This window comes from Corapipo altera, unplaced genomic scaffold, assembly GCF_003945725.1.
Source record: "Corapipo altera isolate COAL_440 unplaced genomic scaffold, ASM394572v1 48b, whole genome shotgun sequence".
Taxonomy (NCBI): domain Eukaryota; kingdom Metazoa; phylum Chordata; class Aves; order Passeriformes; family Pipridae; genus Corapipo; species Corapipo altera.
In genome coordinates this window covers 6172384-6302837 of record NW_020884884.1, presented here as the reverse complement: position 1 = coordinate 6302837, position 130454 = coordinate 6172384, and the positions used below count along the sequence as shown (strand labels likewise).

Below are 130454 nucleotides of genomic sequence, written 5' to 3'. Positions count from 1 at the left end.
GAGAAGTTAACTTGCTGACATCTTTTTGTTACCAGCAGACCATTGCTCACTAAGCACTAAACAGTTATGGTGTATGCAGAAGTACAAAACCATGCTGAGGACTTGTGCTTTCCACAGGTTAAGCAGCACCCAGTCTTCAACACTCCATCTCCATTCTTACTTGAACCCAGTGGTAAGAAATACCCTCTTCTCTTACTCTGACTATCTTATTTCTCCTGCTCCTCCCTCCACCAGTCTATGTTTCAGAACCATCTCTTTACACCACTGAAGTTTCTGGAAAATAAACACCATCAACAGCATCACTCTGATGATTTGTACTCTCCCCGGGTGCAAAATTAATTCAGGATTAAATCATGAGCTGCCAAAGATCAGCATATTAGTTATTAAAGAGATGCATGGACAAAGCTATGAGTGAAGATTGCCAAGAAATCGGCTTTACTGTACCCACCTCAATTTGGTGCTGTCAAGCCTTCAGATTCATTTTTCAAACATAATGAAACAAATTAAGTCAGCCTTTTCAGCATCAATCTCATCCATCATAAATTAATTTTTAGGGGCATTTTCCCATGGATTCAGTCCAACTGACCTGGATTCCATGCTTCTCTTTTACACCACTCATAAAAATTAACAATAAGTGTTCAAAGTAAGATCTCATACATATGGAGCATAGAATAAAATTTAGAAAAGGGAGTTTAAAAATGTTTAGAGACTGGGAGCCAGGGGGGAAGGATAGAAGTCTCTGAAGGCAATAAAGTTATTTGAAACAAATTTATATGATGCTTCGTGCAGCACAAGTAGATTAGGTATTAATTCTGAATGCACAAAAATCACATATATTCCTATTTTCAGGAACTTGTAGATACTATTTTTTAATTATTAATAATGACAAGTGCTCAGACTTCATCACATCAGCAAAACTTTTATTAAAAGAGGGTGAAAGGAGAAACTTACCCCAAAGATAGGTTTTTCAGCAGCACATATCTCAGCGACTCGTGAAACCTTCTCTGGTTCATGGGTGGTGCTGACCTCTGTGAAAGAGAACACAGGACTGGGCTGGGGAGGAGGTTAGCAAACAAGTCCCAAAAGTAAGCATACCAACTTTTTGACTGAGGATCTTGAGCTGGGTAAGAAAAAAAAAAGAAAACCTACCAACCAAACAAACACTCAAGAAAAAATTGTCCTGTACAAGAAAATACACAGAGAAAAGGGAAAGTGTGCGCTTCGATGTATATTCTCACCTTTTTCCTCTGTGTACCTCAGTATGACAAACTGAGTTTCTACTCCTAAGAGCATCAGTTGCAATGATTACCACAGCAGCAATTTTTTAATGGCTAGAGGAGAGGAAAGTCTAAAAACAGATAGGGTGATGTATCCTCAATCTCCCACATTTATCAAGCTAGCTTTGGAGAATTTTATAATGCAACATGAGCTCCAGAGTATTTAACAGAGACTTCTGTGTTTTCTTTCAAAATTTCACTTTTCCCAAGTTGGGTTTCAAAATGTTTCCATTTTAGCATTAAAATAAGGGAGGGTATAAACCAACCCTGCAGTGCTCTGGCAACCTTGTGCAAGTCAGAAATATACGTATGTGAATGATCTGACAGGGACTGAAACCCCAGGCTTGTAAAACCAACCAACAGACTTCAGTGCTCTCAGTGGAGACCGGATTGATCCCTGGCAATCCAGGATTATTAGGCCTGTATTTTTATAAGTAGAACAGAGAATGTATTTCAGCTGGATTTTAACTCAAGAAAACTCTTCTGATTGTAATGGCATTACTACCCTTCTAGTTCCCCCTCGTTCCCTCCCTCCTTAGTTCCCCCTGCCAGCAGCTCCCCACCTTGCCCTCGAACACACAAAGCTCTTTCTACATCTCAGCCTCAGTCACATAAATTGCTCTGAAAGGCAGGATCCCCAGACTCTCACGAAGCTTCTGCTGAAATTAATGAGACTTGGCACCAGGTCATCTTGTAGAGAATGATTTGCAAAAGCAACACCTTACTATTGGAGACAACGCAAAAATCACTTCTCCACCGACATTTTTCATCCTCAGCTCTGTTACCCAAGTCAGGAATATTTTTTTTGCTTCATGTCTGACTTGACAGTTACTAATACTACTGTGAGAACATACCACCTGACTTCATATGATTTAGAAAGAGGAGAGAGAGCAAAGATAACTGTTTCATTATAAGTTTTAAGTCTCTGTAAATCTCTCTACATTGAACCATTCCTGATCTCCCAAGAGGGACTCTCCAAACACTGAAGCCATGCCTATTTGGCAAGAACTACAGACAGGGATTTCTTTTTTAGTCTCCTTCGTCTCTACAGAGAGCAAAAATCTTGGACAGAAAACTTTGGCCCAGAAGCCTTTTTCTTTACTTGCAGTAGTTAGAGGCACAGTGATGGCTTTAATAGAGTTCTCTAATGACTCTATTGCTACTTTTTATGACTATTTCTTGGACCAATAAAGTGGCAGAGATAACAATATTGAATCATTAACTTTTCTGCAGTGAAGAAGAGAGCATAATGAGTCCTTAAAGTTATTTTCATTCAAAGACCAGTGCCCAACGTGTTTCTAGCTCATGCAAAACACAGTAAAAATTCTTTCTCACCTGTGTGCTCTCCCAGTCAACATCAGAAGGTGAGCTCTTATTGCCCATCTACCTGGAGAGTAAATTCAAAAGTTCCACCTTGACTTCTGTTTTGTGATATTCCAGCAACTGTTCCTCATAGTGCCTGCAATAGAACTTATCAATGCTCCCTGGACCACCCAAGGATCTCGTGCTCTCCAGGGAAGCATAGAAGTAATGGGCAGCTCCACATCCAGGCTTCTCCCACCTGTGCATAGTGCAAGGCAGCTCCCTCCTGAGTCACATTCAGAGGATGAATCAGATCCCACTAGGATCACTGCGCCCTTTCTCTTCGCTGACCTTGGAAAGGGTCAAGGCTCCTAATTTAGGCACTTTAATTTGATGACAAAAGCAGAACAGGATCTTCTGCTCATGCAACTATTTTTTCTGATGTCAGGGGCCTTGCAATATAAAGTGAATACTTTTTCACCACAAGTCTTTGCAAAAGTGCAGACTGACACTGGGAGACTTGTACAAGGGCTGTGAGATAAAACACAAGTTCCACTGAAGGAAACTGATGGAGTTTTTACCAAATATTTCAATGGCACCGAAATTTCTCCTCCTTATGTCCAAACTACTAGGTTTATTAGCATGAGATCCCCCTATCTATTCAGTAGAAAACTTATTAACTTTACAAGAGTGTATCTAAAATCACTACCTAAACCAATCATGGCTGAATACATGTTTCTCATTAACCAAAACGAAATGAGTTTTCCTCTACAGTTCAGTTCTTGCTACAGCTATAATTGTGACAAGGTTCTGTGTTATGCTGTACTCTAGTAAGGCATGTCAAAAATGCAAACTAAAGGGGAAAATTATTTCATTTTCAAAATAAATAAATGCCTTTGGTCGATACTAGTACACAAAAGGCAGGTATTTTAAATTAAGGGACCTGCAGGCAATTGGTTCCTCACAAAGCTTCAATTAGCTTTCAAATTATCTCTTGCACAGTGTGTACAAATATTCCTAACTGAACTTCACTGAAAAATAGGTTCTCAATACATTTATTTACCTAATAGTTTACACAAGGATAACAACACACACGTAAATTTAAAATAAAAACATATGTGAGGATCTTTTGCCCCAAAAAAGAAACAGATGTGCTCTTTTAACTATATTTCTTCACCCAATGCTTTTCTCTTCACTGTATTTTTAATGTATTTTTTTCCAAAGGTACATAATAATTTGTTCCCCCTTTTATCTGACAAACATGGCTTTTAAATAACATATTCTATCTTTGTTTCTCGCTGGCATAACTCATTCATATCCGTTAGTGTTTTGCACAAAGGGAGCTGACTGCAGTTCAACTATAAGCCGGGATACTATTTTCATCAGAACTGTATTTAAAAATCAACATAACAATGTTGTAGGATGAAAACATTATAATATTCAGCCTTGTTTCTGCCAGTCCTGTATTCTTAAATCTTCCATTAAACTCATGCTTTTATTGGACACTTCTATCCTATTTTTCTCCGCATGTTTTCAATAGCAGTGCCTAATGTTTAGAGGGATAAATTAGCTGCAGTGGCTTTTCAGTCCCAGAACCTGAAAATATTGGAAAATCTATTTGACATCTCTTTTCCTCTTCAGAACTTTAATTGTAGCTTTTGCAGAAAAGCATTGAAAATCCAGTAAAGCAAAATTCCATGGAATAGCAAAACACGAGATTCAGCTCCATACCCAGTGTACCAAATCTGAATGCCTTCTCCAAGACTCAGATTTCAGGGTATGCTCACCTACACTCTAAGTTAGGAAATGTTCCTAAATTTCCACTGAACCTAAATGGCAGGGTGTGGGTATCTGGGGAATCCAGAGACTCTGTGGAGGAGGTCCAGGGCTGGTCACCACAAGGTCCTGCTGATTCCAACACAACTATGAGCATCTCAAAACTAAAGCCCATTGGTGGAGATCGATAATTGAATCAGTAATTAAAAGTTTAATTGGCAATAAATTAATATAAGTAAAATTCCCCAAGTCAAAGCTTCTTTACCCATGACGAACTTAACATTTAGGAAAATCCTTATCTGCCCCTTTCCAGTGTTTTAATTCAGCCTTTTCCAGTGTACTTGTTGCATGACAGGACCTTCAACTGCCTGTCTGTAGGCATCCTTCACCACCAAAATCTGCCATAACCACTATGAGTATTTAACCATGAATGAAGAGAAAGTGTCTTCATATGACAAAGGACATTTTTTTTTCTTTTTTACCATCCTTACTTAAAATCTTCCAGATATCAGAATCAGGAGTTAGCTTCTTAGCACTAGTAGTTCCAAAATACAATATCTGAAAGCATTTTACCATATAGAATTAAAGAAGATATTACCTTGGTAACAGATGAGCAAAACTGAAATTTTCAATGCCCAGGAAATGTCAATGCTTTGTATAATTCAGACTTTATAAACTAAAATATTTCCAAAAAAATTTTAAATTCAGATTTCTTAAAAAGGTGGTAGTTTCATCAAATAAGGTAAGATTCTTTAGGGTACATACATCAAAAAACACATATTTCTGGGCCAAATACTCAAACCTCTGGCTTCTGGTATCTGATTCAAAGCATGTGGCTACAAATACTTTTTTTATCTTTTCAATACTTAAAAGTTAAAATATAAATGAAATGGAGTATTTTTTTCCTTTGCATTACTCTGAAAAATGCTAGAATATGGTGTTGTATTTTTCGTCCAAGGAAACACACTCTGCTTGATGCAGACACCTGACAAAATTTAAACCTAACCGTTAAAGTCTGGCAAACATAAAGTGACTAAAAATAGGGTCTTATTTAACAGGGTCTTATAAGAATAGTTTTATGACAATGGACAGAAGAGCCAAGCAAATTCAATAACTGGAGAACTTATTCAGACCATATTAATTGGGATACCAAAGAGTAAATTAGAATATTTGGGGAGCTTTGGCATCCTTGAATAGGTGTAGTATCACAACAATCAGACAGAAGGGGAAAAAAATAATACCATCTTGCAGACCTGGCACATCTCACTGAAAGTTCACAATAGAAAACCAAGCTGCAATGGCCCTACACCAATCAAAAAAACCTATAAAGACTGAGACTGGGAGATGGCACTATAAAAATCATAATCAGACTCAGGAACCAGACTGAGTGAATTACATGTTGGCCTTTAAGCAGCAAATCAAAACAATCAGCAGAGAAATCCAAGCAGCAATTGAACATTGACCATTGGAAACTAAGAGCAGCAGTAATTCTCTGAGATGTTTCTTTTTTTTTAAAGTGAACTCAAGTAAATCTAGTAAAACTTGGCAATAGCTAACATACCACCATAACTACAGGTTTAATAATGTCCCATAAACTTTAAGAATTTGAAATTCATTGCTGCAGAGCAGCTTTTGCCTTCATTTTGCAACACACCCATTTTCACACTCAAAGACATCAGAAAAGCAGATTAAAGTTTATTTTTCTTTTGATAAAGAAGTTAAGCAGATTTTGGCAGCTTGCCATCAACTTGACCCCATCCCCCAACTTCCCCCCTGCCCAAACACTATAAATTAATCTTACATTGGGGGGGGGGGGGGGAGAAGAAAAAAATCTGAAAAACTTCCAACATTCAAGTCCTTTGGCTGAACCTCTCAGGGGCATATCCCATGGTGACAATCGTTAGCCTTGACTATCTCAGCTGGTCTCTTCCCCAAAACTATGCCTATAGCACAAATTTCCATTTCCTCTTGGCCTAGATGCCACCATCATCCACAATTTCTTATTCATAATCTCCAGAAATGCCTACCATAACACTTTGCTTCTGGACTAGCTGCTGGTCTCCACACAACACTTTTGCAGAGTAACCTCACTCAGCTGAAGTCAAACCAGGTTTCCACTATGAAACCTAAGAGCAGACTATGGGCCTACAAAGTTAGTCCCACAAATCAGCACTTAAATTCAGGAATTACTCAGGGAGGAAAAGTTTTAGCTGATTTTGACTGCAAGGCAAAGTAGATGAAGATTTTTATAACTTGTCTGCCTAGCATTGAATATACAAAAGACTGAACAAATAATACAAGGGGACTCTCACTTTACACACAGGTAAATGAAGTGCACACAGGTTGTCCTATGGCACTTTTTAATTTAATGCTAAGAACACTGATACCACAATCTTCCTTCTGAAAATTTAACTATTTTTTTTCCTCATAGTGACTCTGCAGCAGTTTCCTACAATGCTTCTTCACTTTTATAAGTGACCAACTGAAATGATTTTTCAGGACAGACCGAAAATGGAGGAAAGTATCAGAGTTTCTAGTATGTCTGAATTTCACAAAACAGAAAGCTGGTTGTTACATCACTCTATGAAAAAATATTTATATTGGCTCTGGCTTTAAGGTTGCATTTCTCAGTTCATGCAAGCAGCAAGAAAGGCAGAATCTAATCACGAGATAGTCCACAAGGCTTGTTAAATGAAATGTTAAATAAAGTCTTCTTATGAAAACAAAAAGATGCAACTCAGGAAATGAGCAACTTACAATGGTCATCTTACAACTCTCTGTTGTTCCACAGCCAAGCACTGGCTAAACATTAGACTATCACCGTAAACAACACACAGGGAAAAAATTGCTATCAGGATTTACCCAGAAAGTCTGAAGAGTACCTAAGTGACTTATGAGCCTCAGCTTTATTTTCAAATCTGACTTAAAAGACTAATTCAGATCTTAATGAGAACCAGGGAATGTAGGTTCCAAGTAATGCACTTTTAAAGAATTTACCTAAAGTCTAAAATAAAGTTTTATGCACAAGACAGAAAAACCAGCAAGAAAATATATTTACAAAATGTGAACTCATATTCAAGAAAAATCTTTCCACATAGAGGAGTCCCTCTTTGAGGAGGAAACTCTTTTTTGATGCAGAAGGTCAGCATTACCAGAAAATAAATAACATGAAGGAGGCGGAAGAGAACAGGGGAAATTGCTCTGCAGAAGAAAAACAAAGAACAGCAGTCACAAACTTCTATGAACTCCTGAACTACCAAGTTAACCAAGGTAATCTATTGCTTTCCTCCATACTTCTGGACCTTCTTTCATTTCTTTGGTCTTTGTGCTGTAACTTTGGTACATTTGTAAGGGTGAAATATGTATTAGCACAGTGAATATGATCTCTTAGTTTCCAGTGGGATTCTCAAACTGGTACACATCAGTCGCAGATGAAGCTTTTTTTTTTTTCAGATTTTACAAGTGCAACAGTAGTGTCTTGTATAAATATTGTTGCCTCTGTTTTTATTTGACAGCACGACTGCATTTACATTTGGGGGAAAGCCTGTACAAAGGGATGGCTTTTGAGCTTGGCTCCTGTATGCGCTCTTAGCTTGTAACATGGTGAAATTAATAGCTATTTTTATTTCATCTGGCAGGGAGTTTTGCAGTCAACGTAGGATTGCATCTCCTGCGACCACAGGGTTTCTCAGATTTCCCAACAGTTTAATGGCTCTATGCAACATGAGGTTGCATTTTTAGAGGGAGAAGGAGCTATCTCATACAGCTAGGGCTCTGCAAACCAGCCAGCATTCTTGAAACACAGTCTTTGTTCAGTAACTAGTAGGAAAAGAAAATAAGTAAAATTTCACTGGTAAAGAACCATAATCAAATAAAGAGCTTATGCTTAAAAATTACTATCAGACTGATAAACTAATGAAGCAAAAGAAGTTTGAAGCAAAAAGTTGACTATGATGGAATGATTTGTTTAAGTATCTTCATTGCTGACGTTAAAATTCTATAACCCCTTGATTTCTAGAAGAGGAAAAGGGGGAAACGGGAAAAAGAAAGTGAGTTGGATGTCTGAACAATCAATGAAACATGGACCAATGAAAATACATGGTTTGTTTTTACTTTCCTCTCTTCCTGAATGAATTAATGAAACTGTTGAACTTTGGCCTCTTTTTCAGGCTAGAGCAGCAAGGAGACTGCCTGACTTCATATCCTCCACAACCCACAGCAACGCTGATGGGAGATTTTAATGTGAGAACACTGTGTGCTCGTTTGGCATTGCATTCCCTAGAGGGAATATGGTAGACAGCATATAGATTAAATTTAGCTAGATTTGGACATTAAGAAACACATACTTTGTGCCTTGATGGTAAAGATTAAGATAGGTCACTGTATATGAAGTTTTCTTTGTAGTTTTATAATGCCTTTGCCTTGCTCATTCTTTTTTTCCTTTTCTTTTTATGGCCTAATTGTTGCATAGCAGACAACCATTTTGTCTTTCTTAGTGATGCTGGTTAGGCAACACAGGAAGCTTGTGTCAGGAAAATAATGAGGATTCTCTAAAGCACATGAAGTCTCTTCAGCATGCCTCATAATTGATTTCAAGTGTCTGATGAAAAGTCAGGCCCTGTGACACAGTTTTTCTTCAGTTTCAAAATCAGGCGAAGAAAAATTCCTGCCATTGGAAAACCAAAACTTCAAGTCTGAAATGAGTTTTCTTAGATCTTCTAGTTATACATGAAATGCCACTATTCAGTATATGTCCTCAGCATTTCACCACTTGATAATAAGACAACTATAGTTGTCTGCAACCACTGCTTTGCAGACAATAAAAATACTCGTGTTCAAAGTGTGGTGCCCACAACAGTTTCAGGTCACTTCCCAACTGGCTTTTCTATCTGGTGTACCTTTCAGAGTTTTGGCTCTGTTGACACTACAGGTTAAATGAAACAAAAAATCTAAATAGAAACCACAAAACTCAGCAACTCAATCTTTTTAATCTACCTAAATGTTTTTAAGCCTGCTCATCACCACAGCATCCAAGCACCCCTTTTTAAATTACAGCATTTCCAAAAAGGCCAGGTCATGCTAAGACCATAATACTTGCAAGAAAAGAGTTCTTTAGAGAACAAATCCTCCTCTCCAGAAATAAACATGAACAAGACAAATTAAAGGTGGAATAGGACAGAAAGGGCTGCTTTTCCTTGGCAAAAAGATTAGTACAGTTGGCACCATATGGAAATGGAATTGTAAAGAGTTGGAAGAAAATGCTTTCCTCTAACCTTCAAGTGCAAAGAGGTCACGGTTCTTTCAAAGAGCTTCCCTTGGGATAATGTGAATATGGATCGTCCCATACTTCACAGATTGAATAACCATCTGAAAGTACAATAATTTAAGATAAACTGAGATTAGTTTCTTGCACTGACATCTGCTTGGAAAATCTAGTGCAAGGGTCATTTGGCTTGCTGTGTTAATGATAAGACTGCCAACATCCAGTATTAAGACACTGAGAAATTTGTAAAGATCTGGCACATTACATCCTGCTTAATAAATTCAAAGGTTTGAACATGACAGCATATTGTAATGTAGTAACATAATATTGTAAATTTGCAGAGCCAGATTCAGCCCATAAGCAGACCAACATTGATCTCAATACACATGCTTACTGCAATCTGAATGAATAATTTGAATACCTACTTAGATGAATATATACTAACATATGGAATGAAAAAAAATTGTGCTCTTTTTTCTTCTTTATTATATGTAATCATATAACAAATGTATTTTTTCATACACATTTGCATGTATATTTTCACAATAAGAAAAGTATACATTTAAATTCAAGGCAAGACTAACTGATCTTTGAAGACCTGGCTGGTATGCTTAATTAGCATAAGTTAATAGAAGCACAGTTATTCAAAAAAAGACACAGCAACTTTTTGATGAAGGGGAAGCAGTCAAATGAAAGAGAAGATCTGCTTGAATACCCCAATATAGACAAACTCATCAGGGGGACAATGAAGAAACAGACATGATAACCAGGCATCAACTTGGGAGAGGCAAGTTAGTACCTATTTCTTGATTCCCCCCAGAAACTTGCTAGACTGATCACCCACTAGAGTGCCTAAAAAACAGCTCCCTATCTTACACTGTTACTTGAGGAGTCAAAATGAATACCCAGGATAAAAATCCTCATTCTGGAAGTTCCATTAGCAAGGTTTTATCATATATCTTCCCAGAAAGAGGGAAGTTTTCAATTATCAGAGATTAGTCATGGCATTTCCACTGGGACAGGCTAACCACCACTGTCATCTTTTCCTTCCTGCAGAACACCTGATGAGAAGACTGGGGACAGACCAGGAACATATCCGGCAGGACTGCAGACTGGGTATAACACTGGACAATCCCTATGCTTCCACAAGGCATAAATGGAGAGGCATAAAAGAAATGGACGTAGACTAACAATTCCTGTTCTTGTTCCAAAAATGGAGCTGTGTGAAGAGTGAAAGTTTTCTCTTAATAACAGTGTTCCTCTGTCAGTAGCAAACACAGGAGAAGTGATGCAATGCTATTTTGTTATCCAAGACACAAGCATACCTTTTTGGCCACATAGAGAGAGCTGGTGGAGGCAGAGGGGGAAGCTGGGCAGTGTGGAGAGATGGCTCGCTAATCCTGTCAGGAGAAAAAGTGTTTCGTGTCACTCAACAGCATCTCTACAGGGCAGTTACAGGAGAAGCGCTGACAGCCTCTGAAAGGAATTGCATTCAGTCGTCTCCAACAGGAAGAAGTCGGCTTTGACACGAAGCTTATAGGGTGGGTGAGATGAAAGTGTGGGGGAGGGACATCTGGGCTCCATGTAGGATTTTACCTTCCTCTGCCCTACAAGCAGTCCTGTCTGCTTCCAGCTAGCATGTCCTTTCCGACCCCTTCACTAAGCAGTTCTGTATCTCTCTCATTCCCTGATTTTCAAAATTTAAACTTGCTAACCCTGCTGCCAAAAATAAAGGCACAAATAACATTGGGGTTGAAAACAATTTCAACATAAGGAAGAGCTGCAGTGACAGACCAGGGATTCTTGCCGCATGTGACACAGAGTACATACAATACCACAGCACACGCTGATAAGTACATTTTGCGAACAATTTTACAGGTTTGTCCTGCTTTTCTTTAGAAAACATTTAGTCAGGTTCTTTCAGTCACTGGTGCACTTGAATGATTTTCAGAAGTACAAGCAGTAAATAAGTGTAGACAAAGAGGTAAAACATCTACAGAAAGGATGAAGTGACACAAAGCATTAACAGGGTTAAATAAGAATGCCCTTTAATTACATCATAAATGTCTGTATTGGTGCACAGTTACCACCTCCAATATACAAATCAGAAATCGTACAAAATGAATGTAATCTATGTTCTACCTCAGAGAAACAAATTCTTACTGAGTTCACAGAGTTCATCATCCCTGCACTACAATAGAGCACTCCAAGGTACAGGGTATTCAGCTGTGACCAAGGACCTAAATCTTCCTTCCAGAAGACGCTTTATGTTTTTAAAACACATAGGTGTCTAGGGTTATAGATGGGCATCTGGGGTTTTACACAAGCTATTCCTACTGTCTATGAGGTTTATACAGCATTTTTACTGCAGAATACTGTCTACTTTCTGCCATTCCCTCTGTGGCAGCATCCACACATCCCTCTCAAAGACCCTTGTCTTTCTCTTCTAGGCCCTCAGAACTCATAAAAAGAGACAATAATTCTTGCCTCAAAAAGCAAGTGAAAATTGCTTTTCTCCAATACATGATATCACACAGAGCAGCCCTTCGTCCATCAGTGGGAAATAAAATTCAGAGGGTCTGCTGCTCCTTGGCATTAGTTGTACTTCAACATCAGGTTTTCCTTGCTTTGGCGGATTAAAGCTGAAAGGCTTTACAGGAGATATGTCTGTTACAGTAATGTAAACAATAAATAATAATAGGAGGGAGAAAGAAAGACTGATTTATTGAAGGTTATTCACTTCTATATAGTAAATAACTGAACTTTCAATTTAAGTGGACATTTTTACTGCCAAATAAATCTCCTTGTACAGATACAAAAAGAGGAGAGACTTCATGCAGTACACAGAAAAGGAAAAGTAAGAAATTCAGATAGCACCAGTGAGCAGACAGGGCCAGAATCTTGATAGATTCTGCTGTTTTAGACCAGCCTAGGATTGTTTATATACTCATCTGCCATCAAATGATATTATACAGTTAAATATAGCAGACATAAACCAATTGCTTTTGAGTAAACGGAAAATAGTCATATGCCTATCTAGGAGCCTTCACACCATAAAAACTGCAAAGATGTTGACATTTGCTTTACCCAAATATGGACTACCAGGACTTTTGAAGTAAGCCCCTAGAGTTAGGCACTGCATCTATTTTTATGATTATGTTCTACTTTGAAAAACATTTGAGTACCTAGCAGTTACCCTGAACCACAAAGAGAAGTGGCAATTTTCAGCATTAGACCACTGATCTACCTTTGCAGATTCTGATGAAGATGGGTCTGTTGACTGACACACATATCCAGAACCTGAGTTCAGGTATGTTCAGTATTGGCCACTACTTGCCTTGTTATGGAAGTTGTCCCAAAGCACCAAAGACCAAATATGGTTACTGGACAGAGTCCCACTGCAAATGAGAATAGACTGATAAATCTGATGGACCACCACAAGAATAATATTTGTACCTGGCTTATAACCTGAATCAGGTGCTGCATTTGGACATATCCAGTTTCTAGTAAAGATAACAGTGACCTGAGTTTCTTATCACTTCCGAAAAATGTTCAGGCCAAAATCTGGGGGTTTAATATTCTTTGCTGATTTCTGCTCTGCAGTTTCTATATACTGCAGTGGTAGAAATAACACCATTTTCTCAGTGTACATGGATTATTTCAACCACGTAGAGAATTTAAAACCTCCAGAATTTTCACCGGCTACACTCCCTCTAACTGTCCTTTTCCAATGAACCAAATCTTGCTTCTTTTTGATCTCATTTTCCACAAAGTGAAAGTACAGTTGACACTCCCTGAAGTAACATAACAGATATGGGTATACCTAAAACATGTGAACTCGGGAGTGATTTGGAAAGTTTTATGCATGTGAAATAATTGAATTCACACACCACTGACTTTTATCTCAAAGGATGGCCATACAAAATGCTGAGCATTTTCCTAAGTGGTGAGATACTACTGTACTTATTAGAATTTCATCTGATCTGATGGATAGCATTAACAATTTCATGGAATGTGATATATCCCTCAGGCTTAGAGTGAACTTGGACAGGTTACAATTTTAAAGCTCCAAAACATGAATTTGTGAAAGAGATTTGCAAATCTAAAGACATGAATAAAAACAGAGGATAAGACAACTATAGGAGACAGTTAGGGAAAAGAAAGAAATACATCCTGCTTATATTTTTAAATTTGTTTTACTAATATACTTAATTTTATTTTCAGTTAGTCTACCTCTGAGGCTTCTTCTATTTCTTTCCTCAAAAATTAGTAGTCCTTACTTTAACAGTAAAGAGTATTCTTTACCCAGGTACAAATACAATGGATCTTTCAAAATATACAGTAGTCTTTTTTATTCTTCACCGACGTATTTCAAGAGCTCCCCCTGTTTTGTGACCACATACAAGAAACCCACATTTCTGTAGCCAAATCAAGTGGATTGCAGACTTTTCTCTAGACTTGGAGCAGGCTTTGAAGTGAGAGAGTCAGAGTGAAGAAATTAAAATGCTAGAGGACATTAGTTCACTGAGTTCATGTATCAGCAAAAATCTGTTTTAAGATTTGAAACTGAAGTTAAAAGCACAATAAAGATACAAATTCCTGCTAATCTGAAACTTTCTCTTTCTCACCTTGTCATAAAAGCCCTTTGTGCCTATAACCACAGTCCCTTATCTATCCTTCAGACTCTGCCAAAAGGAAGCTGACACCTCATCAGAAGATATCTGGGGAGACTGTTACTGCTTGAATCCTGCCTCTATCTTCAGAATGATATTTTAGTCTATGAGGGATGGCAAAGGATTTCCACAGATGGATGGAACATCAGAAAATGTAAGCGAACAGCTCATAAACAACATGTTGTCCTCATAACAAGCTAGTTCATTTTCATTTTCATGTTCTAAATTTTAAGAATTCAACTGTGACCCTATTTTTGCCTAATACCTCTGAATTTCATTTCTCTAACTGCTACCCTGGAACTAGAACCTATGTAATAATTATTATAAAATAAAAGAGGTTTCTCCTTCACTGTCAATACTACTCTGGTAGTTGCTGTGGTAATTGCATAACTTTAAATGTTAGCTATCCCACTTAACAAAAGCTAAGCACTACAGTTTTTCTAAGAGATTGGAGTAGGCAAAGTTAGTCACTACTGAGTGTGAGAGTTAAGCCTGCTTAGCTGCCATGTGGTAAAAATCTGTAATGTCTGTAAGACCTCGCAGGGTAAGACTTAGCAAGCACCAGTTAAGCTGCAGTAAAAAAGATACCCTTTTGCAGTAAAAATATACACATATACACTTCATTCCTGCTTTTGTACTCTTTAGCAATATTTCCTTTTTTTTCCCCCGTATGTTTACATAGCATTTCTGCAAAAAAAATCTTGGACTTCTAAGACTTTTTTGCCCAGTCACTGGTTTTGACTACTTGTTATATCACAGTGCAGTTTTTCGTGGATGCCACTTTACTACAGTTTTTGATTCAAAGCAAACACCTCAGCAGAAACATATACAGAATACAGAATAACGGAAAATGAATGACAGGTGGTAATGATCTTTATTCAAGAACATATTTTCTTGTGTATGGCACAGTCATTAAAAATATTGTTCTTCTAAATACTCAGGAAAAATGAGACTCAAAGTTAGCAAACCATTTAAGTGCGTGCTTACCTTTAAGCCTGTAGAAAGTCTTACAAATGTTAACTGGAGTAGTCATGTGCCTGGAGTTAAGCATGCTTAGAAATACTTCACTGGACTCAGAGCCAAAATCTGTTTGCATTATGGTTTGGGAATAGCAAAGGACAGAGAACAAAAGGAGCAGTTATTCAGAATTTGGACAAATAGCTGTAAATACATTTTTTGGTGTTATTAAGCCAATATCGGCTCTGCTCAGCACGCACTGACTGAACACACAATCCTAACAATCACAGCTGAAAAACACAGACCATGGACGTTTATTGATTTAGACAAGATCACTCCTCACAGGAGAGCAAGCCTCTAGTTTTACAGACCTTTTAATTCCCTGTACACCATTCCTTTCCCTTTTACAAATCTCCTGCTGTGAAACTCTAATGCACTCTTGAGACACTCGAAATCATGGAACTTACTCTGCAAATTGTCCGTCAGCCAGAAGAGGAAGTAACTCACAAGACCAAGGAGTTTAGCTGTTGCTATCAATGCTATGTTTTTGTCCAAGAAACAAAGGAACAGAGTCACCACGTACACCCAGAAACTGAAATGCTGTTGCAACAGAGATAATAGCTGTATATTGCTGCTTTTTCTACTGGTGTTACCCTTCAGCCACCCCCCCCCCCCCCCCCAGAAAAGATACCCAATATCTAGGGTGTCTACCAGCCAAAACCATAATTTCTTGTATTAAGCAAATCCAACATTGCATGCAAATGGAAGTAATTTCTGCAATACAAAAAGTCCTTTCAGAATATGCTGAACTGATTAGTATTATGGAAAAGTGGAACTAATTACTCTAGTGATATAACAAAAAACAAAGTAAAAAATTAAAGCCATCCAATTCTTGCAAAAAATGATGGCATGTTTCCCACATAGGCAGTCTTTATGCAACTCATATGAGAGTATAAGCAAGATAATAATGTATTTCCCTATCTAACCTATAAATGCATAACTCTTTGCAAATTCTTAAGGACCAGGAGTGTACAAAACGTTCACTCCTATGCTTGATTACTTTTCAGAAACTCACCAAAAGGGATAGTTTACTCCCTAAAAATGAAGTTCGCTGGCACAAACCTTATCTGTCCTTCCAATCGCATGAGAGATCAAGGCAGAGACCTTTTGCTGGCCCTTCACTCCATGGTAAATTTTACCTTCGGAAAACAGAGGCCATGGGCTTGTCTGAACAACATGTGCCCCTTTTTTTGAAAGAAGACTGTCAAGGCTACAGATCCAACTCATTAACCTATCCCCCAGCAGTTCCATCTGGATGGTCTTATCTGTAAGAATTCAGTCATTCATTTATTTTTTCAACCACCATTCATGACAGAGTTTCTTAAAAAACAGACTCATGACTTATTATTAGCACATGGGCAGGTCAGCACACAGCTTTATTTGCTGTTAACCAACATCCTAACATGCTGTGTTTAAAATTTCCAAAGGGACTATGAATAGGCTGTAAAAGTAGGAGGTTGAATTCCTGAAGGTAAGAGCTTGTGATGGGACCACTGTCAAAGCAACTCATATTTTCCTCTGATAACCCTTGAAAATTACTGTGCAAAAATATATAGTTCAAACATATGTGAGTTCCTGACAATTCCCTTTTTAAAGGTGTTTGATGACCTGCCTGTAACACTTCAGCCGTACCACTTAGGGGAAAACAAGAAAATAAGAAAATGTTAAGCTTTGAAAATGTACAATCCATCCAGAAAAGGTAAAAGAAGGGGAGAAGCTAGGATCAGAAGCAAGAGGAAGGGAAAGATGTAAGAGAAAAAGAAAATATTCCCACTAAACCGTATGCAGCACAATGCCTGAAGTCTATTAGGGAGAATAAGTACTCCCATCACTCTTGTAAGGGGCAGGCCCCAAGAACAGGGGTGTGACCTGCTGGACGCTGGGGAGAATGCTTGGAAGGCAAGATCCCATTTTCTACCTGGGATGTCTATCAGACCTTAGGCTATTCAGAACGTCACCAGTGGAAACACTCTCCAAAGTACCTGTGTCCCTTATTTTTGGTATACATTGCATGCACACAGCTGGGCACCACATCCCAGGAAATTATTCCTAGTGGAAGAAAAAAAAAATACAGCATCACCTCCAGAAAAGATTGTCTACTTGCTGGCTTTCATCTTGTGCGGGGCACTGAAAAGTCTGGAGAGAGATAAATGTCTGTTATACAGGGATTTACACATTTCATCCAGACCATTGACTTAAATTTCAAGCATGAGGCCAGAATTGATCATTTATCAAGTTAATCTTCATGATGTATTTAGTGTCTAACCATAATACCTTCAATTGTTTTCACACTCTGCAGAACACTGGGCAGGGGGAGAGCACCTGTTAAGAATCAAGAACTGAAAAAGAGCTATGCTCATTGTAACTATGGAGTTATAAATACTGGCCTCGATCCTGCAAACTCTTGGCATCCATGGAGCACCAGTGTAAATGAAGCTACAATCATCTGCTTTAGTGGTCTGATGATTGTCTATCTATTTTAAGCATGGACCACCTTCTTAGTTCATTGTGAGGTATGGAAAAGGATTAAACACTCTGCTGTGATCCACTCTTCTATCCTCATGAAATGAAGGAGCAAATGAAGGCAATTTGATTACAGCATTAACTTCAGCAGCTTCCTTTCACCCCTAGTGTCTTGATTTTTAATCATCACTAAGAAATTTTTGTTTTGATTGTCCTTTTTTAATGCTTGTACCAAAAGTAATATTAAAAAATATTCTTAAATTCGTAGGTCAGATATCCCTCCACCCTCATATACAAGATAGCTTTTTAAATCATGAGTTCTTCCAGTCTGTTAAGGGTTAGAATCTTATCTTCTCTTTTGAATGAATGAAAGAAAGCATAGTTTTGCAAGTAATACTCTGAATTCCACAGCACTATGTAAAACTGTGAAACCTCTGATCAAAACTGAAGATTTAGCGAGTAAACATCCTTAAAACTAAATCAGTCATTTCCCAAAGTTCAGCATCTTAAAATACAAAACTAAACATTTTAAATTAATTTTATATTTGTTAAACTGAAGCACAAATACCAGAGAAAATATTTCAAATTCTACATTGGGTTTAGAATATAAATCCTGTTGACTTTCAGTAAAATCTCTGCTCCTAAATCTCTTGAGCATATTTCAACAAATCTTTGCTTGTGTTGTAAATGATCACTCTCAATTTTTCATATTTGCTTTGCTCTTCAAGCTGTCCTTCCTATATATATCATCTAATTTTATTTTCACTGAATCTTTTGTCTAGATGAGTTTAACTGTAAACAAAGAGGGTTAACTGCTCATTCTTAATATCAAAGGGTCCTGTGTCTGCCATTGTAAGAGTGTATGTGCAGGCCAGTTTCTTGGCTGTCTGTAATCATGACACATCAATAAGTGCTGACTTACAACAATACTACATGCTGGGAGGGAAAAAAATGACCCCTCAGATCTCTAATTAAATCACCATCTTCCCTCCCTCTAGCTCTACCCTTTCATTTGATGACCACTTCCAAAACCAGTGGGAGGGGGAAGGTAGTGTTCAACCACTACTGGGGATCAAGTAGAGGAATGGAAGAGGCTTCTTGGATTGTTTTCCAACCCATGTGTCATGGGAGGTGATTTTTCATTCTGATTTTATACAACACCTTGACACCACAGAACCCTGGTTAAAGACAGAGGGGTTTCAGTATTCCTGTAATTCAATTAACAGACTTGGAGGCCACTGAAATTATTCTTTGGCATCACAGTGTGAAGAGTTGGGTTGCTGTAGCTCTACAGTCATAGATCCAGAGTAATACAATTACTTCCATTCCAGACTTCAGATGTTGGCATTGATATAGTGAACAATTGTAATGGAGTGTTTTAATTACCCAGATGAATGAGATGCTCACATTGAAAATCATTGTTGCATGGATTGGCTAAACTGTACTTAAACATGACATTTTGCCTCCAGTTCAGTAAGCCCAAGCACAGATCACTAACATGTGAAAGTCAGAAACTGCAGAGGCACCAAACGTGTAAATTTGCATTTGTACATTTTTTAACTCTCTGGGGTTAGTTCTGGGTTATTTCTGATATGTATTGAGAAAAAAAAAAAAAGAAGAGAAAAAAAAAAAGAAAAGAAAAAAGGAAAATAATGATGTCAGGGCGAAAATTCACACATCTGGATAGGAGTGGAACAATGTTATTTTGACCATTTATACTCAAGCATGGATTTTATTTCAAATGGAGAAAATATAAAGGATCTCTATTAATTATTAGCAATTTAAAAAACAGCAAGAAGTACAAGGTTGGCTATGGAAAGTAGATGAAAGCTACTTTGGTCTGACTTTTGCTTTCTTTTCTGAACTGCTGCTTCACTAAGTGGCAAGCAGTGGAGGTCAGAGGCCAAATGAAAAGGATAAGCGTCAATGGGAGGCCCTGTGGTGTGACACGAGTGCATAGTGGTATATTGTCCACAGCCCATGAAGAACTTGTCAACAGCTCAGTGAGAATCCCTCAAAGGAGTGTCTACAGTTTCATTGCATCCTGCTCCCTAGAGGCAGTGGCAGATACCCAGGGAAGGAACAGCTATATAAGCAAGATGGCTCTCTAGGAGCTCCGCTGTCTTCTAGTATTTGTTTTTACATATTGACATAAAGATTATCAGTAGAAAAAGCTTCCAAATAACTGGGAAGTTCTATACAAGTAAGAACTGCTAGAAACTAGTCAGACTAAAAATTAATTATGCCCTAGAAAGCTAGCTGAGAAAAATAAATACAAAAGATATTTGATAAATTAGCTCATTTCAGGGGCTACATTAAGCCCCTGAAAAATCTTCTTGTGGCATCCCATTGCTCAGTGTTTCATGATGTTGTGAAGTGTGAACTTACCTAAGCAGGACATCAGGCTTTGAGGAACCAGAATTTCCTACAAGGGAATTAATTAAGACATGATGTCATTTTCAAGAAAAATTAAATATCACGTTATCCTCTGAAATGCAGTCTCTTGCAACAGGCTATTCATTCTTACCACTGAATTTTTCCAGGACAGCATGAAGAACATCTACTGTTAAATGATAATGGTCAGATTTTTCAGTCCTGGCATACAGCTAATCAAGTTGAGCAGAAAAGAATTTGTCTCACAGTTAAGGAGAAATCCTGCCTTTCTAGAAGAATCAGTTTAAAAGTATAGAATACCACACACATTGCCTTTGTTCTGTTTTTATACAGCTCCTGGAACTGCTGAGTAAGAGCCCAGGAAAGGACTTCTGGGCCTAACATCATACAAGTAAGAAAACATCATCCTGATTCTATTTTGAAAATAAGCTTGAACTGAATTGTGTCTGTAACGATACAGGCAATGAAGAGGTTCACCAGGAAAAGAAATCAGAAGATATTAAACAGCATCCATTTGATGGACGAGGCATAAAAGTGTTTGAGAATGGACATGCAGTCAGGTTTATTCATACAGAAATAACAGGACTAATCAGAGAGTGAAAGTATGGGGCGGAAAGTGAAAGAAAGCAACATTTTGTTTTCTTGGCAGTGGATTTAAAAAAAACCCTGCAGCTTGTGTTTCTACAGAATGGGTAAGGGACTGGTCTGGGGTTACGAAGCACATTTTAATGAATCTCCTCTGTCTCTTAATGATTCAAGCATTCTGTATTTTCTACCTTCCTCTCAAACTTTCCCTTAATCATCATTTTAAACATAATAAATAATCAAATAATGAAGATGGATCCCAGTATTCTGGTCACCTAACTTTAATGCAGCTGAGGAATTTTTGCCATCTGAGAGGCTGAGTCAGATTGCTGTATTACTTTTAACTATTTATAGTGGCCCATAGGCATTTTTGTTAACTTTTCTGTCTTTCAGCTGCACTATTGCAGATCAGTTGTGTTCAAATAAATGGGGTTATGGCAACATAATCTGAAACACAGAGGTGAACCAGATCCTGTAAACATGATACCATTTGTGAGATGAAAGGTCACATGTTTACATCCACTGCTCCCAAAGCCAGAAGAGCAAAGCAAAATCAAGAGCAAAAAGTTTTTGGAGAATCGACTGGCAAAGAACCAACTCATAATTCACAGATATTAGAAGATGAGTTGAGCTGCTCTGAATGAAATACTGCCCAAGTCATAATAAAATAAATACCTTATGATTGTTATAACAACAGTAATGTACAGTTGTTTAAACTTATGAGGGTCTTAACACTGGCAAATATCAGCCAGCTGGCCAAGCCTGACAGCATCCCACACCCTCAAAAGACATTCATAGACACTAGAAGCAGCATTTTCAACTGCCAACTTGAAATCAAGAGTATCCAATTTGAATCAAGTCTTGCTATTCAGCAGTACTGGCACCTGCATCTCCTGTCAATTCTAGCAGGAACTGTGACTGCTTCAGATCTATGAATATTAGAGTTTCAGACCCAGCCCAAAAGCTGTCTTTGGAGCACAGCCCCTCTGCTCCAAGCACGATATTTGCACGCTTAGGTCAAAGCTGAGTAGACAATGTCAAACAGGAGTCCCAGCCTCTGGACTGATAGGTCACAATTTTACGGTCTTTGGAGCCTGCTACAACTAAATTTACAACTTAGCACTACAAGCACTCAAAAAACCTTGACACTTAATTCCTCATAGTTATAATGTAATCCCACTCTTTGTACTAAGCTTACCTAAAAGCAACCTGCCTAGAGAGCAGCTGCCTTGCTGAGAGCTGTTCGTTTGGAGAAGAAGAGCAACATGGTGAGCAGGCTCACAGGGAAGCACAGGCTAGCACAGGCTGCCACAGGGGAGCAGCTTAATTTGGGTACATGTGAAGTGTATTGTGCTCTCTGCACAAAGCCACAATTTGATCAGCTACCTTTAGAAACCTAGAGGAAGCCCCTTCTAAATACAGTATTTGAACCTTTGGCAATGAGAACCTTTTTTGCCTTTTTTCTGAAAGTAGGATACAAATGCTTGGGAAACCACAACTGTACTTACCCTTGGAGACCACATTTACTGTCTTTGTCTTGTGAGCTCATTCCCCATTTATATCAACAGGAGATGGATGTGGAAGCTGAAGACCTTAAGGGATCATTCCAGATCCCATCCCCTAAGGCTCAAGACACCCTAAACAGAAGGACATCTAAGTTAACTAGATGCGGCTTTCAAATTCACTTTCAAAACTGAATGGTCCTGTTCCCTCCACCAGCTTTAGAGTCAAAAGTGGCTTCAGCTTGTACAAGCAGAATCAGGCTGTTTGTCTGTCCCCACAAAGTGAGGACCAGCCCTAGCCATGAGTAGTCTGCTTCATACGTGGCACATGTGGGGTGATCCCCCATGGTCACACTGTGCCTGGCTGACACAACACACCAGCATACTATCAGTTCTTTCTCACTACCTGGGATATTCAGAGTGTTAATGGAAGGAAGGAGGAGAAAATCAGAAACTTTTTTCTGCAAATCCCACAAAGTATTCCACAGCATTTTCACAAATTATAGAAAAAGTCACTCACAAACCTCAGCAACTGTTAAGGAATCACAACACAGAAACAATTAACTCTTTTGAGTTTTGTGGGAAATGGATGAGAACAGTCTTTTGAACAAAAGCATAACAATCTGGCCTCTGAACACAGGAGGCTGGTAAACTTGAAAGAAAACCAAACAACTTAAAAGATCCTGCTAAACTTCTACTCCTCTGTTCAGACAAGACTGTAGAGCAAAAAACCAATTCTGCATTACTAAAGGTAACTTGACTTCATTGGATGATGGGCCCTGTAAGGAGATATGGAAGGGGGAGAGAGACTATGCAGAAAGAAAACAAAATTTACATGAGTTTTATTCACAAACCTGCCAATACCAGAAAATCATGGTGTAGAAAGTCAGAATATGCACTAACTCTAAAGATGAAAACCATATTGAAAGGACTAGATTCACTGTAGAATTAAAAGGTAAACAGCATCTTTCCCTTCAACAGCAACAGTACCATGTGACTTTTAATAAATTATGTGAAAACAGATTTACAGGCTCATGCCCTAAACTTATGCCTCCTTTGATAAGAAAACATGCAAACATAATGATCTGAAGAAGCAAATTAAATTCCCAGGACTGGATCATATTCAGAATAAAAACAAAGAGGTTCTTCAAAAGCTAATCTCTCAGAAGTCTCAGCACAACATGATACTCTCTCAAGGTACAGATCTCTCTACCTTGCTGCTTAAGTATGCTTTACTATGCAGAGCATAACAATAAAGAGCTTTTTTTAAATTCAGTTAAAAGGTAACAAATTATCTTAAATGACAAAAGAAGAGAAACAAGACCCTAAACCATGAAATTAGAAGTTGTAGGAATCAGATTCTCAGACAAATATAGAGATGTCACTCTGCTTATTGGCTGCTAGATTCATTTATTTTACTAAGATCTAACATAGTGTTTTCTTTATCAGCTACTATGTCAGGCATTTCTGAATAAATATATTCAGATATCCAAAGCAACTCCTGCAATGGAAGGAAGTGAACTTCATCATTATACTGACCTATAAACAAAGTCAGCTGCCAAGGGTGTTTCAGGGAACATCACCCTGATGAAACTGGAGCTGGCAGTCACCTTCCTACTAATTTCTCAAAATCCAGAATAATATGAACCCACAGGATTTACAGGCTCTCTTACCCAAATCCTACCCACTCACACCTTTCCCCATAGAATTTGCCTGCAGAAAGGACCAGCACCATAAAATGAGAAACAGACCCCATTGCAAGAGGTCATCTGTGGAATCTGAGGTCCGGTCCAGTTAAAGCTAACACCAGAGAAATGCTGTAGGGACTCCACTGGCAACAAACTTGCTGAGTGATATTTATTTAGATTGCAACTTTAGGGCTGATCATGAAGAGAGAGCTGTAGATGTCATATGTTCAAATAAAACAAAGAAGCTTCAATTTCACATCCCTCTATGAAGAGTTAATCTCCATGGCTTGGAGAGAGTGCATGAGAGCTACTAGTACCCAAGAAGAGGAGATCTCAAGGCACTGCACAGTGCCAAGCTCCCTCACCAAGTGTTGCCAGAAATCCAGACCAAACACTTTGGGGCAGCAAGGAACCCCAGTTTCTTCCATAACCTTGGTTCATAATTTGTACTCCTATATGGACGGAATCAAGGACAGAACCAAGAGCTCTGACTCCAAATCTCCAGCTTTGCCAAGATACCATTTCTGTCTCCTTTTATCTTCCTGAAAATGAATAAAACACCACCAAAACTGCCAGTACCTAACCACAACTCAGGGAAAGATGCAACACAGCATCTTTCAAGTGCTCTCTTCCATGGTGCGTACCTTAATAAATGATGAAGACAGTAGGCAGACAGTCCCACCATTGCATGGATGAATCTGGCTGACAGGACCTTCTGCACACAGTTAATGTAGCAGCAGGCAGTCAGCTTCCTCACCAGAGCCTCGTCAGACCACGACAGAGGAGAACAATGTCGTAGTGAGGTGCAGACCTGTTCGCTTGATAAATCCTTCCTACCCCTTCAAAATCATTACATTTCACAACTCTAGACAACTCAAGAGGGAGGGGAGGACTAACACTTTGCATATTTACTATACCATTTCTGTGATCTTTGGTGCTGAAATCTTGCCCACCCTACTTTTTGCCTCTCAGCCACCACCTGTTGCAGTTAAGGACCAACTATGAAGTGCTGAGATTATTAAATATCTTTCAGCTTGGTTCAGGCATTGATTGAGCAAAGGGACTGTGCCGGAAGCCTCTTGAATGAAGATCTAAACACACAGTTTATCACCTTTCCCACAGTGTTTCTTTCAATCATCCAACGTTGTTTTCAAAAGGCCACAACAGGACCTTTAAAAAAAGAGAAAATATTGAATATCTTGTTCCCAGACTAGCTTCCTCCTACAAAGTTCTCTGCAGAGCAATCCCAATTTATAAATCAGTGAGGAAGACTTACATAGGCATATCTTGCATTCTAGAGGCATCAAATCAAGCACACAATTGATCTTACTTCAGGTGGTCACTTTAGACCTGTTACAAAAGCACAAACAAAATTTATTTTAGCAAGTAAGAATTTCTACAGATTAGAAACATAAATCTTCAACATGTTCACATTTTCTTCCATTGAACCCATGGAAAACTTAAGTATATGTAAAATTCCTGCAGCTCAATATCCCAATAGCCCACGTAGCTTCTGGTTTCTCCACATTCAGATTGCTCTTCAGGCTGTAGTCACTAAATATTGAGTTTTCGTAGTACTAAAAAGTGGTAATTGGTTAAAAGCTTGGATATAGATATTGCTAAATTCTTTGCTGTGTTCTGTTATTTGTATAGGTATGAGGCTACAAGAGGGAAACTTGGGGATTTGGGTTTGGTTTTTTTATAAAAGATCATTTTCTCACATGTACCAAAATTTCCTCTGTCCTAGGACGCACTAAGGAATACTCTTCAACCCACCTGCAAAAGTTAAAACTGAGTTTTGACATTTTCTTATTTAATTAGTACATTTATTGGTAATAGTCCCACACTGTTCTAAGGAATTTATCAAATAATCAAACGTGACTGAAAAAAGACTAATACTGCTTTCATTGTTTTAAAACTAAATGTGCATATGTATAATGCAAAAAATATATTAAGTAATCCAGTGTAATCTGGATAATTATTTTAAATGCATACTCCAAAACCCTGAATGTGTCAGCCTACAAGTCCACTTCCTATGTTTTTCTATCTGCGAGATCTGCAAGTAATTTAGTCTTGTTTTCACAGAGCGCAAAGACATTCCATTTGTTTACACTAGAGACAAATTTTACTCAATTGACGCAATTCCATTGATTAAATAATGGCTTTCTTCCTCATTTTAGACAATTTCAGCCTTATATCATGGCATAGAAGAGGTAAGTGATTGTCATCTGTGCTCATATTAAGTGACGGGCAGATTATCAGGTATGAGCCTCACTGCTCAGCGACAGGACATTTTCAAGGATTGATTTAAGTCTGAATGTTCATAAATTGTTGTGAAAACTAGGCAGATGACTAAATAAGTCAAAAAAGGGTCAACTGTAGGCCGACTACAGGTGATTTAATTGGAGTGACCTCTAGTAGGTCAAGTGAAATAAAGCAGATATAATTTGTCCAACTTCTGCATTAAAAACACTATTGAAGACTGGCTACTGTGTATCTGCCACATTTGTGATAACCCTTCTTTAAAAAGATTATTGGACATTCAAGTCCTCTTTACAGATAAAAGTCTGCATATTCCATATCAGCATGGAGTTTTGTCTTAGAATCAAATACAGAATTAGCTGTTGCATTTGAAAGATAAGAAAATAAAATCCTTAGCATTCCTAGTGAACAGAGCATTGTTGAAATACCTTCATAACAAGAGAGGCATTTGCCCAAATGGGCTTGCACAGTGCTAACCCCAAAAACATTACTGTATCCATCCACAGGCTCTTCAAAACCTTAACATATAACACAGTGCAATTTTCTAATCTTAAACTTGTGTAAGCACACACAAGCCCAGGATGGCTCCGTTCCTTGGGTCAACACAGGATGTCCCGTAGAGTGAGAAGTATCACAAGCCTGGGCACAGGAGTGGCACCAAGAGGAGTGCAAGAACAGGGGTGATGCTCACCTGTACATCATCTCTTTTTAACTACCTACCAGAAAAGGCTTTTTAAATCTTATTTCAGTGAAGTGCCAGTGACATCTAGTGGGCAGCTCTTCTACAGTCGTGTATCTAATGGGGCAAATCCAGTTAAATTTCCAACATCTTTGAAGGAGTCTACAGAGCAAGGCTCAGACAGAGAATGGTAGATTTAAAAGGAAACTTTAAAGGTTTTCTAGTCTGTCTCCCTGCTCTAATGCAGAACCAACTAGGACATATGATAGTGATAAGTAAAGGATAATGGCTTTAAACTGAGAGTAGTTTTAAATTACACATTAGGAAGAAACTCATCACTATGAAGGTAGCGAGACACAGGAATGAGTTTGCCCAGAGAAACTGTGGATGCCCCATCCCTGGAAGCACTCAAGGCTAGTCTGGATGGGGCTTTGAGCAGCCTGGTCTAGTAGAAGGTGTCCCTGCTCGTGGTAGAGGGTTGAAACTAAATGATCTCCCTCCCAGGTCCCTCCCAGTCCAGACCATTCCATATTTCTCTAATACCTGCTTTGTTCCTAAAGAACACTCACAGAAACACATCTTAAAACCTTTTCATAATGGAGCTGCAGCCACACTAACCATGCTTCCTGCTGAGCACTCCAGCAACAAACTGGGCAGTGAATTACTTTCCACACTATGACACTCCCTCTTTCCCCCCTTGTCCTATTCATGGCAGGCATGGGGAACAGTGAGTGCTTATAACTTACCTAGTTATAAGCTGGATGAGCAATTGTAGTACCATGATATATAAATGATGTGGGCAGGTTAGTTACTGCCTAGCCAGTCAACTCTGCAACACATGCGTCCTCACCTTCTCACAAATGTATGGTTTGTCCAAAATTGGGTGAAATTTCATAGACGCAACCAAAAAAACCAAACAAACAAAAACAAAAACAAAACAAAAACAAACAAACAAACAAACAAAAAAAAAACCAAACCAACCAACCAAAAAAAGGTATACCTAATGACCCGGTAAAATTACAATACCTTATTCCATAAGGAAAAGCACAATCCCCAATTCTCAATCTCATTTTCAGCAACAGTTTCAAAAACAGCCTACTCAAAGTGCTCTGCTTACACTGAAGTTTTTCAGTCCACAAGCTGAGATTGAGCACACATGTGGAACAGTGGCAGGGATTTTATAAAGGACAAAACCAGGCAGCTGTAGCTCCAAGTAGGACTTACCTGCGTTTGTCTTTATATAATGTATCAGCAGCTAATCCTTTCCTAAATAACACTACCCAAATGATATTTCATTTCTTAAACATGGTACAGACATGTGAGGTTTCAGCAGTAATTCCAAGCACTAAAACCAGCTAAAAGCTATAAAAACAACAGTAATTTATTTTCTGAATAAGATTCTACATAAGCACTTTATAGATACTCCTGAAACTTGCTTGAATAACACAAAGATTTTTTTTTTCCTAAGCCAGTATCCAGACCCTGGTGGTTTCAGCTGCTGTGTGTGCTTCACACCACATAGCAACATCTGCTAGCAGTTAATTTGGAAAATGGGAGACTGTCACCACAAAATGTAGACCTTTTAAAATAAACACAAGAAAAATATTACCAAGCAAAAATAAAGCTGCATAATAAATATAAGTGGGTGGTAGCTACACACTGGTAGAAAAGATTTTATAATACATCAAACAAATCACCATACTGAAAGTGCCCACCACAGTGCTGGTTTCAAAAGACTGATGTTGTCAGACAGAGATCTGGACCTCTCTCTCATCTTTCCCTTTCATTTTATTTCTGTTAAAAAAAAAAAAAAAAAAAGTCCTAATTATCTATTCCCTTTCAAGGTATGGTAATATTAAAAATATAAAACTCCAAACCTAAATTTCCAAAGTACTCTGTCAGCAAGAAAAACTTGGTCTTTCTTCTTTATGAGCTCTAACTACAGAGCAGGAAAGAAGTATGCTCCCTCCCAACAGCAGATGACACACAGCTTAAAAGAAGTCAGAATTTGGTTACTAAACCTTGGTGGAAGTGTTGTTCTCAGATAGACAAAACTGTTTGCATTAAATAACTGGAAAGATGAAATTTCTGAAAAAAAAAGAAAAGTTGTCCTTATGGCTTTATAATCCTTAGTATAAACAAAACTAGAATAATTCTACAATTTTCAAAAATAAAAAAATACAGTGAATATTTAATTACAAAATGTTGGGAAAAAAATTCAGTGGTCCAGCTGATATCAACTGGCAGAGGTTATTTTGTGAATCTTGCCAAATGGAACTTAGTAGATGTTATTGTCAGAATCACACTGAAAGAAATATCCCTCTCTCCTATGCCACTAAACCTCAGTCAGGAGTTACAAGCCCTCCTCTGTTTCCATTTAACTGGGAAGCCCATTGGCAAAAGGAAATATTCAGCTACAGCTATTGATGGAATCTGCTGTACTGACTTTTCTCCCACTTTGGTGCTCTCAGGGAGTCTCTGCCAGGTTTCCAGAAAGACTATGGTTAGTCTGACAGCACATTCTCCCACAAGTTAGGCTTGTGCTTGGCTTCAACAGTTCAGACCTACTAACTGATCACATGGAAGTCTTATACATGCTTAGGGAGAAGGATTTTGTGCAAAGATTCCCAGGACTCACACTAAAAACAGTATCCATTGAAAGAAAAAAAAAAAAAGGCAGAGAATTAAGGCTCTCAACTGGAGCACTCGGTGTTTTGGTGAACAAAATTACCTGGATTTGGCCAGTAGGTTTGATACAGGGATTCTATTGAATATCAACACCGCTGGGGGAGATTTAAAAACAAACAAACAAACAGACAAACAATAATAAATAAATAAATAAATAAATAAATAAAAACCACAGAAATAAACTGTCTGTTTACCATTCACAGACTTTTACTCCTCTGTTCTTTTTTTCCTCATTCTGCCTTTCTTCTGGGAAGACTGGAAGGTGCAAAGTGAGTGCAGGAAGAGCCACTGTCATGGCTCCTGCACATGAAAGCTGCTCTCTCCAATTCAAGTTTACTCTTGCAGTGGGCAATGCTTTCAGGTGGCAGCTTGGGTACTACCAGCTCCCCAAACATGTCACCAGTTCTGGGTGTCTCACCTTGGGATGAAAGTCTGAACCACATTTGTCTACAGTCTTAATCTCTCATAAAACCAGCTGAAATTATTGGAGACTCTCAACATCCCTGTTGCCCCCCTCTAGCACTGGTTTGGGCCATTTCCACACCTCACAGGGGCAGAGTAAAAATTAATGCATTGATATCAAAGTCTCAGGTAACTTCACTATCAGCACTGTAGAAATGTCCACAAAAAGGGAGAGTTTTATAAAAAAAAGAATACTTTGGAAACACGTATGACCCAAAATATCTGGCAAAAAACATGGAATAATGAAGTGAGATGCTGAATAACTGTTCATTCATGTAGTGAGTGCTATCCATCCTGTCCTCTGTGCAAGGCTAAGCAATCCTCTAAGGTGCAAGCTATGTATGGGTAGACAGGGCCTCTTCTACAGTGGAAACAGGCATTTTGGACAGTCTTGAGGAAAGAGCCCTGCACACTGATTTCTCTGGCCTCTCAGGTCTGCCAGGAGCTACAGGAAATGCTATTCCCTACAGCAAAAGCTGTCTTTTGTAGGCAACTGAATGTTCTGCAACTGATAGTACTCAGGTCAGATGTCAAAGGAGGACTGGTGCCAGAACAGTGATATATGGCTGGCATGAAATGGCTTGGGGCGTCACCATCACCTTCCATCTGAAGATATCAAAGACACAGTCAGACATGAACAGATAACATCCACTCACACTTGGAGAAACAGGAATTCCAGTGTTTCCAAATATTTCTATCCCCAAGGTAGTCCCAATGAATTAACCCCTGTAAAATTTATAAGTCTGCAAGTATATATGGTTATCAACATAGAAGCAGGAAAACAGGAAAAAAACATTTCAACAAGCAATTTCAGGTGTGCCAAGTGACTGATTTTGCTGTTTGACCTGAAGAGGTATACTAGCCTAAGGTTCCTCTTGCTTCGGTATGGATAGATCTAGCAGACACAGCTACATTTGCTATGGGGAGTGAAAGCTGCTACTGCCACCCTCCCTGGCTGGAATCTGTCTCTGTACCGCAGACAGCCCTTGACTAACCAAGCCTGGGTTAACCACATTAGCCTACACTGTTTCTCTGCTCCCACTCTTCTGTCACCATGAATGTAGCTATTTGTTCATCCTTTTTCTCTCGGTTGAGGTAAGATCAGCGCACGACATCCTCGGACCCCGCAGCAGTGGAAATGTTTATGCGCAGGATTCACTTTCTGCCGCAGGAATCACTTTCTGCTGTCAATCCAAACTGGACTAGAGCTCACCTCGTTGAAAGTCTTGTGTCTTTTTCAGATCTGTTCACATGGGAACTGTGCTGTGTGTTGGCTGCACATTTACCCATGATCCATGGGAAACACAGGTTGGAAATAGCACATCATCTGACTCTTTTACTGGAGGTTCTCACTACACTTTTATTGTTGCAATATAAAGATACAGTCTGACATTTCAATTTAATGATCCAATTATAATTGTTTGAGGGGCTCAGCTCTTTCTCATTGAGCATAGATGTCTCACATCTGTACTGAGGACTAGGAATCTTCTCAGTCTTGTACAAGTGAATCCCTGGTGGTTTATCTGACCTACAGGCTTTTACAGTTCAGATCTCTACATTGCATTGTTTCTCCAGAAACTGCACTATACATTTCATAGTTGTAAGTTAACTTTCATGTTTCTTTTTGGTTATTCAAAGTAGTCAGTTCTCCCAAGAAGCATTTAAAGTGCTACACTAATACAGCCTGTTTTGAAACTGGCAGGCGATGATGAAGACACACACAAGTCAGAGTAGCTTTTGCTCACATGCTTGATTTGCTGTTCAGATTCCAGAGCTGGTTTTTATGTCTGTTGCAGGGTGTCTGTCATCACTTCTCTTCAGAAGCCCAGCAGGGTATCCCAAACAATACCAGCCTTGCAATGGGGAAGAAGGTTCCTTTCTTCCCAAGGTTTTAGTGGCAAAATCTCAAACAACAGAGTGAAACATTCTGTTGCAGAGCCCAAACTGGAGAAATAAAAAAAATAAAATAAAAAAAAAAAAATTCCACCCAGTCGTCTTTGCTGTGAGCCCAAGCTCTCTCTGACTTATGGCAAGCACCCTGGAAAATATAAGATTTTTCCAAATTAGAAGACCATATGTTCCAACCACAATTCCTTTCCCAAGAAAATCATGGAAAGTCATCCTGCATTCATAGTCTACTCCAGTGGGAACAAGAAATTCTTGTTTACCCTTTCTCCTAGGATCCTATGGGAAGAAGGAACGGGGAGTGGTTTTAAGAAGCTATGTGGTACTAAGCCCCAGACATCACCAACACCACTACTTTATAAGCAGATGTCTTGGAATCAGTTACATTCTACCTTTTCTCTGCAAAAAGAAAAGAAAACAAGTTTTTTCTTTGTTTCAGACTCCCCTCTCAGCTCAGGATATGCATCACTGCACTTTTGGTGACCTGCCCATCAGATGTTCTTGTCCCAGCTGATGGTACCTCTGCTACTGCCATCCCAACAACCAGAGGGCCACAGGCACCCATAGTCTGTGGGCGGCAGCTGTGGGCACAGGACTGGTCAAATGTCACCTGAGCCTTCAACCACTTCCCCCGATCCCTTTTCATCCATCAGCTCCCACTGGTGGGTACCTGTCCAACACAAAACCAAAAAGATAGTGCAGTCATCAAGAAGCCACCACTGCAGAGCTGACACCACACGGGCCAGAGGACACAGCAGTCACTAGCAGGTGACTCAGGCCAGGTTGCTCCAGCCAAGGACCACTTCACAGCTGTGATCCCTTCCCTGAGAACCACCACACACCCTTATTGCCTCTGCTGTAACTCTGAGCAGAAGATGAGTAACTCCAAAACCTGCTCTCCCTCTCCCAGAAACATGACTCTTCCAGAAGCTTTTTTAATCAGCTGCCCACGTAGGATCCATTTAAAGTACCCTTGTACCATTCCTTAATCATACCAAATATATGCTTCATTGTGTCTGGGAGCTGAGTTCTGAATTCTAACGATTTCTTTGCAGTGATTTGGGGCTGTCCTAGCAAAGCTTTTTTTTTTTTTCCAGGGAGATTGAGGAACATCATATTCATCTGTGGGCTCCTAATCCCTTCAGAGTAAAGACTACTTTAAAGAGCTCTTTTTACAATTACTTTCAACTTCTTTGGTTAGTTCTTACAGGAAAGAATCCAAAGAAGATCTTATCTGAACCCTGACATGCAATGACCTTGTTGCTCCATTTCATCACTGATTCTCTGGTCACATTATTAGGGATAATACCAGGAATTATAGGATTATCTCCGGCTTTCAGATACATTTTACATTGACTAATTTATTCTGTCTGTCCTTTCATGAATGTCTGATGTAATATATGAGATAGAGGGTTCGTAAGACTCTAGAGGTATTAAGCTTTCACCTTATCACTACTGTTTGTGATCTTATGGAAACTCAACCTGATCTGCAGCTGGGTGTTACTAGTATCTGATCCCAGACATGTGATGGTACATTAAAAGTGCTAGTAAAGTATCTGGTTAGCATAGTTATGGATGGAAAGTTAACTAACTAGTACTATGTGTATGCAGTTGTGTGTGTAAGTTATATCTGGCTGCCATGTGTGCCCAGAAGCAGTTCTTTCTCAGAGTATGCTGAAAAGCTCTGTCACCACAAGTCAGGCGCAGCCTTGATACTTTTCATAAGGCTCCAGAGGAAATTAACATTGGTTCTTCCAGGTTATAGCTTTTCTATGATAAAAAACCCTACACCAGCTGTATCATATGGAAAACAGAAACGGATCAGAACAGAGACAGGTAACAAAATCCACATGCAACTGATAATTCAAGTACAGGTCTGATGTTCAGCATTTGGCAGAATGATAGACGAGGCCAGAGTTTGCTTCCTTAAAACATCCAATATCAGTGGGAGAAAGGAAAGCAACACAAAAATGTGGAGCCTGATTCTGACTGAAGGTGAGCTGTAAAAAGGGAATAATTGTTATCAAAGGTGACTTTTTAGTCTGTAGTAAAGTCCCTAGTGATTTCAGCATGCTTTGTGCTAGGACATCTGCAGGTATCAAGAGATTTTTCTGTATACCACCAAGTTCTGAGTGATTTTGTCCTGAAGACATAGTGGATATACAGTAGCAACACACACTCTGCCCTTGTTAGAGTTGCCAGCCTTATGCACAGGACTGAAAGGCACTCAGTTAAGTATGCTTAATAAATGCCTTGATGAGACACAGAGATAAAAAGCTCAGAGGTCACTTCCACGGTGATATATCAATATAAAACTGGAATAACGCAGCGATGAGTCAAACCAAGGAAAAACCAATCAACCCATACGAGGGTTCATTTCCTGACATGCTGCACGTGAGATATGTGAAAGCATCAATGCAAACCCTTCGGACAGCATTTTGGGTAAATTATCCCTTCTGCCATTTAGTTACTCATTCACAGACCCTTTTTGTGGAATAAGGCAAGATGAACTATACATACAGAGACAGGTTGTGTTTTATGGGAACAGAGGATGTGTGCTCATAGCGAAATACATCTCATGCCCAAAACTCAGCACCAAATTTTTCAGTAATTATCTGTTCTAGTAGTTTGTAAATGCACTCTTTAGATCTTAACTCAAATGTTAAAAATATTCAAGTATAACTGTACAGAACTTGTCACTGTGCACACAAAAATTCCTCTTCAGGATCCATCACTTCTCCTGTATCCTAATTTGCTATTTTCGCTATCTCTGGATTTGTCTCATCAGAAGAATTTTAACCTGGTTTCCTATCAAAGCAAGGTCTATCTTCATTAACACACAATTTATCACATAGAGAATGAAGATTTACAACATCTTGTGTGCCTAAAATATGAAATATTCTATCAGCACAGCTCCAAGTGTCTACAACTGCAAAGTCACTGGAGCTTGCTGCCCACTGACATGAGAAAGATCTCAGTTACAGAGAAGGTCCCACACTTTGGCAAATTTACACATCTTAGAAGACTAATTTTTACGTGGCTGAACTGCTTCACCAGTATAAAACTAAGGTCTTGAACCAGGGCTCCACTATTGCAAACAATAAATGAATTGCATTTCTTAGATGCCACAGCAACAAGCATGGTGGATACCCTGGACTTGGTATGCAGAAGGCAGGTAACAAAATTTAAACCCTCATTCTTTTGATTTTTGGCCATTTGTTGTCACCCAGTCCATTCCAGCTTGAACCTCCTCCCACAGGCATAACAGAAGTAACCCAGCTTGGCCATAAGGAGACCTGGGCAAACAGTGTTTGCCTTTCACAAGCCACCAGATTGCTGTGCAGGCAGGTCTTCAGTGCCAAAGCAGAAACCAGTTTCTTTTACTTTCCCATTCCTTTCCCCACTTAGCAAAGGAAAAGGTAGAAACACTCACAAAGAAGATACTGTGTCATTGACTCCATCTTCCCTATCTTTTCCTCACTGGCTGTTTGCTGGCATCAGAGCCCCTCAGGCGGACAAATTTGCGGCAGGAGCTTCAGCATCAAATTGTGTAAAGTCCAGGGAACCTGTTTGCCACTAAAACTGATACTGTCTGTGGAATTGAACTCACAGAGTTAAAGGTGAAATAAAGTAATTTGAAGTGATCAAGGCTCTCTATATCCCCATTTTGAATAGGATATTTAGACTTTTCATTCCTAACTGTTCTATTTTGAAAAAATCTTTTACAAAGTGAAAAATTAAGAGTATCTTCTCCCCTCTCAAATACTGAAGGAGTACCTTTTGAACCTGCTGACAGGCTCAGAAACAGATTTTTGATTCATAGCAGTGACAAAGTATTTCAGATTCAGGAATTCGAACTAAAAATAATGTACTAGATTTATGCCTGGTCTGATGCAGGCTTTCCTAGCTCATAAATGCATTATACGTGGCATCTAGGAATAAAGTGTTCAGCCTCAAAAATGAAGAGGAAATACATACTAGGGAAACATTGTGTGGGAATAGTTGGTGCTGCTTTGCCCTGCTTAGCAGTCTTAAAGTGCTGCTTCAGCTTTGGCTATGTTTTCTCAACTTTAGCTGCACTATGACCTCAGACGACCCAGCCTGCTATGAATCTGGCCACTGTACATTTGATCCAGAATACTAAACAACCGGTGTCATTTTCAGTCAGTGCTAAATCCAATCTGACCTAGATTGAAAAGCCCTTACATCCCATCTCTAATCCCTTTGGTTCCATACAAGCGGTGAAGCCTGTAGGAAAACACAGCACAGGAACTTTTAAGAAAAGCAGGCAAACAAATCAAGTTTCACAGAAATCTAAAAACAGAGACTTCAGGAAATCAACCCAAGTAATAGTCTCCGTATTCTCCAGAAGCATATTTTTCTGTATTTCTCCAACCCTTTCAGACCATTCTGTGACAGTGAATAGATTTTGTCTTTCTTCGGTCTTTCTCTCTAAGACCAGACTGAAGCAACAATATATTCATTATCTCTTCTAGCCTTCTAAAAAGGTACTTCTTGCATGAATCTTGCAGGAAGTTAAAGAAAAAATAGTTACAATTTTAAAACATTTTGTTTCAACATGCCAGACATTCCATTTCAGATTTTTTTCCCTTAAAGTCATGATTCTCAGCCACAGCCACTTCATCAGTATAGAAATAGCTGATTTTCCCACAGTCTCTCCAACACTCAGACAGCAAATCTGCATTAAGATGGTTCAATTTCATTGGAGTCAGCACCTACTGAGCAACGTGGTTTAGGTTTCTTTTAAGTATTCAAGAACATTTCTCATAACAATGCCAGATGGCCTTGCAATCAAAACCTTCCCGTTCAGCCTGTCACCTCCAGATTCACTGCTGATAGTCTTTGGATTTGAATTTGAATACACAATATAGAAGCTGTTTCAGATGTTTTTCAGAAAAAAAGTAAAGCAAATTACCTCTGTGATGACAAATCTTCCAACTGCATTAACTGTTCTCTGGCTTTCACATACTTTGCCAAATATTTTGTGAAAAAATGAGAAAGAGGGAAAAGAAAAAAAGATTTCTTGACTACACAAAAGAAATTGTTCCTTAATTACAAACAGGACACCCTTAAGCTGAGAAGTGAAGAGAAGGGCAATCTATATGACCTTTCCCCATCATTTTGCTTTGAAATATGGGGTAGGCAGAACCAATTGATGTGAGCAGATTTAGCAAGATAAACACCAGTGGCAATTTTTTATATTTAACAACATTAAGCCTTCTCCAGGACAAAGAGTAAGAATGAGAATGCTTGTAATGTACTCTTGCAAAATGTACTGTCTATTTAAAAAGAAAATATTTGCTTATCACTTGTGGCTGTATAATGTCAAACGTACAGTAGCTACATGGTATTTTAACCTTACCCCCAAGCTACAAGGAAATTGAGTAGATAGCTAGTTTTCTAGTGTCTTTAAAGTAACCAAACATGAAAGGTCAGACATAGGGAGAACAGTAGCTAAGCTGCCCAACAAGGCCGGCAGAGCCGAGGAAACATGCTCATGGGCAATGGATATTCCACTGTTTACTTAGACACATGTCATAAATGTAACATTTAGTGATGGTTTAAAGCACCCCATGTGAATAAATAGTGCAATTTACACAGGAAAGAGAAGGATATCAAAGGCTGATTCGGAGAGTAGAGAAGATAGCTTGTTTACACCCTTAGACCAATTTTAATTAACTTTATGATACCATAGTTACTGGTCTTATGATCATGCATCACAGTTAATTATATTTCCCATAGATGGCTTGCACTGAGACACTCAGCCTCAGGACAATATCTTGTACATATTTATCTTATACAGTGTATTAGCCCTTTGTGATGACAAAACTATGAAATGGGAAAAATGTGCCTGGACCTGCCTGGGATAGACCCAGTGTCCTGTGAAGTCAATTGAAACAGATTTTGACATAAAACTTTAGAAGAAACACAAGCACAATTCGAGGTGCTCACTTTCAGAATTTGTTTAAACCTGTACTAACTTGTTGGAGAGGAATTGTAGGTGTCGCAAGTTTGTTTCATGCCGATACAGAACAGTCCAAAGTTTTGGAGAAAGAGACAAAGGGCCCATTCCTATGTGCAGGTTTAAAACTCCACTATGCAGTGATGGTATGCAACACGTCCGGAAGGCAGGACACCTCAGAGAGCATAATGAGTCCTACCACAGTCACCACCACCAATCCATACAAGGGATGTGACAGTGAAAGAGCATCATTCTTCAAGCGTGTATCTCACATCAGTAGATTTCTCAACAGAGATGGTGGGATCTAGTAGTGGACTCTAGAAGATGTCTGTTCCAGTTAAGGTTTGGTACAATAGAATTCAAAGAGAATATCTTCCCTTCTTTGACTTGTTTTTAGGGTGCTGGCTCCCACACTGGCACTCACACCACAGAAAGGCTGAAATATTCCTACTGAAAATGACTTTTTTTGTAAATTCTTTGCAAATATGTGGGTATAGGCCTGTCACAAAGTTGCCTTGTGGTTAATTACACAAATTTTTTTAAATCCCATTTAGCTATACATTTGACTGCTTTGTTCTGAGAGCAGTGGAAGTAGTAGTTACTAACTGTTGCAGAGTTTAGAAATTTGCCATGAACAAGACAATTAATATTGCAAATCAAAAATTACAGCTTTCATTCAAACAAATTACTCACCGATACCATTATTTAATTTCTGTGGTTCATGGAACCGAAACACACAACCCTCATCCAGCTACAGAAAAATAACACTGTTTGTCAAATAAGCTCAGTAGGACTGCATTCACAATTTCCAGGTCCCCTGTAGCTGCTCTTCAGCAGCAACACACAAAGCTGCATGGGAGCTAGGCAGTACTTGAAGCACTCAGCAGTGAAGCAGTCCCTGTCCCCAGTCATGCTCCAAAGTTCTCCTGAGACCTTTTCCATGTGCCATCTCAGTTGAGCAACATTCACAGCGATGCAGGAATGGGATTCATGGGACAGAAACATCACATGCCTCCTTCAGCCATTGTCCTGAGCCAAAGCCTGGGCTACACCTCAAACAAACTGCTGAATGGATGTTGGAAAATAGCTTATTTAATGGAGGTGCAAGTGCCAATTTGAATGAACTCTGTTTCATCTGATATTCTCCCGTTGTAGACTTGTGATACTGTACTTTGCCTTAATTTTTATGAAATTTTATTTAACTGAAGTTTTGAGTGTTCCCCCTGACTTCCATAAGTTTAGGGTTTATTGTACACCAGTCTCTCACATCCAGCATACAATGCCTAAAAATGTCAGGTTAATTAACTCACATCTGGTTTTCCACAAACAGAAATACTAAGTTCTGCTTCCAACTACTATTGCTAGCTAAAGCGCTTCATGCTCTCACTTGTTTGGGGATGAAACCAGTGCATCTTTGATTTTTAAGTCTATATTCTTCAAGTCTGATGCCTTGTTAGAAGGCCAAGGGTTATTAATTTCAAAAACAGAAGGTAGAGTTTAATGAATAATGAATAGCAGCTGTTGGAAGCAAATCTTTGTAGCCCTGGGACCGTCTTTCCCTATGTTACAATTACACTTTGATTGACCTCAACAATAACTAACAAGCGTGCCCAGCTGGATCATAAACCGAGTATATACTATGTCCAGATACGGTGTAAAATTTCACATCAATGAAACACTCACTGTCAGTCTAACTTTGTCCCATCATATGTCAGTCAGACCTACAAATAAACTTACTAGAGCTGGGACATGGTCTTTTCCTAGGGAAAAAAATTTCTTAATTAGCAACGAATGCACAATTTAGAAAAGTCGTGATTACATAGGGATGGCTCAACCTCTGAAGAAAAGCGTTTTGTCATGACAGATGTGTGGGGCTCGTTCATGCTGTGAATATTTAACAGTTTTAACAAGGAGAGGCAGGTTTCAAGGTTGCCTAAAACAGCTATATCCCCATAGTTGGGAGGCTGAAAGCAGAAAAGGATTAACTTCGGGCTGATCAAGCAGCTGACATATTTTCTCTATGAAGGAATGTGCTGCACTGGGACCTGGTGCTTTTGGGGGTCTGTGGGTGGGAGGCCCACAGAGTTCACTGGGGATACAGTGCCTCTCACCTGTGGATAACCACATAGTGCAACACCTAAATTTGGGATCTGTCTAAACAAATGGGAATAAAAATGCCGGGACAAACTGTTTATACATACAAAACCAGAAAAATCTGGCTTGTGCTGTTTGGTTGATGGATTACTCACAGTTTTACATCCTGTCTTGTCAGATAGGAACTTTGGTCTATAGCCAAACAATATTAGGGATGAGCCACTGGTGAATAAAACACTTCAGCCTTTGGATTTATATATACTCTCAGCTTTCTAACACTTTATCCTCCCTCTCCTGACAGTTCCAGGTGAAATAGAGAAGCAACAGATCTTTCTCTCATCAAGTTACTGGACTTCTCCATTTAAAACAGCTATATATTATTATTTGTATTATTATTTCTGTTGCTAAACACACCAAATTAATTTGTCATTATTTCTTCCTCTTCATGAACTACACTATTATAGATCCAAAAATGTTGTTACAGGCACTTTCTCAAAGGACACAGTGCAGCCATGCAGAATCACTTAGATATCCAAGTATCCCAGGCTTGGTTTCCCATTTAATTTCCCTTATGCACCCTGTAAGACCACATCGTGGCACCTCATACAGTCTGCTCTGAACAAGAGTCAGCTAAGCTTGCACTTTGTGTTTTCTGCACTGCAGAACTGTAACTGTACATCCTACCTCTCTTCATCAGAAGTCAAGGTCAAGCACATCCCATCCTCTTGCAGCTTCCCCTCTTCTGCACCTCATTTAATGAGCTAAGAATAAAACAGATTTCATGACAAACACCAACACAGATTTTGTCTACCCTTAAACTATTGCTTGTCTTTGCTTTCTCCAGCTGACATTTCTGCTCTATAATGGACCATCACTGATCTCAGCTTTAAAGAGAAGCCCTGTTATCAGTCAGGGTTTCCTGATCTCATCCATCTTTGTACAGAACTCCTTTACAGATTCTTATCTGATCTCAAATATTTTGCTCGGGGAAATAAATCCTAGTACCACAGAATGAGTTGCACACGCCCACTGATTTCAGTGGAACCAGAAATGTAATTAATTAAAAGGCAGTTGGCAATGCCTTGGTTCCAGCCACATGATTGCTGGTATAAACTGTAGCTATAGTTTCATTTCACAAAACAATATACTGTTCTTTCTAGCATAAAGAAAAAAAAAAACCACCACTCACCAAGAGGTAAAATTACACACCATCCCCAGCATAAAGCAAACCCCCAGTACATCACACAATCCCCTACCAGGTAATCAGGCATGACAAGCTGAGCTTGCAGCACACACTAACTTCTGACAGACCCCAGCCCAGGTGGATGGATTTGGGAAGTCAATTCCAAAGCTGAGATTGAGTGTCTCTGGCTGATCCCAGTTACAAGTGCTGTGCTGCAGGAAGGGAAGCAGCCTCCTGGGTAAGCATTTGGGGCTTTATAGGTTCAAACTAACACCTTGAATTCTGCCCAGGAACATATTAACAACCAACAGAGCTGATCTAAAGTGTTCTTGGCATGGAGCTCCACATTGTGCACCAGCTCCAGTTTCCAAGGGTCTCAGCACACAACTCCATATGCAGTGTGTGGTGATAAACATAATCCAGCGTCAAGGTGTCAAAGGCATGGATAACTGTGACAAGGTTCCTCCACCGGACATAAAAGGCCCATTTTTCTTTATAGTAACATATGGAGGAAAAGACATGGACATTTTGTCAAAGAGTTTTCTCAGAGTGTTTTTATGCCCTTGACACCACTAATCTTGGAGCCCTCATAAAAGATTGATTATGGACATGGTCTGTGCTTTGGGCATTTCCTGACCTCCCCCTGACGAAATTAATGAAGTTACCTAGGTGTGAAAGCAGCCTGTGGGGTCACATCAGCCTCAAAAATCCTCAGGTATGAAGATTAGCTAGGATATACTGGAGAAATTTTAGTGGCTAAAATGTCTGTCTTTGTTCTCCATAGAACATATTTCTGCCATGCTCCACTGAAGGTTTAGTCAGTTAATTTCTCCACATTCTCAATTCAGGACTGAGCTCTATCAACTACTACTTTTTTAAAAACCTATTTAAAGTCATATATAGTTGAGCTGATTTTCTCCACAGTTCTTATTGTGTTACTTACTTTCTGACCGTAATTACACAAACAATTCAAACAAATTTAGGGCTGGAGAAGAATCTAAATGCTTCCCTTGGTTCCAACAAGCTTGCTGGATCAAAAGCAGAAATAAACAAATACTAGTGAGTAGATTACTACATACATAAAGGTAATTTGAGTCTCTGATAGTCCAGGTACAAACATCCAGAACAAAGTTGGGGACACAAGCTCTGGCACTCACAGACTCTCTCTGTTACCAACTTATGAGAAATAACATGCAGTCAGGATGCAAACTACTCTTGAGCAAACTAGTCAATGAACTGAAGTTACTAGATATGCAAAGCAAATAATAATTTTAGTTTCCTGTTCACTCTGGAAAACTATAACAATTTCCTCTGTGACTGAACTGATCTATGTAAACAACAAGCTCTGTGCTGAATTACTGAGAATGCATTAGGGTGTTTCCAGCTAAGTATCTTCTTCATAAGTGATGAGTCAACAACATAAGGCTTCTGGCCAAAGAAACAAAGCTGGTGAAAAAACTAGACATCAAAGGCCACTTCAGTTAAAAAGCTTTCTAAGAGAAAGGGGTCAGAGAAGCTATCTAGCAAGACAGACTGACAGAAAGAGTGAGCGAAAGATTAAGGAGTGGGAAAAATTCCTTCTCCGTGATATTACAAACAGCAACCATAAGGAAAATTCAAGCAGTTTGGTATCTTGAAAAAAAAAATACAAACAACTTCTTTCTGAAGCAAGAGATTTGTAAAGTAATCATATCTTCAAAAATGTATATTTACTTTATAAGCCATTTACTCTATACTACTTGGCTAGAAGGGAACTTTTGGTCACTCTCCTCCTCTTGGAAGGAAGAAAAATGAAAAACCAAGGTTCCTAATTGTTCCTACAGAAATGGTTGCACATAGAGCCAGATACACAGCAAAGAGATGATCTGAAAGTCAGAAAATCATGATTAGGGGGTTCTCCCATGTTTTTTCCCTTGCCTTGAGAGGAATACAAGTTGGAGCCCATTTTCAAGTCCTCTTTTTCTTGGAATGTTCAATTCAAAGGAAAATTCTAGACACAGAGAACTGTGAAACAAGAGTGTGTAAGGCAAATCCTGAAGGATATCAGTTATTACTACGGAATGGCTCAAGAGAAAGCAAATGTGTTCATCCAAAATTGGTGATGTTAAACAGTATCAATCATATTCACAAGTTCCTGGAGTCTCAGTCTGGAGTCTTTGGAGGAATGAGAACGGGAACAGAGAATGTCTCATGAAACAGCATGATTCCAAGATATTTTAGCAATGGTATCATACTTCATATGGTGTAAACATTGTTCCAGGCAGCAAGCCTGCAGATAGAAGCTCCTTAAAAAGGTGAACGGTCAGATTCTACTGAAGTGAGCTCCAACTCTACAAAAATTATAGTTAAACCACTGAAGAACTTAACAGAGCCCACTACCATTCACTCTCAAAATCTCTGCACAGAGGTGATCATTTCTTCAGGGTTTCACATTAAAAGAGACAAATAATTTTAATATATTATCTGAAAGCCCCAAAAACATGGAAAGGTAAAGCCTTTCTCATGTTGCTGATCATCACTGAGGCAGAACAGCAACAGTTATTAGGAAGCAAGAGGTGCCTACAAACATCACAACCAAACCTCACAAAAGACACACTGAATTTACATTAAATACATCTATGAATCTAAGTTCCCCTACCTGAAGATTTATCCTACTCCTATTGTGACAGGCAAGTACTTGTTCCCAAGTTGACTGTTAGTTTTGGTTTTGTTATATAAGTAAGATTCCCCACCTTTGTCAACAAATGTTGAGACAACCCAAACATAAAACATCTGTCTTATAAATCCTAAGGTGTCTTGCATGCTGTACCAATTCTACCTCCATTGTAGGAAGAAAACATATAACTATTTGGATTGGATTTGGCAGGACTGAAAATAAACTATAAAAATACTACAGAGATTAACCAGTCACACAGCACTAAAATCCAGAAACACTGATCCAGTCAGAAAAGTTTCCATTTGATGAAGAATAATTCCCTGCATCCAACCTTGTTGAGATGCACCTTATAGATACAGCTACAGTAAAAACACATATGATATTCATTTTGTAATCACAGCTCCACTTCAGAAGGACCCTGATTTTAACTGTGACTGACAGAAGTCCAAAACAGGGAGGTGTAAGAAATACTTACCATAAAGTCAAACTCCTTGCTCCACTGCAGGCAGCAAACATTTTTACACTGTCACCAGACAGTGTAACTGTCTTAGCCAGACTTAGCCTGTAACTTAACTGTAACCAGACTTAGCCAACTGTTTGAGCACCAAATCAAAATACGTTCTTCTTTTGCTGAGATGTTACATAGCCTATCTTTAAAGTATCAAAAGAAAACATAGAGAATTTGAGAAGGGGTTTTTCAGTATTCATGGACTTATCTAAAACATGGCTATTTACTCCAGTCACTAGAAAAAAAATTTAGAAATACAGGGAATGCTACTAAATATTACAGAAGTATCTTGAAAGTCTTCTTTAAATAATAAAAAAATTAAAAACTCCTACCAACTACCTCCATTTTAAAAGAAAATAGAGGTCAGATGTGAATCTCAAGAATAGCAAGTTAATAAAGTATCCTCCTCTGAGCTTCCAGGAGAAGAAAAACAGAAGGGGGTGTTAAATCTCTGAATAAATCTCCAGTAAAGACAGACAGAAATTATGCTGCCTTTAGCCACATGAAAGAGAATAGAAGGATTTCTCCTTTTAAATTAGTCTTTATTGTCTGCTTCATAAATCGTGATCACATGTGGTATTTATTACAATGAAATTTTCTTGTTGCTGTAGCCCTCTTGCTTGCATTTGGTGTTTTCTGTTTATTTTAAAAAGAAAAATGTCCAGAATTTTTTAGTTCTGTGACTGAAATTTCATGGCTGTGCACATGGCAGAGGGTCAAGGTGACAACCAAGGAGCCTGTGTAAAATCTAACATACATGTTAAGCAGCAGAAAAGTCTAGATCGCGTTATCCCATCTCTCCATTTCATCCTTACAGAGATATCTTTTTATAGGTAGGATGGGAATCGAAGTGTAACAAGATTTTTCTGTGACTGTGTAACTTCAAACTTACACTCCTTATTCTAAAGCCCACCAGAACCATCCCATTTGGCACAATTATTTAATATCTTCTACAACTGACTTTACACACTTTCCGAACAGACAAAGCCAATTCACGGATTGACAAAAATTCACCTCCCCAGTGAGGCCTTGAATCACCACATATATTAAACTAAAGAGAGACACTGATATGACCATGGATAAACACATTCCTTGCATTTTTTTTCCAGTTGGAAATTGACCCACGTTTGGTTTGAATTAAAGATTCATCGCACTGAAACAAATAACTAAATGGAAAGATATGAGTCCCTTTGAAGAGCGTGCAAATCAAATTTGGGTGATAATTAGCAGCAGACAATTGAAACCTACTGTTTATTTGCACGGAACCTGATGTTACTGAAACATGGCTTGAATTCAGGCACAACTGTGAACCAAGCGACTGAGTTTTCAGGAATTAATTTAACAGTTTAATATCTGAGGTAGAAACAACCATGCTTTTAACAAAACGAGACAATTCTACAGAGGCTCAGACCCTTCACTCTAGCTACTGTCCCTTTCTGTGCAGTTACTGTGCTTTCAAGGCTTTATATGTCGTAATTTGTTTTTCCCCAAAATACTCCTCTCTTGGGAAAGTGATGCATAGGGATGCCATAATTGGAGAGAAGAATAAGCAGCTCACAGTCAAGTTATAATGAAGTATTACCTCCTATAACATCTGCCCAACTTAGTCCCTGTTTGTTTAACTTAGTTTGCCAGGGAGCATAAATACACGTGTCATCAGCTGCATGTTTGGCAAACCAAGCAGTTTTTTCTCAGGACGTGTTTGGCCTCAGCATAAGAGAAAGTACAATTCTGCAGCACAAGTGAAGATGAGAAAAATGTCTCTGCAGCACAGAGCAGGCTAGAGTAGCAACTCCCATAAGACAGATTTGGCCAGAGCACTGAAGTGAAATTTTGGTGTATTTTTCACTTCACCACATGTTTTATAGATTTTTTTTTTTTTCAGTCAGCTTGAGCCACTGGCAAATAGAAGGAGGCTGATAAAGATTTTTGAAGTATTAGAAATTACAGAATCTTTGTGATGAAAGGAACTAGAAATCAGGTTAATGAATTCCACAGGAAAAAAAATGCTGTTTCAAGCTTTAAGACGCAGATCTCCCTGTATCAGGAGACAGGTCCCAGTCTGAGCTGCTAAAGCCATTACTTCAAAAGGAGGAGACATTGTTTGTTTCACACCCACTTTTATCTGCTGGAGTTATGAACTATGACAGTAAAATTTGATTCCTATAGATTATTATTGCCTCACTGTATAGCAATATTCCATGACAACAGGGATGTAGGGATGGTCATTAGTGCAGCAGAGAAGGTAACACCTCTCCCATGCAGGTCTGGGGGGAGAGAGCAGTATCCTGGGTCATTCATGCTGGAGGCTGCTGGGCAGTTTTAAGCATCAAGGGCACCTACTGAGAGAGACTGTTGGTGTTCCCAGCCCTAGGCATGGATCAGCAAGGGGTCGTCCCCATCCAAAGAGAGCCCGTGAGTCTGGTCCTTGCTCTAGTCTGAGCAGGGAAGCCACACAGCTGTCTTTGCAGCTCTCCATTGGGTTTTGCTCTGAACTTGATATTGCCAGAGAATTTGAGGCAGTCCCTCTCCTTCTCTCCCAGACAGAAAACAAAGTGAAGCTTTAGGAGACTGCTGTCCCACCTTGCTAAATGTGACCTGCCTCCCATAGAGGTATTCTTGAGTCCTGTATCAATAATAAAACAGCAAAGCCAACATATGCTTTCAGGACTCTGGAGGTAAGTTTTGCCCCTTTGAGGACAGATAACTCACATAATTTAGCACAGCTCCAGAGATAAACTATCTCTGACCAAGTTTACATACTTCAGAATAAATGTGTTTTTCTTCAAGTAGTTTGGAGGGTGTTCCCATAAACTTACCCCTCCACCCAGAGAAAGCACATTCCCATACTACCAAAGCAGAATTATTTCTGTTAAAGCTAAGATTCTATTAATCATACCTATGGTCACCTGAACTTTAAGCCTCTTGAGGAATTGGGGCTTGGTCATCTGATTGATTTACCGCACTAACAGATTGCCACTAATCAACTGAATACATTCTTTTAGCTGTCACAGAAGCTGGCAAAGCTTGACTCCTGTGAACCTGTTTCAGAAAAGTTTATGTTAACATTATTTAGCTTGTCCCAAGCTGAAATATGTAAAGGAGGAGAGACCAAACCTCACCTGAAGTACAGATCATGTATCCAAGCTGTTAGAAATTTCAAAGTCCTGGCTATGAGCTAGATGAGCTACTATTATAGGTATAGCTCTCAGAAGCAAGAAGAAATTATGGCTTTAACTGACGAAACTATGCTGGAAGCAGCCCTCATGTATTTTGGCCAAAAAAATACTGTTATCATAGAATGTTCAAGGTTGGAAGGGACCTTAAAGATGATATAGTTCCAATCCCCCTGCCATGGGTAGGGAAAAGGAACTGGCACAAATAATACCAATAAAAGGAGAACGCAAAAAAAAAAAAAAAAAAAAAAAGAAGCAAGCATCAACTAAACTAATCAAACATCTGTCCCTGCCCCCAGAAAATAAAAGCTTTGGGGACACAGTAAAATACACTCCTTTGTACATTTTAGAACACATTCATGGACATTTTTTCTGATGCAACACCATTTATGAAGTCTGCACCTTCCTCACCTCCCACTTCTTTTTAACCTCACACTGCAGCTCATAGATGTTTCATTTATTGCAACATGATGCTTGTGGGAACAGAAACAAGAAGCTCACACAAAATGTTCGGGCTAAAGAGAAGCAAAACAACCTTTTGTGTAAGCTCACAATGGCAAACTAGGACAGACTTCTGCCAAGAACAGTATAGGCACAGAGGATCACGTATTAAGGATGAAATGGCTCCTCAAAACGTCTGTCCAGCCTTCTTTCCAAGCAATTCACTATTTCAGTCTTCAGTTCTACGCCTGTGTTCACTCACTGAAAATCACCTTACTAACATCCCATTCCAATGGTTTTTTATCTTGATACAATTGAGTTAGTCCTGTGCAATGCTGAAACAACCTTAGCACCCCCGCAAACACACTTTAACACCTTGAAAAGTAACTCACATGATCTCCCTTAAGACAACAGCTAAAATAGAAGCAGTGTTGTGTAATTCATACGAGTATTGAGATTTTATTTTTTTTAACAGAAATGCACTGAATTTAAGGTCAAAACTAACCAATATTTTCTATTTTGGGCTGGCCTGCTTCAGCACAGGCAAAAATAAAAATCAATCATGTGATAGGGTTTAAGACAAGGAAAGGAAATTGCAAATTAAATGGGATTTGATTTTTAGGAGCTGCAAAGACTAAAAACAGAGGACTCTGAGACAGATAAGCTTAGGGATAATTTTGCAAGGTAAGTCATTCCAAATCCCACCACAGTCAACAGAAAACCTGAAATAATGTTCACAAATCCGAATCCTTAGCAGAAATCTAATACAAATTATAATAATTTTAAGTAGAGACACTAGCTGTTCTATAAAGAATACCAGTTTTATAGTGAAATAGACCTTCGGGACTGAATACACTGCAGCACACTGAATCTCAGAGAACCAGGTTTATCTGCCAGCCCCTTGCAGTATGGCCACAGGACAGGCAGCACTGTGGGACTAAGCTTCTCCAGTGGAGAAGTAGCGTACACGATCACGTCAGCATCCTTCATGCTTGGACAATGCTCTCAGGAACACGGTGTGATTCTTGGGGCTGTCCTATGCAGGACCAGGAGTTGGACTCAATGATCCTTGTGGGTCCCCTCCAACTTCTATTATTTTATGCAGCCCTTAAAGACCTTCCGATGAATCATAATATTGAAATCTCCACTATCGTTCTTAAAAGGAGCAAACCAGCAAGAAACGCTTCAGAGCCTGTTTTTGCGGCCTCCCTCCATGTAGTCCGAGGGTGCAGGGGCTGGCGTGGGGAAAGCAGGGCAGCGGGAACCCCGCAAGCTGCCCCGCAGCCCCTTCCCCACGCCGCAGCCCGAAGCATAAGCTGCTTCCTCCACCTTGTGGAGAATCAGGAAACTGATCTGCAAACCGCAACCATCAAGAACCGATAAAATACAGAACATTTAAATCCAGAAAAATACCCCTTCCCCAGCTCAGAAAGCTCAGAATTTTTGTAAATAATTTACCGTTCCATCTGGTCTATCCTAAGTGCTTAAAAAACTTCCTTCTGTTTTATTTAGTATAGAATGTCATTAAATAAACAAGAGATTCAGAAAAGCAACATAGAGATCACTACGGAGAAGGAATGATCAGATCTTAAACTACCTTGGAAGTTATAACATTTATAAATTGTTTTATCATTAAAAAGTGGGGACAGTCTCCTCAATCACTCAAAAAAGGTGGGTTTTTTTCATCTCACTTTGCTCTAGGTTTCAAGAGTTTGTACCAGTAAATACCACTGTTACTACACGAGACAATAACTCTGTTACTATTCTACAACAGTTATATTCTTAATAAAAGTGGTTTTACCTCGCTTGATGCTTATCTTTGTTTCATCAGCTGTCTTGTTCTCCTTTCAAGTTTACATGACAGTATTGGATTTATCTTCTCTTCATCAGCTACTGTTTCGTCAGGTTCCACTTTACCTGGTACCTTTAAAAAATGTTCCTGTGGGTTTAGAATTTCCTGTCTCTCAACTCTCTTTTTGCTATATTGTTTTTTGGTTTTGTTTTCTTTGCTGGTTTTGGGGGGTTTTGCTGGTTTTGGGGGGTTTTGTTTGTTTGTCTTTGTTTGTTTGGGGGTTTTGCATAGCAGAAATTAACACTTCATTCAAAGTAATTTTAATAGAATTACAATATTAACAACTTTTCCTGGCTTATTCTTGCTTCCATAGCCTCAGATTTTGTTTGCTATTTGACTGCTCACTTACCTTATACAGATGTTTTGATTGAAGTGTCGGTATTGACACCCACCCCAACACAAAGTATTGCAGCAGATAACTGAACTAACCAAATGTATTAACTGTGTGCTAATTGCATAGAAAGCAGCAGTGAAATTAGGTTTTAAAATCAACACTCCATTAAGACAGCTGGGAGAAATTCACACTTTGCAGTACTATTGTGTCTGTCTGCTTAGAGAATTTATACATGCTATTTCTTTCTGAAAAGTCATCAAAATGCAGGATAAAAACAGCCTGCAGAGAAAATTTCAGCTTTTACCCAGACTCTAGTGTTTACTTGCCCCCAGTTCCTTCTCCCTTCTCTTGGGAAAACAAAAATTTAAAAGAACCCAATCAAAAAAAAAAAAAAATCCACACTCCTAAAAACTCATTAGCCAGAGGTACCAAGTATTTCAGCCTAAACATAGTCACCTGGCAGACGGTAGAGGAAGCCAGACCCTTGCACAGGCTCAGTGCAGTCATGCATCCCAACAGCTAAGGCAGCTCTAACATCCTCACCCAGCTGGCACCACACGCCCCTGATCTGTGAGGATCCTGACCCTGGAGGTTCTATACATTCCTACGAGCAAAAGAGGAAACAGGACCGCACAATCCTGAATACAATTTTTTTGCAATAATCTGTACCAAAACTAAATACCACTGAAAATAGCTGTTACCAATTAGCAGGGCTAGCTAACAACTTCACTACCACCTCTACAGGCAGCAGTTCCCCGATTGGATTTACCCTTTTCCCTGCTGTGGCTGTTAAGTGCCTGGCCAGCCAGATGGCAGATGGCTCCTTGGCTGGTTCCATTATAGCACAAAGGCACTAAACAAATAATAATGTTTTTACTGCAAGGACTGATTTCAAGGTAGAGAAAAAGCAGAGGCTCAAATGCCTGAATAAGGCCCATCTAAGTTTGCCATCTGTGCTCAGAGAGCAGTTGCCAGCACTGCTTTCACCATGAGCTGAAGGAATAGATCAAGACTGTTCTCAAGGCGGGAGCTGCCAGCTACTGCAGTGGATAACAGACAATTTAACAGAGATTTTGGATGAGGACAGACATAGAGTATTTCTAATGGTGAAAAGAGACAAGGCCTGTTAAAATGATGAGCATTCACTGCATCCAATGAGCACCCTATGAATGACTGCCTGGAGTTACAAGCCACAGAACACAGGAGACTTCCCAACAGAGGATCAGTAGCTGTTGGCATTTGGTAAATATTTAAGAGACGGTTCTGCTAAAGATCACACCTACTTTACTGACAGTTGTTATTTTGGCTTCACAAAGACTGGTTCTGGGAGTGCCCACGAATCTGGGAGATGGGTGCTCTCTTCCCAGCAGAGTCAGAGGAGGAAATTTGGCTTTTGGAGGAGGTTGAGGAAATAGGACTTGATACTTTTTCCTAGGGGGCAAACTCTTACCTAAAAAAGGTAGATGCTGTTCAGATGGGGCTTCTGTCTCATTAGGCTTGGTGAAACTTTATATAGCACACAGATAAGCCTTCAGATATACCTGACTAAAGTACAAGACACCTGTGCTCTGTATGGAGAGAGGCACCCACGGAAGTAGAGCAGGCAGTCATGTAATTAAAAAGCTGCCTGATAGTCAAGGATAATCACAGGTCCAGAAGGTCAGAATGTGATGAATGTGTGTAAACACGTGAATGCACTGTATGACCATGTGCACACAGCAGCGTTAACATGTTCTCAGCACTTAATCTGTAAGAGCACAAAAATTAAAAATATGCTCCCTTAAGCAGGATAAATAGTCCAAATTGCTATTGCACCTGCAATTCTGTTTTTCTCTAAAACACTAACCATTTGATTGGTAACAATCTCTTAACATGTTTCTGACAATATTCTCTTTCTAGGTCATAAAGAACTGAAATTCATGTATTTTTCAATACACCCCATCACCTGTGTGACCCCAAAAAGTTCAGTTCAAAACTGCAGTCAGTGAAACCAAAGTTACTTCTACGGCTGCACACTTAAATAACCTTACTACACAATGTCTATTGAATATTACTAGCACAAAATCATTAAGGATGGAAGAGACCTCTGAAGGTCTAAGGTCTAAGGTCCTTGCTCAAGCAGGGTCACCTAGAACAGGTTTCCCAGGTGTCCATGTGACACAGTACTGCAGAATATCTAGGGCAGTGCTTGACATCTACTTAGTCAATCACTCCATCAGACGTCTTAAATTGCCTTATTTCTTCATTATAGGCCTACAGTTTTTAGTAGATGCTTTTGGTGGAGCAATGAGATCATTATTTCAAGGCCCTCAGAGACCATAGGCTGCATCACCACAGACAGCAAATACAGTCTGCATACAAAGATTAAAAGGATAATTACTGGAGTAGAACAAACGTCTGTGCGAAGGACTGACCTGATGTTGTGTAAGGGAAACAATATCTGGGGGGGAAAAATTCTTCACAATGGGATTTGGTTACATTTGGTAATGTTAAAACTGCCCCTCATTACTCAAAACCCACCAGAACCATCCCATTTGGCACAATTATTTAAGACCTTTTACAACTGACGAAGCCCTTTACAAACTCGCCAAACAGGCAAAGCCAATTCACAGACTGACAAAAATTCACCTCCCCAGTGAGGCCATGAATCAACACATACACGAAGCTAAAATTAAACTGATATGACTGTGGATAAACACATTCCTTGCATTTTTTTTTCCAGTTGGAAATTGACCCACGTTTGGTTTGAATTAAAGATTCATCGCACTGAAACAAATAACTAAATGGAAAGATATAAGTCCCTTTGAAGAGCGTGCAAATCAAATTTGGGTGATAATTAGCAGCAGATAATTGAAACCTACTGTTTATTTGCACAGAACCTGATGTTACTGAGCTACCTCTGGAACAGACAAATAGAGCTGCATATTCTGCTTTCCACCCTCCTTTTCTTTTTATAAAGCTTTTACAGAAGATTGCCAACTCACTAACGCCAAAGCTTTTGTAGCCTTGTTAAATAAATGAAGGGGAGGAGGAAGTAAATGAAAATCCTTTTTTTTTTCTATTCTAAAAAATAATGGATCTTTAATAACTTATGTCTGCTGCTTCTCCTCTTCCTCTCCCGTACACACGACAAAATTGGATTTTGAGTCAAATATTGCCTTCAGATTGCAGCACAAACAAACAGATCTGTATTTGAGCACAAGGTTTTGAGGCTTCTTTAACCTAGTCACACCATCTGTGGCATGGTTTACTCCAACCTTCAGTCTCAAATTCTTTCAATGCCTGGACCCTGGTATCAGAACCATAAAACTACTATTAACTAACTTTTTGGACTGAAAGAGCATGGCAGATGGAAAAAAAAAAAAAGGAAATAAATCCAGTTTTCTCTGTCACCCATCACTTCACCCTGATATCTAGACTAGTATTTATTTCTACTAAGCTAATCAGGTAAGAAAGAAAATACTTTCACTTCTCTTGGGTTAGATGCTAAACACACCTGCATGCAAATAGCAGAGGGGGTCTTAGCTAGAGTGTTTACAAATTGAAAACATAAACCTGAAATCCCCCAAAAGCTAATGCATCTCACTTATGGAAAATGGGAGCACAGATAAAAAGTGATGATTACTTCTAGGATCCTGCTTGATCACAACAGCTCTGAAACAAACCAGGAAACCTCTGACAGTGCTGCAGAAGCACGTCAAAGTGACTTAAGGCTAGAAGTATCTGAGAATGCTTTATTACTTACTTAGGAGCTTCAAATTTATTGCCAAAATGAAATGAAAGAAAACAAAATCAGAGTGGGGTGGCATCTCCCTTTTGGCTTCAACAAAATCAAATGTGGTATAATTCAACTTTTAAAAAACGCAAGTCTTCAACTCTCTGGGAGGTAAGTTTTAACTCTCAGAGTGGCTGTCAAAGAATTAAAATTGCTCTCCTTAATAGATGAGAGTAACATAATCCATTTTCATAAAGGGAATACTAATTACTAGAAGTGTCATAAAGTTGTACATGTTTTCATTAAAAACTCAAAATACAGTCTAATCAACAGGGAAAATTTAACCTCAGAAAAAAACAGTGTAGTAGCAAATAGATTCCAAAACTCCCAAAGACTGTGTTGTCAATGATGTTCATTCAGTATCAGAAAAACACCTCCCCAGTTCCACAATATTTTGGAATTGACTCACAGTTTTTAGCAATGTTCTTGCTCAATCTAAAATCAGACCTTACATATTTGGTGTGTTCTTTCACAAGCAGCTTTCAAACTGTGTGCTGAGCCCATCCTTGCAACTATTAAGACACACAAATCCCCATCTGAACATAATATTCACTAAATTCATTCTTCACCCAGTGACATCCAAGTATTTTCACAGAGGTGCAAGGGGGGAAAAAAGGCAGTATGTTTAATATTTTTAAGTATGTTAATCACGTCATCTACTACATAAATGGATACACTAGTATACAACTCCCTGTGTGTACAATACATCCCATGTTTTTAAAATCAAGTTTTAGTCATTTAAATCTCAAAGGTCCCCGCAAAATCCATCCCAAACACACACCTACCCACCTTCCCACTCATCTCTTCCAAACTCTGGAGCCTCATCTCCCTCAGCCTCATCTGAATTTCCTTCTCCATACACAAAGCTTTCCAAGTCCCTGTTCCTGAGCACTCGGCATCCAGCCTTCCACAGACACAGTAGACTATAGTCTGCTATTTGCCCTTGTTAACAGGGGCCTTCGAAATCCCTGATTGATTTTCCCATGCAAGGAAGAAGGGTGAAATTCAATTGTCCAACCTCACTAATATTAACCACATCCATTTTTATCCTGTGGGCCATTTGCCAGCCTCAGATACACCCAGCAATATCACACAGTGAGATGAACCACAGCACGTTTTCACTGACAGTGACTCCGCTTCCTGGACAGTCTACTCCAGTGTTTAACAACCCTTTCTGTGAAGAACTTCCTCCTACTGTCCAGCTTGAACATTCCCTGGTGCAGCTTGAGGCCACATCCTCTTCTACTGTCACTAGTTGCCTGGGAGAAGAGGTCGACCCCCAGCTATACATAAATAATACAAAAGAGCTTTAAATTCTGATTTAGCCTGCTCCTCTATTTCTAAAACCATTTTTCCCACAAACTAATACGATATAAAGTCCAGAAAAAAATAAAACAGGGGTTTATGCTCAGCACACAACAGGGCAACTTAAGAGGTTTTTGCTTTTACAACAAAAATATTGACTTAACTGAATACTTTGTGTCTTTTGATGGTTTTCTTCCCTGGTACAGGAAGCTCCCTCAAGCTTGCTTGGTGTTTACCTATTGCAACTCGTTATTATTTATACATTTTTTTCCATTTCCTATACAATGACCAGCTGCAAGACCCAGTATCACACACAGACAAAATACACAGAGTGCATTGCATCTGTGCAGCAGCTCCCCTGCTGATCAGGTCTTCACTGGAACTTATTTTTGGCAATGACTTTCTTTAACCAAAGTCACAGCTGACTCCCCTCAGGTTGTCATGAAGACTTCTTGCATTTCTTGAAGCTGTCTAACAAATGCATTGTTGTGAAAATGCCAAGAAAAGGAGTGTATAATTTTAAAGGAAAAATTCAAATGGTTCAACACTTCCTGAAGACGAAAGGGATTTCTCTAAGGTTTAAAATTACTTATTTGTCAAGCTTATTCTGGAAATTTTTTTTCTTTGTTCAGATCCTCAAAATGAAAGGTGTTCTGACTTTCTGAAATAAGCTGCACATTAACACACGTACCCAAATCTTCAGAAATTCTGCCATGAAAGCTGGAATAAACATAACAAATCCTACCATAAAAATGCTACTGAAAGGCAATTAAAAAAATACACCATGTTCCTGTAACAAAAAAAAAATGTTCCAAAGTGAAGACAGCTGCACAGTAAACTGTACATAAAATGTTCACCAACACAAAAAATTTGCCTAGTAATTCTACAGGGATATGACAAAAAGAAAAAAAAAAGATGCTTAGCCATCCTAACCCAAATAGAGATTAAAATAATATATAAGTGATTTTATTAATTTTGTAACCGTCCGAATCAACGTGGAAAGTATTCAAAAGGCACGTTTATTTTGTCTCATTGGCAAAACAACAAATACTAACCATGAAGACTTCTACCTTTCAGCACTGCAGGCCCTACTCCAAGTTGAGAGGCAGTGCACTTCACCAATGTTCTGTTTCCATAGCATCCAAAAATAAAGTGCTGAAGTTCCAGGCATAAGAGCTTTCCTACATCAGAATCTCAGCACGCTTTCTGAAAACTTCAATCACAGTATGAAAAGGTTTGTCACCCCTCTAAAAAAATAGTAGGAAGATTCATTGTATCACCTGCAATTGCAGTATCTTCTCACGGCCAAAAGGAAGGAACTGGAAATATTGCAACACAAGTACCTGTAACAAAATACAAGGTACTCAACTCTAAATCCTGTAGCACGGATGCAGTGGCTGACTAACAAAAGCCCACTCTTTTCTTCTGTCTCCCCGAGGTATCAGGAATATGATGTGTCTGCCTTGTGAAAAAACAGTGGAGAAGGAGAGGATGTCTCAACAACCTCACCAGGGCAAGAGTTCTAACAAGGCAGGACCACTGGTTCTCTTGTAATTTGAAGATTAACATTACTCTATGTAGTGATAATGCTACAAGAAACAAATCCTAATAGTGTATGTTCAGAAAGAAGCATAAGGAGTATGGAAAGTTGGCCTATTGAGTATTTTATAATTTGCATTATAAAAAGCAGAGGAATAAGAATATTTTGCAATCATGTTACTTAAAACTGAGAACAATTCTCTTTTGCAAATGTAAATACTCAACTTGTTTAAATCAAGACAATCACAGATAGACATTTTTTCCCAAATCTTTGGCTGTATTGCAATGGTTGTTTCAATTTGTAATCTCCAACTAAACATTTCCTATCCATGGATTAACAATATATTTACTGACTTGTGTCTTTTAACAGTATTTATCCAACATAACAAAATAAACTGCAATTTGTTATACTTTTTTTTTTTACAAAACATTTTATAAATATTTTTACAAAATGTATACAAAGCAATTTCAAGTGAGACATACTTTACAAATGAAGGTATTTAAGCAAATAAAGTCCATACCACACTGACAATAAGTGACACATCCTCTTTAAGTGAAGTCAGTCTGTAAGGCCTCCCTACTCTAACAGATAAATTATACTAAAATCTTCAAAATGAACATAGTTTTCTTAATTGCCAGTTTAAAATTTGTTTTACTATTAGGCAGTATTAAATAACATTGAAATCACAATGCTGATCCAGCAAAATAATGAAAACATGTTTAAAGTCATGCACATTCACAATACTTTGCTGGACTTGAGCCCATATGATTAATAAACTTTTTTTTAAGCACCACAAAAATACAATTCTTTCATTTACTGCTTCATCACGTACCAGAATTCCTTTAGAATTGAATTCAAAGGAGTGAACAACAGGACATTAACAAACTAAGATCAATCTTGCTAGGATTGTTCAATGGGTTCCTCTCACAAGCAGTTCAGAGAAATGTGTCTGACCAAATCAATCACGATTACTTTTTGTAATTTGCCATTTTTTATATACCATTTCCCCCCCTCCCCAAATGAGATCCAATAGAAGACACATAGCCTGACACATCAATTTGCTGTAGAGAGGCTGGAAACCCCCCATCCATTTTGAGGTGGTACAAAAAGCAAGGGGATTAATGAATGTGCAACTTCACTTTTTTTTCTTCTCTATAAAAGAAAAATTTAACTGGTTAACATACAGCTGTGAAACTTACTGCTCTCCTTCCAAGATAGTTTAGAATGGTTAAATTTCCAAAATGATAAAATAAAATATGCATCAGGATATACAGCCATGAGCATATTATTAAATCTAAAAAGGCAATAGGTGAAGACTATATTGTCAGTTTTGCCAATAAGAAAACAACTAACTGCTTGAGAGTCTATTCTATGGACACCCAACTAAAAATTTAAAACTGGCAATACTTCTTATTATATTGAATATGTTATACAACACTTGGGAATGTTGGGTTTTTACAAACAAGTACTTTATAATTGGCACAATTTTTTTAAATGGCAATTAGTAACATACAAAAAACAGTATTTCCATTCACGTTGAAGGGGAAATGAATTTTAAGGAAGTTCATCTTTCTCACATTGCTTTCTAGATTTGGTTTCCTTTAGTGGTCAGACAGTGGACTGTAGTTCAATACTGAGTTGCACTGTAATCTCCTACTATCACAAGGATCTAATTCTGCTTTCTTCTGTGCTATTCCGATGGACTGAACTACACGATAGCAAAACCTTCTGTTTTCTCTCCTGGCAATCTGACTGACAACCACAGCTTGTCACAACGAGCCTCTATCTCATGAAAATCATAATCAGCAAGTCTGAAAAATGGTTGGTTAATTTTTCTAAGAAACTGTGGAGAAGTTCTGGGGAAGAACATGAGCACACCTTAAAAACCACAAAAGCTATACCCTCCTGAGCAGACATATGTACTGCACGCACGTGACGAATGTCAGCGCGCTTCTGTGCATAAAAGCACTCATGACCAAAGTAAACTAGGACAAAGCAGCATGGGCAGCAAAAAGAAAAAAAAACCAAAAAAAGAAAGTCATAGATTAAAATAAATAAATAAAATAATAAGATTCTATCTTAATAACATGACAGCAAGCCAGATACAAACCATGCAATGGTTTCACTTGGCTCTACAATATGAATTAATAATTACACATTTTTTGATATGTTTAAACAATGGGATTGCTGATCAACTTTGGTCTGTACATATCTTGATAATTATGACTGCTACGGTGGATGATTTAACATTCTCTGACAGCAAAACAGCAAAAAAATCAAAAATAAACACTGGCCTTTAAATTTAATCAGAGTAAGGCTAACGTCCTCTTAAAATATAAGCTACAAATACAGTTTTCAAATAAAAGTGCTTTTGACACTTGGTCTAAAAAAAACAAACAACAAATAAAAAAAAAAACCCAAAAACATTTATACCACTTCAGAAAGACTCAAGGCTGACTACATCCAATTATAAAATGCAAAATCTTTTCCTCAAGAGTTAACATATATATGTATTATATATATAAATTCATGGCTCTCTCATGGCCTCATCCTGTACACTTTGCCATTTACTGGCTTCCATTCTACCTTCCTTAGTCAAGCATTTATTACTTCATATCATGCCACTGTGACTAAGATCATATAATATCATCCCACAGACTAAAGTTACCCACTACAAATATATCATCAAGTACTAGTTTCTGCTCAGAAAGCAATAGAAAAGCACTTAAAAGTTTAAATAATGAAGCCTTGTAAACACACTGATGATTTCCTTCCAACTCAAGAATCCTAGAACACAGATTCATCAACAAAGCAAATAATCACTTCTGAATAGAGGTACAGTGGGTTTTCCAGGAAAACTAAAAATTTGATGATTTGTGGAAGAGAGGGTAGGGGAGAATTGTTGCTTCCATCACTCTTTAAAAACATTTTCTTAATAAATATATCTTTTCAAATGACTGTGATTGTCAGTATATTACCGTATTATATAGGGCCTAACAACCTGCAACCTTGTTATGTTGCAGCACTGCTCAATTAAAAGCGCTATCATAATAATACTCGAAACAGTAAGGCCCTAACAGACTGCATTCTAACAAGGATTAACTTTACTTGGATATCTCACTGTAACCACAATGAGTATTGCTCTCAAACACAGAACAGAATCTAGTTTAGAAAGGTTAACCTTAAATGCATGTCAGGCTGTACTTGTGGTGTCATTCACATTTGCTTCTGCTAAGAGAAACATAACTTGTCCATGGTACTGTAACTATTAACACTCTAAGATACTATTTACAGCTGCTTCTAAAATAGAGTCAGTTTCTACAACACTTTCACTGTGGTCTGGAATAAATTTTTCCAGGCAGTTCTCTTGTGAAGCAATAGGTGAAAAATTGGGAAATTCTAATTCAACGGAGCCGCTACTTGCCGCCTCGTTTTGTGGCTGTCTCCCAGCTTTTTTAAGTTCCAAGATGTTTTTAAATGTAGTTTCTAAACTCTTACTGAGCAGTAAGTCTTGCTGGGTTTCACCAGAGCCTTTCCTGTTATCAGGATGCAAAACCTCATTCTTTGGAGAGCTCCTCAGAGTTTTGTCTTGAAGAGAATTATTACACGTTACCTTTGAGAAAGATTGAATTGTGTTCCTTGATATCTTATTCTGTGTCCCATGACTGCCTCTTGACACAGCTTTTGACAAATCTTCAGAACTCGAAGAATTCTCAGTGGACTTGGCAAGATCTTTCCCAGTCATCCTTTCTTCAGAAAGGGCCACGTATTGGCTCTCAGAAGAACAATTAGCTTTTTCAAACTTTAAAGCTTTAGTGAGGCTCTCCGATTTTTTAGTAGAAGCTTTTCCTTCTTGTGGGGTCAGAATGTTGTTAGGCACTAGAGGAAGTTTACTGTGATTTGTGGACTCTGCTGAGCTGGATTTTGGTCGGTCTCTCGCTTGCGTTTTGGTACTCTGACTTCGAGAAGGTAATGTTTTGCTAGACTGATGGTCACTTTTGCTGGTCTGTGCTTCTTCAGCTGTTTTCTCAAGTTGTTTGGCAGAACAACAAAAATCGGCCTGATAACCATCTGAAAATTAAGTAGCAACATTTTACTAAAATTACCTACACATAAAAATAACTGACATTCCAATATAGCTTCTGAGTATTAAAATTCAAGTAACATCCACAGCCTACAGATTTGGGTCTTCAGATGATGTTCATACACTTACGTGTTCTGCTGCATACAGTGCAAGAGATTATCACTAAATTAATCACTAAATTAATCAGCATACCAGACACGTATGTGCACTTTAAAACCAGATTAAGGGCTCTTCCCAGCATTCTCAATATGCAAATATGGTCTCTGGAAGACTAATACTTTCTACAATACATCCTGTGAATACCTTTTAAAATATGCAGAACGTTTAAACAAATAGTAGCTCTTATCTTACACAAATAATGTGTTTCTAGGTGCTACGTTCGACAACATTCTGGTTAAAAATTGCTGCCATTTAAGTGGCCATGATACCCCAAAAACAACACTTCATTAAGATGAACAAGAGCATCCATGCTTCATAGAGTGGTGTTCTTTCTGGCAGCAAGAAACTCACAGATTCTTCCCTGCTAAAACTGACATCATGCAGAAGTCATGACTATTTTCAAAAGAAACTCACAAATATTTCTGCCAAACAGGTCAAATATATTTTTTTTCCAAAAATAACTGCTTCAACCTTACACTGTCTCTAAATTGTTGGATTTTGGAGTCATGAAAAGTTATCTTGCAACTGCTTATTCAGTATTTTGATTACTGCAATCCACAGCAATCAGTGCCCCACTGTGGCCACAACTATTTTTAAACACACCACACTTAATTTAGAAGTTAAGCATTACTTACCAGGATCCACAAGTGCAAGACGCTTATCCCGGGTCAGAGATGCCCTTTCCTCCTGGTTAAACATCCTATCGATCATAACCATTTCCGCAGAGGGATTTATCCGCTGCAGGAAAAGGAAAAAAAAAAATACATCTCTGTAGTGACTCATATGTTGGTACCAAATCAAAACATCTTAGTTACTCTTCAGAGAAAAAGAAATTTCTTTCATTAGATATTTATTCAACAATTCAACAATCTTGACTCTGACTCAACCGCTACTGAAACTTAATCATGAAGTATTACTCACATTTTATGGCAAATTTTATTTGGTAAAGATTTTAAACCAGGGAATTACTATTTCAATCATAAAAACTGTACTTTTTCAGGACTGAGTACATTTACTACTGTATACCACAATTTTTTTGACATCATACAGTATCTTTCTCTTTTAGAGAGACAACCAGCAAAAATCTTGCAATGGGACCACCCTATCATCTTCCCTACACTTCTCTTCCATCCTTCTAACTAGTTGGTGTTGGGTTTCATTTTGCTGACAGTGCCTTCAAGCCAGCTGGATCCACGTCATGGAAGAAAGCTCACTGCACTAAGTCACAACACAGGCAACTAGTATCAAACCTGAATGATATGTGAAACAACCCCTTCAAAATTACTGAACAGTATTTGCCATACAACATACCAGATGCTAAAAGAACAAATTTCAAACTCCTTCCCCTCTTTGCACCTGCAAATACTTGATGGTTAGGATCTTTTTTAAGGAACTGATAGATTCCAAAACCGTACTTATTCTAACACTTATAGTCTGTATTCCTGACTCTAAAGTAGAGTGATATGTCTATTATACTCCAACTCAAAACTTTTCCAGGCTCGAAAACTAGCATATCTGAGGCCACAATGACATTTCCTGGTCCTTGCAAAATACATTCTTAAAGTAACTTTGTGCATTTTATTTTACCTCATATCTGGGATTGTAAAAGCACTTGAATCAGAAGCATTTCTGATGAAAATATGAGATTCCATCTAGCTTCTAAGGACAAATAATGATTTCCTAAATTGGGATATGATTTGGCTCCAAATATAACATGCCTGGAGGCCTCTAAATAGACATTTTCAACATTATTTCACACTCCGACAGCGACAAAAATGCACAGAAATCACCTTCCTGACTATCACTGTCTGTTCAGTGGAAGAGCAAAGCAGAAGCAGAGAGCAGAAGCTCATGTGCCTTCAATGCCTATGGAACTTATTTAACAGCACCTCCAAAACCTTTACAACATATTTATCATCTTCATAAGGTGATAAACAGTATCAACAGAACAAACTGTAATATCAGTTCTCACCTTCCTGCAGGTGTATATTTTTTTAACAAACTGAATTACATCCAATAAACATGAAGTGTACCTGGGTTATACACCTTACCATTGCATCTTCTATCAGCAAACACCTGTATTTGTTCAGCATAGCCTGTGTCCTCTTCAGAAGCTGTGTGGCTACGGATTCAAATTCACTGTCCACTAGAAAGACAAAGTATACTTTCAAACACTGTTCTTCAGTAACCTGCACAAATTTTAAAATATTCCTTTTCTTATTGGTCTGACTTACATTAAGAATCCTCTCAATACACTGATTACAAACTTACTGCCAATTTTTAAAAAGAAAATTACCTTTTCTTAAGTCCTCCTCTGTTGGCAGTGATCCCTGGCACACATGGTATGAAAGGAGTCTTTGAACTGCATCATTTAATGATCTGAACCGACTTTTATCTGGTGTCACAGCATGTACCTGATCCTTCTGTAATTGTTGTAGAATACTACAACAAAAATTAATGATATATAATTAACAAGTACTGTACAGAAGTTTTTACATTGACAAAAACTAAAAAATTTAGGTTTCTGCAATAAAATTACAAAGGAAGAATGACTTACAAAGCTCCTTTAGTTAACTGTTTAGCAGCAGGCCTTTTCTGTCCAACTAAATGACCATCCACCTAAGTTCAAAATAAAAGACAAATTACAACATATCCCCTCCTTTGCAAAGCCTATCAGTATTTGTTTCTGTCATTTATCACTAACACTATCTGTTAACCAGCACATAAGTATAAACACTTTCAACTATCTCCTCTCCTAATAGGATACTGTATCAACAAAATAGGGAAGTCACATAAATCAAAGGTCTGAAATGCTGTTTGTAGGCAAATACCACTGTAGTGCATATATATGCTTCACTAGGAAAGAGATTACCAAATTTAGCAGATGAAAAGGAGGAAAGGTACAACTAAAAACTTTTCCAAACAAATTTGCTCTCACAAACTGTCTCTGCATTTCTTAGAAGATGATATTCATATACTCCAAAAAAACCCTTGCAAGGATTCCCAGCTTGTTTGCTTGCTCCCTCCCCTTACCCCAGTGGGGAGAAGAGTTAGAAAAAAGTAAACCTTGTGGGTTGAGAAGAACAGTTTAATAATGGAAACAAAATAATAATTGCTATAAAATTGTAATGAAAAAGAGAAAGAGAGGGGAATTAAACCCAGGAGAAACAAGTGATGCACAATACAATTGCTCAGCACTCTCTCACTGACGTCCATCCTGCCCCCAAGCAGTGATTGGTGGCTCAATTCTCCCATTTTTATATTGAACATGATGTTCTACAGCATGGAATATCCCTTTGGCCAGTTTGGGTCAGTTGTCCTGCCTCTGCACCCTCCCAGCTTCTTGTGCACCTCCTCACTGGCACCACACGGGACACTGAAAATTCCCTGACTTACTGAGTAAGCACTGCTCAACACCTAAAACATCGGTGTGTTATCAACGTTATTCTCATCCAAAACACAGCACTATACCCACTACTAAGAAGAAAATTAACTCTATCCCAACTGACATCAGGACAAACAGGGAAACACATAAATAAAAGCATTCTCTACCTGTATACTCTGTTGAACTGATGTTGATCCTATCACTTTTTCTTGTGGCTGTGCTGTTCCTAGAGATTGCGGCGCGATTTTTCCTCCAGAGTCCTGTCCTATAATAAAATGTTAAAAAGACTCTGTCACCCTAAGCAAGAAGAGAATAATTTCATGTACCTATCCTGATAATTTTATTTGAGTTTTTAGGAAGGATATGTCTTACATGCCTAAAAGCATTAGTGCAACTAACCTGTGGAGAAACTGGCTCACACAAATGAAACAGGACTGATATTTTGTGCTGCAAACTACAAAAATCCTCAGACATAAATCACCCCCTACCATAGTACTGCAAAGTAAGAAGAAATTCAAGTATCCTAAGTTTAGTGTCCCAACAATTTACTGAAAATTATACAGTAAATTTTATTATTATTTTCAATACTAACCCACCCTCAAGCATATAAACAAAATTTTTCTAGAGCTCATGAAAGTATTTAAACAGCAAGCATATCTTTCCCCCCCTATATTTTTTAGGTAGGTAGACTTCCTCCAACTGCCTTTCTCCGTAACTCAAACAGTATCTTATCAGTCATGCTACGTTACACCCCAAACAAATAAGAATTTATTGGGTTTTTTCCCCAAAAGAACACCCAACATACCATGGTAATTGTAAAGAACTGCTGGGCAGGTTACACATTACAGTACACAAGCAAAAGAAAAAAAGCAAGGTAGAGTATAGGACCTTATTCAAAAGAGTTATATATGTACAAAGAGAACAGGAAGGTTACTGAATTTTTCTATTTGACTTGAATATACTGGTATTGTTCTTTTAGTAGCACGGTGCTGCTTGAAAAGCTCAGTATTTTGCCATGGACAATGCACTAACTATTCTAACTGGAAGTGGCACATTTAAAACCAAAGTGAGTGATGACAGACCACACAAAACGTTGTAATCACTGTTTTTCTTCCCTCCATATCTGAAGCAGCCATCACAAGAGAATCTAGAAGTTTCAGAGAATTTTAGCAGATGTCTGTATTTTGAAAATTACTTATTTATACTTTCCTAAGCTGAAAAAAAAAATATGAAAGAAGGTACAATTTTGGATTTTATAGACGGGAGAAATAATTGCTAATTGCGGAGATTCAACTTTTCACTCTAGGAAATGAAGTACCATGGCTGGGAAAAAAAATCAAAGGACACATTCAATACTGAAAAAAATAGCTTGCAATGCTTTTAAAAATTAAATTCCAACAACCTTTAGGACCCTATCAGCATGATCCATCAGTGTAAGTCTGACACACTCTCTTGCTGGAGAAAATTAAGAAAATTATGTTAAAAAGACCTTAGTTGACCTGATAGTGTGTTGCTCAGAAGACTTGTTAGCTGAGGTTGTCTCAAATTATCCTGTGTCTTCGATGCAGAAACTGGTGATGTCTGGTTCACAGCCTTTTTCTGTGCCACATACATAAAATAAATTAAAAAATATTTTAAAAATCACAGCAAAATATTTACTGGAAGCTTTAAGAAACAGAAGGAAAAGGTATTTAAAATTCATCTCTGTGTATACTTTTTTAACCTCAAACTCATCAGTGGTGAAATTTCAGACATCTCAATTTCTCCAAGATCAAGAATTTTATAAAGTAAATCAAAGAGGAATAGAAATTACACTAACAGTACAAATATATACCAGTTACATTCTACAAGACCTCTGAATTTGCCACTACAAGAGTCCCAAAACTGCAAGATGACAAAGTTGCTTTCACAACAAAAAAAACACACAGTGGAACAAACCATCCACTGTTCAGCAACTAAAATGATAAATGGTTTATCATACAGCAGAATGTTTAAAACGGAAGTACAAACAAACTAAAAAGATTCTGGCAAACACTGGCATTTGTTCTCTGTAGTTCCCATTTTCAGCTCTGAAATTTCAGCACGGTGAACTTTTTAGCAATAAGAAATATTATGCTTTTATAACTGCTGAAACTCACTGACCCAGCACATAACCTACAAACAGGAAGATGTAGACACATGAAGAGAAAGTCAGAGAGGCCTCAAATTACTCAAAATACAAAATGTAACCACCTGCACTAGCAGTTTTGGCAAAGACTACAAATGTGGTTCTACAACATGTTTGTCCTTATTTCTTAAATTCACATTATTTTCTAAGACATTATTTCATTGCAAATTTTGAGTTTGTTTAAAAAAAGGACTATTAGACCTTTGGAAAAAGAAAAAGAAGTAAAATAATTAGTGCAAATGAATTCTCAGACAGTTATCAGTATTTTAAAATGACCAAGAACAAACAAACAAAATCGAAAAATAAGAACAGAGGTGGAATAACTCATTGCTAATCGTGTGAGAAGTCCCTGAGTTAAATACTGGCAGTTGACTTCAGAATCTTTTTCTTTTTTTGTTTTTAAACTTTTGACAGTTTGAAAGCTCTCTTATGAAGACACACAAATTTGAGTTGAATATATATCACAGCTGTGTCTACTGGGAAAAAACAGACCACTTCTCACCCTAAAAGTAAATTCAGATTTTTTTTTTTAATTATTACTAAGTAGACTTCTTAAAGCAAATTTTTTTTAATGTTATGCTTTTACAAACTGCTTTAAAAGATTTTTTTTTCCAGGATTCTCAGAAACACTTCTTGTCTTTGCTTCAAATTTAAAAGCTTCTACCTGCTCCAGATACACGACAAAGTGGGCAAAATGCCAATACAGCAAATAACAACAAAAAAAAAAAAAAACAAGACACCTTTTCATCTCTAACTTGAAGAGGTCAAACCTTGAAAAACACATAGGTTTTAGTGAGGTCAAATGACTTTTAAGTGCTAAGAATATACCAGAGCCTTTACATGTAGCCTATGGTAATGTTTTCAGGAGAGCTCACAGTTGTATAAACTTACAGTGCCCATTCTTTTAAAAAGGAGCAGAAATAGATTAATGCTAAGCACTTCTGAAAATATTACTACAAATCACCAAGTCTTCTGAATTAATCAAACTGACAGAGTCATTCACTCAGTGACAGATTTAGAAAATACCAAGTGAAAGGATGTCTCTGGGTTACAGTAGTTTCCAGCAGTTCCACAATATCTGGAACAATACAAACCAGTAAAATTAATGTTCTCTGTATTAGCAGCAACATTAAAACTTTGCTAACCAGCTTTTAGCACAGCTTAGAAGCATTTCTTTGGCTACACTCTCAAGCAGCTTTCATACCTGACCAAATGCAAACTGCTGTTGTGTTACTCCACCAGATGTGTGACTGAAGGTGCTGATGGATTTGGAAGAGGACGCTGGAAGACGATGTGATGCACTGACAGAAGCTTGAGTTCTGTTCTGTATGAGCTGATCTCCTGCAAAGTTTCCTCCTGACGCGACAGACTGAACTGATGGTCCCAAGCTGGGATGTACTGAACCAGAAGAACTTGCAACAGCAAATCTGTTAGAAGCTGACATATTTGAGACTGTGGACTGCCCCGGTGACATCGCAGTGAAACTCGATCTACCTTGAGAAACATTAGCTTGACTGGGTGACAAATGCAACACCGTTGGTGACGCCTGCTGCATTGGCACCTGCCCACCAACAATTTGTGAAGTTCCATGGTTTACTATAACTTGGTTTCCAGGAGCTGTGAATGTCTGGCCAGAAACAAGCTGAACAGCTGTGTTCTGATTATTCAGCATCTGTCCTGAATACGACTGGTTGGCTCTTAGCATGTTTGTAGAGTTCCTGTTGAGCATTACATGCTCAGCAGACACTTGGCCAGGGACCAGCTGGGAAGGCTGAGTCTGAAGAAGCTGTCCATTTATGGCCTGGACATGATGAACTGAATTAGAATTAACAGACAAACTTGTAGGTATGAGAAACTGGTTTTGAGATGCGTGAGGCTGTCCCATAGGAGAATGGATAACAATACTACCTCCAGCATTGCTAACTGTCTGAGGTGTAACTGATTTTCTTGTATTTTGTTGATTAACAATATTAACAGACATATGAGGACCAACTACTGAACTTTGAGGTGAGTTTGCAGAAGCAAAGGGAATCCCTTGCTGTACATGATGTTGCTGTATTCCCAAGTTATTCACATTGTAAGCAGTCTGCTGACCCATCTGAATCGGCTTTGGTTGGATATTAATAGGAACTTTGTTAGAGTTTGGTGCCAAACCCCTTTGAATGATGATATTATGGACAGGCAACGAAGTCTGAAAATTTGTGCTGTTAAATGGAACAGTTACGGGTTGTGCTACTGGACTTGAATTTGAGTTACTGAACAGCGAGTTCCCATTTGGAGTTTGTCTGTGAACCAAGAGCCCACTACTCATGTTTGCAGGTGTTTGCTGACCATTGCCTTTCAATATTATCTGAGATCCATCGAGGTTATTAATGGTCATCATGGAAGGTTGATTACTAAATGAACCGATTAGTTGTATCTGCCCAGAACCACTGATCTGGCTGCTATTAGACAAATGCTGGCTGGGAACACTAATTCCGACATGTTGCATAAAGCCATGTTGCACACCGACTGTATTGCTTGCAAAAGATGCTCCAACAGGTTGCTGTACCACTTGAGTAACTCCTATAGGTTGCAACGTCTGACCTGAGTAATTAGAAACATTAGAAGCCTGAGTAAAGGATGCTGATGAAGAAGGATGAAGCTGAGCTTGTGCAAACTGTTGGCTAGAACCTACGCTGGCATCCAAATATGCCTCTTCTGCCAAAGTCTGTTCAGTAATATTGGCCTCCTGCAAGGACTTCTGAAGAATATCAAAAGGCTGATCCTCAGTAAGATCAGGCAAAGGAGACGATACAAGTTCATCTTCAAGAAACTGAAGGCTACTGGACAGCTGCAGTCCATCACTAGGCCCCTCTCCAAGCTGACCGCTTACACCTTTTACAGACGACTTAGGATCAGTGCTCTGAAACGCAAAACAAGAAATAATTTTCATAAACTTCAACATCTACCTTGTTTTCTCAGTTTTTCTTCATGCAAGCAAATTTTCTACACAAAATTCCACTCTTCACATTGCACATGTAAGGTGACATTCACCCCATACAGTGGGCCAGCACAAACACATATATCACCGACATCTCACTCGTGCCCTCAAACAGACTGCTGGAGCACTACTTTCATTTCCCATCTCAAATTTCCCAATTCCACACCAGCTAGCTCTGTAGCTGCACTGTTTCAAGAGGACTTGAAATGCTCTTTAAGTACCATTTTCCCTTCCTCAATCTGAGCACTGGACAGACAAAAGCATAAAAGAAAGGAGGAGTGAAAACAGCTCTGCTGTAATTCAATTTCGGGCAAGGCTTCAGTAGCAGCAGTAGTAGCAGGGAAAAGGAAGGAGAAAGCTTCTCTTTCACTGACTTCTAGAAAATTACATCCCTCTCTAAAATCCTATCAGCATTTCTATAATCACTTAGTGTAAACTTGTGACCAGTTCATAAAATTAATTATTCTAATTCTTTAAGAAAAATTGTAGAAACAAAGCAGTAAGAAAAGTAATGCTACAGACTTTGTGGTTTACGCTACCAAAAAGATTACTGAGAACTATAAACACTGAAACTACCACAAATTTTAAGTGGCTTTAATGAAAAAAAAAATCCTTCAAATCTACATCCATAAACACTGTGCTAAAGAAAATGAGAACCTATTTACTCTTGCCAAATGCTGTCCTAGTTAGAGCAGTCGGAACCAGTTCGTCACTGTGTGGGTGTGACCCAAACTCTGTATTCTACACCCTCCATGACATTTCCCAGGAACTGTTAACAACAGACCATTTGCAGCAGCTGCCCAGAGCACACCCGACCCCTCAGGGTATAAGCCAGGTGTTAAAAAGCCTGTGAGATAGGAAGATATTCCTATCCTCACATCAATGATTCAGGTGTGATATCTCCTCTCCGGGGAGTCATTAGCACCTCCACATCCAGCCTGAGGGGTCATGTCTGCTAATAGGCGACCAAGGATTCCAAAAATATCTCACAACTCACAATCATTCCCCGCCCTAGGGAAGGTACTGGGCATTCCCACTTGAACCTGAGTGTATATAATTTTGAGGTCTTAGGACTTCTGGTACCACTCGTCAGATCCAGAGGAGGATCAGAACTTCAACCAGACTGCAGCCACCACTCTTGACCAGACTGCGACCAGCACTCTCACCAACAGGTTTTCCTCCCCTTTTACTTTGGACTCAGGGGGACCACGTGGGGCTCAGTGCAGGAGCCAGCAAACACCATTCTGTTCATGTCCCAGAGTGCTGGGTTATACATCTGGGTTTTGTGGGTTAAAACCAATTGTCTGTCCATATAATTTTATTATTGTATTATTTTTTATTAAATTGTAACTCTGACTTACAATCTCTTTTGAGTTGGGTTCATTTCTCCTGCCGGTTTACCTTTAAACCAGCACAACTGTGCCTAAGATTTTCCTAAAACAAAATTCTGTCCAGAAACTCTAGACAACACGAGTACCAGGTTTCTGCAGATGGAATGACAATTTAAACGCATAATAATACTTGCAGTAGTTTCAAGTTAGGCAGAGTACATCTTTCTACATTGCATAATTATATCTCAGCTGTTCAAAAACAACATCCAGTGGCTTTTTAGGTCAGGATAAATGTAAACCGTGGGTGTGCAATTATCAGTCACGTTCATACTCTGAGCCTTCACTCCTTGAAGGTCATAGACGCTTGTTCTCACCTCATGTAAACAGCATGAAGATGCTACAAGCCATAATTATCCCATGCAACAACGTCCCCACCCTAACTTCAGTTCCCCAAGCAGATTTATTCAGAATTTTACCCCAATCTGCTTCTAAAACAGCCTGTGTGTTTTTTGACACTTAAGTCATGTTTTGAAATATTAAAAGATTGTTACTAAGATTAAATAAAATATTTTCAGATTACAACTATAAAACTACCAGAGGAATTAAACTAGTGCTTAAATGTCTTGATGCCTGCATCTCATGAACACCTAAAGCTCAGATCCTCAACTGTACCCAGCTACCACTGGGTAAAGTAAAAAAAGAATCACTAGGGAATTACTAAGACTCTTAACTGTCACGTTCTTCAGGAGAATTCCCTATTGTATCTGTAATTTGTCTGCAGGTACAATGACCGATCTGAAATCTTTAATGACCGTGTAACTTAAAAAGTTCCAGTTAGTTGTATTAACAATACAATTATTACTACTACCAATAATAACAATAATAAATAATATTACATGCAATCGAGATTAGTAGCTTGAAACTCTCCCATTGGAATAGAGACTTCCAAGTTTCAATTCCTGCACCCACAACTATTTAACGTCCAAAAACAATTTTATGTGCATAAACTGGAACAAGAGCCCTTCAAAGTTAGTATCTGAATCACCTGCTGTCCAGATTCAGAAAAGCCATGCAGAACACCAGGCTAATTGCAGCAAGAAATCAAGCTTACCCACAAGAGTCTTATTCTCACTGTCTCCATGAATATTCTGCTCTCTTACACTGTCCTACTATACTGTAATAGGATAATGGAAGCAGTCACCCAGTATAACCCAGGTAATAGGGCAATGGCTAAGGAACCCTCTCAGGAGGGTTGTAACAGACACTGCCAACCACCACAGGAAACCAACCAGGAAGCAGTAGAGCTGGTATGGAATCATTCAACTTGGGGAAGGAGAGGATGGGGGTGGGGGTAGTGTAAGGGTGTGGGAAGAGTGGACAGTGCTTTCTTGTCCTTCAGGCAGGAGGAACTGAACCTTGCTTGTGTTAGGTGTTGGCTGAGCATGCTTACCCGCTGAGGCACTGAACCCTTGACACTGAATTTGTAAACTCTGCCACTGAAAGGCATGAGACGGGCATCAAGACAGTCAATCCTACTTCATGGTAGCAATTCTGAATATATACAAAGACAGAACTTTCAGTATCTGCAAAAACTTTAATGACAAAAAAATTCAGAAGCCTTTAACTTTTTGGGTATACCACATGATAAGCAAGGACTGTGAAGTCTGTTTATATTTATATTTTAGATAACACTTGTTCCTTCACAAGGCACTCTCTATTTGGAATTTGTAAGAATCTCTACTTGTAATCAAGTTGTTCATCACTTAGGTCAGCACAGGGCTCTCACAGGAAGGAGGGAAGAGAAGATGGCATTGGTATTCACTACGAAGACATAAAAGGATGAAGACAGAGCAGGAGAAGAACAAGTGCCGAGAATGAAAATGCAGTGTGTCATCCTAGGAACATACATTAGGAATCCCTGCTCCTCTGACTACCTGCTTTCTAGATTACCTACTCCCCTAATTTCATATACCAGAAAGCTCTTGGCTTTCACCAAATATTTTTGTCTCCTCCAATTGCTACTCCCTATGCAACAAATCCACCTTATGTGGAATCTCCCACTTCCTCTCACTTTCTGAAAATACACCAGAAACACCTGACTTCTGCACACCCACACATGCTTATCAGATGAATGTCTACAAAGAAATAGGAAGTCTAGGCTATGACAAATGCACGTCATATGTCACCCTCTTCTCCCCAAACCTTGTTTTTCTTAGGATGAGTCCTCAAAACCCACTCTGACAACGATGCCTACAGGGAGCTTCTGTCTGCTAATGGCAAGCCTGGTACCAAGCTGAAACCACAGCTCCTGGTGAACTGAAAATTGAGCACACCCTATTACAATCGGTATTCTACTCCATGACCATTATCTCAACCAGCTCGTCTGGAGAAAGAACTGTCACTCAACGTATACTTCTTTTACAATATTTAATAATGATGTCGAAAGGAGAAGAACAGAGCAAACACTTCACATTCCAATACTGTACCTACAAGAAAGTCACTAGTTCTCCAAATACAGATACACAGTTTTTAGAATTTACTTATGCCAATAATTTAAGGTCCCTACACACCTACAAGTATATCCATGTATCTGTTATGAACATGGGACAAACACACAAGAGTCAAGATAACAGTACAACAGAAAGAGGAATTACCAAGAAAATCCTACTCTATGTATTCAAATAACTTAATTGTGGGATTAAGAACTCAGGTTTATTTTTTAAAGCCACAGGAATGAAATCAAAGAAATGTGGGTCAGAAGGAATCTCCCTAACTCATCCAGTCCAAACATCTACTCAAAGCAGGACTCCGCCAACACTAGAGCAGATCAGCCTTGGCTTTATCACCAAGGATTGGGATTCCACAACCTCACTGTGTGACACTTGGTCCAGGGCTGCAATACATTCCTGGCAAGAAAGAACACTGAAGACTCCTTGCAACACCTAATGAATTTAAAGTGACTTCCCTAACACAGAAGTTACAGGAAGGAAACAACCCAAGCTAGCTATTCAGTCCAAAATAAAAAAAAAGGAAAAAAATAATCATTAATTTCAACAAATTGCCAGCTCAGATTCTACTTAAAATAAGAAAAAAACCCCATCCTAATATACACAGGAAATGTATGCATAACTAACTCTTAAGGTCTATATTTGAGCACTACTAGATCTACAATCACTAAAGTTGCAAGGTCAGTTTACTGGAGGGAGCTACACCAGAGAGTATTTTCACCGCTCAGCAAGCTGATTTACATATTTACAAAACAAGTCCCAACGGTGCAGTATTTTTAATTAATTCCCCACCAAAATACTTAAAATACTAACAGCATGGGGGGAGGGAGGTAGTTCTATGTTAGCATTCAGAATTTTCATAGGAAAAGGGTCAAAACCCACATCTACTTCATTCAGTTTTATGAAGGCCAAGTAAAGCCACACAGAAGCATGCAATCTCAATAAAGAGAATTTCTCTTCTGACCACTTACATTGGAGTTGGCGAAAATTGAATTTGAGTTGGCTACAGAATATTCTGCATTAGTCAAGTCTTCATTGCTCTGGTAAAAGACAGAAACAACTTTAGAAATAATACACTCAATGAAGCTTTCTATATCTAATACACAGGAATGCTACTTACAGATTTACTACTAGGTCCATGTAGAAAATAATTCAGCGCCTGTGGGTCCCTTAAGGGGGAAAAACAATAAAGAAGTTAGCACTTTTTGGAAGTTCTACTAATGACACTAATTTAACAAAGGCACATGCTGTATTCATATAAATCAGGTTTATAGTAAAAACACACTTCTTTCACTGAATCCAATGCAAAGTTGAAACTTTATATCATCTGAGGATTTCTGTTTCTGTATCAGCACAATTTTCAGATGTTAATTGTATTTGCTGCCACTGTAACAAGGCATTTCAAGCAATAAACTATGCTGATCACAAAATCTTAGCTGCACTCTACTTCCCTTTATGAGGATTATTCATACACTCTTAAAACACATGGTATTTTATGACAAGACACAGTACAAAACCTAAGGAACATACTACCACCAAATAACATGAGAACTAAAACAGGTACCACCTTTTCTACAGCTAAACTATAATGCCTTGTTTAGCTCGTATCTAATAATGGGGTATTTACAAACCTGAATCTTTGACATGTTTTCTGCTGCCCTTAACATATATTAATAAAAACTTATGATTGCCAGAGTAACAGTCCCCTCATGGAGAAAATGCGGCACCTTTTCCAAGCGAAATCAACTACAGAAATAACTGGCTAAATATTATGACTTTCAGCGTATTTCATTAACTTAGCACTACTGCTGATTAAAACTCTGATGAAAATTCTGGTCTGACAGAATGAGTACTGGGAATTCAAACAAATAAAAAATACATTAATAGACATATACAGACCAAGTAAAAACAGTAAAAGGCTGTGTTACATGGGATTATTCTAACGCAACAATTATATGGCATTTCCTAACATGTCCATTAGCATAAAGACTAAATTGACAGGTTTTTTATTTTAAAACATGTTTATTGTTTAACACATAACAATACAACATTTTTTAGAAGCACTGAAAGCATCTCCTTCTTGCTTGATCATCCTAGAAAATAAAGAGGGAACAAGTTAAAGACCTTTCAGGTTTACAACTACTCTTCTAAAAGCAAAACATACGTTTACTCCTCTTTTTTTCACAAAAGTTGTTTACAAAAGACGTATTAGATAGTACTTGGCAGGGACCTTATGGTATATTATGCTTACAACATTGAAGTGGTTACACATATTGTAAAATGAAAATGTCATTTTCACAGCAGATTACACCGAATTTCAAGAATTAAGCAGCACAGAACTCATGGTCTCATAGGGGGCTCTATCATGATTACATGTTTTATCAGTAAAACAACCAGGTCATTTAGTACTAATTACCCTCACTGTCTTTCGATCATGAAAAATGCAATTAAAAATTAAGAACACTTCATCACCTTAAATATTGTCTTTAGTAAGGAAGGAATTTTAAAAGGCACTTACCAAATCATAGATCAGACGGAAAAAAGAAAATGTGTTTTCCATTCTTCTAGGTGCTTAAGACAATTATTTCTGCCAGCAGCAGGAAGAACTCTGTAATTTTTCACACAAACACTCATCTGTATAGAGAGCACTTCATTCTCTGGACCACCTGTGATCTTGTACCAGAATCCTCACGATTCACCCTCACGCCAGAGCACTTAATTATCCCAGGATCATCTTTATGTTTCAAGCAGGAAGTGTTTTCATGTTGCCACAATCAGTAACCTTGTGCAACAGTACACTGCACAGCGGTGCTTTTGCAACAGCATCCACAGAGCAACCCTCAACAGAGCAACCCCCAAATTACAGCAGCCACTGCGGTGGCATTTTGTTTTTTCTGAAGTTAAAGCTCTCGCTGGTTTCACTGGAAGTTTCCCATGTGTAAGAAAGGTAAAAAGCCTATAAAGTTACTACACTTAAAACAGTAAAAAACTTCTTGTATGAGCTGGAAATGATCATTTAGCAACTGCTACGAGACTGATGTCAGAGTAACTTCTGGTAGAGTTTGAACAAAATATCAAGTATGAAAAGCTCAATTACCTTCTGCTATGCATTACAGCATATTATCTGTTCCTGAGTCCTGAGTGCATGGTAGCTAAAGGAAGGTAACTTGTAACATATAAAACCCACAAAAAACTTGCTCAAGACTCAGCTATCTTAATTATTTTTTTAGATTCCCATACAGAATTATAAAACTCCAAATAAATCTGTTAGGGATATAATGGGGGGGCAGGGAGAGACCACACACAGGGGAAAAAAAACCACCAACCCACAGGACCATTTAAAATCCTCAATTTTACTAAAATCAAGTATCTTTGAGCAAAATGTTGATAAATTCTTGTTCGTTGTGAATACTTTAAAGTACAGGGAGTAATTCTTTTTTTTCTAACATTTACATACAAATGTGTATTTATAAATACAAAAAAAATCATTTCACCTTTCCCTTTAGAACACAAGCATAGTATTAATAAAATACCTAGTTCCACTACTCAAAAAAACCTGAGATCTTTAGATTTTCATTTAAAAAAAAATAGTTATTTGCAATGAAGTTTGTAACAACATCCCTAGTAATGTACTTCAACACTGATCTGACATTACCAGTAGCTGAGAAGAGAATCCAACTCCATGAGGACACATTCCCTAGCCCCTCCTGAGGAGAATGTCAGCAGGTGAAGTGTTAGCTAGTATGCACTGGGATTGAAGGCTTTGTGATACACAGATCTCCACATGGAAGAAGTGAATCATATCTGCCCATTTTATTTGCCAGTCACCTCATCCTTAGACAATACTGAGATATAATCACCTTCTAGAAGATGATTTTGCAAAATTATTATTTCCAACTTTTCTGCAATCATTGCTTATGGAAAACTTACCCAATAAGATCAAGGAGACAGGATTCATCATCGTCATCATCCATGACAACTAGAACGAAGAAGGAGAGGATGGATATTTGATATGTATCACATAACAGTTTGCTTTCAACAACAAAACCAATTTAGAATATCTCACTATTTTTTATAAAACAATTTATGAAGTTGACAGTTGTTTACTACTGGCAAAGTTCTTAAATAAATTTGCACTTTCTACAGACATCTGCTGATTTATCTCAAAATCAAATTCAGTCACATGCAAAGATTTACAAAATCCTGAGCAATGTTTTACCCTCCAGGGGATTTTTATAATTTAAAACCAGTGAAAGACAAATGATTCACCAAATTGATTAAACAGAACTTCTATGACTTAAGGTAGTAAAAACACTGACACTGAATGCAATCTAAGACTTCAGTTAAAATGCTTCTATAGAAGGACTTTATTCCCAGCTAATACCAGTGAGGAAATAACCAAACACTACAGAACCTACAAAGGCTGTTACAAATTAGTGGCTATAATACTGAGCAGACAAAAAGGTAAACAAATTAAGGGCAGTATCATGAGGGGGCTGCTACAGTCTAGAACCAAAACTACAGCCGAGACACGACAAAACATTAAAAAGAACACTATTTTCTAACAGACCTTTCTTAGCAATAGCTAAGTGACACTGTGGCCACTTCCAGTTTCTCCGCAGCAATATTCCGAAGTGCACTTCAATGAACTCGTGATTAACAATACAGTGTTCTGACAGTCCTTTTAACAACGGGTGGGGAGGGAATTCATTGGCACAAGCCAATCTGAGGGCAACTATCCCCTTACTGTGTGCAGAGCATTTTTAGCTTCACTGTATCATGACCACCAACCCTCTTATGCACTGCAGACTCCATCAGGTGCTGCCTGTACCAAACATATTCCAGAACTCTCTCCTCCGATCGCTGTTCCTTCAAGCTTCTGTTTGATTATCCTGGGCTCTCCTGTTCACCGTAACTCTCAGAATATCATCTGAGACTGTACCTTCTCCTTTGTTCTTGTCAGTAACTCTCAAGACCATCCCATCTAACCCACCAGTTCAATTATCAATCGATGCTAGCGTTTCCAAAACCTCTTGGTACCCTGGCTTCCACCTAAGCTCTCCTATCTCATCTTTACAGTATGTTTAAATCACCTCAAGTTGATCAGTGCATTCCATGCTTGTTTTTTTTTTCTAAACTTCCCTTAAAAAGTCTGCTATCATACTGATCACTCAAATGCATTAACACAGTTTTGGCTTTAATTCATTTTGCTCTCTCTTACTTCTTGCCAAACAGAAGCTTACTGTCCCTGACCAGAGATTCATGCGAATCGTTCTTCAGGTCGTCTCTCATGCAGATCTCCATAGGGATTCACACAGTGAAGAGACTGGAGAACCCGCTCTGCAAGAGGCTGAGAGCACCAGGACCATTCTGCCTGAGAAACAGAAGGCTATGGGAAGATCTTAACCAGGTGTATAAATACCTGGTGGAAAGATGTTAGGAGTATTGAGCCAAACTCTTCTTACTGGCATCCAGTGAACAAACAAGAGGCAAGGGGCACAAATTGAAAAAATATAAACCAAAAAAAGTCTACTTAAACATAATAAAAACCTTCTATTTCTTTTAAAAACTCTGAGGGTAGTCAAATACTAGGCTCATGTTTTCCAGCAAGGTTATGGAGACTCTATCCTTGGAGATATACAGAACCCAGCTGGACCACAGCCTTGACCTGTCTGCTCTGGCTCAGCCTGCTGTGAGCAGGACAGGGGATGAGGTTATCTGCAGACATCCTTTCCCACCTCAGCTGTCCTGTGATTCTGTAACCTCCTTCCTGAAATTTTTCTCAACTCCACTGATTCTGAAAATAGTTTATGTTGTAGACTAGCAGAGGGTACTGTGTCCTCTATACTCTATAGCCTTATTCGGGTTTTTTCTTTAGCTGTGTTTTACACTTACGGTGAGGGTGAAGCAGAAACAGAGCACATGTCACCATAAGGATCATTCAGTATCACCTCTCTGGGAGAACAGGAAAACAAAGCATGGCTACAGAAAACTACCTCAAATGCTGACAAAAATCAGCATTCATGAGGTGATTATGCATCTTAAGAAAAGTAATTTCTCCCATGATTCAGTATTACATCTGCTTACTATTGCATACAGCCACCAGCTTGAGCACTGATCTTGCAATTTAATTCTCAGCAAACTGCATGACATTGTACGACGTCACAAAATTTAATGTAAATGTGCATTACTAAGAACAAACTAATAAGCAAATAGCATTAAGTGATTAGCATTCTGCTTTAACTGTACTGCTAGTACTGCTTACAGAAAGCTGTTATTTCCTCTAACAGCTGAAAGCATACCCATCTCTCAAGAGCAAGGTTCCAAACATTCCTAGCTAACCAAAGTTCAAAAGTCAAAATTATCTTTGTTTTCACACTGCTTTTGAATATCCCATCCCATGTGTCTATGGCAATACTGACAGCATTATTTAAATACAATAAAATGTCTTTGCTTTACCTAACTAAATATTCTCTGTGATTATATTATAATAAGGGTTCACCATTAGCAAAAGTGACAACATAGAACTTTGTTCAATTGATACTCCTGTGGGTATTAAAACAACTAACACAAATTCAGAGAAATTTGGTAATTTCACTGAATTCCTCAAAACTCACATATAATAATCAGAAGGAAAATAAAATGCACGAAAGCACTGATTAGAGGAGATCTTAATGGTAATACATATTCTTCACTATTACGCCCTTTAGCTGAACATACAGTTGGCTTTATTAGATAAACATGATACAAAAAAGATTTACCCAAGATACTTTAAAAGCCTACCAGTTTATGATGGACAAAAAGCCTCAAAGAAAACAGCTGCATTTTTTATAAACACCAAGAATCAAAACCAGTTCCCTCCTGAAGTGCAACTTCCTAACAAGCTTTAACAACATTCTTGTCATCACTAGCAGAATTCTGTCACACATGAAAAAGAAATATGTCACCTTTTCATTTTTAAGGCTAGTTTACCAATGAGCTAACCTGTATAAAACCATCTCCAAGTTTCCATACAGCTGATCACTGTACATCACAGAGCCACTTATCATACACAGCTCTTGCTACATTCAGAAGTCATTCCAATCAGCATTCACTGCACAAGGGGCTACATGCTCCCACATCTCAAAAACTGCAAATAAAGCACAGATAGATCACTACCATCTTGCTATCCCCATAAATCATGGCACTAACAAGGTGCTGCATGGCAGTGCTTTTGTGAAGTACCACAGGACCAACATGCAATTTGAACAGCACTCACAGAGGTATGTCGTCTGTGAAAGAACAATCAAGATCACAGCCAAGCCAGAAACCTACTTATTTAGACTAAATTCTGCTCCTATTTCACCACACATACCCAAAATTGACATAAACCATGGAACTGCATATTGTGGTTTAACCTGGCAGGCAGCTAAGCACCACACAGCCACCTTGCTTGCTTCCCAAAAACAGAATGGGGGAGGGAATCAGGGGAAAAAAGGTCATACTCAGGAGCTGAGACAAAAACAGCTTAATATGACAGGAAAAAAAAAATTTAAAAAAAAAAGAAAATAATAGCAATGATAAAAGAATATGCAAAACACGGGATGCACAATGCTCACCACCTGCTGACTGATGTCCAGCTCAATCTAAGCAGCAGGCCATCACCCACCAGCCAATTCCCTTCAGTTTTATTGTTCTGCATGATGCCACATGGAATGGGATATTCTTTTGGTCAGTTGGGGTCAGCTCTGCTGGCTGTGTCCCCTCCCAGCTTCTTGCCCACCTCCAGTCTCCTCACTGGTGGGGTGATGTGAGAAGGCGGAAAATCCTTGGCTTAGGAGCAGTCACTGCCCAGCAACGACTAAAACATCAGTGTGTTATCAACATCATTCTCATCCTAAATCATACAATTCAAATCATTGGTTGTTCTCACAAAAAACCAAATCCCCTTGAGGTTCACACAGGCCTTCCCCATCCTTCTGCATTAACCACTAAGTGCACCCAGGACCCTGAGTAAATGCAATCCCATGGATGGGTTTGCCTTTGCCTGAAACAGGAACAACCCAGACTGGCTTCCCCAGCATATTTTTCTATGTGCACTATAGGAACTTTATCCCCTTCTACAGTATGCAGAAGTTTTGATTGGGCAGGGCCAGCCCAATTAGCAAACCCCCTAATGTAAACTAATCACATGGCTTTTGCTAAACGTGTATCAAAATGTTTGAATGTCCCAGTACCCCTTGCTCTCAACGTGACCTTTAACAGTCCATTGTATCGTTTGATTTTCCCAGAGGCTCATGCAGGACAGGGAGGGTGATACACCCAACTCAGTGCCATGTGCTTTGCCTATTTCAGCCACTGTCCTCCACGCCAGAGGGGTTTTAGCCACTTGGCTTGTTTGACTGCAGTCCATGTGTCACATTCATGGATAACCTGTGCAATAGTATCCGTGGTCAGGTTCACCCTGTGATCACAAGCCCACCTATATGTTGCATCTCTTGCTGGCCTAAGCTGTCATGGGCTCACCAAGCTATAAATAATTCACCCTTACATTGCCAGTGCAGATCAACCTGAGCCACTTCAGTCTTAGCAGCCTGTTGTACCTACTGGCTGATGTTCTTCAGTGTCACTCCAGATGAACACAGATAGGTTCTGTCCCTTTGTAACTTGATGGCATTAAGGGTACACTGTGCACCACTACCCACCAGTGTTATCTCCTGTGGCTCTGATGTGCCAGACCACCAAATCCACACAGTCCAATAAACCGGGCAGTCCCCCTTCCTCCACCTGGCTGGAGGCAGGGCCCTTCCAGTCCTGGTCATGGTATTTGTTACTTCTTGCAAATACAAATCAGTTCCCTTGCTGGCGGGGCAGTATGAGAAGGTGAAAAGTCCTTGGCTTAGTGCAAGCACTGCTCAGGAACAACTAAAACATCATCTGCTATCAACGTTATTCTCATCCTAAATCCAAAACACAGCACTGTACCAGCCACTAGGATGAAAATCAACTTCATCCCAGCCGAAACCAGGACACTGCAGGTTTAAATCTTTTTTAACTGATGCCTATTTTCAACAACGATTAGCAAACGATTAGTGTCCTGGTAATTTCAGGAGAGCAACAGTGGAGGTGAACAATCAGACAGAGTACCTGCACACCTAAAAGCAACTAGTTATTCGGTCTACTTAGAAATTTGAGCAACACATGACCTTGACACAGATGATCATTTAAAAGTGTGTTAATAAAAGCAACCTTGTCCTGTGGAATTTTCCAAACGCATTCTCTACAGCAAAAGCGGTAGAAAAGTTTGCCACTTTTCTTGCCAACTATCAAGTTTTCTTGCCAACTATCTTTTCAAGTTTTCTGTCCTCCTCACTGTTTGTTAACGTACAGTGGGCCAAAGCAATGACTGATGTATGAAATGGGTATAAACCATATTATAAATCAGGACAGTTTGAAAATAAAACTTAACACAATTAATGGAATTAAGAGTTATGTACCCTAGACCAGTGGTCTTCAAAGTGGGGTTCATCCAAATAATTTACAAGGGGCAATCCTCACTTATTAGTCATAACCCAGCACAGATATTCCCTGTAGCTTACTAGCAAGGCCTTTACTGTTTTATTTCATATCTTTGCTACTGCACTGGTGAATCCAGTATATACTTCAACTTGTGTCACATGTACTCGTGCAAGCAGCACTGCCTATCCGTTTTGGGAAATAACCAGAGTGCCCTTTATCGCACACTCCCAAACAGAATACAAGAAAAGTTGAAAGTAATAAAAATGACAAGAAAACCCCAACTATGAAAGCCAGTCCTCTGGGAGACTGTTATTACTTGGCCTTAAAGCCTCTGCCTTCATTTCAACACTCTGACCTACTACGGTGCAAAAAAGACCAACAAAAGACGAATAGAGCAGTCCTGCCCTCCACTCACCCACTTTCCAGCTCAAGGCTTTGAACTGTCACCCGGAACAGAAAACTGATCTGATAAAATACATCAATCTGTTTCAACTTAGATTAGCTTCTTAATTTGGTTCTGGCTTGCCACAGGGCTACAACAGTGCCAGTGCCAGCACAAGAGAACACGAATAGGAATGGGGGAGCCGGGTAGTTCAATAGGGGCGGAAGGCAGCAGTGCTTCAGTCAGCTTAAAGCGCCCGTGGGGCTGCAGCCGCACATGTTAATACAACCACGGCCCTCACAGCAGCTGCAGTGCAGGCAACAGTTCCATGAAAGTGATAATTCCCTTCTACTCAGTATTTGTGAGCTCCCACCTTAAATCTGTGTTCAGTTTTGCTGCACGCACCCCTCTTAAAATAAATACAAAACAACTTGAAGGAGTACAACAGAGTGCAAATAAAATCCTGCAGGCACATGAGGAAACTACTTTTCTTCAGCTTGGACAGCAGAAGGCAAACCCAGGTGCTACCTGCAGCCTGCCACAAGCTAAAAGAGGCACTCAGATGAGCCAAGACAGCCTCGGCTCATCAATACACAGCAAGACATGAGGCAACAGCCAAAACACGCAACATAGAAAATCCCAACCCAGTGCAAGGAAGAAAGAAGTTCACAAACAAGAATGTTCAAGCAAGAGCGTGGAATCACCATCTCTGGAAATTTTCAAAACTCAAATAGCCCTGACCAGCCTGTCCTAACAGTGAAGCTTGTTCTGCTTACAGCAGGGGGCAGGGCCAGGTAAGCTCCAGTGGTCCTTACCAGCCTAAATTTTAATCACCGTGCTACACAATCCACAGCATCATGCAACTCATGTAGGGCCTATGATCTGCTGTGTCATTATAACTAGATTTGTCCAGAAATGGTTCAACTATTCACACATGCTTCATATACCATACGTGATTTTTGTAACTTAAAAAATGTATTTAAACTGCTGTAAACACTGGATTTTAAATTCACTCAAATTATATTCAAGCTTGCCACAAAAGAATTATTTCCCTTTCTCAGAGTCATTTAGAATTTCCTACAACCATAATACATCACTTCAGATACAAAGCAATAAAATATTATCTTCACACTCTGTAAAAAGCCCAAGATAGTGGCTAGCTTAGTAAAGCAACATTTAGAGCAGTAACTTCCAAAAGTGTGATACAATCAACATCAAAACTTGGTAAGCTACAAGGAAATAAACTGATCTACAAAACTGTTGGGAAAATCTACAGACTTGTAGGTTTTGTGCCAATACATGGAATCCATTCTTGACTGGCAGCATGGTAGCACATGACTTCTGAGAGTGAACACTGACCTTTGGAAATCAGCACTCTGGAGCAAAGGTAACTTTGGAGCAGGAGATAATCAAACTTGTGTACAGTAACATAGGTAGCACCTGAAGCAACTACTGTTTAAGTTATGATATACACCCAGTAATCCTCACAAGTTCAGTAAGACGTCGTACACATCCTGTCAGCAGGAATTCTGACAAGATCTATCTCATGTTTCATAATGAACCTGACCTATCAAATCTTCTATATTGTTCTGTTGCTCTACCATTCTCCATCCAGAATTTTAATCTACAATTCCAACATTAATAGCAACGTCACTGTGAAACAGCTGAAGAAATACTTGTCACTGTAACAATAATCACCAAAACGAGAAGAGATCAGTAACTCTAAGTCACTTCAGAGAACAGTATAGTAGTGAACTGAGTATGTTACATCAAATTTGTGGCATTTTCATCCCTCACAACCTTTCTGAACATGGATGTAACATAACTCTATTAACCCAATACAAGCATTCATCCCTTGTTAAAATTACATCCAAGGACTGCAGCAGCATTAAGTGATTCCACACCGACTGCAGAGGTCAAATGCCCAGAACTGAAGTCCTTCTCTCACACAAATTTCCACCACAACTCTCATTAATTTTCACAGTGCTAGTATTTTGCTCAATGTGCTCCTGAACTGGGGGGGGGGGGGAAACATTTTATCTCACATTAGGTAACGTGTATCACTTTAGCAGGATGCCCTTCAGGTTGCTAAGGTGCTGTAACTACTGCCTGCCTTACACTGCCAGCTCTCTCTCAGGTTCCTATCGAACAGGCAGAATTCATTGAAGGAAACTTTCCCATACAGGAACAACCATTTGCATTCTCTGCAACACAGGAGTGCAAGAAAGGAGTATAAAGTCAAAGTCTTATTACCATATAGTTCATTCTTAAATTCCAAGTCCATACCACTTTTAAACAATCTATTATCTTGCAAACTGAACAATTTCAGATTCTTGTAACTAACCAAGCTTGTGTCTTACAATTAACTTAAGAGCTGCTCACCGAGTCAAGTCCTTTATTTTCAAGAAATTGATTTTTACATGGACAGAATAAAAAAGTTAATATTAAGAGGTATTTCCACTTCCCCCCCTCATTACTGTAAGAAATTACGTGCTGCAGAATAACGACACAGTATTTCATGGAAAAGAGGTAAATATTGAAAAACTTCACTGCAAATTAAAATCTCACTCTCAATTTTACTCATTAAAAAATCCAAAGGCATAACTATCAAATAGTTGTCATTTCAGGACAACGGGAGTTAAGGACACAAAATTAATTTTAAAAGGTACTTTGTAAAACACAAGGATTTAACTACTCACTTGTAGTCCATGCTGTGCTTATATTCTACAATATAGAATTATTCCTTTTGAGTTTTTTCTTACAGAGTAATCAACAAAAAGCAACTGCTGTACTGTTGCAAAATCTACCAGGAATTGTGCTCTAAAAAAAGAGCTAATAAAGTAAGAAATCTGTGATTCTAACTTGGTAACACAGTGCAATATGCAAGCATTAACTTACTAAATATACGAACGTGTTTTAATTGCAGGATTGTAAGTCTGAGCAGCACTTTTAAGATGAACTTACAGTGTTTGAAACACTTCAAAGACATCTATCTGTATGCAACAGAGTATGAGAAGAAACTGGTAATTTTAAATATTCGGAAGAATGATGCAAAATCTTTCTAGTGAAAACTAGTCCAAAAAATAGGAACTATTCAGGATAAACAGCAACAAGAAAAGGAATACAAAAGTGCTAGGCACAATGCTATGCATCTTTATGGTTTCTAAGACCTGGCAGGAGATGAACAGGCAAAAGAGGGGGCAGGTAGGGTCTTCATATAATTGTGAAGTACCAGCTCCACACACAGAAGGGCAAGTAAAAACCACACACTAAAGCACAGAGAACCTAAAATAGGCTGTTTATCCAACTCTTATATTCCATTTCACCTTAATACACCATTAAAAAAATTATTGATTTGAGTTTGGCAAATGTGGTAACTTAACAAACTTCAAAATACTACACTGATATTTTATTATATTAAGAAAAAACCAAAAATGTGCATTTCAATTAACAGTATGTATGACAGTAAAGGCCAATCCAGCTACAGCCAACAGACTAAGTACACATGTCGACCCTCAGTGTGGCTGTCTACAATCTGGTTTCCCTCAGACACACAGTTCAGCACGGAATTTCTAATTTATTCAACACAATTTTGTCCTAGTGCATCCACAGCTGTTCTTGGCAACACCAAAATCTTGACAAGACTTTCATCAGGAAACAGATTTTTTTAAATCACACTGAGAAAAATCAGAGTAACCTCAGCCTGGAGGTCAGGATGCTTACCTACCCCACGGGATTCCCCAGGCTGAACACTGGGCTGAGCCCATTTCCCCAGCAGTGACTATCCTCAACACTGTGCTATGTCCTAGTTTGGGCTCTGTCTTCCAAGCTGCTCCACCGCATACACAATTCCTCAGGAATTTCAATATTCGTAAAACGTTTTGAAAGGTCCTGGTTTCATCCCAAGAGAGGCAAAGAAGGAGGTGTAATCTCATCAGTTCCTTAGGAAAGAAATATTCGCCTGCCCAAAAGATACTACATGCTCTTAAGCATTTCTAGAAACTACCGTACGCAATAATGTAGACTATTAGCATACGCTATTTTGTGCAACATGATATTTCAGGGAATGTCGAGTCAGTTCTTCAGCTGTTTCTACCTTGTTTCTACTAAACAATACCGAGTATCATACTTCTCATTCTGCGCATACAGTTTTCAAAGATTCTGAAAAACCAATTTTGCAATTGCAGAATGTAATTTCCTTATGAACTGATCACTTCTCAATTGATCTATAAAGCAATGCCAAATTAATACTTTTTCATTGCCACTCCAGTCCATACTAGTTTAAAAAAAATCCCAAAAACCAAAAACTAATTACCTTGCCACAAGCATGGTTCACACAAGCTAGTGTCTGCTAACAATTACCAATAATTAAAGCTGAACAGTGATTTATACTACTCTTAGTTATTATGTTCTAGCTATCAACTGAAATTTGAATATGATGAATTGACAAATGTGTAACTATTTCAGCAGTGTGGTCCAGATCAACACCCCCAAAACCAGGATGAAAATCCTCCACTCTACCAATCCTGTCCATGCTGAAGGAGATTTTGTCACCTGAATGTGACCTCAGTGAGGCCAAGATGTTTTCTGTAGTTGACTTATCATAATAAAATCAAGCTTCAACACCAGATACTGAAATTCCACACTTGTATCAAGTTCACAGTAAAACTACTGCAAGTTCCACCTGATCAAGTGGAAGCATAAGATCAAACCTTACAAAAATGATCAGTCTCTTTCAATGAAGCTAAGACTTTCTCCCCAGACCTCCCCTCTCTTCACTTCACCACCCATTCTTTATATTTTCAATTAAACAAAAGATACTGTATTACATTTTGACAGTGATTTGTCTGCTTTCTCTCTATTCCTTTTGGTAAGGTTTCCCTTAAGTCAGTGTAACAGTGGAAGTAGCTCTAGAACATCTTAAAACTAGTGCAAGAAAATAAAGCAATTACAAACCTTGACAGTCTATTTGTGCTAGTTAATCATGTTAATTTTTATTCTGTCTAAAACCTCAACAATTCTTATATAAAGCAAAAAGAATATAGACACAGCAGTTGTTTCTTTTCAACGAGGAAAGCAGGAGCAAATGAACATTTGAAAAAAATATACACATATTAATTTAACTATGTGATGACCTTGAAAAAACATCAGGTTGGTGTTTATGCATTTATGTTGGTGCGACAAGGGCCTTAGTGAAACTGTTCACTCTGACTTTCAAACTAAAACAGTGGCAGGTCACAATGAATGTCTGAACAGTTTATAAATCTTGCTGCTTTTCCTCTACCCTAAGAAAGCAAAACACACTTGTTTTTACAGACAAACCCCATGTCTTAAGCTAGACATGGGTATGTCACCATAAAAAACCTTTCAAGCACAGATGTGGCTTTTTTCCAGCAGAACTATTGTAAGAAATTATGCCAACTCTCTGAACAACGTGAACTACATCATCAAAGAGGCTCTTCTGCCTGGACTGTAGCTACTACTCAGACAGGAATGACACACTTTCACACTCTCACTGCTACATTTATGCTAAAAAGCACCTGTCATTGGATTTACCGCAAGCTTAATGTAGCTTGAAAAGGCAGAATCATTGACCATTAGAGTCACACTGTAAAACCTAACTGCAGTTATACAGACACAACTTTTCTGGAACACATGTGGAAGTATGCCAGCAAAACTCTGGAAATGCAGCAAGCAGAACACCTAGGCATCCATGTTTCCAGAGCCCTTCCAGCTCTAGACTACGGACTTATCTCTGCAACAAAACTTTACAGATACAAAAAGGGGCCTTGGTGGAAAATGAAAATGCACTTCATGCAGAACTTTGGGGGTTTCGCCTCAGTACAATTAAACTAAACATATGAACTCTCTTGGAAAAGGACACATGGAGGGGCTGGGGCAGGAAAACTGCACTCCTCTAAGGTGATGTAAATACTGAGCTACAGTAGTACAGTGACCTCAACTAAGTCCACACACATACTGAGCATGTTATCAACTCAAGAATACAGGTACAACATAGAAAGTAAGTGCTTAAAGTATGCACGAAATAAGAACACAGCCAAATACATGAGTATCACACCATTCCTGCCACATCTTCATTATTTTCACTAATTAATGAAAAAAAACCACACACAGTCTGCCAGACATCAGGGCATAATAAAGAAATTTTATTATATAAAAATACACTACCATTAAAAAAAGAATTCACTATCTCGATCCCAAGGCTACTGTGAACAAAAAATGTTAAATAATCATTTCAACAAACAGTGACTTCCACGAAATAAGATTTCTGAAATATGTGAACAAATACTGTATTCCACATTCCAAATATTTGTAAACAAAGTTATATTTTTTTAAAGCTAAAATGTAAAAAAGGTTGTGAAACTCTTTAGAAAAACAATTTATATACACACACTTCTTTTAGTATATTCCAAGCAATGAATGCATGTATTTCACAGAAATGTTTAAAACCCTTCAATGCCAACAGGCAAAGAATTTAAGTACCCGTAAAATTAACCCACAATTTAAAAAAATCTCTCACGTCCTTCAGGAATGAACAAAGAGCATAGGGAAGCCTTCCTCTGATGTGTCAAAAAACATAAACTGAAGAACTAAACAAGCACTCCACACTCCTTAGTGGGCACAGCACGAGTTGGTCTGGCAGCATACTTGCTCTTCCTGAGTACAGATGTTGTTCGTATTAAACTCAAGCCTCATGAGCACCGCACAGATTATACAGAAATGTAAAAACAAACAAAAGGTGGTTTTACTTTTAAACAAGCTATTTTCAACACTCCCCCTAAAAACAGCACCAAGCCAAAATTTTAAAAGTATATTAAGGTAGAGTTGCTAAATCGAGTAACTTGCAAAAAGCACCGCTTCCTGTGAGATATACAGGAGTGATAAAAATTTGAAAAAATGCTAGTGTGTCCCCACACCAAAAAAAACAATTACCAAGACAGTAACAACAACAAAATGAGTTACCTACCCACCCAACAATAACTTCCCTGCCCTGATATTTCTGCGAGCACTTTTAAAGGAACCGAAGGCTTTTCAAAGACTACCTCGACCAAATACACTAGTGCATTTCTTTAAAGGTGGGGTTTTTTTAATGTCATGTTTTATTTTTCTGGTCATCGTTCAAAAGAGGCTCTTTAAAATCTTTTTTCCTTCCTATACTTTGAATGTCACGAAACACGTATTTCAGAGGTAAGAAAACAAGCTTTTAAGGGATGTTGACGGGCTTTCGGCTGGGAGCACGGGCCCCTGTGAACCAAGCTTGTTCAACCCCCCAAGTCAGTGACACAGGGCTAAGAAAGAAGGGGGTGGGTACAGGGAGGGAAGAAAGGCTTTTAGGATTGGGGGGAGAGGCTCCCAAAGCCCACGACAGTAACGCTTCCCAGACAGACACAGAAATACGGCCCGAGCGGGGCGCGACGGCACCGCCCCACACGGCGCGGCGACAGCAGAAAGGACCTTAAAATGGCGCCCGTGGGGGAGGAGAGCGGGTGAAACTGCGCAACAAACGCTGGCAGGGAGCCAGGCAGCGCCATCTTCCCCACACTCCTCCGCTCCCACTCGCAGCCGGGAATGCGCCGCATGCGCTGCCCGGCGAGCCCGGGCCGCCTCCGGAGCCGCTCTCCCCTCTCTCCTTCAATCCTTCTCCCATCCCGCGCTGCCGAGCCCCGAGGAGGAAAGGAGCGAGGAGCAGAGAGAATGGGGAAAAGCAAAGGCCTCCATATCTCCTTCCTCCCCACAGTGACTAGGAACAGCTCTGAGTAAATATAAACGTGCCCTCTATACGTCGCTCGATTTTGCCCGGTTTTTGTAATACCTCTACATCTGCTTTCTGCCATCATCTGTAACTGAATTTTGCAATTAATACCAAAAGCAAAATACAATTGACACACTGAATCCCGCCCATAAATCAATGAATGTGAACAGTGAGCATTTCAGAAAAACGCCTCCACGACCGACTACTGTTTTACGGCACAAATAAAAAAATTATTTACAAAACATTGTTTCTTTTACGGAAAATAATCCCAGCAGCACAAAGGATCGGATTCACATCCCCTCTATAAGCGAAGCCAAACGGGTCACTCCAGAAAAAGACGCTTTATTGTTGTGTTTTAAAGAGGCATTACAGTTAAATATTCTCTCTCCAAAAGGAAAATAATAATTTTAAAAAAAAATAAAAATGCAAGGCACATCGGAAAACTGAGTCCCAAAAAGGCGAAAAAAAGCGCATTAGCCCAAACCTACCGCCCGAGCATTTCGCGCACCCACAAAAAGCGGCACCGTTTCCATTCCTCGGTTAAAAGCAGGAGACACGGAGAGATTCGGAGGAAATTGCAAATAAAGAACCAAACAAATCAAATCAAATGTAATGGCGACACCGAAAACGAGGAAACGACTGAAAAATAAATCCCCAGAAGGTACAAATCTGAGACACAAGCTCAAAGAAAAGACAAGATTAGGGTGGTGGCGAGTGGACGGGGTAAAGGAAAAAATCGAGCCGTGAGTGAAAAAGGAAAAAAGAAAAGAAAAATCCTTCCCAGCTGCACAGCCAGGAGAGAGACGAAGTGTCTCCATTTTCCCGACGAGGAGGAAGAAAAGAGTGTTTCACAGACCACAGAGCTTTAGAGAAAAGCAAAGAAACGAGGGGGGAAAAAAAAGAGGGAGGAGATTTGAAAAGATTATTTTTCTTTCTCCCTCACATACTCTCTCTATCCCCCTCTCTCCCTCTCACTCTCTCTCTCACACTCACACATACACACACACACACACTCTCTCCCTCCTCTCCTCTTTCCATTCCTCTCTTGATGGCCATCAAGGGGGCGGAAAATAAAAAAAAAAAAAAGACAACAACAACAACTAATTTTAAACCGGCTCAATCAATGAGTCATTAAAAGAGATTTTTCTTCCCTCCTCTCCTGAATTTGCATGGCATCAGCAAGAAAAAAAAAAAACCCACCCCAAACCTCTCCCCTCTCTGCAGCTATCAGCCTGGACCTGAAACCTTCTCCCCCCCCTCACCCCCCCCCCCCCCCCCCCGCCGCTTATATTTTAAGAAACAACTTTTTTTTAAGTGCCCTCAGCAGTCACCACCACCAGCCTCGCGGAAAAAAAAAAATATATATATATATATAGTTCATTTCCATGTGAATCCACATCTGCCCAAACAACAGCCACCCACAAAATATCCCTCTTCTTCCTCCTCGTCTCCCCTCTCGCTCGCTCTCTCTCTAGATATATATTTATATACATAGCCCCAGAGCCAATAGCTCTCTGGGCTGAAACCTAATATCCTGGTTTTGGCAACTCCTGGTTGTTAATTTGCTCCTCTTTCTTTTCTGTCTGTCTGGAGATAGATTTCCCCCCTCTCTTTTCCCTCCCCGAAGGAAGGGAGGAAGGAGGTTGTGTGTTTTTTTTTTCCTTGAAATTTTTATCACAAAATTATAATACACTCAAAGGGAAACTCACCGTCATGAAAAAGCAGTGCCTTGTCAACGGGGTTTCTTCGCCATCACATCAGGGGCTGGCAGTGTAGGAGAGAGAGAGGGAGAGCGAGAGAGCGAGGGAGGGAGGGGGGAGAGCGAGCGGGAGAGGGAGCGAGCGAGAGAGGGGGAAAGAGAAAGCGAGCGGGAGGAGAGCGCGGCACCGCTCGGCTCCGCTCCGCACCCGCACCGGCAGCAGCCCCGGCCCCGGCACCGCACCGGCGGGGCCCGGCACGGCGCAGCTCCGCCGGGACACTGCCGCAGACCGGCGCCCGGGCACACGCACCGCCGCCCTGGCATGATGAGTCCCCGGCTCCAGCGCGATCCTCGCTCCGCGTTTTTACAGACAGGCCCTTTAAAAAGTTTAGCTCCTCTTTTTTTTTTTTTTTTTTTTGTTTTGTGTTTGAGAAAGCCGTAGGTCTGGCGACCTAGCCTTAGCTGCTGGCTTTGGGTTAAAAGTTGGGGGGTGTTCGGGATTACAGGAAAGTGAAATAAAGTTTTTGTCCTATTAAAATGAACAATAACTTAAACAAGTTGGTTGACTTTCTTTATATTAGAGTTGTAAACCTCGACCCGTTGGTGTGCAGGTAGATCCGCAGAAAAATAAATGCAAGGGTGGGAGATCCTCAGAAAAATAAACGCAAGGTCACCTTGAAAAAGATAAGATTTGATCCCCTTACAAGCTGCAACATTTTGAGTATTTTTAGCTACGTTCTCACCAGCCTTGCTGGAAACAAATTACATTAATTTCAACTCCTTAAAAAAAAAGTTTTAGGTAACCTAAAAATGTTAATTTGAAGTCAGAGTTCATAGCACTGAGAGTTCATTGATGCTGTTGAACAGTTTACTTCATCTAAAAGCATTGATAATTTTTTTTCAAAGGTTTTTGGTTATAGAAAACTAATTCAACTGAAACTATTCACTTCATTCATTAAATACCATTTAAATAATTCTAAAAATAATTATTTATTCAGATAATTCAGAGAACCCTGGTTTATTAAAGAAAAATCCTGATTGAAGATTCTTAGTGTGCAGATATGTATGGTAATGCTTTTAAAACAACAAAAAAAATCTCTTTTAAGACCCTTTTTCTGCTAGTAGTTATAATTCCGAAGGACTTTTCTATTTTATTCCTAAGTAACTTTGTCAAAACTCCTTAGAGACAAGGATTTGAAGACTTTATTTAGTAGCACATCCTTTATTAGCTTTACAGCTCAAAGAAAACACAGTTTTTAGGTTTTAAATCCAACTATATGAAAATGGTTATGGGCAGGGTGCTAAGTAGACCTTCTTAAAGAAGTTGGCCAGACTTCTTATATTAAAAAAAAAAACCAAACCAAAACTCAGCACCTCAGCATTGTTTTTCAATTAGAATCTGGTTATATTATATTTTTAAGTAATCTTGTTTATATGCATGCCCACAGTAGGAAACTGAGGCGAAGTTACAAATCACTCCCTAAATGGAAGGGTTGGGCCAAGCAAACAAGTCTTAGCACGAGTCCAACAGATCCTTTATGCAGCCCAGACATACGGAACACGTACATGGCAGTGCCCAGTCCATCAGCCAGTGTATTAACTTCCCTTTTTGCAAATACAGCAAGGACACGAATAGCCAACAATATGGATGTAAACACCCCGTGTCAAAGAGCTCTCTAAGAGCTGTAAGCCTATACTCCTGACACCAGCATTAGAAAATCAAAAAAGCCAAACTTCAAGATCCCTAACTTCAGCAAATGTGTTTCAAGGGGTCAAACTCTGCCCTGAATTCAAGCCTACTCAGCATCACTGGCTTTAGAAATATTGCTCAAGTGAGAATTTGTGAGCTGGAGGGACACCACAAGCATTCTTCTGATCTGATTTACAGGAAGGGACTTTGGCAGAACATCTGATCAGTATGTTATTATTATTATTCTCCCAGTCCTGCAGAAACCACAACAGGAAGTAGGCAATACGATACAAAGAAGGAACTGGAGAAAGGAGGACAAATGATTTTGAATACATTCTCTTATCATAAGAAACACAAAAGAATCTTACATAAATTTTCCATGATGGTACCATAGTTTACACTTACTTTCGTTGAATGATGCTTCAAAGCAGCATTAACAATAACGTTACTTAACAGGTACAGTACAAAAAGGGAAGGAGAGCTAATATCATCTATAAAATAAAGCACCCTGCAGCAACCAGATTTCTCCGGACCCACACAAGTCGGTGAATGGAAAGAATGGAAACCCTTTACATTGCCCCTGAGTGGACAAAACCAAACCAGAACACACTGTACACTCTATAAAGTAAATTTGCATGTTTTTCTATATTTGCTGTATCTGTTCAGATACAAAATTGGCTTAGGTAGAAAGAGATGGATGTAACTTTATCAGTCATATTGAAACATGCACTTAATGTCACCCTTAATACTAAAAGGTCTGAATACAGTCATCAGCTGTAATTTTATCCCTTTCTGATGTACTACAGATTTTTCCAGACCGTGTTTGTAAAGAAATTCTCTTTTTGGTGTGAGATCCCACACTTTTTAAGAGGATCATTTGGTGTTTCTGAACTGGGTGTCATTGCCCCAAGAGGTTGCCCCTCTTCTCACTGCCTCACTGCATTAATAGAAGAGACCCTTATACGTCAAAATTCTTCTGCCCCAAGGTTATCTGCTCAGAACTGTCATCTTCAACCAGAGTCCTATTCTCCAAATTACATATAATGCACAGAGTTTATATCTCTTTAACTTCCACAATCGCATTAATTCATTTTCCTGTAGCAGCTTCATAAGGAGTAAGGGGAAATAAGCATGAGAAGAAAGGCAAGACCAGTGTCAAAAGGAATAAGAGAAATCTTTAGAAGACAGACGTTGGTCTGATAGCAGCTACCAGGAACGTCATGTGCACCCGTCACACAGCTTGCTATTTGGCTGTATTTTGACATCAGCTGTCAAACTGTGACCATGCTATTTGGCAAATACCACTCTCATAGGTGTATAAAGACACCAAATGACATTTGGAGTGATCTGAGATACATCACCCTGAAGTGATAGAGTGTGAAGAAGTGAAAACTACACTTAGATATTGAGAGGGAGTAAATAAGGGGGTGCAGAACACTCTCATTCATTCTGTCTCCAAGTTTCTCCTAGATCAATTCACTTTATTGTTATTCAGCCCATTTTTCCAGGTCTGCATCACACACATTCCAGTTCTTGTGCAATCATAAATTAGTACCCCAAAAGAAGATTAAGCAGCAGTAGATTCATAATGAAGAATTTAAGAACTAAGCTAGTACATTAGAGGAATTAATTCCACAGTTATCCCAAAGATTCTTGTGTGCATACTTGCTGCATCCTTTCTGAGGTATATTGGACAGAAAAGAACACCATTTACTCCACTGCAGCCTTGCTTCCTCAGACCGAGTGTTTCACCTCTACTGATGGCACTTGTTCCTCCCATGCTTCTTTATCTCTCCATCCCTTAACATATGTCTTGTGTCAGCTCATCACCAGTCACACCATTTATCTATCTACATACTGTTTTATTAATTACTAACTTAGATAAGAATAAATAACTCTAAGCTTGAAAGCACAGGAACAAATAGGTCATCATTAAAGGGTACAAGCAATAGAGATGCAGAGGTCACACTTGAAAAGTAGGGCACCCAAATACAGTGGCATGAAGGATTTTAACTTGGAATATAAATGTAACAATCCACATGAAAAATTAAGTTCAACATCTGTAGCAAAATTTTGAACAATTGCCACCAATATTTTGATGACTCACCAGTAAAAATTATCTAAACGTTGAGACGTTCAGCTTGATAACACGCCTTGCGAACACAAAACAGTACTTACAAAACCTGGGTCATAATTTCATGATGTAACTTGTAAAGCTGTATGACTCCAGTATCAATCATCCTACCAAAGACAGATGTAACCAATAGGTATCTTAAGGGGTGATTGTTTAATATGTAAGTAGTAAGACAAGGTAACAAAGAATGAACGTCAGAACAAGAGATGTACACCAACACCAGAAGACAGGCAGGTTTCTGTGACTGGAGATTGGGTGAAGGCCAACAGGGCTGTTCTGTGATGAATCTAAAGAACAAATTTTGGAGAACTGTGCTTCTTTGAAATGGGGATCTGACATATGGAAGACAATTAAGTAAAATGAGAGAAAATATGGTGACTGGAGCTCCCATTGAAACAAATGGCAATTCAAAATTATTACTGGAACAGATCAAGAATAACTATATCATGATCATGCTCATGCTCTAGGTTATTTAAATAGAGTCTCATATTCTTCAGCTTAGATAGAATACCTTAAAAAGGAGAATTAAGCTTGAAAGATTAATAGCTTTCACTTCCAAGTTAGAATAATCTTAAGATATTCAGCCATTAAAAAGTATCGGGAAAAAAAAAAACCCACCTCTAGAGACAGATCTTTACCTGGAGAAATCATTTTCCACAACTAACACCACCAAAATTTTTAGAAGAATTTGAACTAAAAATGATGGCAGAAATTGGGAGAACCTTCTATAATATTCATAGTTACTTTGGCTAGGATAGATGAATGAGGAAAAAAACAGGTAAGGATACTGAAATACAAAGGAGTATGCTAACGAATAGATGGGCACAAGGTTGCTTGGTTGGGGGTTTTTTTAATTAAAACTAGTAGTTATTAAAAACAGCACCCAGGCAATGAAAGTAACAAAAGAACCATTCCTGATACAACTGAAATATTGTAGATGATGTAAAAAAAAAATTAAAAATCAAATAAATAATAATAGAAGGAACCTAAGCAAAAAAAGGGATACCTAAAACATGATACGAGGCATTATAGGGATACAGAAACACAGTGGAAGAGCCAAAAAGCATTTGTGTTCATGACAGAAACACAAACATGCTAAGCTATACTTGTATAAGGACAAGACAAAATGGAGGAACAGAAGGAACATTATGAATAAAGCACCACCTAAGTCACAGCTTTTGAGACAGAATAGTTTTACTTGGACATTTCTGAGTCCCTACAATGAAACCAACTGGCTAAGGTTTGGATACGAATGAAGACTGATGTAAAAGAAGTCTTTGTATTATCACTAGAAAGTGTATCAATATGACTGGAATTTATGCTCAGATTTAGACTGAAGAACAAATGCTAATAATAGGAGGAAGGATTCCCTCATTCAAAATGATAGCTGACAGATTTTTTCGTAAGATGAATAAATGACAAAAGAATACATGTTTAATTTTATCCATTAAGGAATATACTACAGAAGAATTAATAGAAAGACTTGAATACAATGACTTGAAGTTAATTTTACTTAAATTATTCAGAAAAAGAAATGGAATATGTTTGCAATTAAGATTCATAATTTCCAAATGGAAAATTTTGATATGCTGTTGAACCTCGGTGGTCCGTTGAACTGCTTACTCCAATAATCTTAGTTTTTTGAAATGCATTAAAAAGAAAAAATTGTAAAAGCATCTGAAGTGTAAAGTGAGGCACTGAAAATAATCTCTTAGAAACTCTATAACTAATAGAATTGCCTCAAAAGGAGAGTCCATAAAACAGCATCTGTAGCTTACATACTAGGTCTTCAGAATTTAAGTACAGTCAATTAGCAAGTTAGGATTCTAAATAGCAGTCAGCAGCTAGGCGTGGACCAAACCTAAGTGATTTTCTGCTCCCAAGCTTTTCTGTTTATCATATTTGGGCCTTGCTTTGTTCATCTGGAAGTGCCTGTTGTCATAAAATATTACGCTTTGAAGTCTGTCCCTGGTTTTGAAGGATAACTCATTTTTTTGTATAAATTACTGTTTCTCTACCTTTGGCATTGGAAATACTAGGTTCTCAGAAGGGACCAGCTCAGACTAGTTTCAAAACAAGTGCACCTTGATTGGTCGGAATATAATTAGTATCTTAAGCATTCCTAAGGATTACATTTCAAAGCTTTTGCATTACTCACAGCAATTAAGTTGCACCAAATAAGTTTTATAGTTTTAGCTCTCTCTAATTAGTGATTTAAAAACACATGTATTTTACATTGTCTTGCCTTTCCACATGGCCAAATATATAAAGCACAACATTTGAGTGCAAACAAAAGCTTTTTAAGAAACAACCAGTATGCCAAACGTAACGTTGAAGGAATTTATTTTTTTTTTCCAAAAGAACAGAGATACAGTGACTCAACATTCACTTTTAATGAAGCCCTATTCCACCGTGAAAAATGTGCAGCCTAGTATCTTAAATGAATCATAATATGGCTTACATCTTTAATGCCTGATCACAGTGCCAGAGAAGTTCAAAGCGCCCTTACTAAAACCATCAGTAGAATACCGTGGTTGTGCAAGCCACTGAAGTACCGACTTTGTAGCCAGAAGTAATTGTGTTACCCTGCTAATCTCTTCTGCAGAAACTCAATCTAACAGGCAGAGATCGCATCTATCAGATAAGAGCTCCACGCAAGGCACAGAGCCTGCTGCTTTTCTTGAAAACACAGCTGAAAGACAAAATAGCATTTGCTGTGTGTGTAACGGTGCAACACACAAGCATTACACACTTTGGAATAAAGTTGTCTGTGCTGGGAATACGTACAGATGATAAGGAATAACTCTACTGAATTCCTCTGCTTGAGAGAGTCCAAATCCACATCTCAAGATCACACCACAACTATGGGATTCTGGACTTTTACAAGCTCAGGAACTTCAGGTGTAAGAATCCATAATTATGAGGCCAGACACCCAGTTGCCTTTGCGGATCTTGCTTTTACTCCCCACTTTTCTTAAAATAATGATGGAACAAGACAAGATCTTGAACCTTCACCTGAACTACACAATACATCTCACTTGAAAAGGCCATAAGTTAATACTGTTGAGCTATATTAAATCAGTACGAAATATTTCAGGTAGATAGCAGTCAAGAGTGACAACCACAGGACACAGATTTAAACATGGAAGCACACATAATGGAGCTTATGGTTTGGATTTTCACAGCGCTAAATCAAAGTAAGCAAGTGCAACCTGCAACTTCACATAAAACAAATGTACAGTCTAAACAATGGCAAAAAGCCTTACTGAAATGACTACTGTCTACTTGAAAACCAGTGAGGAACAAGAGCAGATCCAAGAGGGGACAAAAAATAGGAAAAAAGTATAACACAGAGAATTTTGTACCTTACTTTTATCTAATATCCTCAAACAGCCAAACTGCTTGTTGCAGCTTACCCAAATGAGTCCAAGCCTGAGCTACAAGGCTTACGTTTTATTCACATGGTTACTGTTTGGGAAAGTGGAAATCTTCTGTTCCTTATGGCTTTTAATGGAGCACACTGTGCAGTTTGAAAACATAGAAGTTACTGCTAGCAAAGTCAGGAAGAAAATTGAGTCTTTGTATGACCACAAAAAATATATAGAGATATATACATGCCAATATCAATTATACCAAAACCTCAAATTGCAAGTGTGGAAAGTAATTTTGGAAAATCAAGATGAAGCAGCTGGAAGAATGTTACTGCTCCCTTTTTAATTTTTCATTAAGGTCATGTTTCACCTTCTTACGTCTGGGGTTTTTTTGTGCACATTAGTAAGGTGAAAAGATTCCTGTCGCTCCCAGAAGCTCCTATTTACAAGGGTATCTGGTCCTCATTAATCCTCCAATCACCTATAAAAAGACCCATTTAGAATGCCTCACTTTCTAAGTGCCCAAGTAAAATAAGAAGTTATTATACTACAGCATAAAATACTTAACATTTATTTTGTGCTGTGTACACCAGTGTTTGCTTGCAATCTCCCCATATATAAAGTTGTCTTACCCGCTGCATTTCATCTACTGGGTCACATCTGTGTAACAATACCAAAGCCATATTCCAGGAGCATTCATGCATAGTGAGAAACAGCAAAAGTCTTTTTCTGTCAATATTCTTATTTATGGAGGAAATAATAATATTAATTATATGGGATAACAATAATAATTCTATAATAATATTCTATGGGATAAGCACGTCACTGTTACCACCTGTATTACCTAGTCTCATGGGAGCATAGAGGCAAAAAAAGCCTGCTAGGTAAAAAGAAACTTACACATCTTTCTGACAAAACACCATGCAAATAAGGAATTATTTTTTTTTATTACAGTTAATTAATTGCACCATATGCCTGTCTAATGGAACATTGCTGCAATTACTGCAGGAGGAGATATGACTTTATTAGAAAAAAATGCCTAAGACTTACTAAAAGTTTCATATAAACATATTGGTAGGGAAAAAAAAAATCAAGCAACAATATTTCAAGATACTCTTCCTTTTTCATGATTGAGCACTCCCCTTCTGCAAGGTAAGCAAAATTCTGGACCCATTAACATTGCAGTGTTGTGACAGGTGTCATGTTGTAAGAGCTGTAGTGCATCGGCCACAAAGTTACCCATCCTAGTGCCTGTCCAACCTGCTCCAAAGTGCTACTGTTACACAACAATTCCTTTCAACCTCCTTATTTTATATTTTAACAATGTTAAGGAAGGAATATTCTCTATTTTAGGGCAAGTCCTTCATGCATTGAAAGGATTAAAGGCATTTCACTGGTTTTCTTCAGTCCTCCTAACTGGGCTGATGCTATCACATATAAGGTTCAGGTGCTCCGTACATTCTAACAGTACTGTGTTTAACCACATTTCCCAGGAAATAGAAAATGTCTACTTTCAAGCTAAGGCTACCTCCAAATCCTAACCTTAAAGGGCATAACAACCTATACTTCCAAACAAGAACATTAAGCAAAAGACTCATGCTATTACCAAACAGAGGACAGTAACTGAAATTCAGATTATCTACTTTAGGTTTACCACCTTTTTGTTTCAACTGATAGTTTTAGGTCCTATGTTAATTTGTAACTTTGAAATGACCAGGGAAGGGAGATGGTATGTGTAGAAATGGACAAGAGTTAAATTTTTTTTTCATATGTTTAAAAAACAGTGCTTTGTGTTAACTTTCTTTGCAAAAGTTAAGGTTCCAGTAAATAGAAGAGCAGTTCTCAAATGAATACGGCAGAATGATGGTCAGTGTTTTTACTTTGTAGCCAGGTGTACTTCATTTCTGGTCCCTGCTGCAAATTTACTTAAAACACATCTACGAATTATAAAAGGCACTCAAGGTCTTCCTTCCTGTGTTTCCATATAGGCCTCTGTGGATTACTCACACAGTCCTCCCTCGGGAGCACAGTAATCCATAGGCACTTGCTCCCACATTCCCCCTCAAGAACTGAACTCTCTTCTGAAACAAAACACTCCAGAAAACAAACAAGCCGCTGAGAAGGAAAGGATGCACCCGGCAGCACCTTTGCAGTTACCTGCAAGGATTAGCAGCCTTTTCTACAGCCCCTTCCCTGCGAGAGAGGGGAACAACAGGGAAGGTCTATTAACACACCGCGTTTACGCAACCCCCCGAAGGCGCTGGCCCTGTGAAGCCGCCCAGGGACCCCACCCGGGCAGGGGCCGGGACCGCCCGACACCTCCAGGACACAGGGGCGGCTCGGGGCAGCAGGTGGAGCGCTGAGCTGGGCCCTGCCGCCTCCTGCCCGCCCCTGCTCCGAGCCGCCCCTTCCCCGCGCCCCCCGCCCGCGGGAGCCCCAAGCCCAGGGCCGGCCCCGCTCCCCATCGCGGGCGCGGCCTGAGAGCGGCGGGGGGGAGGAGGCGGCCGGGGGAAAAGGCAGCAGAAGGGCGGGAAGGAGCGGGCAGTTACGCGCTCGCACGGCGGGGAGCGGGTTATTTGTATCCCGGGCGCTAATTTGGGAAGCGGGATAACCCACGGCGCGCAGCACCTGCCGCGAACACTCACCCCATCCCGCGGAGAGGCGGCGGCCCCTTTAAGACCGCGGGAGACCCCTCCCCCCGGCCCTCCCGCCCTCTCCCGCCGCGAGCCCCCCGGCCCGCCAATCGGCGGCGGCGACGCAGCCGGGGCTGCCGGTAGCCAATCGGCGCGCGGCTTAGTGACCGCAGGGGAGGGGAGCGGGCAAGATGGCGGCGCCGGGAGAGGCGGCGGTTCCGTCGCAGCCCGAGGTGGCCGCGGGCTCCGCCGCCGTGGTGCTGCCGGAGCGGCTGCAGCGCCGGGAAGCGGAGCGGCAGCAGGGCGTGGAGCGGCAGCGGCAGAAGAAGGAGGCGCAGGTGGTGAAGGAGGAGCAGAGCGAGTTCTTCCTGGCCGCCTTCGCCCGGGAGCGGGAGGCCGTGGAGGGGCTGCTGGCGGCGGGGGCGCTGGAGGAGGCGGCCGGCCGCCTGCAGGCGCTGCAGAAGCTGCTGACGGGCAGCGTGCGGTTCCTTGCGCCCTACGAGGTGCGGCAGGGGCAGGAGGCCGTTGCGCGGCTTCAGGGGGACTTGGCGGCGCGGAGGCAGCAGCTGCAGCCCAAGAAGAAATTCGCCTTCCGTGCCCTCAAGAAAGAAGCGGCCCCGGGCAGCGCCCCGCGCCTCGCCGAGCCCGCCCCGCCGGCTCCCGCCGCGCCCGGGCCCGGCTTGGCCGAGGGGGAGCCGGGCGGGGAGCCGCTGTGCGGGTTCAACGGTGCCCAGGACGAGGAGCTGGAGCTCGGCCCCGCGGAGCTGCGGCAGCGGGACGTGCTGTTGTCGGAGCTGCGCGGCTGCCGGGTGCGGCTCCGCGGCAACCCCAACACGCTGCGGGTGCGCGACTGCCGTGGCTGCACCGTGCTCTGCGGGCCCGTGTCTACCTCCGTGCTGGTGGACGGCTGCAGCGACTGCCTTCTGACGCTGGCCTGCCAGCAGCTCCGCACACACCGCACCCGCGGCTGCCGCTTCTACGTGCAGGTGACCAGCCGGGCCGTCATCGAGGGCTGCTCTGAGGTCTCCTTCGCCCCCTACTACTGGAGCTACCCGGGTATCGAGAGGGATTTCGAGTCGTCCGGGCTGGACAGAGACAGTAACAACTGGAACCTGGTGGATGACTTTGACTGGCTGGCGACTGACAAGCCTTCGCCCAACTGGAGCCTGATCCCCGAGCAGGAAAGAATCACTTGCTGGGACTGACTGCGGAGGCAGCTCTGTGCTGTGGAAGAGATCCTGCTGTAAACGCATGGATTCACAAACTGCGGGACTCGATCCCCACTATGCCATTAAATGATTCCGTTTGGTATTTAAGTTGTGAATTTCAGTGTATGACTGGATTTTTTTAATTGAAGAATACCGGTCAAACAGAGTTTACTTGTCTGCACAAGCTGCTGCTATAATCTTTATATATCACAGTGAGATTTGGCAACTTCTGCAGTACCTCATTGCCGAGTTTTTCCTAATTAAGGTGGAGCAAGGGCCACTGATGCACAAACAACAGCGAGCCTCTATTGCAGCTGTAGTGCTGCTTTCACTCTACCAGGCAGATTCTGCATTGGCTGCAAGTAGTGCAAGCTGCCCTAGAATGGAAAGATCAAATAACCAGATTTTTCATATTTTTGTCGTTCTCAAGTTGCAGACAGCTCTACACTATGGCTTATGGGGAGTGCAAGAGAATAATTCCATGAGGTAATGGGAACAAAAGGTTAATTTAAAGGAGGAGTTTGTAACTGCACAGTGTAAGCAGACTGAGATGAATCCTAGACTGTGATATAATGATGAGCCAGTTTCTCTTGATATGTTTTAAGTCTAGGTTGTCTTTAGGCTTTTATTTTAAATGAGATAAGCCAAAAGAAAAAAAGCATTCTAATAAACATTTAATGCTTTCCTAATATGTTAATGGTTGTTTGAAATCAACAAATCTGTAGAGGCTGTATAAATACTAAACCTTCACAATTTGAAAATGGTATGTGAAAGGATGCTTCTTATGTAAACAGCTTGAAATGAGTCTTTGAGTATGCTTTCAGGGTCATTTACAGCAAGTGTAGATTAACATCACAGAATTTAGGTAAACTGCTCCTCTGCAGTCTGAAACTAAAGGGCAGAGATGTTCAAGTATGTCTCAGTAGTTGTTCTATCTGTCTACCAGACAAAAGGCTTTGTGTGCTGTGATCCTAATTTACAGCACTCTGCTACTGCCCAAGTGCAGTGGTGACAGGGAATCACTAAAGTAGAGGTGCTATATTCCAGCTCCAGAATTTCATGTTATCTTGCACAAAGTGCACAGTGACTTAAGTCCCATTTCTTCACTCCTGCTAAATAAAAATAAAAAGGTAGCAGCATTGTGGAATACAATGTCTTTACAGTGCCCTGCTAGTGGTGGTGAAGTGGCCACTCTCCATACATAAAGTATACACTGCAGTTCTATGTTTCTAAAACCCCTCCTTAACTTGTGACATTTCGCAAGACATAGTTGTTTATCTTGCCTTAGAATCTGCATAAAGCTTTATTTTAAAGCTGCAAAGTATTTTTGCTGCTCTGCCATCATATATGTGCCTCTAACAGACAGTAAATGCTAGCTGAACCATCAAAAACTGCATTGCTGCCAGGAGAAGTATCTGAAACTTCACAGGTTTTGAGCAGAAAAACCTTTTATCTAAGTTGTTTTCAGGATATTTAATTTAAAAGGGGAGGAGGAAAGGGATTTTTTTTATATTCTTCACAACTTTGTTTTGTTTACTTCTGTTAATATATACGTTTTGACTGAATTGAGTTTTGCATTTCAAATACATTTGTTTAGAATTGTTTCACTTGTCCCTTTACTATGTTCTTTGCACGACAACATCATAAAGTGATGTAAAGAATACACCCTTAGTCTTGCTTTAATGTACATAATTAATATCCTTTGTTAAAGGGATATGATCAGTTGAGGCTCTCAGGGAACTTGGTTTTAACACATCCATCCTAGTACAGAACCTGATTTAGTATTCCATCATTCTTCTCCACAGATCCTGGTAGTGACAGATAAATCCCTTTAGCATCCTCTGGTCTTGGGATTGCAAATTGGTCAGCCTGTGAGACTACAGTAACACTCTTGTTCTGCTCGCCCAAAGCTCTAAATGTTCACACTTGTTTACTGTGAGGATGGACACTGGCAGATCTGGAAGTGGAGAGATCCTGCCAGGCTGATACCAGAGCTGTGCTGAGGCTTCTCAGTGCAGTTCACACTGGCATTTAAGTGCGGTTCTGAATTAGCTGTTGGTCCATAGCATGCGGTATTGCCTGAATAAACAGAGCATGAGTCAAAACAGGGAAGTTTAGGCTTCAATTTCGCCCTGAAGTGGCTTTCTTGGTGAGGTTTTTCAGCAGTCAAGCTATTAACATCCCAGTTCATAATGTTTTCTTTCCTCCAAGTACTTAACTTTTGTCAAACCAAAATTAGTAGGTAGTACTCTTCAGGAACATGACTCCAGACTGTTCCAGACAATTACTTTCCCTTAAAGATTCATCATTACCTTTGTAATACAAAACTGGTAACTGACTCTTGGTCTCAAGCACAGCAGGAAACAAGGATATTCAATCTGAGAACAGCAAGATTGAAAATTTTTGGTCAGACAAATACCTAAATGTGATTTCTAGTTCTAAATATGTACCCCCTGCTGGAGTCCAGGCATTTCCCTCTGTCTGCCCCTGCTTCTCTGAATACCAGGAACAAAACCAGAGTTATTTGCCTTCTTTCTTTATCCAACCCTCTTTCATTTAAATAGATTCTGGTGGGACTCCAGCCAAATTACTGTGTAAAAAGACAGGTATAATATACATACATAACACAATTTCTTACACACTTTTATACATTATATTTTTGAGGGCTTGGATTTTTTTTTTTAAGTTTCTTCTTACTTAAGCAATAGCTGTATGTAGAGAAGGATCAAATCTTAGTTGCTTTACCTGGAATTGCTTCAGGTTTTACTAAAGAGCCAGTTATATCACATACAAGGACAGATAGGAATACCAAGAAAAGAATCTCTGCAACTTGCAGAATTTCAGCATTTCCATTCACATCATAATCTGATTTATCTGACTGACTTAGGGACCCATCTGTTATGCTGAGATGTTTTCCAACACTAATGACAATCATGAGCCTTTTGTAAGATTTCAATTCCCAACATATTTCTTTCCTGTTTCTGCAAGTACAAACTGATTTCTAACTCCTACTCTTTCAGCAGTGAAAACTACAGCCCATCACAATCATACAAGTAAATACTGAAAATTAACATCTCAGAGGTCAGAGAAAAGCTGTGTTTTCTGAACATATTACACACCACGTGGATATTGATGGCTGAAGTGCTGGGAACTACCCAGACCACAACCACCCTAAAAGCTCCACAGTGTGCCCCAGTGAAGTTTAGGAACCACAGGGTCCAGTGAGCCAAATCACTCTTCCCAGGGTTTACAACAGTCCCAGCAGTGAATTGACCAACTTGCCTCTATTTCCAGCCTCAGAACCTGCAGTTACCTCATGTACCACAAAAATAGGAGCCTACCAAGTTATCTGTAAGGAGGGAAAAAAAAAAAGTCATAAATCAGACTTTTTTTCTCCACCTGTTTGTCATACAGTGTGGTGCATCAATTTTATCACATTTTTCCTCAGGAGTTTCTTTGTACACACCACACAGTTACAAATGAGAGCAAAACTATAAGCTAGGTTGCATGAGCACACCTCTCAACACAGTAGCTTCTCATCATAGGTAAAACCAGGTATAGTTGTTCTTGCAGTAAAACCTCACCACTCCTAAGGAAAGAAAAGGAAAAAAAGCCTCAGAAAGGCACGTTTCGTATCACAGAGCAGTGTGAAAGAAAGTTTGGGCCAGGAAATTATTTAATCGGCTAAGGGCATATCCATAGTTTAAACATATATGTATTTTATATCTCATGTTCCTGAAGCTGGAAAGATTAAGACTGGCCCAGGATTGGGCAGCAGACTGTTTAACAAATACCAGATTAAATTGTCTGCATTAAAATCAACTTTTTCCTCTCTCTTCACTGATAAATTTGTGGTTTATATGTAGGTTAGCAGGCATAGCTTTTTTGAAAGGTATCAATATTGTATTGTTATATATAGACATTACAATTTTTAACAATATTTTGAATTTGAACACAGTCATTATGAGATCAATAATAATTTAAATAACTTATTCTACCTTTTTTTTCTCCAAAATGGGATATGAATTATGCATTTGAGTTTAATAGGCAACCACTGAGGAGACCATTAACTCAAACACTCTTACAGCAATTAGCTTTTATCTGCTATGGATCAGTTTCAGTATTTTCTGTTTGAAGCAGAAAGCGGCAGTAAGTGCCAAATTAAAGGTGAACCACAGCCAAGATAAATTTTTGTAAAAAAAGCAGATGTAAGGCAAAAGCAGTTTTCTATTTTAAACTGCCCAAACCTCGTCTCTGTGATCCCCCGTAGCCTTCTCTGTGTCTTAGGTTGGTTGTGCTGCCAAGAGACAGCCCTCGGTTGATCAGTTTGTGCTGAAGCTTGCACATGGGTTTATCCCGTGACTAGGATAGTGGGGAAGCATTAACTCCCAATTTAAAAAGTGTTAAATTCATTTTTTGAACGAAGTGTCAGAGTATTGCACACGATTTACTGCCACCAATCCCCTTTAAAACTTCCGAGCATGGTGAGTTAACTTCATGGGTGGGGTAGTTTTTTGCCACTCTAAATCTCCAGCTCTATTGGACTATTGAAACTACTTAAATAAACAGCACTTTTCCTCATCTGGGTCGTTTTAGTTGTGGTGATTGCTCTGTGATGACTTTAAAGGTACCACCCGAAGTCTTAAAGCCCTGAGTAGTTCCTTCCTAAACATCAGGTGAATTACTGATCACCTCCCAGATAACACTAACTAGCAATTTACGACTGCTTTATTAGGACCCCTCCCATTACCTTTGTTTAAAGCAGAAGAGTAAAGGGAAGAGTGAGCCCTGAAGCATATGCTGCATGTTCTATTTAAATATTTTTTTCCCGAATTAATAAGAAACACCATAGTTATACAATTAGGTGACTTTGCTGCATCATACATATCATGGATATCTGAATGTTAAATCATTAAGGTAGGGGGTATTCAGACTGTCATCTGTGCTCCTGAATACCAAATTACCCATATCCAGAGCAGCACCAAGCTTACATTAGCTGTGGGCAGGTTTAATACTTTTTGTCCTGTAGGACATATTTCACTGCATATCCTCATGATCCACAGACCTGATAGAAAATTCTTTCCACTTTTAATTACAGTTTCATTATGTCATCACTGACGAGAAAGGAAATGGTTTCAAGTTCCTTTATCTCGAATTAACTTTAGGCTGTCAGATAAATACACATTCCAACTATCTCAAGTTTCTTAGCTGAGCCCTGAAAAGTCAGTAAAACGTAACATGTGCTGCATGATTGTGGGATATTTTGCCAAGAAGTCAGGAGAGATGTTATTTCAGCACTATGGCTTACTGCTCAAAAACATTTGATGGGCTCTCTCAAGAAACAGCACTTATCCACTTCACAGCAAGCAGAGAGAACAGCCTCAATGGATAATCACCTTCCTCCTTTCCCTTACACGCTCACCGCTCACTAGCAAGGGCAGCAGCAATGTGAACAACCAGGCTTGCTTTAGAAAAATCCCAGTTACCAGCTGCTCTGCAGGTCTCAGCAATATCACGAGGATGGGCCAGGAAAGGTCGACCACAAAAACCTTCTGTTAGCATAGGAAGAAGTAGCAGCTTCCTAGCTTTTGTCCTTGTTGAAAGGACTTTGAACATTCCAGGATCTCAAGTGGTAACTGAGCAGCATCCGTAGTACACACAGCAGCAGACATCAAAATACTATTCTTCAGTGCTTGAGTTTTTTAATTATTACTATTATTTTTCACACTTGCCTTCCTCCTGGGCAGGTTGCCTTCCTCCTGGGCAGGTCCCCTTCCCCTGTCTCTTCTTGAAGGCTGGTGGCCATACTGCTGGCAGCCACTAGAGGATGCCCCCAGGGTATCTGGTTGTGCCATCAACAGGTCTGGTTGAAGGGCTGGAACAAAACCTCCCAGTCCTCCTTCTTGGTCTGCTCCTTTCTCCCCTACGGCATTAGCACCCATGTCCTCACACACCTGCAGGTTAATTTTCCATTGTTGGAGGTTGCCTGAGGTTAATTTTGCTTTGTGGTGGCAGGAGGTGAGCCAGCCTCAGGATTTTCCCAGTAGCTCTGAACATCTCTGGGGCAAGGGGGGAGTGGGAGATGATATTTCAAATCAAGTAAAACTCCTCAAGCAATGGGAGAGTAAAAGCCCAGCACCTCAGCTTATCGGAAACAGCTGTGTGTTACGAGGAGGAAGGCCACTGCCAAAGAAGAGGATTGCACCTATCCTTTTCTGCCCACTACAGCGTGAAAGTGGAGCCAGGCTTCAAGTGCCTCAGCAGACCCCAAGGACCCCTGAGGTGTCTCTCCAGCTGCTGAGTTGAATTCCTCCTTGGTGTAAGCTCCCAGGGGAGTCTCCTTGGCCAGCCCTGGTTCCTCTCCCTGGCCTGGTGATTATCCAGTAAGCTGCTCATACCAGCTCACTTTTTATAAAAGCACCTCTAGATTTCAGCCCAGGCTTTATTTATTGAGTTTCTCTGCACTTTTCCTTTCTCCTCCTCTCCTGCCAAGACCCAGAGATGGTACAATCCAAGATGGTAAAAGAAAATGCCAAGCTTAGTTTTTTTAGGTCACCGTAAACTACACGCTTATCTGCTTTCAGAACACATAAGCCACAGGATGTCATTTCAAGTCAACACAGAAGGATAAGGACTAGAAAGTTGTTTTTGGCTGTAGACAGGAATAAATCAGGATCATGTTGGGGGAGTATATGTTTGTATACAAGCAGCCTTTTTTAAGGGTTCTTTTTTAACCCAGAGCCTTCTTCCTCTTTCCTCAAAGGATCCATATTCTCGCAACAAAGATCTTTTTATATCTTGGGTTTTCATATTCTGCCCCGCCTATCGTAAGAGAGCACAAATCTACTAAATAGTAAAATGAGGGATTACTTCCACTCATCTGTTGACAGACATTTCTCCAAATTGGATCAAATGATTAAAGGTATTAGAATGACGTCTTGCAGATCCAGATCAAATCATTTGAAACCTTGAGACCGTTTCTCCTTTACTTGGAAGAAACCACCAGAAATAGTTGTAGGTGCTAATTGCCCATTATTCCTACTAATGTGAAACTGTTAATTGGGACCTTTGAATATTTTACTTGCTTGAATCCTAACCAGGGGAGTTCAAGATGGAAGGACTCTGCAGTGGCTCGCTTCCTGATGTGCCGTTTGGGGTCTCTTCCAACGCCTGAATGGTTCTTCCTCAAGTTGCTTACGCTGAGAAGAGGGGTCCAGGCTGTGAAATCTTCCAACACCTCCCATTACAAAGATGGCACTGCTGAAAGTCAAATTCAATCAGAAGAAACGGGTAAAACTAGCGCAGGGACTATGGCTCATGAACTGGTTTTCGGTGTTTGCTGGAATCCTTGTTTTTAGCATGGGATTGTTCCTCAAAATTGAACTCCGGAAGCGAAGCGAAGTGATGGACAATTCTGAAAGCCACTTTGTGCCCAATTCTTTGATATTGATGGGTATATTATCCTGCGCCTTCAATGGTTTTGCTGGAAAGATTTGTTACGATTCTCTGGATCCCGCTAAATTTGCCAAGTGGAAGCCTATGCTGAAACCTTACCTGGCACTATGCTTCGTCTTTAACATCCTCGTTTTCTTCGTTGCTCTGATTTGCTTTCTCATGCGGGGCTCTCTGGACAGCACACTGGCCCAAGGGCTCAAGAATGGCATGAAGTTCTACCGGGACACAGACACCCCTGGGAGATGCTTCATGAAGAAGACCATCGACATGCTCCAAATTGAGTTCAAATGCTGTGGGAACAACGGCTACAAAGATTGGTTCGAAATTCAGTGGATCAGCAACAGATATCTGGACTTCAGCTCCAAAGAAGTGAAAGAGTAAGTGATTTAGTGGGGTTTGTATCACATAGCATCGTTATTTGATCAGTATTATCCTCAAGAAATGTATGTCCCAGCAGGCACTGACTGGAAGGGGATTTGTATGAAATGAGGTCTTTCTCTGCTCTTGCATAATAAGCATCCCAAGTGATCAGCTAGATTGCCTCCTCCCCTGACAAATTCCTCTAAAGTTATCCAGAACATAAAATATAAAACATATTCTTACTCAGCTCAATGTAAACAGACTTAATATTTTTTACTGTCTTTTGCATCATTATAAAGCCATTACGTTGAGCCACACATACCAACTCCCAAAATGAATAGGAAAGTATCAGAAGTTCACTTGTCCTAAGGCAGATTTCAAAGTGATTTATTAACTTCCTAAAAAAAAGAATTCCCTGGATATGTACTGTTGATACCACTTCTAAAACTCCACTTAGATATTGGCAATGAATCAGTCTAGTGGAAATAAATAGAAGCAGTAACAGTTTACCGATAATTTATGTGTTTTAGATCCTTAATATTTAGAATTTTATTTTTATATTCATTTGATGGATTGCTTCAGCACTGTGATAATACTGAGTATCAACACCTATTGATGTTACTAGCGTTACACAGTGTCCCTTGTAGCCAAATGCATTTTGAGTTCTCTCCTGTGCCTAATTTTTTAAAACCTCACATGAAACCAGCACTTATTTCCTCTATACAAACCAGAGCAGATTGTTGATCAGAAACACCTTAATGGCTTTGATGTCACTGCCCAAAGAGGCTGTAATCCCAAAATCAGGTTAGGTGCAGTAAGCTCAAGCAGAAAATAAACACGAGAACAAAATGCACCTTTGAAATTAAAAAATTAGCGTTGGGCATAAATACCCGCAACCTTCTAAAAAATTAAGCATCAGAGAAAGAGATGGTTACTCAAGGTTCTTTGGGAACATTACTTGTAACATTCATACTCTATGGTTGCACAATGGGTCCTGTAAACTGGAAGCAATGTGCCTTTTAAACGTACTGCCTGTGTCAAAAATGACTGAATTTTAGAAAAAGCTTGGTGTATCTCTTGGGGTCCAGGCCTGACTGTGTAAATGGTATTCCACTTGTGTGTCTCTCTGCACGTTGTTTTGACTTGTTGGGTGGTCTGGTTGTTTTTGAAATTCTGAGGGAGGACTTCATAGTGAAAACTGTTACAGACTTAACCCATTGCGCTGGAGGGTTGTAACAAATACATTCTCTATTTAATAACGGAGCATTTCCATTGCGAAGATACGCCCACGGGTATAAATAACTCCTTGAAAAAAAACTTGCCAGCATTATATGGAGATTTGAGAGCTGTAACTTAATCCAGCAGCAGTGGAAGGGCAATGCACAGAGGGAAAACAAGGTTATACTGTCCTTAATAATTGATGCCTTGTTTGGGACTGAGACTCAAGGTAATTTCTTTGTACTACTGAGGCAGGAAGTAGGGCATTAAAAATCTACAAATGGATGTCAGTGAATTCAAGATTTGTACTATGTGGTGGTACACAGTCTCTGCTCACATTCCTGGTGGGATAGTCCCACCCCTTTGAAATCAATAGCAAAGTGCTCCTTAATTCCAGGGAAGATGGGAGTCTGTCCCCCACAATGTGATCTTTATATTATTTGTGGAGTGAAGGCCTGATCCAATCCCTCTGAAACTGGTGGAGCATTTACACATGAATGTGAATTAGAACTAATTCAGAGCACACTTTCCATCTAGAGATAAAACTTCAACTGCATGTGTTTAGATATATTTGGGTCATGACTGCAAACTGGAATTTTCCTTCATCGGACTGTTGCAGTCATCACTCTCTCTCTGACACAATTTTATATTATCCATATAGAAAGCTACAAGTAACACTCAGATTTTTTTCACCTTTCTAGATCACTGGAGCTTTCCATTCTGTCATTTTCTAAGGAAAATGGTGTGTGTTAGAGTTGCAGTTCTCTTATTATAGCTTTTTTATGTAGTGCCAGTGGAACTATTTGCCTTCTAAGGTATCTCTTACCTAAACATCTTATAAGGCATCAGACTGAATGACTCTTTATGGAGAACAACCACAGTGTCAAATGAACAATAGCTGGAAAGTTCCTGCAAGGAATTTGGGAAATTTTGCAATGTTCTGTTGCTGAAGCACATTTCGTGTTTCAAATACTGGCTGTCTTCCCAAGCCAAGAATAAATGCATAACCCCTCCCTGGAGCTCCTATCATCAAAGAGAAGCTATTAGCTTTGCTGGATCAATGCTCTAGCTGGATATGGTGGGTCCTAAGGCTGTCAGGTCACTTCCAGCATCTCCCTTCCACATTAACTATGCTGTGATCACTGTTTTCTAACTGCCCCTCCTGCAATTTCTCTCTGCCATTTACTTTTGTTAAAAATTAATTTCTTTGAAGAAGTGACCCAAGAACATGCGTTTCCATCATGAGGAGTCATTTATAGACGCAGTGTAGCCTTGACATAGAAAAGGATTTCAGAGAGGAAAAATAGCCAGGACAAACACCACCATGTGAACAGGGAATGTGAAGGAATGGCATGGTCAGGAGGCACAGTGGAAAATTCTCCCTGTCTTTGCTTTCCTTCTTCACCCAAGTTTGCTCCCGTATATCTTTGTATGGTGTGTCTTGTATGTGTGTATTCACGCTTCCTTCTACCCTTGCCCATAGTCGGATCAAAAGCAACGTGGATGGAAGGTACTTAGTGGATGGCGTCCCCTTCAGCTGCTGCAACCCGAGCTCCCCAAGACCCTGCATCCAGTACCAGGTCACCAACAACTCAGCTCACTACAGCTACGACTACCAAACGGAGGAGCTCAACCTGTGGAACCGTGGCTGTCGGGAAGCCCTCCTGAACTACTACAGCGGCATGATGAGCTCCATGGGTGCTGTCACCCTCCTCGTCTGGCTTTTTGAGGTAACCCTCTCCTCTCTGCCCCATTTTGCTGAAGCACCAGCTCTGGCGGAGCAGAGTGTTTTTCGGCATGGACTTTTCAGTTAAAGGTCAAATCTATTTAAAATAACTCACCAGCTGAGAAAACTTCTAATAGTGAACATCTAATAGTGAACATCTGCATAAGGCCGAAAAGGTCTCAGGCTGGAGACAGAGCTGGGAAGCGTGGAGTGGGTGTGGGATTACAGACCTCCCTTGCAGAGCAAGGGGGCAGAGCCTCAAGCATCTCACAGCAAGAGGGAAAAAGAGACTGATTTTCTGCCAAATGCAAGGTGCTGAGCAGGGAAGAGACTGTGAGGGCTCTGCTGTCCAGATGCATTAATTTCACGTGTCACCATTTGTGGGGAATGAGAAATACACAAAATGTTGGCAGTAATTTGTGGAACAGAAAGTGCAATCAAAGGGTTTACTTGCTGATGAAAATAAGACCTAAAGCCATGCACAGTGTCCAGCTTCAGGGTAGCATTTGGTTTAAGGTCTTTCATCAGATCCACCAAGGGTTTTGGGCAGAAAAAGTGGTTTAGGCAGAGCAGGTGGATTAAATTTATTTTATTCTGCTTCTCAAAACCACTATGCATAGGCAAACAGCTGCCAATACTACTGGTGTCTGTGGGTACTGCTGGTGTATGTGGGCACCATAGCCCAAAGTGCAGCTTTGCTCCTGAAATACTATTCATTCATTGTGAGGAAAACATGCCCTCCTGCCTCTGGGAGGTGACCAGTTTTCTAGCTGGGGTTTAATCAATACTAGTACTCAGGGAGCGTGGGCTGGCAGTGGCACAAGAGTTGGCATGTGAGGTGCTGGATGCGGAGGTAAGGCAGGACCAGAGGAGAGAGGTGAGGGTACAGCTCACTGTGTGACATGGAGTGCAGCAGACCCTTTCTAACCCTTGAAATGGCTGCTGCAAGTGCCATTGCCAATTTTAAATGATTCAGATGGGTTTTAAAAAATTTAGATACATGCAAATTGAAAAAAGATACACTGTGTTTTGATACAAGCATTGGCCCACAGCCTTCCAGGAATGGAGATTCTTTTTAGAAAATAAACACCTACCCAGATAATCTGTAAATTGAAAAAAAAATCATAAAGTTACTCTGTGTTGTGTTGTTTTAAAAATAACTACTCTGAACGGCAGAGAACTGTACTACCTCCCTGTAATGCTGTTATTCTGGTAAGAAAAAAAAGAGAAGCTCATATTTCAATCCAGATTCAAAGGCAGAGTTCCTTAAGAGAAGGGTATTTCAGGTATATATGAAAATCATGAAGAAATTCAAAAACTCAGGGGAAAAATGCACAAAAAAACTAATGCCAGCTGCAAAAAGTCTTGACTAGGCACCTGTAACATACCTCTGCTGACTTGTAAGAGGTTAATGACAGTGATATGTTAACATTAATAGCAGTGATAAAAATGCAGTATTTTATGTGTAACTCTTCAAAGTACATCTGGGTATTTTTTTCAACCTGCGGCATAATGAGAAATAAGATATCTTCTTTTCTTCATCTTTTTCAAAATAGTAGATGAGACTTTTTTCCAGGCAATCAGAGGACTCTCAGGGCAAAGCTTTTAAGAAACAACACAATCCTGGGTTATAATAACTTGCCCTCCTAAATATTTATGACTTGCCTGATAGTCTTCCATAAAGGGTCCAGATTTGGGTCTCAAACTCCCTCTGCTTTTAAGGCAAACTGAAGGGAGGAAGCCAAGCAGGAAGCAGACATTAATTTAGTACATTCCAGTCAAGATAGGAGACAATTTTATACTGAGTAGAAGGGCAGCAGAGGTCCCAAATCCTGGCCAAGGTAAGTTTGGATCTGAGCAGGGTGTGCCCAGCAGGCAGTGATTGTGCTGGCTCTGTGCTTCTCATTTCCCCTTGGACTGACTTTCTGGGAAGTTACAGAAAAGTGCAGAAGCAAAGGAGCATCCTGGTTTGCTTTGTACCTGGAGCCACTGTGAGTTTAAGCCAGCAAAGCCCTTCTGAGGGCTGCAGAGAACTCCTCCAGCAGGGTTGTTGGTATTGCGGTGTGGGGAGGGGGCAGAGCGTGGAGGGAAGCACTAATCACAGCTGTTATTTTGAGTTGTAGGAAAACATAATGTGCCAAACGTGTAGGGACCTCAGGGAAGGCCATTCAGGTTTAACCTTTCTATATTAAGGGCAAGGAAGAATGAACCTGTTTTGGAATATCAAAACTTCTATTTGAAAAGAATGATAATATATTATCTAGATGCTGCTTTTACTAACAGAAGCTGTAGGCTTCCCATGAGTGACAACTGGTCATGAGGGTGACAAAAAAAGATCACACCCTGCTCTAGCTAAGCCGCCTCAGGCTAAACCCTGGCAAACAGATGGGCTTCGCTGCAGAAGGTCAAGCAGAGCAAGCCTGGAAGTCTTCTCGACCCACCTCAGCCAGCAAAGAGGAAATGAGGGGTTCAAGGGTGCCCTGAATAGAGCATTTCAAAAGGAATAGAGTGAGGCTCGTTCCTGAGATGCTCCAGGTCCTTCACCTGTACAAACACATGGGTTGCAATAGGTCACAGCTACTGCAAAGGCCAAGACCCTGCAATTCATCTCCCATGTGGTGCCACAGAGGGAGCCCAGCACTGAGCTCCAGGAGAGCAGTGACACAAGCAGGACGCACATTACACGTCCTGTGCTGGAGAGTAAACTGGTAATCTTCAAAACCAGGCCACGGGCAGCAGGAACACTCCAGATGGACACAGTTCACTCTGTTGGCCCAGACTAAGGGGCTGAGCCTGCTATGGTGCAGGGGATACACCAGCTCACCCTGTCCATCCCTAGCCCTGGAGAAACACTGTGGCTGTGTTCTTCCTGCTGCTTTAAAGTTGATGTAAGATGACAAGAGTTTCCATGACAGTTTGTCTGTGGGCCAGGGAAATCATCACTCAGCAAGACTGGACTAGTGCTGGGGCCCTGATGCCCCAGCCTTCTCTGCTGGGTTGCAGTTAAGCTCAGCTTTACAGCTCAGAGTCACAGACTGGTTAAGGCTGGAGGTCTAACTGTGGCCTCACCAGGGTTGAGTAGAGGAGAAATATCACATTCCTCATCCTGCTAGCAATTCTTTGTCTAAAGCAACCCAGGATACCATTTGCCCTCTTACCACAAGGGCACACTGCTGGTTCATGGACAACTTGGTGTCCCTCGGGACCCCAAGGCCCTTTGCTGCCAAGCTGCTTTCAGCCAGTCACCCCCAGTCACTCAATATACTGGTGCATCGAGTTATGCCTTCCCTGGTGCAAGACTTCAGCAAAAGTGGTGGTCCAAGTCTCTGTGTGATCATATAGGAGACAGAAAAATTTACCAGATACTTGTCTCAAACTTCCTGGATTCTGTTCTCCTCTGGTAGAGAAGGCAGGCTCGGGTCAGTGCAGGTGACGAGAGCCCAAACGTTTTGCACTGCTTTTAAGGAATCTCAACTTCAGGGACCCCAAATCTTTCTAAGCAAGATTTTTAAGAAAACAATGTCTTAATCTGAGAGAAAATGTCAAAAAAATCTCATCTGAAGGCTGGTCAGTTGCTCCCTGCTGCACAGGCACATTGCTTTTATAAAGCAGGACCATATTTAGTGACTTAGAGCCAGCCACGAAGCCTGCAAGAACACCTACTTCAGCTGTCAAATAGTGGGACTTGGCAAGTCAATCACAAAACAAAACTCCTGCTGACATACAGTGAGGCAGCACAAGTAGAGAGCAACATGGAGGCCACCTTCTGCATCCAGCCCTGTTATTTTGTACTGGCAACAGCATTTAAGTTTGAAGATATCAGTCCTGTGACTGAGAACAGGAAAACTGTGACTCAGAGAGGAAGAAAGATGTCAAAGACTTTAAATCTCAAGACTAATGTGACGGGATTTGCCAGTTCTGATGACTTTTATGGAATAGTGTTTCAACTAGTTCAAGTCATCATAGTATTGGCTAGATAAGATCATTTCCAGAGTGAGGGCCACTAGAAACTTCCTTGAGGACCAGCGTGTGGCAAGTCATGCATTATGTTAAAAAGTATGAAAATTTGCCTTTTGATATGGAAGTTTTGGTGAAGCTTTTTTGCTTGACCAATGTTTTTCTCTTTCTGATCTTGAATGAAGGCAGAAAAATATGAACATCTGCAAATTTTGAGAGTTACCAAGTGTAGTTTAATCTTCCAAGAGTTTGGAGACACTGACTCTACACAAGTAGGATGACCACAGTAGACAGGCTAATGAATGGTCCATGGAGGCATGTGCTTGAGCAGTCCCTCGAGTCTAAAGGCCAGATGTGAATACTGCCATTGGCCATGCTATGTAGCTGAATCCCAACTTCAAATCTGCTGCCCTCTTTAGCCATTAGGGTTTAGGAGGACCAGAAGTAATCAGTTCTGTGGTAATTTGGATAGGGTAGCGGGGGCATTGTACTTCCCTTACAGAACAAATCCTATTATGGACAACATGAAATGTTCTCAATCTTAGCTTTACCCAGCATGTGAAAGACTAAACTAATCTTACTGCTGTCCCATCCTGACCGCCTGCTCTACCATGTCACCAGGCTGGCTCTTCTGGGCACTGCCTTTTCTTTCTCTTTCTCTACTTCAATCTGATTGATTACTTTTCTACATAAGCACCACAACGGTGGAGATCAGATTGTTCTGAATAGTGTTAGAAAAGAGGAGACCAGTTGAAACCACTCTTTCTCTCTGGAGGTAGGTGTGGGGTGTTGCCAGTGTCAGGGGTGCTACACCAGCATAATACAGTAGAAAAAACCCCTTATTCAGGGCTGCTGGGACTTGGTAATATATAACTGGAAATAGATATGAGTTTTAGATGGAACCAGTGAGAGATACTCCTGCTGCCTTATTTCCTTATATGCACATCCCTATACAAAAACAAAACCAGAATTTGAAGTAGACAAAGTGATGGCTCAAATCCTAATGCTGCTCTGTTCTGCAGAGATGCTGATTCCTGAATATTTCCTTGATCAGCTTAATATATTCACCAAACATATTAAGGTCAATGCAAAGTAAAAATATTTGGAGTTAAAATTAAGTGGATGGTGGCAAAGGACGTTGTTCCACATAAAAACTGCTTTATGGATATCTAGTGTAGGGAGCAGGGGTTGCACTGAAACCTCCCAGGAGGCACTGACCCTGTGATGGGCCATGTAGAATGGTCCGTTGTGCACGTGGCCCCTCAAAGGTGCTGTTCCACAGCAGCCAGCACGTACTTCCTACATAAGGTTATATCTCCACTTATTGCTGACTGAGTGTCATGCTTCCCATGGTGCTCACCCATTTCAGAACTCCACCTTCTTTCCTACTCTTGAAGGGACATTTTCCTCCTGGGCATCTCAAGGGGGAAGGCTGCTCAGGATCTACTCTCGTGCAGAGGATTCCCACGACCCTTAAGCTGTGGCAAGTTGGTGCCTTTGGCATTTGGTTCACACCACCAGCCAGGGCTGCTGATAGCAGAGGACAGTGAGGATGTGGGAGGAGTATCCATGTTTGGCTGACACTCTCTGTCTTCCATTGCCTGGCACAGATATCGGTGATGATTGGCTTGCGCCTTCTACACACCTCTCTGGAAAGCATTCCAAACCCCGAAGACCCTGAATGTGAAAGTGAAGGGTGGGTGCTGGAGAACAGCCTGAAGGACACTTTTAAATCCGCATTGGAGAATTTGAAAAAGCTTGGTAAGTTCAATCAGGTGGAAGCAGGAGCCGAAGGGGCCGAAGGAGAGGAAGGAGGGAAGACGCCAGCCATCACAACGGTCAGTTGAGCTGCTAATTGATGTGGACTTTTTCTCAGAGAAAAATAAAACAAACTGAGAATTGTGAATATCTACATTTTAAAAGTTATGTATCAACCATCAGAATACACATTTCTGTGCATGTTCTTTTTTGTATATGGGAGCATAAAACATAGTGCACCTTGGGATAATACTCTTATCCACAGTGTGAGTACACCATATCCATATCTTTTTGGGGATATGATCCCACCTAGGACTCACAATATTCACGTGTTCTTGTATCAGGGAAAGTTAGTTCAAAAATTAAAAAATAAATAAATAAATAAAAATTGCTGGCATCACACAGTGATCCATTCCACCTTATTTTGAAATTGACAGTGAAATTTGAAAAGTTAATATTTTTTGCTCAAGATGTTTTATCAGCACGATTTCTATATTTCAGCTTTTAAAGACAAACAGATTGGGTTTCTGGAGAGTAACATGTTAGAATTGAAAGGAAGGAGGATTTCTAGAATTGTATATAACTTAGTATACAGGTATTTTGACAAACCTCTCATATAATGTGATTTTTGTTAATGTGCTAAGCAATGGTATTTTCTGCTGTATTCTTAAGATGTACATAGAACAAATGCAAACTTATGGTGAGAATTTATATACTGAGAAAAAATCGTAATTTAATGAAGCAGCCAAGCATCATGAAAACAACATTAAGGTAAGATTCATGGGGTTTGTTTCTCAGAGGTTTCTGCAGGCTGTATATCTTGAACGCATGTGTTGTAGACTTATGCTGCACCTTGTATTTAAAGTCTGCACAGAAGCTTAGAAGATTCTTTCTGTAGTGGGTCAAATCCATGCTATGAGCCAGTTACTGTTACTGTTACTCTGGACATTTTACACAGTATGTAACCTCATAGCTTGCTCCAGAATATTCAAGCCCAACTATTTTTAAGGCAAGAAAAGAAAAGAAACCCAAAACCAAAAAGGCCGCTTGGAACTCACACTTTAAATGTTTTTCAGGGTCCTAGAAAATGGATGCCATTGATCCACAAGTACATCAAGCCTCAAACTTTCAGGCCAGGGAAAACTAAGTTTAAATCAATCCTCAGTGTGCAAATTTTGCAAATTTTACTTTTCTATCAGTGATAGGGTACCTGTCATTATATTTTTTAAATCAATGGGAAGGCACATTTTGAGTCTGCATCTCTCTAAACATACTCTCATAGCTGGAGGATCCTGTTCTCATTATACCATGTTGGAATAAAGCATGGAAAGGGTTTGCTGTGGTGCACAGCCTCTAGTAAGGCAACAGAGCATCATCTTGAGTTTTTCTTCAGCTGCCAGATAACTTCAGCTAAAGGGAAAGAAACCCAAGAGAACAAGCCCCAGTCATGCACAAATTATTGCAGATACCTCAGTCCCTCTGCTGCAAGCCAGGCACACACTTATTTTTACTCTGGATGGGAAAATCCTCCACTGCTCCAAAGTGTACCTCGGAGAGGTTTCTCAGTGGGTCCCTTCCATCTGTCTGGTGGCTGGTCTTCAAAGTAAGCCATGTTTGCAGCTGCCTAATCATTGCACAGCCCATTGGTTTTCGTTCTTAATCACTTGTGCACTTGCCCCAGCAGTGCTCAGCTTCTCTGGCTTTTGTTCAAACTCCTTCAAGGATGGACAGACCAGTTCAAGGCAGGACAGGTAAGGACATGTCTGTACATCAAGCCATAGTTTCTATCTCAGTGGCCAGGCTGTTTCAGGCCATCTGCATGCAAGGTTTGATTTTGACAGGTATTTGTGGTGTCCTTTCACTTTTTCAAAGCTGGCCAAAGCTTTAAACTTATGATAACGAATTTAGTTACAGTAAATTAAAGTCACTCTCTTCTTTTGTGCATAAGACTGTCTAGAACATGGGCACCGACAAAAAGCCAATTTGCTACTCACCACAGCCTATCATCTCTTGTTTTGCTGAGGGACACTCTGCATGGCAGAACCATAGGAACCAGAGCAACTCCTCCCTTCTCAGTCAGAGTTGCTATGGCCAGCTGCCCCTCCCAGCTGGGCCATTAGAGAAGAGCAGGACTGTGGATGGCACACAATGTGGCCCACATGTATCAGAGAAGAGCTTTTCAGAGGAGTCACGTGTGGATAGGAGCTGCGTTACAAGGATTAATTACAGTTTTTCCTTGTGAGACTTCAGCGTGCTGTGATCTATACCAGTTATTTGACTAGACATCTGATTTTTCAAAGAGATCTAGATTTATTGCTGCCCTAGAAATCTGGTTTAGGCCATTAATTTAGACAGGACTCCCCAGTTATTTGTGGTCTCTATTTTTTTCAGTTTGCTGCTACAGCAACATAACAAATTGTCAAATTATTCTTTCAACACCGCATTGAGAAGCCAGTTCCCAGAGCTATGGTATTAGTCAGGTAAAGAGACCATCTGAGACAGGTTTATGAAGAACAGTACTGGAACCAGGGAAAAAACAGTGTATATGCTAATTCTGTCTAAATAAAGCCTCCTGGTTGGTGAAGATCTTTGTAACATGATTACCACAAGACTGTAATATGACTGCTTTGTAAAATATACCATGTAATATATCACTCATCCAATCTTACATATACTTTCTTGTGACACTGCAAATGCTGTTCTAGATAAAGATATTTCTGCTGACTGCAAATGTAAATTTAGGTATTAAAATTGTATGGCAAGTAAAGATCTCTTTAAAGAAAATGTTTAAATATATACAGTTTAATACAGATTTCTCTAATTTGCATTACTACTGCCTTTTTCCTTCTGAATTCATTTTTGGACCTGTTTTATGTGTTCCTATGGGTGGGAAGGTTTTCCCTGCCTCCATATAATGCTCTGAGTGAAAGCAAACTTTCCTCTTTTCATGTACCCAGCTAAGGTCAGGATGTGCAAATGGCCTCCTAAATCACCTGCCTCTTACTAGAAACGAATTCGCTGTACTATTTGAATAGCATCCTTTTGCAGTACATAGGAATTAAAACACCTTCACAGCCATGGAGATGGTCTGCTGGTCATGCTCCACCAGTGAAACCACTGACATTCTCAGGATCTTTGACAATCACCTAAGCAGGGTTTATAGCCTCTTTCCCTGCCCCCCTCCCCTCATTTAAATCAAACTTGCAATGAACATTCAAAAGAACACATTGTTCTTATTTTAAATTTAAGTCTAAAGCTCCCACAGTCAAATCTGCCTGCAGCAATCCGACGACTTCCAGAGCCATGCCCTGATTTTCAAACTAATAAACTTCAGAAGGATGTGAGCTTAATTCATGCAAACCAGGCCACTTCTTTTTAGGTACCTCCATATGGATTACCAGCTTAAATCCAAGTACACAGATCTGAGAGCCAGCCCAAGGCCTTGAAGTGTCAACTCCTAAGAAACATCACTTTTTAAAGAAATGACAAAAAGTACACTATTTTACTGGTGACATTTATTTGAAGGGACACAGAACATTGACTAAAGTGCTTTAAAGGAGGAAATATAAACAGCTTCCTTAAAGCTATTAGTTCTTAAGTAGCCTTAATACAATTGATAAGATTAGCCTCCATGCATTACATGAGCTTGGGCATTTTGTAATACCACACAAGTACATGTGTGCAGCTTAGCAAAGCGCATGGGAATGCTATATCGGGCTCACAGGCACCACACGTACTTCCTAGCTAATGGCCTGGGGAGATTTTAAAGGCTGATATAAAGAAAAAAGGATCCCAGCAAAACAGTTACTTATTTACAGCCGACTTGCTTGGTTTGTAAAAAACAGACAACACTTCTCATAGCATAATCAATGGGAAATGGGGACGGATCACAGATGCTTATTAAAAAAAAAAAAAAAAGAAAGAGCATTATTAGAGATTAGTTAATTAAGAGATAAGGCCAGAAAAATAGAATGGAACCATGTGATAACAGCCCCCTGTGGGGAAGACACAGGCTTAGGCAAATTTATTTCTGGCAACAGCAATGCAGCTATCTCAGATCTGAAGTAATGCGTATGTGGAACTTTTTCTGAGTTATGTCAGACCTATAATGTTCAGTGACTCACTAAAACACTGAAGTAGACAAATGCCTCTCTCAAAGCAGATGCATTTGCTGTTCTCGTGTAATTTCACAGGTGTTAGTGAATTTGGACACAAAGCACATTTGCGAGGTGGGAAACGCTGGCCTGGAGCTCACCTTTGTGGGCTCTCCATTACCTGCACCATCTTGGCAGCACCTTTCCCTAAGGAACACACCTCTGTTTTGCAGTCCTCCCCTCACATGTGGTGCCAGACGAAGGGCTGAGCAGGACTCCCACTTCCCACCCCACCAGCTCCTCCCAAAGCACACAGAACTAGTAGAACTAGTCTTGCCTGATTAACCTGTTTCTAGTAAAAAGAAGGATAGTCCATAAACATGAAACAACTACTAAGTTCATGATGAACTGCATTTCCATGGTTTGTTCTCAAACCTTTCCAGGGCAGTGTGGGAATCAGAGGGACCAGTCAAACAGCAAAACAAGGACCAAAGGGCAGGTCTGCAGCCTGCCTTCCAACTGATACACACCAGGCAAGCAAACCTCCAGGCATTGTACGTCACATTCCTGGGCAGGAGGGTCAAGCATCGCAAATCAGAAATGGGGAGACTTGGGCATGTGAAACGTGATAAGGCACAACTGCAGCTCGAGGGGCGATGAAAGGAGGAGACCAAAGCACTAAGTCTGAGGCACACAATTCCACAGACTGACCGTCTTGTTAACAGGGTGAAAATGAAGTTTAATTCTTGAAAAAAAGCCCCACAGAAGTCACTTTGAAATATGTGACAATACAGAATTTAACAGCTGCATCCAAGAACCACTGTCCCTTCCAGCTGTGTGTGCCTCCCTCTCTCCAGCCAGGCACTGTCAGTATACACAAGCTGGAAGGAGACGCTCACTGCATTCATCAGTCCCTAAACACAAATCCCCTCCTGCCTTCCTGGCTGCCCAAGTAACTGTTCAGAGGGCAGCACAGCTCTGCCTTAGACACTTTTTCAAATGGATGTGAGTTTTCTCATTAACACATGCATTTTCTTAAACACAAATAACAGACTAAGGTTAAAGATACAAAAAAAACACAGGAGGAAAATACAGATGAGGGCAAGGTGAATTCACAAGTTCATATGAATGAATCTTGCATTAATTACATAAATTAATCAAGAGTAGAAGTAAAATTGATTCTGTAATGTTGCTGTAGGCATATTTTTAGTAAATTATGACAGTATTTCTTGTTTTCATCCCAGAATTTTAAATGTAATAGAACCTAAAATTCAAAATTTTTCTCTATTTGTCTAATTTTTTTTTTTTTTAGAGTACTTCAGATTATTCTTGAGATTAGGTAATGTTAAAAATGGATTAAGTGCATTTCAGGAAGCATTTTGTTCAGGAAAAAACTCGCAGTGGTATGTCTAGATTACAAATAATTATTACCACAGCATAGCCCAAACTCCAGTGGGATAGAACAACTTTCTGTCCCCTCTCTCTTTGCAGGTGGCACTCAATCAGGAGTGCTGCTCCCACAGGGAGACATTCCCCGTGCCACATACCCTCTTCAAATATTTCACAGCTAGGCCTCTGTCACTGGTGAAGGCTTACAAGTGGATTCTGAAGCTCTCGAGAGCAGGATTCAATCCCATCCTCCTTTCACTACAACCACTGCTACTGCAGCCCTGGGAAACCACATGCACCTCCCTCGCCATGCCTGGAACAGGGCTGCCCACCCTGAGCACCCACTTTGCTCCAGTGCAACGAAGCCACCACACTGGCTCTTGGGTTTGCTGCCTTGGACATGACACCTTTCAACGCCCTGAATAACTGTTACTGCACACCTACCCAACAATTTGAAATGCCACTCACACGGAAATGTTTAAGTGTCTCACACATCTTGGCATGAGCAGCAGTTACCTGCAGCCTCCCTGATGAGCACCCTGGGCTTCTGCATGCTCCAAATGACACACATTGCTAGCATATAGCATTTACCACTCTGTTAAAAAAACCAACTCAAAATTCCTTATTTTCAGTTCCATCCTGTTCAAGCTGACAGCAGAGACAGAGCAGAGTTTAAAGCCTACATTACAAAGTAGTACACAGAAAAAGAAAATACAACATGAAGTATTTTGTTTCAGAGTTCATGCCGTATCCCAAGCTTTCAGCTACTGGACCACTTTATGAATTACCAAAACCTGACCTGGAAAGATTTATTATACATAGATGAGATGCTTGACTAGTTCAACAGCATTAAATAGATGCCCAGCAATTACTGCAGATTTTTTTTCTTCTAGTGTAGTTTCTGCCGAATTGCACATTCATTCTAAAGGACTCTGATTATAATCATTGCAAGAAAATGCAGGCTCCTTGGAGCTGTCTTTATGGGGAGCAAAAGCAAACACTACCTCTCTAATGCAGACATCTCTGGTTATAGGACACCAGTGAATGACATCAGTGAACATATTGCTGATCCCCTCACATTTGTTATTTTTATATAATCTTTTCTCCAATTCATTAACACACTTTACCATCCTCCACATTTAGAATGCTGCAAGTACAGAAATATGTTTCACACATTGTTCTTCAAATACATGGCTGATTTCAAATCAACACCCTGGTTTTATAAGTCACTAAAACACTCCGCAGTGGTCTGCACAGACGCCATCCCTAACCCAAGTTCAGCTGTCCCACCCTGCCCGGGGCTGACTACCCAGTCTGGCTTTCCTTCCAGGATCCTACGCAAAGGACAAGCTGGAAAACTTACCACCTCCGAGCTCACGCTGTCTGAAAAGAGACTGTGAAAATATATATTCACAAACTGATGAAAAAGTAACATTTAATCATTGCTGTCATGGAGACCAAGATCAGTACTTGCCATTTCGTAGCTCCTACACCTGATGCACTGCGAAATGCCTCATACTCTCCCTCTTCTTTTTTCCTCCAAAAGAGCATTTGGCAAATCTCTCCCTCAAAGATATAAGACTTGGTCATCTACTGTTTGCATGCCAGGAGAGGGGGAAAGGTGGCAGAAGAGCAGGAAAAAATAGAGGATGAATATGCAACAGCCTCAAGATAAGAATATGCACAGCAGTTTTTATATGTGGAACAAAGATTGGTAGAAGAAATGTGAAAGCTGCTACAAATGAAGTATGAATAGAAACATACATGTATAAAAGAGCAGAAGAAATAACTGAGCAAGCCTTTAAAGAGCAGCACGTATGGATAAAGAGGGATGTGACTGACAGCAATGAAGTGGGAAGATGCTGAGAAATGTGTTGTTTCCACCCAGCCTAGGAAGTCTGAGCTCCAAATGGCCATGGTACAGTTGCCTTCTCAGCAGCAGACCCGCACTTTGGTAGCAAGAGGGAGAATATAGTGTGTGCCATTCCTCTTCACATTATATCAGCCAAGGCACCCCAAACCAGGAAAAGACAACAGGCAGCCTTATTTAAGATTTATGAAGGGTTAAGCAGGATACTGAGACAAAACACAGAACCACAGGTCCTGCTGAATCCCAAAGGGTACAAAAGAGGTGTCCAAAAGCCAGCTTGCTATCACCAAGCAAGCAGAATGTAGGGAAGACTCAGGAGCCATTGCTCCTGTCCCTCTGTAGCACACATTCCTGGCCAGACTGCTTGGACACACACATCTTGGTGCCTGTGGGATCAAGCGTGTGGGTGGATACAGTGAACTTAAACAAGATAAAATCACCATGCCCTTCTATAGGGTCTCAAGCTGAAGTGAGGAGATGTTTTAGGACAAAGCTTTCACACATTATCATAAATACTCAGCTACTTCTCAGGGCCAGCTGGTGAGAAGGGGCACTGAACAGCATCAAAACACTCCCAACATGATCAAACAGGTACAGTGCACATCCAACGTGTGGTATTCACAGGGCCCTGAACTATTTTACTGCAGCTTATATTCCTCTATCAACCTGTAACATGTTTAACAAAGTACATATTGACTAATATAAGGTGAAAAATTTTGTTTAACAAAACAAGCTCAATACTGTTGTATAAAAGTCATTCCTGAATCAGCCCTCAGACAGTGAGATGACTCTCCCAGAACAGAACCAGGAAACACTATTTCTCCTGACCCTTAGCCTTGGAATAAAATAGATAATGAAACCCCTTCTTCCCCTTACTGGAAAAAGCTGCTTAACTGAAAAGCACAGCTCTGCAGGACTTTTAGTCTCGCCTCTAAGAGTTTTCCAGTGGATGAGCTTCCAGAGCGTGGTTTGGGAGAAAGCACTGAGAGGTCAGGAGTCTCAGCCAAGCCTGGGATCTCCAACCACCCCCCTGACATGGAGTTCTTCCCTGTCCCTGACCCAACAGTTTAAACTTCCTCGACAGCAAAACCCCAGACTGCATGAGCACTCTGGCTGGCAGCAAGGAGAGGCTGAGAGGCTCCAGGTCCCCCGGCCATGACTCCACGCTCTGGAGCTGCCTGTGGCGTGCGTGCTCACTGCTACTAATTATCCCAGGCTTACAGTGATGCCCCCCCTCCATCAGTGACCACTGGTCCCCCAAACCAACAAATGACACTCCCAACAAGGTGAAGCTGCTTACTGGTAACTGGAAGTTATCAGCAACTGGAGATGAAAATGTGCCGTCCATGCATCCAACATGGCTTCCATCGGGCACCAAAAGATGGAGTTTTGGTTTCAGCAATACCTATTAGCAAGGTTCTTCCTGTGAGACTCTTCCCACCTTTGCATGAACATAGCCCAAAAGGAAAAGCCAGCTCTTCTCTTTCCAATTCCTCAACATTTAAACCCCAAGATTAAAAAAAAAAAAATCATGGTAAGGAGAGACATTTCCCCAAAGACAGTTTGTCTGTAAGACTTCCCATCACTGCTAAGCAACCTTTCTCTGTGCCTGTCCCCAAGGATACACAGAAGCTGTTTCATACAGCCTGAACCAGTTACCCAGAGAAAGCAGATAAATGGCAGTGTGTTAGCTGTGCACACGGAGGTGTGGCTGGCAGGCTCCCTGCCTTTCATCACTCCTTGAGCACCTGGAAGCATTCCTGCAGAAGGCAAGCCTTGATAATAACTGAATCCAGTGTTGTTCTTATTAAATCTACAACCTTCTCTGTGCAGCATGAAGTAGGACTCTGGGACAATCACCGCAAGGAGCCGAGGAACTGAACAGCTAATGTAAGTAGATGCCTCCCTACGCAAGTTTTCCTTTAATACCAGTCAAGATTTGAAAAGCACCATCTCACTCCCACTATGATGCAGGATTGACCAGGTAATGGTCCTGGCTCATCAAAAGCCAAGCAGATTGTAATGCAAAAATACTAAGATCACAAGACCCATAGAAACCCTACAAAGATGAACCCAGAATCTCTTGGTATTACCAGAGGTGGCCTCCCTGTGTATATCTGTATATTTTCTATTGTAAAGCACTTTTTCTGTACAGATGTCTTAGTTTAGAAAAACTTTCAATATGATTTCAGACAACATCCTCATAACCAATTTGGGGAGAAGCAAACTAGGCAAACTGCAAAGTGGACAGAATCCTGGCTGGATTTTCAGGTTCAAAGAGTGGCAATGAACAGTTGGAAGCCAACCAGTTACAAGGGAATTCCTCACGGGCTGATATTCAAGCCAAAACTGTTTCAGACAGTCATATTTGACTTCTAAAAATCAATAATCTCAACAGCAGTATGGAAATAGAGAGCCACCACTTCCTGCTCAAGGCAATTCCTACAAAGGAGCAGAGAAGAGTCCAGGGCAGAATGGAGGCAGACTGCAAACTCAGTTGATCACAACACAACACTACCGTCAAGAGATTTGAGATGCAACTTCCCTTCTGCAATTTAATCTTTCAGAAAGGAAAACAGCTGGGATTTAATGCTAAAGGTACTTGCACAGTAGGTTTCTCCTCTACACATTCAGGTCATAGGGAAAATTCTCACAATGATGGAGCTTCTAAACAAAACACCAAGTCATTTAGTATAAAATAAAATGCACCTAACACGAGATGCCAGGGCTGGAGCACGAGAGCTGGTAGGGCCTAATGTCAAATACAAAAGGACGGAAAAGGGTCTGTGAGGCTGCACGTGCCATGTCCACTGTCCCAGGGAAAGAACTGAACTGTATA

General features: G+C 39.9%; 3 protein-coding genes across 6 annotated transcripts; 2 read left to right on the top strand and 1 right to left on the bottom strand.

The window, feature by feature from the left end:
• Positions 1-57038: 57038 nt before the first annotated feature.
• BICRAL (BRD4 interacting chromatin remodeling complex associated protein like) lies at positions 57039-102617 on the bottom strand. Of its 4 annotated transcripts, none has more exons than XM_027641467.1 (12): positions 102593-102617; positions 77330-77378; positions 74520-74568; positions 74371-74439; positions 67783-69483; positions 65911-66010; positions 64579-64676; positions 63584-63645; positions 63323-63468; positions 63078-63172; positions 61662-61764; positions 57039-60854 (listed from the first exon to the last, which is right to left on the bottom strand). In XM_027641467.1, exons 2-12 carry the CDS (start codon positions 77371-77373, stop codon positions 60052-60054), a joined length of 3270 nt encoding a protein of 1089 aa, XP_027497268.1. In that variant the 5' UTR covers positions 77374-77378; positions 102593-102617; the 3' UTR covers positions 57039-60051. The 4 variants fall into 4 exon arrangements, with proteins under 4 accessions (XP_027497268.1, XP_027497266.1, XP_027497265.1 ...); XM_027641465.1 differs by lacking the exon at positions 102593-102617 and adding an exon at positions 92763-93184; XM_027641464.1 differs by lacking the exon at positions 102593-102617 and adding an exon at positions 78621-79608.
• A 72-nt stretch (positions 102618-102689) lies between these two features.
• Positions 102690-103904, top strand: TBCC (tubulin folding cofactor C). The gene has a single exon (XM_027641469.1). It carries the CDS (start codon positions 102772-102774, stop codon positions 103783-103785), a length of 1014 nt encoding a protein of 337 aa, XP_027497270.1. The 5' UTR covers positions 102690-102771; the 3' UTR covers positions 103786-103904.
• A 6469-nt stretch (positions 103905-110373) lies between these two features.
• PRPH2 (peripherin 2) lies at positions 110374-123039 on the top strand. The gene is made up of 3 exons (XM_027641463.1): positions 110374-111620; positions 114305-114551; positions 120115-123039. Exons 1-3 carry the CDS (start codon positions 111040-111042, stop codon positions 120349-120351), a joined length of 1065 nt encoding a protein of 354 aa, XP_027497264.1. The 5' UTR covers positions 110374-111039; the 3' UTR covers positions 120352-123039.
• The last annotated feature ends 7415 nt before the right edge of the window (positions 123040-130454 follow it).

Bases quoted from the DNA above. Each gene is read 5' to 3' on its own strand.
- TBCC (XM_027641469.1), top strand. From the start codon at position 102,772: ATGGCGGCGCCGGGAGAGGCGGCGGTTCCGTCGCAGCCCGAGGTGGCC.
- BICRAL (XM_027641464.1), bottom strand. From the start codon at position 78,663: ATGAATCTCTGGTCAGGGACAGTAAGCTTCTGTTTGGCAAGAA. The intron at 74,569-77,329 runs GTAAGTTTTCCA...TTCCCCCTTAAG, and splicing joins TGTCTCCTTGATCTTATTGG to GGACCCACAGGCGCTGAATT. The intron at 63,469-63,583 runs GTAAGTCATTCT...TTTTTGTTGTAG, and splicing joins CAGTTAACTAAAGGAGCTTT to TATTCTACAACAATTACAGA.
- PRPH2 (XM_027641463.1), top strand. From the start codon at position 111,040: ATGGCACTGCTGAAAGTCAAATTCAATCAGAAGAAACGGGTAAAACTA. The intron at 111,621-114,304 runs GTAAGTGATTTA...CCTTGCCCATAG, and splicing joins AGCTCCAAAGAAGTGAAAGA to TCGGATCAAAAGCAACGTGG. The intron at 114,552-120,114 runs GTAACCCTCTCC...TGCCTGGCACAG, and splicing joins TCCTCGTCTGGCTTTTTGAG to ATATCGGTGATGATTGGCTT.